This window comes from Anabas testudineus, chromosome 11 (genome assembly GCF_900324465.2).
Source record: "Anabas testudineus chromosome 11, fAnaTes1.2, whole genome shotgun sequence".
In the NCBI taxonomy this organism is placed as follows: domain Eukaryota; kingdom Metazoa; phylum Chordata; class Actinopteri; order Anabantiformes; family Anabantidae; genus Anabas; species Anabas testudineus.
This window is the reverse complement of record NC_046620.1, coordinates 18,378,078-18,522,256: the sequence shown is the minus strand read 5'-3', so window position 1 is coordinate 18,522,256 and position 144,179 is coordinate 18,378,078. Positions and strand designations below refer to the sequence as shown.

At 40.8% G+C, this 144,179-nt stretch overlaps 5 protein-coding genes across 8 annotated transcripts; 1 reads left to right on the top strand and 4 right to left on the bottom strand.

Annotated features, from left to right (window-relative positions):
- Positions 1–39,825: 39,825 nt before the first annotated feature.
- Positions 39,826–75,542, bottom strand: foxo6b (forkhead box O6 b). Its single transcript, XM_026346813.1, has 2 exons — positions 74,243–75,542; positions 39,826–44,315 (listed from the first exon to the last, which is right to left on the bottom strand). The coding sequence occupies exons 1-2, from the start codon at positions 74,738–74,740 to the stop codon at positions 42,600–42,602; spliced, it is 2,214 nt and encodes a 737-aa protein (XP_026202598.1). The 5' UTR covers positions 74,741–75,542; the 3' UTR covers positions 39,826–42,599.
- A 15,360-nt stretch (positions 75,543–90,902) lies between these two features.
- Positions 90,903–100,350, bottom strand: LOC113154710 (replication protein A 32 kDa subunit-like). Of its 4 annotated transcripts, XM_026349054.1 has the most exons (10): positions 100,276–100,350; positions 100,130–100,182; positions 99,941–100,042; positions 99,301–99,414; positions 99,147–99,215; positions 98,921–99,028; positions 98,631–98,738; positions 98,231–98,328; positions 93,124–93,177; positions 90,903–90,959 (listed from the first exon to the last, which is right to left on the bottom strand). In XM_026349054.1, the coding sequence occupies exons 1-9, from the start codon at positions 100,286–100,288 to the stop codon at positions 93,144–93,146; spliced, it is 699 nt and encodes a 232-aa protein (XP_026204839.1). In that variant the 5' UTR covers positions 100,289–100,350; the 3' UTR covers positions 90,903–90,959; positions 93,124–93,143. The 4 variants fall into 4 exon arrangements, with proteins under 4 accessions (XP_026204839.1, XP_026204838.1, XP_026204835.1 ...); XM_026349053.1 differs by lacking the exon at positions 90,903–90,959 and having other exon boundaries at positions 92,941–93,177; XM_026349050.1 differs by lacking the exons at positions 90,903–90,959; positions 93,124–93,177 and adding an exon at positions 97,064–97,922.
- A 165-nt stretch (positions 100,351–100,515) lies between these two features.
- Positions 100,516–115,557, bottom strand: pdik1l (PDLIM1 interacting kinase 1 like). Its single transcript, XM_026349400.1, has 3 exons — positions 115,455–115,557; positions 110,551–110,846; positions 100,516–106,218 (listed from the first exon to the last, which is right to left on the bottom strand). Exons 2-3 carry the CDS (start codon positions 110,833–110,835, stop codon positions 105,478–105,480), a joined length of 1,026 nt encoding a protein of 341 aa, XP_026205185.1. The 5' UTR covers positions 110,836–110,846; positions 115,455–115,557; the 3' UTR covers positions 100,516–105,477.
- A 5,544-nt stretch (positions 115,558–121,101) lies between these two features.
- Positions 121,102–128,055, bottom strand: LOC113154103 (protein lin-28 homolog A-like). Its single transcript, XM_026348111.1, has 4 exons — positions 128,025–128,055; positions 127,492–127,646; positions 124,850–125,028; positions 121,102–121,327 (listed from the first exon to the last, which is right to left on the bottom strand). The coding sequence occupies exons 1-4, from the start codon at positions 128,053–128,055 to the stop codon at positions 121,102–121,104; spliced, it is 591 nt and encodes a 196-aa protein (XP_026203896.1).
- A 7,192-nt stretch (positions 128,056–135,247) lies between these two features.
- si:ch211-30b16.2 (glycoprotein endo-alpha-1,2-mannosidase-like protein) lies at positions 135,248–143,335 on the top strand. The gene is made up of 4 exons (XM_026349061.1): positions 135,248–136,342; positions 137,177–137,286; positions 140,978–141,054; positions 142,124–143,335. Exons 1-4 carry the CDS (start codon positions 135,838–135,840, stop codon positions 142,758–142,760), a joined length of 1,329 nt encoding a protein of 442 aa, XP_026204846.1. The 5' UTR covers positions 135,248–135,837; the 3' UTR covers positions 142,761–143,335.
- The last annotated feature ends 844 nt before the right edge of the window (positions 143,336–144,179 follow it).

Sequence of the window (144,179 nt, the reverse complement as noted above, 5' to 3'; positions counted from 1 at the left end):
AGGTACCCAGCAGTCAGAAATCACGACTGTCAAGTGACTAAAATGTTACATTTTTATAGGCAGAAAAGTGCAACATTTATGCAATGGGCAAAGTCAATCATCTGATCAGAACGTGCTGAAATTGTAATTTGTAATTGTAATTATCGATTGCAATGGGTTATGGGTTTTTGTTGGACAGCTGCACATAGACAATGGTGCTACTACAGTGTTTCAGTGTCTTTCAGTGTCTTGTCCAAAGACACTTCGTCATGAGCCCAGAAAAAAAACCACTGACTCCATGGACAAATGGTCTGCCAACTGTACCTCAACTTAATCATATTGTCCTTTAATTTTTGAGTCCATAACATTGGGGATCTAAAAATGTAATTTATTTATTGACAAAATCTTTAAGTAAGAGTTGACACTTACAACTCATCTTTATTGTTTTATTTTAAGTCCACTGTATGTATGCTTTAGCAAAAAGTTTTCCCTAGGAACTAAGTAACCCAGCACAAAGCATTTGGGTCACCTCTGAACCAAAAGTGTGTATTCACATACTTCTGGCCATATTGGAAAAGACCTAGAAGACACACACACATTTTCTCCTCACAGCACAGGAATTCTGACTCCATATAACTCCTGCTTATTAATGATTTAGCTGACCAAAAGCTGGAGTTTATACACAACGCCTCTTTGGGGTAATATTTTTCACTGCGATGCTAACTTTTATGCTTGTCCTCCTGAAAACAGGCGCCATCAGCTACGAATGGTAGAAACTTCAGAGAGGAGAGACTGAGGAGAGATAAAGAGAGTGAAGAGGCCTTTGAGTAACAGCTCATCTTTTATTTGGCAACACTTCAAATGTAGCCCGTTTACCATGTCTAGACGAGGCAGCTTTCAAAGCCAGGGTAGGGTTCTATGTGTTTTTTTACCCAAGTATATAAAAGCTATTTACTGTAACAGCAGAAGACAGACATCTCCTTTAGTTTTCCTACCACAGATGCTCTACTCCACCTCTCTTTCTCTCCATCTAACCCTCCTCCTCTCTCTTCTAGCAGTCCGTTTGAAGTTGCGAGAGAAGTGAGACAATCTGATCCCGTTTGATGGATAATTTGAAAAACGCAGCGTGCGAGATCACGGCTGAGTCGATGTTCGTTTTCTCTAGTTTCTTGGCTTCAGAAGGCAGGTCGTATTCGTTCTCGTTCTGCGGCCCTTTAAATTCAAGTGCATAGAGACCACTTAGTGTATGTGTTCTAACTACAGCCAGAAGCTTTTCATGTGGTTTGTTGTGCTCTTTTACTGTAGAGAAATCTCAGATCCAAAGAAGTAGTGGGCAGAGAAGATGCTGTACTTAAAATATTTATGGTTTTAGATCAGGTGGACACAGAGACACTCCCAGCATCCAGTTTACCTGTCTGATAACTGCAATTTCAGTGCAATTTTAACAAATTCTTTTAATTAATAATAGCAAGTCATTATTTTTCATTGATATCATGGATGTGATAGAGTTTGTATATAGTGCACCCAGAACTAATTCTGCAAAGACTCTAATAAATATTATAATTCTTAGTTTTTAAATCTGGGTCTCTGGAAAATTATGTAGTGTTCAGTGATGAGCAACAGAAGTGCTTAAAATGCTTTGTGTTTTTAGGTTTGGCAAGATGATGCTAAAATTTTAGAAGTTTGAATATGGAACTGTGTTAGTTGTTAATTAAGGAAATCCAAACAGAGAACCCAGGTCTGTCTTGTTATAAGACAAGTGTGTTTGTCAAAACACAGTTGAGATGGTTCCTGAGCCCCAGAATAACCATATACTCTATAGTATAACCATCTAGCTGCCAGCTTGCATGTTTTGGTTGGTCATTATACAAATAAATACAGCTCCAACTTTTAAGCTGGGACTGTGGATCAGGAGGTAAAGTGGTTAGAGTACCAGTTTCTCCAGTCCTCCCAGTTCCTCCAGTCCATGTGGCAACGTGTCATTTTTATTTGCAATAGTTAAAAATGTCTTCTCTGGTTGAGCTAGATAACCCTACTGACATCATTAGGCTCACATCAATATCATCATCAGGGACACAAGACATTACATGTAAAGGTCATTTTAGCAAACGCTCCAACAATGTTTACATTCAGTATTTATGTGCTAACAGTAATTTTACTCTTGGGTTTTGAGAGGAAGAAGTGATGTTATTATAGATCCAGATTGGATGAACAGCTCAGAGACCAAGGTACATAAATGTGACAAATTTATGTAATGTATGTTAATACAGAACCCCACCATGGTTTAAGACATGTCGGGTTAAACACTACTGTTTAAAGACGCTGTTAATGTTGCTGAAAACAACTGATTTTTTTAATGGACCATCTACCAGTCACAGTAAGCAAAACACATTTTTGAGCACATCTTCACTTCACAGAATTTTTAAGGACCTGGACTCACAGGTAAAATATTAAAAAGGTTTAGTGTAAAAAAGGGAAAAACAATAGAGCATAGCTCGAAAAATCAGAAAACCAATGACTGAGCACAAAAATACAAAGTAACAAAAGAACACAGGAGATGTGGCACAGCTTAAAGTAACAAGGCAAAACTAGAGAGCAAAAGACAAGAACAAAGTAACAACAAAAGGTGCAGGCAAAGGGCAGGAAAACACTTACCAGGGCGAAGGTACAAGGTTCATAACAGGTGCGATCAATGAGGGACGATTAAGCGAAGCAGGAGAAGTGAGGACAGTGCTAGGAGAGGAAATTAAAGTCAAAATAAGAGCATAGGCCAGGAAGTAAGGAGCAGGATCATAACACACTTACCAACAGTGTTGTCATAAAGTGACAAGTCATGTCATCATATTAATAACAGTGTCAAATTGAAAAATGCTTCTGGTTTCTTTAATTTATGGGATTTGTTGGTAAAATTGGTGAAGTGCCCCTTTAACAACAAGTGTGCATCAAGTGTACAGCAGGTATAATAACCACCTTCTCACTCTCTGCATGGATAACAGCAAGATCTACAATGCTTAAAAAGTATTGCCACGCTGAGCCATGCAGTGGAACTGTGTTTCCAAGCCACAGGGTGTCCTTCTCGGCCTCGCCGGTGGGATCCTGGTTTTCTCTGATGATGGGGTGCAACTGTGGCTTCTGGGGAGTGTCTGGAATGAGTGCCATCTTCCTGCGGTGCTCCACAGAGGCCTAGTGACGGGAAGAGAGGGGACATTTCACTGTTTTGAGCGAGCCATTGGTTGACATGGGAGGACGGGGGGAAGAAGGAGGCGGAGGATGGGAGGTGGGTGAAAATGGAGGATGCATGGGAATGGCTTATTCTCTCCTCCACCACCCAGCAGCTCTGGCATATCACCAACGTTATGGCAGTAATTGATTCTCTGTGTGCCATTAGTCTATGAGACAAAGATGCGCCAAAGAGAGGGGGTGCTGTCACTTACAGTCTGGCATGGCGCCCAGCCACACACACTCAGCGCACAAATAGATGCATGCAAAGATAAACTTATTTTGCAGGCGCACACACATTTAGTTTTTCACACAAATGCAAAGTCGCATTGGTATAATGTCAGCTGTCAAGGTCTGTTGAAGCAAGAGCATTGCTCATTTGCAAATAAGCCAAACATCAATGGTATAGAGCACAAACATGGTTAATGCAGCACTGTACACACACAAAAATCAAAGAGAATACAAATGACCTGTGATTATGTTTGACATTCTTCTCTTATACATGACATTATTCAGTTTGTGTTATGTTTGTGAGGTTACTGTGGTCGTGGTAGAACAGCATTCCTCCAAGAGACACACACACATTTACACACTTGAATATAAAAAGAGAGCTCCCCAGACAAAGAGCAGGGCATGTCTTTATCTCATTAAAGTTAACGAGAGGCTGCTGTCGTCTGTCTGCAGACCAGCAGTAATCTGATACAGAAGCCCTCGCTGTGGGCATCGGGCCCCAGCACCGCGATGCTCATCGCCGTCATAACACTCATCAACTGAACCCGTCTCTGCTGCTGCCACTGCCGACACCTTAACGCTCATTGTTTTCATAACGGTGATTTTCATCATTGCCGTAACACTCATTACAGGAAATCTTTACTGTCACAGCACCATTGTGTCATCTTTAATGTCGACACATGGTTGCCAAACACTGTATGCCGTCACCATGGAAATCATCTTTTGTCATCCTCCTCGATGCTGTTTCTCATCACCATGGTCACAGCAGCCGTACCTGCTTCACAGCGAGGAAGAGGTGGAACAAAAGCAGGTAGAACCTAGCACGCGCGCGCACACATACCTAAACACACACACAAAAAGGAGTGTATGCACTGAATACCAATTAACCAAATGAAGGATGAGCTACTGCAGACAATAGCCCCTCAAAGTCAGTTATGAGCTAATTATAGAACATATAGCGTACAACCTAAGATCACTCAGATCAGTTTGCCCTCAGGTGCTGTGAGCTGCTTGACAAGTGTTCTTCCACATCTCTAAAGTGAGCGCTGCATGTAGGTATGATGTAAATAAAGAAGATGTAGAACAAATATAAACTGGTGGCACCCCTCAATCATTCCAGCAGAGTTAAATCAGCTTTGTTTGACTTCACTCCTCTCACCTCTCAAGGCCTGCTACTACTTGGATGCTCATTTGGAGGCTGTAATTAATTGGAGCCTCAATGTTTTTTTTTTTTTCATCTATTTTTGTTTGGCTGTTGACCGACGTGTGGTCTTCTTACGCGCTCGTCTTCAGGTCGACGTGGCTCCCTAATTAAGACTCCAGAGGACGGCTAATTGCTGTTGCGTGCCTCTCAGCGGAGCAAGGGAGCCTTCTCCCGGCGCTGCCCAGAAAGAGTGCCCGAGTGCTGAATTAAAGGGGCTTATGTAAGCTTGCGGTGAAACTATTAAACACCAACCAACTTTTCCTTGTGAGGAACTGCCACTTGATTTAATGGGCCTCATTAAAAGTGCACATCACAGAGATCCAAACCGCTCTTTCCAGCTTCACACGACAATGGCATAATGGTTCCTCCTCTACGCTGTCAAAGCCTAATCCCAAATATTGAACAGTGCTATTGCTTCAGCAGAACGATCCAAAATGGGCTGCGGCGTTCTTAAAAAGGAAGGATTCACATCATTTGTCTTTTTTGACAAGGGGGCAGAAAGGAAGGAATAGATGGAACCAAGGGGCTGGGAGTTTATTGGGAGAAGTAAATGAAGAGGTGTGGAGCTGAATGAAAATAGATCCTGTATCAAGCTGAAAAATAGGTTTTATTCTGCTTCTTAAAATTTTAAATAAATAACAAATGCAAGGTGGCATTGGGATCTGACTGAATATCACAGTGTTTTAGTGTGCTACATACAAGTCCATTTTAATACCTTTATACTTAATTTTGACACTTTGTGTGGTGGTTCAACCCCAACAGCTCCCACTGTTCACATGCCAGGGCATCATTAGTTAAGATACTGAAACCGATTAAGATGTTATCAAGATCTACTATGGCTTGTTATCTGTTCCTACAGGCCTATTTATGGTTATCATGTATATCATGTGATACACTTTCACCGTCATGGTTACAGTACTATATGCACAGCTACAACTCGCTAAGCTTAACAAGGTTAGGCTTAGCCACAAAGATTAGCTGGTCAAGTTTAAGTATAAGGTTATGGCTTGACTGTATTGTACATACAACATGTATTTTGTCTCCCACCTATTCAAGCCAATGTCCTGCCCCATTAGGCAAACTTGAACAGCATGGTAACAGTTGAATGGGTTTGTCATTGCCATTGGTGTGCTCTGAATTTACCAAAGGAATCAATATTGTAGGTTAAACTTAAAATCAGCTAATGCACTACTCGTATTCTACAGCATGAAGCTTGGTTTGTGCTTGTGCACTGAATCTACTTCCAAAGCTGACAGTAAGCATGTTTGCTATATAACACAGATTATACAACAATTTAAAACTCTTTTTGCTACATACATAGCTAAAACTAGACACATTAAGATACTGGTCATACCAAACAAAGTAGGGTTGTAGCAGCAAAGCCCTGTGTGCACTGAATTGAGCAGGAAAGTGTTCATTTAGGCGACATGCCAACTTTGTAAGTCACTTCAACATCCAAGTTAATTTTAATCTTCAACTTTCTAATGACTTTAATTAAAACAACATAAGCTCCCACTGTTTTTTCCATATATACTCTTCTAGTGTATAAATAGTGGAGGCCAAAGAGAGAAAAATATCTAGAAAGAAAGAATAGATTGTTTAGGAAAGACCATAATGAACCATGAGAACCATAACAGTAACAATTACTTAAGAGAGACAAGTAAGGCACAAGCATAGCAAAGACCACAAGCACAATGGGCATTTCAGTAGATACCCTTGAAACATTCTTTCACTTCAAACACCTAACTTGAGCCTCTCACAGAAAAAAGCTCTAAGGGAAGAAAGAGACGGTAGAAAAAACAAAAACAAATCAGAAGAAGAAGCAGGAAATGAGTCCAACTCATGCATAACTTCAAACACTCCATCTTCAAAAGTTGCATAACATTAAAAACCAAGCCCACTCCGAGTTTTGAACATCAAAACCGAGCCAGCATCGAGGGGACACTGCTGAGCCATGCCCTCAGTCTGGGCCACAACATGCAACCACCCTCTTCATCTTCATCCTTTGTCGTCCCTTGCTGTCGTCCTTGGGGTGTGTGCTACAGCAGAGTAGTGCAGCATTATGTGTAAGAGGAGGGCCAGGTGGTAACACACATAATGACTTCCAGCCCCAAGAGCAAGCAGACAGAGCACAGGAGTCCTCAGAATTCTTTCCACCAAAGTTCCTTTTAAATCACATGCATATATTTTTCTGTTACTGTTTCAAAGTCTGTGGTAACAAAGATGGAGGAGGTACAGCAAGACTTCCCAATGTCAGTGGTAGAGAAAAGGATTTTATTAGAAACAAGCTTTGGTTTTTAACGTTCTCTATTCTGCAGTTAATGAAATCTTTCACCTGTGCTGTGTAAATATGTTGCCACTGCAATAAAGCACAAACGCCATTAGTCCACCAACAATGAAGTTACTTTGCTTTTTACTAATTTTGTTAGACTACCATGAATTAAACCGATCACACTTTTTGCATCAAAAGTCTTACAACAGGCTAAAGGTAATTTAACTTTTTATTTAAACTTTCCTGTGTTTATTTTACTCTATATTTAAATAGATCAAACTTTATAAGTTCATGCTGGTCACACTTTCAAGTTACTTATAGTAAAAAAAAAATAGTCTCAGCCAGTGCCCATGATGTCTTTATCACTGCAGTAATAGGATGATCTAATGTTTTTTAATAGTAAAGAAAAGTACTACTCTGCAATAATTTATTACTGCATTAACGCTTTAGGTAAATTGGCTTTCCTACGCATGAAAATTATAACATAATTTAAATGTAGATGTTCCAGATCCAGATGTCATGGTTTCGGCCTGGCCCCAGCCGGCCTTGGTTTTCTTCCCTCACTCTCCCTCTGGACTCCGCCCACCAGCCCCTTCTCTCCCTCTGCTCACAGCAATCAGCTGAACATTGGACTCACCTGTGTTCCCTTCTCCCTACCAAACTCTCCTCAGCCCTTTCCCCTCTGTCAGATCGTCTTCATGTCCCAGCCTGTTCCCAGCCTGTTCCCAGCCTGTTCCCAGCCTGTTCCTAGCCGTCGTTCCCCAACTTGTTTCCACCCTGTGTTTCCCATGCCTGCTCAACCCTGCCTGCTCCTTCTCGTCCTCCTCAGCCCTGTCTGCTTCCCCCGGGACTCTCTGGACTTCGTCCCCCCCCCCCCGAACTTTTGGACCTTGTTACCTGTTTCTCCTGTGAGTGTTTTCCTGCCTTTGAGCAGTGGTTTTGCTTGGTACTTTGATTCCTGATTTGTTACTTTGGTACAGTAGTTTTCTGTTGTCACATTGTTCTCGTGTTCTCCTGCCTGGTGTCGGTTGACACCCCCCTTAGTTTCCCAGTGTTTGTAGTTTTCTCCAATAAATCCAGTTTTCAGTTAATTCCTGCCTCGTCCCCTCCTTAATTCACAACAGAATGATGGTGGCCATGGATTCCTATAATCCCTTTTATGGCCACACAACATTTTCCCCCTGTCCTTTTTTTGGCCATTATGGGCTTTTTCCCGACGTGCTGCAGGATGACCACACTTCGGCTCCTGTTCCAGTTTCCGCTCCAGTCACCACAGCTTCGGCTCCTGTTCCGGTTTCCGCTCCAGTCACCACAGCTTCGGCTCCTGTTCCAGTTTCCACTCCAGTCACCACAGCTTCGGCTTCTGTTCCGGTCTCCGCTCCAGTCACCATAGCTCCGGTTCCTGCTCCAGTTCCAGTCACCACAGCTCCGGTTCCTGCTCCAGTTCCAGTCACCACAGCTCCTGTTCCAGTCACCACAGCTCCTGTTCCAGTCACCACAGCTCCTGTTCCAGTCACCACAGCTCCGGTTCCGGCCACTGCGATCGACCCCGCTCCGGTCATCGTAGACGCTCCTGTTCCAGTCACAGTCACGGCTCCTGTTCCAGTCACAGTCATGGCTCCTGTTCTGGCCTCCGCAGCTGCACCGGCTCCAGTTCCGGCCATCGCAGCTGCCACAGCTTCGGCTCCTGTTCCGGTCTCTGCTCCAGTCACCACAGCTCCGGTTCCTGCTCCAGTTCCAGTCACCACAGCTCCTATTCCAGTCACCACAGCTCCGGTTCCGGCCACTGCGATCTACCCCGCTCCGGTCATCGTAGCCGGAGCTGTGGTGACTGGAACTGAACAGAACAGGATGGGGAGACAGAACAGGCTGGGGAGACAGAACAGGCTGGGGAGACAGCGACGACGACCTCTGCGTTCCAGTCCCAGTCACGGCTCCTGTTCCTGTTCCAGTCCCAGTCACGGCTCCTGTTCCAGTCACAGTGACGGCTCCAGTTCCAGCCTCCGCAGCTGCACCGCCCCCAGTTCCGGCCTCCGCAGCTGCAGAGGTCGTCGTCGCCGTCTCTCCTGTCTCCGGGAGGGTCGACGCAGAGGTCGTCGTCGCCGTCTCTCCTGTCTCCGGACGGGTTGACGCAGAGGTCGTCGTCGCTGTCTCCCCAGCCTGTTCTGTCTCCCCAGCCTGTTCTGTCTCCCCAGCCTGTTCTGTCTCCCCAGCCTGTTCTGTCTCCCCAGCCTGTTCTGTCTCCGGGCAGGTCGACACAGAGGTTGTTGTCGTCGTTTCCCCATCCTCTCCTGTCTCCAGGCGGGACGAAGCAGAGGTCGCCGGCACCATCTCCCCATCCAGTCTTGTGTCCGGGCGGGTGGATGCAAAGGTTGTCGTCGCCGTCTCTCCTGTCTCCAGGCGGGTCGACGCAGAGGTCGTCATCGCCGCCTCTCCTGTCTCCAGGCGGGTTGACGCAGAGGACGTCGTCACTGTCTCCCCAGCCTGTTCTGTCTCCGGGCGGGTCGACACAGAGGTCGTCAACGCCGATGCCCGGTGGCGACAGACAAGGCAGGAGAGCCCCTAGGCGGACTGCCCGGTGGCGACGAACTATGAGCCAGCTGGAGCTGAGGGGCCAGAACAGGACTACAGTTCTCAGGGGGCCCCCAAGGAGACAAGAGCAGGGTGGTGGTGTCCTCATTGTCATCCCACCACATCTCCTGGTATGACAAACAAAGTTCTGGACACTGGAGCGACGGCGACAACGACCTCTGCGTCGACCCGTCCGGAGACTGGAGAGACGGCGACCTCTGCGTCGAGACAGGAACAGGAACAGGGGCCGGATCCAAGAAAGGAACAGGAGCCGGATCCGAGACAGGAACAGGAGCCGGGACCAAAGCAGCATGGGCTGCAGGACTAACGAAAGCAGCAGGGGCTGCACGACCAGGACAAACAAAAGCAGCAGCGGTAGCTGCGGGGCTAAGAAGAGCAGCGGTAGCTGCGGGGCTAAGAAGAGCAGCGGTAGCTGCGGGGCTAACAAGAGCAGCGGTAGCTGCGGGGCTAAGAAGAGCAGCATCGGCAGCTGCGGGGCTAAGAAGAGCAGCATCGGCAGCTGCGGGGCTAAGAAGAGCAGCATCGGCAGCTGCGGGGCTAAGAAGAGCAGCATCGGCAGCTGCGGGGCTAAGAAGAGCAGCATCGGTAGCTGCGGGGCTAAGAAGAGCAGCATCGGCTGCAGGACCAACGAAAGCAGCATCGGCTGCAGGACCAACGAAAGCAGCATCGGCTGCAGGACCAACGAAAGCAGCATCGGCTGCAATAACCAGAGCTGAACCCGGAGCAACGGCTGCAACTGACCCTGGAACCTGGGGAGCCTTCCGCCTCCGACGTGGACGTAGGCCAGGGGTATTCAACTAAAATTTAAAGAGGTCCGGTTACGCAATTTTTTTGGAAGCAAGGTCCAGAAGATTATAATGTCTAACTATTTACCGCGATATATTATCAAGTAGCCTGCATGTAATCAATACTTGACTGTCAAATCAAATTAATTCAGTACAATTCAAAAACCTTTTGACAAATTTATTGTTATGTAACATCAAACTGAGCATGTGGCTCAAGATCCTGGTGGACTGGTCATACTGGGCTCTGATACTAGCAACTTTCTGTGATTGCACTTCAGATTTCAGTGGGTATGTGTGTTCAAAACCTTTATGTTTTGTCTCATAATGCTGTTTGACATTGGCACTTTTAATAAGAGCCACAGTTTCTGAACATATCAGACACTGGTTTAGTTCAGTGGGTTATATGAACAGAAAGGAGTCTGTTCATTCTGGATTAAAAACTCTATTTTCACTGTCCACTTTTTTCTTTTTGGACATTTTTATATTTATCTCTTCCTTTCTCAGTCTCACCGTCCTTTTATCAACTTTCTCCTCTGTCGTCTGTATCTCTCCTCTCTGTCGTCTGTATCTCTCCTCTCTGTCGTCTGTATCTCTCTCCTCTCTATCGTCTGTATCTCTCCTCTCTCGAACTTTCTCTCATCTACTGTTGAATCGCTAATTTTACTGCCTACGATCCACAGAATCGATTGGCTAAGCGAAGTCACGTGGGATGGCTTAACACGCATTCAATTGGCCAATGCGTTCTCGTGTCCACTAAATATCTACCGTAACGATCGCAATAGCTGCGCCATCTAAATTTAACGTGAGATTTGGAAACGAAACATTCGGTATCGCCTGTAGCTCCGGGTCCGTATGGGACAGCTTCTGGGTCCGGATCCGGACCGCGGTCCGTCTGTTAGTGACCCCTGACGTAGGCGCTTGCTGGGAAATCCCATCCACAAAGCCAGGCGGGTTCCCTCATATATTGAGTACTGGGCATCACTAATTACTGGAGGCTGGCTAACCGAATAACCAATCCAGAGATCTAACTCCGTAGCTGACTGGGCCTTAAGCTCTCTGTAAATATAGCGGGCCTCCTCTGGGCTCAAAGCAACGGGTTTCAAAGGGTCAGGTGAGGTGAGTGCAGTGCCATAAAAGTCCAGGGTATCCTCGTCTGAACTATCAGCACCATAAACCAAACGGGAGCAGGGGAGAAAAAACGGAGCTGATTAGGCTGGTTTGTTGACGGACTGACAGGGACCAAACGGGTAGAAGAACAAAAAGATATTTATTAGCAAAAGGGTAGGGGACACAGGAAACTAACACAAACTAACAAAGTATCAACTGAAAGAGACCCGAAAACATGTTGGAAAGATACAAACAAAACCATAAACTGACATACAAAGTAACAACTGAAAACACTGTGGAAACACAGGCAAAGTACGAACTAGAAACTTAACACACTAACACAAAACAAGACAAGGCTCAAACGCTTCTGGAACACAAATGAACACATGAACAAGAAATACAAAGTAGCAACGAAAAACCACGCACTAATGCGGACAAGAAACCAACAGACAAACTAGACGTACAAAGTAACAACCAAAAGAACACTGCAATGGCAGGAAAAAACGAACAAACTCACAAAAGAAAACAAGTTCCAAACAAACAGAAGTGCAGTCCAGGGTGAGACCAGAACAAAACAAAACAAAACCCACAGACAGGGGCAGATGGAGGAAGTGTAACACTGGAAATGGTAAAACTCGTTCTGCCAGGAACTATATCACTGTTATAACATGCTTCAGAACTTGTTGCCAATACTTTTACCTTCAATATGCACTGTTATGCACTGCTTTAAGTTGTCTATACAGTGAGCCTGATTTCTGGCTAGCCAGGTGAGAGTTACATTGCGATGTGCATGTACCATTTCATGCTTCTCAAACAGGTGCAAAGCGTTTTTCCAGTCACAGAATCCACAGTCACTAAGAACTGACTTAGCATCACTTAACAATGTGCAGAAGAAACTGTACACTTTGCCAGTTGATGGTGAAAAACATAACCATTGTCACACCACCAATTCACAGTTTTTATGCATGCTCAATGCTAGTTGTTTTCTTAAGATACACTGGCCGTTGGAAGAAAAAGTCACACACTCAAATATTTTGTTGATCCGGCCTTTAACTTAGATTATGCCATGCAATCGCTGTGGCATCATTTCAATAAGCTTCTGCAATGTCACAACATTTATTACCATCCAGACTTACATTCATTTTTCGCCAAGATTTTGTATTGATGATGGGAGAATTGGAGCGCTGCACAAAGTCTTCTCCAGCACATCTCAAGGATTCTCAATGAGGTTATGGTCTGGACTCTGTAATGGCCACTCCATGTTTGAAAAGGATGTGTCATGCTCCCTTAACCACTCTTTCACAATTTGAGCTTGATGAATCCTGGCATTGTCATCTTGGAGTATGCCCGTGACATCAGGGAAGAAACAATCCATGGAATAACCTGGTCATTTAGTATATTCAGGTAGTCAGCATAACATTGCTGAACCTAGACCTGACCAACTGCAGCAAGCCCAGATCATAGTGTTGCCTTCACAGGCTTGTACAGTAGGCACTAGGCATGACGGGTGCATCACTTCATCCGTCTCTCTTCTTACCCTGATGTGCCCATTACTCTGGAACAGGGTAAATCTGAAGTCATCAGACCACATAATCTTTTTCCATTGCTTCCAAATCTTTGAGTCCAAATCTTTATCGTTCTTAGCAAATTGATTGAATTTTGATTTGAATTTTATTTTCTAATTAGCCCAACTGACAACTGGCTTTCTTAAGGCTACACAGCTGTTTAGTCTAAATCCATTTAGTTCCCTTCACATGGTGTGGAAATGCTCTTACTTTTACTAATAAACATAGCAGTGAGTTCTACTGTTGTTTTTTTTAAGATTTTATTTCACCAAAGTGATCGCCAATCACAATCATTCAAGGTATTTTTTCGCCCACATTTCCTCACTTTTCTTATAGTTTTTAATGCGTTGGACACCTAACCCAGTCCTAGTATTTTCCCCATTGTGGGACTAATACAGGTTTTCTTATCTTATCTTATTGGTTTCAGCAATCTCCTTAGATTTTTTTAAACACAGGATGTGTCTTGGCACATGACCTGGTTCTTTGAGAAATGAGAGGCTACTCCGTTAACTGAGTAGTAACTCAGTTAGGGTTACAGTGGCAAGAAAAACTTTCATGGTTTTTTGCAATAATTTGTCATAAAATTAAACATAACATGTAAACATTCACAGTGCAGGGTGGAAAAAGTATGTGAACCTTTGGACTTAATAACTGGTTGACCGTCCTTTGTCAGCGATAACCTCAACCAAACGTTTCCTATAGTTGCAGATCAGACCTGCACAACGATCAGGAGTAATTTTGGACCACTCCTCTTCACAAAACTGTTTCAGTCTAGCAATAGTATTGGGATGTCTGGTGTGAATCGCTCTCCTAAGGTCATGCCACAGCATTTCAACCAGGTTGAGGTCAGGACTCTGACTGGGCCATTCCAGAAGGCGTATTTTGTTCTGTTGAAGCTATTCTTTTGTTGAATTACTTGTATGCTTTGGATCATTGTCCTGTTTCATCATCCATCCTCTATGGAGCTTCAGTTGGCGGACAGATGGTCTTACGTTTTTCTGCAAAATGTCTTGATAAACTCTGGAATTCATTTTTCCATCAATGACAACAATCCGTCCAGGCCTGGGGCAGCAAAGCAGCCCCAAACTATGATGCTCCCTCTGCCATGTTTTACAATGGGGATGAGGTTTTGATGTTGGTGTGCTGTGCCTTTTTTTTTCTCCACACATAGTGTTGTGTGTTTTTTCCAAACAACTCAATTTTGGTTTCATCTGTCCACAGAATATTTTGCCAGTAGTGCTGTGGAACATCCAGGTGCTCTTTTGCAAACGTCAAACGTGCTGCGATATCTTTTTTTGGACAGCAATGGCTTCCTCTGTGGTGTCCTCCCATGTACTCCATTCTTGTTAAATGTTTTCCTTATTGTAGATGTGTCAACAAAAATGTTAGCATGTGCCAGAGATTTCTGTAAGTCTTTAGCTGACAGTCTAGGATTCTTCTTTACCTCATTCAGCATTCTGCGCTGTGCTCTTGTCATCTTTACAGGACGACCACGCCTAGGGAGAGTAGTAAAAAGTAAACCCAAAACTGGTGTGTGTTTTTAAAGGGCAGGACAGCTTTCAGCAACACATCCAATATCATCACACTGATTGGACTCAAGATTGGTTCACTCCTGGCTCCGATTAGCTCTTAGAGAAGTCATTAGGCTAGGGGTTCACATACTTTTTCCACCCTGCACTGTGAATATTTACGTGTTATGTTAAATAAAAACATGAAAACATATAACATATTATTTTCAGTAGACCGTGTTTTTGTATTGTTGTGAGTTAGATGAAGATCGGAGCACATTTTATGACAAATTAATGCAAAAAATGAAATTCCAAAACGTTCACAAAATCTTTCTTGCCACTGTAAATAACATGTTTGCATAACATGGGAGGTTCTTTGCTATTTGCTTAGTTAAATGCAGGTGGTGACTTTTTTTTTTGGATGGGCAGTGTACAGTATGTTGTAAGTTTTGCTATGTCCTTAAGTATTTGTAAACTTTTAAATATCTTTATCAACCAGTTTTTGCGTTTCTGTGCCCCACTTTCGTGTTTAAGAGGTGTTCGGTTCATCTTGATGGCGTCACAGAGGAAGCGAGAAAAAAAACTTTAACGTAGTCTACTTGATTTATATTTTTTTATTCAATATTGTGTGACTACATTTTAGCTATGGGAATTACTGTTTTTTGGTGTAGTGTTACATCATCGATTAAGATTATTGAGTCTGTCCCAGTAAAAGTCATGCAGCCCAAGTCATGACATGACATCCACTGTGTTTTACAGATGAACTTGTATGTTTGGGGTAATGAGCAGATGCTGTCTTTCTTCAAACATTAGCCTTTCCATAGCATCAAGGTTCTTTATCATCTTTGGCTCATCAGTCCACAAAACTTTGTCCCACAAATCTAATTTCTGTACTTCTAAAAAGTCTAGCCTTGTCTTCCTATTGTTCTTGCTAATAAGTGGTTTGCATCTACTGGTGTCATCAATAAGTTTGTTCATGAAGTCTAGATTGTGATAACTTCACCTCTGTCTATTGGAGGTCGTTGCTGATGTCACTAACAGTTGTTTTAGCATCTTTCTTTACAGATTTCACAATGTTTCTGTCATCAACTGCTGTTGTCTTCCTTATTCTACCCGTTTGACAATACTTAGCACATCAGTGGTTTCTTTCTTCTTCAGGACAGGTTGCACTGGCTTTTGACCAATGTTTGAGCAATGCCTCTGTTTGACTTTCCATCTTCTCTCAGCTGCACAATTGCTTGTTCTTTACCCATAGACAGTTCTCTGGTAACACCTCTTAACTATAAATGCAGAACTTAGCACACGCACTGTACATACCAATACTGCAACATTTTAACACAGAACTGTTAAAACAGCCTCACCTCCTCTCTCCTTCTACAACAGCACAAGTTAGGCAGCTGTAGACTCTTCCCACTGTTGTGCCCACTACAGTTTCAGAGAGCATTTTGATTTCTGTGGACAGCACACAGCTTTAAGGGGGTACTAATTTTAAGTCAGAGCACAAACGTTTTGCTAAACCTAACCATCCATTAACTTTACCTGTTAACTCAAAAATGTGATTTATCTACCTAGCTCACTTGTTTAACTTTACACTCTTAGTCGTGACATCATGTTCAGGTGCTCTGGCAGGCTCAGTCGGTGAACATGTTTATTTTGATCAAATCGCAATTCATGATTTTCTGACTATTCTACATTTGTTTTCAGTATCTGATGTGGTACAAGTAACCCTTCCCAATCATGTCATTAAAGTGTAGGTGGTCTCATTCATAACAGGCCTGAGCTTAAAATTGGATTTCCAAGCTTCATAGTTGTTTGTACAACTCTTAACAGGAACCAGAAGCTGCTGTTCACATCACTGGGAAGCTGTGGGTTCAGGTTTGAGGTGACAGCAAGCAGATTCCAATCAGCAGCTACAAAGCGCAATCATGTTGTGTTCGAGAAAAGACAAATATATAGGAAGCAACGTGGATAGAAAACACAACTGAGGTGTAAAACACTGGTGTCTTTAAGTCTTTGCTTGGCTTTCCCCTCTTTTGTCGCTTTTAAATGCTCCTGACAAATTCAATCTACTGATAAACACATACAAAATCCCACCCACACATTTGAACAGAGAAAGCTCTTCAGAAACGTACCTTTCCACCCACATATGTTGACATACGCTCATGAACAAACTGGTAATGTTCCATCAAAGCTTATAGCGCCCATTAAACGCAGAGACACACATGGAGCCATGCTCATAGTTAACACCCACACACTCTTGAGTGGCGTGACTTTGCATCACAGCAATTGCCAGTGACAATCATGTACCCCACTCAATTATACCTGGCTAATTGTTGCGATGCCACATTAACATAGAGAGACTCATAAAGACAAGTCACAAACTTTATATAGTATGAATCTATTTATAATATAATATAAAAATATAAACACACAATCCTGTGATATCACTGAGGAAACATATACTATAAGAGTTTTGCATAAGCATGCAACACACTTGTGTAATCAGATAATGGATTATTTAAGCATCTGCTCTCACCGTGGTGTTTAAACCGGTGGAGATACAGTAGATTTAGTCTCTTTTTTTCCCCTCTCAAACAGGCACACACACACACATACATGGATTTATACTGTGCATAGTACCCAGCACACACTTTGCCTGAAGGATTTTAATTTGAGATGCAGACTCCAGTGTCATAGTGAATGATATTAAAAGTCGTATCATGAATAAATCAGGAGACAGAGCACTCACCTCAGCAATGTGACAGATAAGCAAAGAGAAACAGCACACAGGAGGAGACAGAGAGGTAGAAGGAGAGGTTCAGGACTGAAGGAGGAAAGACTGATAAATAAAGCTGCTTGCATTTTAACAATACAGACAGCAACACTATTGGATTTAGGCCAGTAGTTTATGGCACTTTCTAACAAGGCTGTAATTAGTTTACTGCTAAATCCACAACATACCTTCATCTGTCATCTGATCACTCAAGAATGCTTTTTTATGACTGTTTCCAAACAGGGAACGTGTTCATAATGAAATCAGTCAGCCGTAACATCAATAGAAATGGACAATTTGTCAATTTGTCATGTGGTTATTGAACAAGAGGAAGTCACAGCAGGAGAGTGGCACATCCAAAAGATTTTGAAGGACATCTATTAATTTAAGCCTGTCAACAATTCAAGTCAAGCAGGAACACAGACGATGAAGTGATGCGTTGGTTTAGGTGCTGTAAATATAGGAGACCTTGATAGTGAGACCTGTATCTTACCATGAGTTTTTAGGGTTCTTGATCGTGTCCTACTCTTACATATCACAGGCATATGCAGCAAGATGGAAAAAGTGGTTATCTTTTTGTGGAAACATTGCTTTCTCTGAAAACTCTAAACCCTTTCCATCCTAGTGATCCTGGTACAGCATCTATTATGATTGCACAAACTGCTGCCACAGTTTTGACAAGGTTGTTGAACGTGTTTCATCTTTTTGTGGAATGGTCTATACTTCTTCTCCCTCTTATTGTTATTAATTATTATTATTATTATTATTATTAGTAGTAGTAGTAGTAGTAGTAGTAGTAGTAGTAGTAGTAGTAGTAGTAATATAATACTGATTCAATTTGGGTATGGGTATTCAATTTTGAATAGCCTCCATTAGGGTGCTACTACAACATATGCCATGCTATCGTAGGGGCGCAATTTCAAGTGATCTTCCCATGGGCTGTATGTTAGGGAGGGACAAGCTACTTATGGGGTTGTTTTGGTTAGACAAGGTGGATACAGACCAGCACCCTAGGACTCATGTGCATGCTGGATGATTCTAAACTGCATTCATATATAATGCCAATGTTATAGTACCTCTAGGTGGAAAGTATTTTTATTAACCGTAACCATGGTCTTTTCCTAATATAAAGTTTTAGATGTCTAACTCTAACCATTGTTTATTTGCCAAGACTACAACCTCCTTTAACCTAAAAGTATAACTTAACACCAGTCTTTGTCATCTGCTCTGGTTGAAAATTTCATGCCTCTTTCACCTCTGACCACACTGGCATCACCACTGGGTGCGGTTGGGTGTGCTCAGCAGGGGTTGAGGGGTGAAGGACTGTAAAAATGTACCACTGCAATAAAAACAGTACAAATAATAACATCCAAAACAATATTAATACAACATTATAACAATGTTAAAAAAACATTTTAACATCCTGTGATGTGATTATTCATATTCTCTCCCAGGCCACATGGTAATGTGGGAACTGTATGTAGGTACAGAATCATAAAGTTGAGCTTCAATATCCGCAATTCATCAGTAGGGTGTATTCCTCATGCATCAGTATTTAATACATGTATTGTACATAATTGAGGACAAAACCCAAACAAAGGCAGAGTGAGTCATTTTCACATCCAACATGTTGGAAATAATCCTCCCACTACCATTTATGGATAATAGTAGGAGATTCTGCATATGTGAACATTTTCACAGTGAGTTAAATCTATGTGTAATATGTAACAAGGCCTGCAAGGCTTTGTTCAAAGACTGGTGTGACACACTCCTGCTTTCATGCATGCACAAAGCTCTGTTGCCAGAGGAAACAATACCATTTCTTTGTTAGTTTTTTTGTTCTTTTGTGCTTATATTTTAAAAGATTTTTTATTTAGAAAAGCATTTAGCATTAGCGGAATGTAATAGGTGCTAGTATTTCATTTAGGTTCGAGAGGTGTCATTAGATTCTGTTACAGTTCCTCCCTCTGCCCCTGTCTGCAGCTTTGGTTTTGTTTTGTTCTGGTCTCACCCTCCTGTCTCACACCATATATGGACTTCCTCTTCCCCCCACTCTCCAGTCTGGACTAATTATTGACTCATTTCACCTGTGCATCCCTTTGTTTTAAAAGCACCCCTCAGTTCTCTGCTCATTGCTGGTTTGTCACCCTGATTTCATTCATGCTCCACAATTCTGGTCAGTTTGTTCGTTCGTTCGTTTGTCCATCAGGAACCTCTGTTTTGTTTGTTAGTTTGAATTGTTTGGCCTGCCTTTTGCAGTGTATTTTTTGTTGTTACTTTGTCCTGTTAGTTTTGTACGTTTGTTTCCGTCTATCCTGCCTCCTGCAGTGATTTTGGTTTGTTACTTTGTACTTCTGCTTTGTCTGTTAGTTTGGTCCACATTAGTGTGTAGTTTCAGTTGTTACTTTGTATGTTGGGTTATGGTTTTGTTTGTATGTTGTTACAGCGTTTTTGGGTCTCTTTAATTTGATACTTTGTTGGTTTGTGTAGTTTCCTGTGTCCCCTGCCCTTTTTGTTAATAAATATATCTTTTTTGTTCTTACTCGTTCGTCCCGTCAGTCAGTTCGTAACAGAACAAACCAGCCATGTCAGCGACCATGGAATCACCCCGTTCCGCCACTGGTCGCTTCCCTCTTCCTCCTTGTCCCAGGTTTGAGAGGTATGGGGACCTGGCCGACATACTCGAGGAGGAGTATTTGGATATACTCTGTAGTGCGGAGTATTTAGTGGGGTGGCTAGACTCAAGTGAGACCTTAGCGGGGGTTGAGGCCATTTCCACTGTTGCCATCAAGACCTTTATCAAGAAAGGCTACTTGATGAGCTACATTGAGTTTCAGGACCTCAAGGACGCAGTGATGGCCGCTCTAAGGTCCTGTAAAATAAGGTTTTCGGTGACTTCTTCACCCAGTCAGCCCCCCTTGCTCTCCTCCTCCCGTACTCTCCAGTCCCCGGTTTTTGTTAGTCCTGCAGCTAGTGCTGCTTTAGTTAGTCCGGCAGCTAGTGCTGCTTTTGTTGGTCTTGCAGCTACTGCTGCTTCTGTTAGTCCCGCAGCTAATGCTGCTTTAGTTAGCCCAGCAGCACATGCTGCTTTTGTTAGCCCAGCAGCACATGCTGCTTTTGTTGGTCCTGCAGCTGATGCTGCTTTTGTTGGTCCTGCAGCTACCCATGCTGCTTTAGTTAGTCCGGCAGCTAGTGCTGCTTTTGTTGGTCCTGCAGCTACTGCTGCTTCTGTTAGTCCCGCAGCTAATGCTGCTTTAGTTAGCCCAGCAGCACATGCTGCTTTTGTTGGTTCTGCAGCTAATGCTGCTTTAGTTAGTCGTGCAGCCGAAGCTGTTTTTGTTAGTCCCGCAGCTCCCGCTGCTCTTGTTAGTCCCGCAGCTCCCGCTGCTCTTGTTAGTCCCGCAGCTCCCGCTGCTCTTGTTAGTCCAGCAACTCCTTCTGCCTTTGTTAGCCTTGCAGCTGCCCCTGCTGCTTTTGTTGGTCCTGCAGCTAGCGCTGTTTTAGTTAGCCCCCCAGCAATCGATGCCGTGTTTGTTAGTCCAGCAGCCGATGCCGGTTTTGTTAGTCCAGCAGCCGATGCCGTTTTTGTCAGTCCAGCAGCCGATGCCGTTTTTGTCAGTCCAGCAGCCGATGCCGTTTTTGTCAGTCCAGCAGCCGATGCCGTTTTTGTCAGTCCAGCAGCCGATGCCGTTTTTGTCAGTCCAGCAGCCGATGCCGTTTTTGTCAGTCCAGCAGCCGATGCCGTTTTTGTTAGTCCAGCAGCCGATGCCGTTTTTGTTAGTCCAGCAGCCGATGCCGTTTTTGTTAGTCCAGCAGCCGATGCCGTTTTTGTTAGTCCAGCAGCCGATGCCGTTTTTGTTAGTCCAGCAGCCGATGCCGCTTTTGTTGGTCCCGCAGCTCCCGCTGCTTTTGTTGGTCCCGCAGCTCCCGCTGCTTTTGTTGGTCCTGCAGCCCAGGCTGCTTTGGTCTCGGCTCCTGTTCCTGTCACGGATCCGGCTCCTGTTCCTGTCACGGATCCGGCTCCTGTTCCTGTCACGGATCCGGCTCCTGTTCCTGTCACGGATCCGGCTCCTGTTCCTGTCACGGATCCGGCTCCTGTTCCTGTCACGGATCTGGCTTCTGTTCTTGGGCCTTCAGCTGTCGCCGCAGTTGCAGCCACCTTTATTGCTGCAGTCACCGCTGCTCTGGTGTCAGCTGCTGCTCCGGTCCCTGCAGCCGCCGGGTTCCCAGGCGGGTCGACGCACAGGTCGCCGTCTCTTCAGTCTCCGGACGGGTCGACGCAGAGGTCGCCGTCGTCGCCGTCTCTTCAGTCTCCGGACGGGTCGACGCAGAGGTCGCCGTCGTCGCCGTCTCTTCAGTCTCCGGACGGGTCGACGCAGAGGCCGTCGCCGTCGTCCCTTAACTTTGAACTTTGTTTGTCACCCCAGGAGATGTGGTGGGATGACAATGAGGACACCACCACCCTGCTCCTGTCTCCTTGGGGGGCCCCTGAGAACTGTGCTCCTGTCCTGGCCCCTCAGCTCCAGCTGGCTGAAAGTTTGTCGCCGCCGGGCAGTCCGCCCGGGGCTCCCCAGCCTTGTTCGCCGCCGCCGGGCAGTCCGCCTGGGAGTCCTCAGCCGTCTTGCTGCTCCCTGGCTCTCTGCTCGCCATCCGGCAGTCCGCCTAGGGGTCTCCTGCCTCGTGGGTCGTGTGCTGGCCCCCGGCCTGGGGGTCCTCGGCCTGCTTTCCGGCTGGCTTTCCGGTCCCCGGTTCTCCAGCCGGCTCAAGGGTCTCGGGCTCTGTCTTCTGGTTCGCCGCCTCCCGGCCATCCGCCCGAGGCTCTGTCTTCTGGTTCGTCGCCTCCCGGCCGTCCGCCCGAGGCTCTGTCTTCTGGTTCGTCGCCTCCCGGCCGTCCGCCCGAGGCTCTATCTTCTGGTTTGTCGTCTCTGCCTTCTGGTTCGTCGCCTCCCGGCCGTCCGCCTGAGGCTCTGTCTTCTGGTTCGTCGCCTCTGCCTTCTGGTTCGTCGCCTCTCCAGTCCTGTTCGCCGCCTCCCGGCCGTCCGCCCGAGGCCCGGCTTTCTGGTTCGTCGTCTCTTCAGTCCTGTTCGCCGCCTCCTGGCCGTCCGCCGGAGGCACTCCTGGTCCGTTTGCCGCCTCCTGGCCGTCCGCCGGAGGCACTCCTGGTCCGTCTGCCGCCTCCTGGCCGTCCGCCGGAGGCACTCCTGGTCCGTCTGCCGCCTCCTGGCCGTCCGCCGGAGGCACTCCTGGTCCGTCTGCCGCCTCCTGGCCGTCCGCCGGAGGCACTCCTGGTCTGCTGCGCCCGGTCCCTCCTCCGGGCCTCCCTCCGCCCGCCCGGTCTGGTGTTTCGGGCCCTCCTCCGGGCCTCCCTCCCCCCGCCCGTCCTAGTTTGTTTGGGGCCGTCTGGGATCCGCCCCTTGCCGGGGGGGTTCTGTTACAGTTCCTCCCTCTGCCCCTGTCTGCAGCTTTGGTTTTGTTTTGTTCTGGTCTCACCCTCCTGTCTCACACCATATATGGACTTCCTCTTCCCCCCACTCTCCAGTCTGGACTAATTATTGACTCATTTCACCTGTGCATCCCTTTGTTTTAAAAGCACCCCTCAGTTCTCTGCTCATTGCTGGTTTGTCACCCTGATTTCATTCATGCTCCACAATTCTGGTCAGTTTGTTCGTTCGTTCGTTTGTCCATCAGGAACCTCTGTTTTGTTTGTTAGTTTGAATTGTTTGGCCTGCCTTTTGCAGTGTATTTTTTGTTGTTACTTTGTCCTGTTAGTTTTGTACGTTTGTTTCCGTCTATCCTGCCTCCTGCAGTGATTTTGGTTTGTTACTTTGTACTTCTGCTTTGTCTGTTAGTTTGGTCCACATTAGTGTGTAGTTTCAGTTGTTACTTTGTATGTTGGGTTATGGTTTTGTTTGTATGTTGTTACAGCGTTTTTGGGTCTCTTTAATTTGATACTTTGTTGGTTTGTGTAGTTTCCTGTGTCCCCTGCCCTTTTTGTTAATAAATATATCTTTTTTGTTCTTACTCGTTCGTCCCGTCAGTCAGTTCGTAACAGATTCAGCACGCTGGGAATTTAAAAAAGGTCATTTTTCTTTCTGCCCCCACAGTTAAAACCATCTGTCTGTTGAAGAGATGTTAGATGTCAAGCGTGTATGGATTTGTTAAAGTCATAGTTCATTATTTTTGGAAGAGTTTGTACTAGTTTTCAATAATGGATTTTTGAAAGAAACATAGTATTAGAAAATATATTAAAAAAGTAGTAGAACCTGTCCGCATACTAATTTTGTATTTTTGCATTGGGGCCATTTAAGTCTCTTAAATAAATTTTTAAAGCAATAACAATTTTAAATCTGACCTCCACGATTACAGTAAAATTAAAGTGAAAGCACAAGATCAGCATCACGGCATAGATGTGCTAGATATGTATTTGGTCTCTTTAGTTTAAATGTTACACTTTGTTCACCAGCTGCAAAAACGAGGTTTATCTGAGTTTCTTTGGGGGTTAGCATTAATTCAATTCAATTCAATTCAATTCAATTTTATTTGTATAGCGCCAATTTACAACAGAAGTTATCTCAAGGCACTTTACAGTGTAAGGTTTAAGACCTTACAGAAAATATTTATACAAAAAATTATAGAGAAAACCCAACAATCCCATTTGAGCAAGCTTTAGGCAACAGTGGAGAGGAAAAACTCCCTTTAGAGGAAGAAACCTCCAGCAGAACCAGGCTCATAGTGGGCGGCCATCTGCCTCGACCGGTTGGGGTGACAAGCCACACTTTTCACACTGGAGATAATATTTGAGATAGTTTATATCAAAATACTATGTAGTGCAGCTTTAAGTTTGAAATGACATTGTGTAACACAGCCTTTTATTTTTTTGTTCTATGATGATTTGAAATAAATTCTCCATTTCACTTTTAATAAAGCCAAGAAATGCAACCATTGGAAGAATTTTATTAACTGAGAGTTTTTGTCTCCTATGATATTTTGAACATTGGCCACCCATAAGCCCAAAAAATCCAGAACAATTCATTGGGATTAGGAGGACAAATGAAGAGACTGAGATAGTGAAGATCACCCTACAGAGTGCATGTCTAACTAACAAAAAGAAGGGTCCTCAACGTCAACTGGTGTCTGCTGTGCATGTGCACATATGTGTGTGCATGAATATGCATGTGTGTTGTGTGTCTGTGCTGTGGTTACCTCTGGGGGGGAGGTGGAGATGGCGGCGCCTGTCGGCAGGTTAATCCAGCCCTCAGGCTAAACATCAAACTTTCAGATCAGAGAATCAATAATTCAGACAGCAGCTTGTCAGGATCTATCACAGAACACAGACTAAGAGGAAGGCAGCGGCACAACAAAAGCAGAGAGGTGATTTAAAGCCTCATACAACTTGCATACATAAAAATAAAGGTGGATGCAGACTCCGTAATTGCATACATATACTCAACTATCACTGAAATCACTGCTACGGTTTCTCTCTTATACGTAATGCTCAAAAGCAAGAAAACATGCGCATACATAAATGTGATTACACACAAAGAGCTACACCACAGCTGTAGCTCTGGTGTAGCTTCATTCCCCAGAGATATAACGACCTGTGTCGGAAAGGAACTGATTGCTGGTCAGAATTACTTTTGATTCCCAAACCTCAGAGTCTTGAACTCATTCCTGACTAGGGCGTCATGGATGTACCGCTGTGCTTAAGATCCACCAGCTACTTCTTAAAGCACATACCACCTTATTAATATAGTTTGTGGTACTGTTGTGAATCCTCAGCAAATCAGAGAAACATAGCAACAAACCATGTCTGTTTAGTGTGCGTTGTGGGGGAGTGAGCTGGTAGGGGGTAAGAGAAATTGAGGGATATTTTAGCATGTGGGTGTATAATGGCTATCAGAGGTGACTTTCAGTGGGATCAACTCAAAACAGTTGCGCACAAACACACAAACAAGCTTTTTTTTCTTTCCTCACACAGTCACAGACACAGAACATTAGCTTATACAGATAACCATATCAAATGATCATGCAGCAGCAACTAGCAGGCTCTACGGGTGTAAGGGTGTGTGTGTGTCTGCATGAGGCAGTCATAAAGCGAAAGTGCTGACGCTCAGAGACATTTTCTTGGAGCTGAGTGAGCCCCTGCAGGCCTAGTAACCTTGAGTTCCTTGCCGTGCATGAACCAGAGGCTGGCAGTCAACATGGCGCGTGTGTGTGTGTGTGTGTGTGTGTGTGTGTGTACAGTGCAATCAATCACAGCTCCCCTTACAACCACAGGTGGTCTCTGGGGCATAACCCTTTACTAGAGACTTGGTGACCCACTGTTTGAAGTGTGACTCCCTGGGAGCTGCAAACTAAACTTCTAATTTCTCACTTAATTGGTCACTGAAATCTCTCTAAACAGTGTCTTACTGCCCATCCACCCTAACCCAGAGAGAGCAGTAGCAAGTGCTTTGTGGACTGTTTAGCAATGAGTTTTACTTCTCATGCCACAGACGTCAGCAGAGTAGCCGCTGCTGTGCTTGCTGTGTGCGTTTACTATGTAGACATTCTACCTACACAGAAGGTGCCACTGTGTTTAGGTGTGGGAAGTGCTCAGAGCAATACACAAATGTGCATAAAATGCAGGAAAACAGATGTGAAGCATTAAAAAATACGCTCTGGATTGCAAGCCATTATGTTTCCTGTGTGGACAACTAGATTAATGAAATGTTCTCTGTGTCGACACACTGTCACACTACATACAGTTCAAGCTGCCCTAAATCTTTGACTGGTTTGATTGTTGTGTGCTATACAGCTTAAAGGCTACTTCAGAGACGAAATGATTATGGTTTTAGTTTGTGGAGTACATGAATATGAATGATATTCCATCTGCCTTCACTATATTTAAAGACTGACACCATGTTCAAAACCTTTTTCTAAAATGCGCTAAAGACTGAATCTATGATTTATCTATTCACTTGAAACTCTATTCATCTGACAATAGTGCAAAGAAAAAATGTATTTTCATTTCACTAACTTGATTGTATTTGTTAAAATACACTAAGCACATTTAGAGTTTGATGTTTGCAACATACTCCAAAAACTGAGTGACTGAAGGTTTCTGAAAAATATTTAATTAACACTGTTCTGACCCTTGTTCAAAAATTAAAATTACAAATAACAAGCATCATTAAAAGGAAAGATCATATAACACAGTGGTGAGAACATCTCTGTCACAACTTCTTTCAAGCATCAAATTTTGCTTATATTTATATTTAAGTGATATTGATAGTTTTATATACAGGACATTTAAATGAATGCAGAAAAACACCCCTATCAACCTACTCTTGAGTCCTTCTAGTATGTGATTGTTTATGTATTGAGCTAGAGGTTGCTACAGTTCTTTAATTCAGAATTGAATCACTTGTTTCCATTCATAGATCAGTCCCTTGTTAAATCATTGGATCAGGAAAAGACCCAAATGCTTGTCTTTTTGTGGATTACTCAAGCACACGGTGCACTGAATGTTCCATCTTTCCGTCCATTTGACATAGCAATGTGAAACCATAACATTGTCAACAGAAGTACGAACACAGATTTTTGGGTTCCGTAGCAGAAAATAATCTCGGTTCTTATGCAGATAATTAAGTTTTCAGATAGTTTGTCTGTCTACAAACTATTTGCCATGTGCAGTGGTGCAGTGTAGAGAAGCAAAGTGGGCAGAGGAGTGACAGAGAGAAACATTGAGACCAGTCTGACCTCAAGAGCAGAGGCAGATAAAGAGATAAAAGGATAAAGAGGGATGAGAGATGAGCTGGAGGATGCAGGAGAGAAAAGGGAAGGAACAGCCTGCTTGCTTCCTGTGTTCATTTATATTTCACAGCACTTTCAATTAGTAGCAGTGTGGCTGCAGGGTGGCCAGGAGAGAGATAAAGAGAAAGGTGGAGAGAGGGAGGTTTGCTGCAGGTCACCGTGGTCTGGTAATGTCTCTCTCTAAAGGTGTTTGCAAACATAAAGTCTGTTTGCTTTGGCCTGAAGCAGGGCAAAAGCTCAGTTTCTTACATCTACATATTGCCCAGGTTATTTTTTAAATGTGGTAAAACTTCAACCACGCTGTAATTTATCAAGAGAAGCCACATGGAAGCAGTCGTTTTGTTCAGCACTCAGAAAAAAGAGGTTTTTTATTTCTTCCTTGGGGGGGAAACTCAGTTTACAAGTTTTTTATCCTACCTGGTGCAAGAGAAGGTCAAGTTCAAAGTACAAACATTCTGAACATGATATTATTACCCAATAGAAATGCATTTCAAAATTGCTTTGGTAATTGAGAGTTACAAACAAGAGTTTATGCCCTGAGTTCACTTGATGCAGAGGTAGTTGATGACTGTGGACATCAACTTTTATTTAGTACAAGTTGTTAATATTAGTGAACAGTCTTAAAATTGGAGTAGTTGTGAACTGAGAATATTACAGACATCCCATCTCCATTAGAAATTGCTTTTATTTTAAATAATAATTAATATTTTAAATACACTGCACCATTATCAAGGAAATGTCAAACTGAACTAGGCTGAATGGCTCAGGCTTTAAACAAGGTTGGTTATTATAGTTGTTTGATTTTTTTTTTAATCCATGGCTTATGCAACCGGGGCAAACCGAAACAATGGCAGAGATTAATTTATATAGCAAATTATAACAAATATCATCTCAAGACACTTTAAATAGTATTCCAAGAATTATGGATTAAAATCCACCAAACCCCCCATGAGTAATCACTAGAAAACAGTAGAGAAAAAAAAAAAGAAAAACATTAAACAGAAAAAACACCTACAGACCTACAGTGGGCTCAGAGTGGGTGGCCATTTGCCTCAACCGGTTGGGATGAGTGGAAAGAGAAAAAAAGACAAAACAAGAGACAAAAAGACAAAGCAACTTCCTGATAAGGTGATGCTAGTAGAGAGGAGCTGGACCACATACTGTAGTCTCCTCTCCAGGTATACCTGAATGTTGTATACACGAGTCTGACTGGTGACCTCTACTGCATGTTGTACTCCCATGTCCTTGGTCAAGATACTAAATCCCAAGTTCCCCCAAGAATCAGATCTACTGCATAGCAGTTCTGCCATTGGTGTGCAAATGGGTGAATGAGATACAGTGTAAAGCACTACGAGTACCAGTTAGGTAGAAAAGCGCTATATAAGTGCAGACCATTTACAATGAAAAAAAATACCTTTTAAAGAAACGCACAAAACAATTGAGACTGAAATCGACCCACCAGCCAAGGATCAGTAACAAATTCTGCATAATCTGTAATAAGGCCACTAACTTCAAGTCAAGGCATATAAATGAGATTAGAGTTTGAATTTTTAAAACCACCACAGACTCTGACTGATATTAGGTTATACCAGAGGAAATGATTACAATGGGAAAGAGCCCTGCAGCTGGCTGCAGAGAGGAGTCCTGAGAGTCAGAGTGGAGAGCATATGTTGGAGTATACTGTTTAAGGAGATGAGATAGGAATGAACGAGTACTTCCATTTAAGCCTTTGTATGTCAACAGACGGATCATAAAGTTTAATCTGACTTAAATAGGCTGCCACCAGGCCACAAATTTTGTAAGATAACCCCGTTTTCTGGTGTAACAGTAGGCAGAGAGTAGTTATATGATAACTTAATGGTTCAATCTCCCCGATAGGGTAAGAGCACAGTGACTGAGAATGTCAGCAGCATGGATGAGCAGAGTCGAAAGCAGAGATTATAGCAGGTGTGTAGAAAGAAAACGCTGCTTCTGTATTGGTGCAAAGGAGGTCAGGAACAAATCACTGGTCAGCAACAGCGTGGAGCAGGCAGAAAGTAGTCACAATAGTAACAACGAGCAATGTGGCATGGCGAAGTAAAACAGAGCAGGTTAAAGATTGTTGATCAGGTGTATTCACTCAGGAAGTAATCAGAGAGGCAGGAAGTAAACCGTGGACTGGACCACAACAACAGAGGGAAAACAAAGGACGAAGCTGAGAACTGAGTAAAGCAATAATCCAGTGTATGTCGTTGTACAACTTTGCCAGAGCCTAGAAAAGTGAATTTTATCTTTGGTATGTCACCACAATACAGTCTATCCAAGACCTTCCCCCAGTGCCTAATTTTGCGCAATTAGACAGAGTGACATTCAAGGAGATTACTAGTTAATGGAACTCAGCATAAATACCGCCTCCAACAGTTCTATACATTTTTTTTATCCAAAATGTGCACCACTGTTCCACTACTGCATGAGGGATTCCAACATCATTCATTTTATACTGCATTTTTTTAGGACATGCTTAACCACTGCTCCAGCAGAACACACAGTATGTATAAGTACTCCACAATGGTGGAACGACCTACCCACCCTTGCACACTCAGCTGCCTCAATTTTTAAAAACTCTTCCGAACCTTTCTCTACACTTAAATCTTTCCCTGCACTTTAATCTTAAAAACAAATCTTGCACTTATACCCCATGAAACTGAAACAGCTCTTTCTGGAGAACTTTACTTTAAAGTTCATCTCCTTGGCTTAGATATTTTGCTTTGTAGCTCACTTGTAAGTCGCTTTGGATAAAAGCCAAAAAACTAAATGTAAATGTAAATGTTCATCTGTTAGTTCCTAACTTCTCTGTTAGAAATCTGTCTAGTGTTTAGTTGAGAGCAGGTAGACTCCTCTTTCACCCTAAGCTTACATTTTACTACTACTAAGTACTAAACATAAACATAATGGACTAAAATACTAAACAGTGTGCTTTGTAGCTATAACCCCAATCTCACCAAGCTGTGAGAGTTGTGTGATAACTGTTGGCCAGCTGAACCCCTCTAGAGGTAGAAACTACTGCCCTCTAAGTACAGTAAAGCCTGTCAGCTATATGACAGGCTTGTTGTCAGACCAGATCAGAGGTAGAGAGGCAGTACTGATGCTGCCTCCCCTGACCTGTCTCAGGATACAATCACTGGAGTCCCCAGCTAGGTACCATTAGGATCCAAGCGTCAGCAGAGTTTCACTGTAACTACTCACTGCAGTGACAGAATCCATAATCAGCCACAGAGGAAAAAGTCACTACCGAAATAAACTCATGTTGTTTTTGTCAGAGTACAAGTCAGAGGTGACCTTAAAGCTATGAACGTCAAGTTGAAACATTATGGCCTGTGGAGATGGTTCACTTGGAGAAAAGACACTTGTTATCACTCAACATGAAAATATCTTTAAGATTTCAGATGGGCTGTACACTGGATGTTGGGCAATCATTATACAAAATATAATTAACTTTTGAAAAAAAAAATTATATCAAATATAAACTAGTCAATTTGTCTTTGTAGACCAAGCTTCTTGTTACATATTCAAGTAGTCATATAAATGTACTAAAGCATGGAGATGAACACATTAGCAACTTGTTTAATAATACAAAACCTGTGGTCCAGTCTTGTGATAAAAGTCGCATACTTTACTCTAGCCTAAAACTATTACAAGAATGTGTAGTACATATAAAGTACACAAGACTTCTAAATTGCATGGAAATTCATCTATGAGCAAGACTATATTGAGTATTGCTAGGCCTCCATGCCACACTGTTAAAAACCACTGCAGTATTGAGTGGGAAATGGAATTAAGGGTGTATTCCTGCTGCATCCAGCAGCTGTTATTTGGCACCACCTGCTTCTCCAGGGAGCTAAGGCCTACAGAGGCGGGACGCCAGCCCCCAGGCGTAACCCCGGGCGAAGCATGTCAACCATATGTCTGGCCTGCTGCAGGGCCAGCGTAGCATCGAAAGAATGACTCCAGTGTTCGGGACTGACACAGAGAGACACTGTCAGTTCAGGCTGTACTCTGGCTGACAGCTCAGCTGATGCCAGGCCAGGTCAAACTCCGGCCACGGAGGATGAGGGGTTCAGGCTCGCCCCCATCAGCACCATGCTGACCTTTTTGAAGTGAAACATCAGACTGTTTGATAAAGGTAGAGCCATGGGATGTGGAGCAGAAGATGTGACTGCAAGGAATAACAAAGAGTGACGCGTCAGGAAATTAATTAACAAGAGGAAAAGAGTGAGGCACCTGCCTCCAGGGATGGAGAGTAGAGCAAGCATCTAAAAGAATGAAACTGTGTTCTGCTTTCTCTCTGACCAGCCGGTCAACCTATAGCCTATAGCAGTTAGCAGAATACAGTATGGAAGTGCAATGAGATGTCTATTGTCCAGGTCAACGTCATCCCCTCATTTTCAAGTTACCCAGAGCTGGATGACACAGCTGTGATAGGATGGCACCGCTGACACTCTGGCAATTGCAGAGAATTGCCACCTTTACAAAAAAAGGGAGCAGAGTGTGGAGGCGGACAGCATTTTGGGCTAGATGATTTCTCTGTGATAGATGCAATCTACCTGCCATCCAATCTAACAGTCTTCCCGCCTCTCTGATTCTGCAGGTTTCCTCACACTTTCTGTGAAATGGAGTTTTAATCATGGTACGATGGAGGTGATGATGTCACTCATTTGCCCACTTTGATCTTCGCTGCTCTCCGCTAACACTCCTCTCTCACAGCTTTTCCATCATCTGATATGGCATTTCATTGATCTGTTTTCTCGCCTGCTTGTTTTGGCATCTCTACATGGAGTCAAGCAGAAAAAAATGTCCCAGGGGCAGCAGAGAGTGGCTACAAGTAAAACTGTTCAGCTGAGCCAGTGTTACAGGCCAAATATACTAAAATACAGCTGAATACCCGAGAAAACAATTAAATTAACTGTGTATGTTAAGAAAAACACAAGTGTATGCATCATTTTGAAGAGGTATTCTAGTGAAAATCTGGCTGAGGCTCAATTGGGGTGTTACTCTGTATAGTTATAGTTAGAGAAGTGAGATTGTGACCAGAAATTGCTGATCTAATGTCTGGAGTTGCAGGTTTAAATCTGGAAAGAATGAGTAAAAAAAAAAGTTAGTGCTTGCTCCTCCCCTTTTATCACCACTTTTCTAGTGTCTCTGAGCAAGACCTTAGAAAGCAAGACTGACTAGTTATGTTAAGCAGTTTTCCAAGTGTGACTGTCTGTAAGAGACAAGTTGGCAAATGTGTTTACTTTCATCAAATTGTATGCAAATTACACCACACACATCTCCAACACAGAGTGGTCTGTTAGAACTCTTTACTCTGTGACGCAGGAGATTGGATGATCGGTTAAATTACCAGTTCATGTTTTATATCTGAAATGCGTTACAGTGCAAATACTGCAGATTCACACCCAGTGATCTGTGTCATGTGACAATTTGCAACACGAAAGACAAAATAGAGGCTAAATAAATAAATAAAAATTAAAAACTAAACATTTAACCTGAAACAGAAAGGGCATAAAAAGCACTGTCAACCAAACCATAAGACAAGATCTCCCAGTTACTGCCAACAACACTATGTGGCCATACACACACTTTGAAGCTCTGTTTTGCCATATCCCTATCCAAACCTATCTCTACGCTCTCTGATTGAGCAGCTAATCCAATCCAACATCACAGAACAGCACAAGAAACATCACATATACAAAAAAGCAGCTCCCTTTCAACAGTTCCTAATCCTAGGACACAATAATAAAAACTGCCGGCATATTTTATTAATCTAACCTGATGAATGACTAATTAGTTTAACTGAAAAATGCACATAATATTTTAACAGATGCGTTGTTATTTTATAACCATTTATTATTTGTTGCGGAACACATTGTGGGGCTCACATTGTGCCTGCACAGTGTTCTGCAACATCCAGACAACAATATGATTTTGTGAAGAAGCCAATTCGTCATTTGTTTAGTTGACATACGCCACTGAGACCGGCTCAGCTGTTTTAGACCTGTGACACTGGTGGTGTGATTGGCTTATGTATTTATTAGGCACCAGATCTTCCTGCTTGATCTAGGCGGTGCGAATGGATGGTTTCTTCATAGGTGGTGTTGCTCTTGCTGAAAGTTTTACATGAATTTCAATAAGACCATCTTTTAGCAAAGCCAAATTATCTTAAGTTAGACTATTACGCAAGAGTTTTGACAATTATCACATATAAAAAGATGTAGAGAATATCTGCAGAGCATCTGCAGAAAGGCCAGTCAGAAGGTTATGGCTGTTAATAATATTTAAACAAACAATGTCTCATAAATTGGATTAAAAAAAAAACTAGGACACTGGTTGATTAGAATACCCTTGGCTTTGTTTCTTCAGAATGATGAATAATGAATGTTTGGCTACATTCAACTATTGTCAGCCAAAGCCTATATTACTGTTAATATTAATATTCAGTCATTGACTCCAATTATTTGACTGGACCAACCCATCTCCAACTCATTCACCAGCTCCAGTACCTACTGGACGATGGTTCCTTCCTGTAATTCCATATAGGGTGGTACCAGGTATTCTATCACACAGAGTTTTATGCAATGTCCTTCTCAAGTGACATCATCAGCTGTGGATAGGAAACTACCCTCCTCCTAAAATAGTACTTTTTATCTATTACAAATATTCATGTAAACATGATTTTCAAGTTCATCTGATTTTGAACATGACATTGAGGGATGCTTTTAAAATTTCAATGTCAGTCAACAGCAGACTTTCAGCAGGTGTGTTTGAACAGTCTAGAAAAATATTGGCTAATGAGGACATATCTTGGTGTCACTGTAATTATTTGACAACAAGCACATCTTGAACAATCATTCCAAACTTCTTCAGTGAAAGGATGGTTAGTTCTCAAATGTATCATCCAGTGGTTTTGTTTCTCTATCACTGCTAGATGCCACTAAATCTTACACACTGTACCTTTAACTGTTCAACTAGTAACTGGTTGCAAATACTTGGTATTAACTAATCTCTGAGTAGGAATGACTTTATGCTGTGAAATCGTTTTAAATGACGTTTAATTCTAAATTATTTGTCTTGTCCTTACAAACAGGTAGCATAACTGTCTTCAGATGTGAAGGTTACACCTTACCTAACGTAACATAGTAATGTGTAAGTATGCTCACGGTGCGTCTACCACTGTAAAGTGATGATGTTACAATAGGGTCTAATTGTCCTTGTCTTGTATGCCTTCAACATATATTTTGTCTTCTTTCATAGAGTTGCTTCTGATTTAAATTACTTTAAACTGCTTTATTTTCGATATTGAGAATTTGAGTGTACGGGGAAGAGCATAATACAATTTTGAAAGCTGTAACATTGATTAAAGGATGTTAAGCCCACTTCACCTCCATATATGTTATGCTAATTTCCTTTGTCTGTGTTTTCCTCTGGATATGACCAGTTACATTAATAAAATATGAAATATATTCTCATAGTGACTGACCCAGGCACATTCCTATGTAAACAAAATTTGTTTTCAAGTCTGCCCCCTCCCCCCCAGAAGCAACAATAAACTTTGAGATCAATTAGCATTCACCATCAAATCTCACATAGCTCTGTATTGTTAAGGGGATAATTGTTGCCTTGTGGTGGTTTGAAGTTGCTTGCTGACTGATTGACACTGATACATACACATACATAAACAGTAATGGTAATGAACAGCATGAAGACAGATAAAGAATGACTGACACTAATAATTAACACACATGCAACACATGCAGTCAGCTTTCTTGTGTCATTCAGAAGGGCCTGTGTACACCCCAGTCAGAATAATCCATCTCCATCATGTCGACACAATGCTCGGTCTCTGGGATTGCCACACTCACTAATTACTCTTTAAGATAATCAGCCTGTGTGGCTGGAGATGCAGCTCCCCTCCATGGCTCCGTCTTCTTGGGGAATGAGAGGTTTAATCTGTGGCAAGATCAGAGCTACTGGGAGCACGAGGAGGAGGGATGGGAGGCGGATGGAGGGAGGCGGGTGGAAATGAGAAGGAATTTGGGCATCTTAACAAACTCTTAATTACGTTCTCTATCCTCTGCTGGTGGCAGGCGTAAATGGCAGTCCCCAGGGAGCCTCTGATCCACTTTCTGATCTGCAGAATTCACAGCCGAGCTGCTGATCAAAAAGATGGAGCGGCCTAGATGCTTCAAACACATGGGACCTTTTTCCAGCATGGGACTCGTAGCTTGTCATTGAGCGGAAGTTTGAATTGTCGAAATTCAGGCTCAAAAAAGACACACACACACAAAAAAAAGCCCAGCTCTCTTTAAAGACATGGAAAAAAAGAGAGTTTGAAGAGAAACAGTGTTCAATGGCTCCATGAAATGATAATGAGCATTCATGCAACGTGCTAAAGGCATTTGTCCCATATATGAGGCAGAATTCATTGGAGATGACCTCCACCCACATTTCGCAGTTCTAATATGCTAGACACAGCTTTGATGTTTGCCATCAGCTGAATCCCTGGGGAGGCTCTGCTGTAATAAACCGCAGCAGTGAGTGCAATGCAACACACGTGCCAGTAGGAAGTCCCATCAGCCTCCCCCAGTGGTTCTCAGCAAGCCGTGTGGGGTCAGGGTGCCACAGAATCTGGATCGTGACACTGTCCAGTATGTCCACTGACCATAACTTTTACATATTTTGTCCTTTATGGATGAGCAGTCAAACATCAAATCCAAAAAATAATGCCCCTAAAGAAAATTTTCATTTCAGAATTGAGTGTCTTATTGAATTTAGACTCACAAAACCTTTTATGATTGCCATGAAAGAAACTCATTTCTGATTGGCTAACAGGTGCAACGGGACATGGTTTGACTGTTATTCTAATTTTGTGCACAAGGTATTTTATTAATTGCAGGTAACCATAGCAACAATTCTTCAGTTTGATATATCTCTCTGGCTGTGGCATAAGCCTGGTAATCCACTTTGACGACTGCATTCTTTTTACAGAGAGGAGAAAATGTTCGCCTTCACCTTGTCTTTATTTTGATGACCAAAAATGTCAGTTGTATTTATATTTCTGTTTCTTTCTCTAGTGAACATTAATGTTTGGTACTAACTGACTGAACATCAGTCTAGATAGTTAATTATTTCACTTTGAATTCAACAGCGCCTCTGAACCGGCTGGGTCAGTCAACACTGGTAAGCTTGGAAAAGCACAAGTGGGTGAGTGCCATCCCAATCAATGTGCTATTGTCTGCATTGTTGCTCTCCAGGACTGTAAAGGCTGCTGTGAATAAGTCTACATACATACATAGTACAGAAGAAGAAATCAGGTGAAGCCAAATGAAAAAATTTACCATTTCAGCAAGTAAGCATCATACAGCATGTGTCCTTATTTCTACATTCTTATGTTTTTGCTTTTTAGAAATTCATCAATTTTCTAACTATTATCTGTGATTTTGGGAAAAGGCGGAAAAGGAAGTGATCTGTTTGGCTGGAGTTTCCTCCAACCAGTGATGTATTCATTCCTGCAGCTTTAATTATAGTAGCACAGTTACTTAACTTTTGACCACTTGGCTGTTTTTAATTATTTTAGATGTTTTTAAAGCTGTTTTTAAAATGAAATAATACCTTGAGAAAGAAGTTAGAGCTCACATGGGCTTTTGTTTGTACTTATAGGTGAAACTTCTTAATATTGAAAACTAAAAAACAATGTAATTTTTTATATTTTTAGGGGTAAAATGTACCACCAATCTACAGCTGCAAATGCGTTTTCATAATAAAACTATATAAAAACTATGAGAGAAACTGAAAAAAATAGTCCAACATCAGGTTAATGTAGTTTTACATAGAGTTTCTTTTTTACTTGACACTGTCACATTGTGCACCAATTATCATATGAGGTTATTTGCTATTTACTTATAAATTTACAACACCACTGAATTGCAATTCCAAAAGAGACTGATTCGTAGGCAGAGTCCTGGGTTTCAGTGAAAAACTTTAGTGTCTCTCTCTAATATTTACTGACAGACCCTGCACATTATTCAGCACCAAACAGTTTATGCAGAAATCATACACCCATGCAGAGCTCGCGTATCAGCCTACAACCTTTGTCAGATCACAAAATTCCATATCCTGTGAAATATGGGGACGTCTCTGAACTAGCTGCATAGGAACATGGGAGATTACGGAGGAAAAGTGCATTAAGATGCTCCGGTTGTAAATATATATGAGGAGGGAGAGAGTGAGAGGGAGAAGGAGTGCAGATTTTAAAGTTGCTGTCACCGGGCTGTCACCGTGTCTGTCAGAACAGATCCATCACAGCTCTGACACGTCAGACTTCACATTTGCATGGAGTGCAGCAGGAGCCTGTCCTTATTATGCATTCTGTCTCACAATAACCTTCCTCTCTATACCAGATGAACTAACTAGCATATTTTATAAAATGGCATGAGCTGAGGATGATTGAGAGCTGTTATTGGCTTCTGACAATGTGTGTGTGTGTGTGTGTGTGTGTGTGTGTGTGTGTGTGTGTGTGTGTCGCTCTGGGTGCCGCCATCTTCCCAGGTGTACAGAGATCAGCCATCTTGTCAGGTAAGCTGCTGCTAACTAACTATATAATGCTTTAACTTTCTATCTGCAGGCTAATGCCACACACCCTCAATGACAGAGGTGATGGGGCAATGAGGACACAACTATTTGTGTGTGTGTGTGTTTGGGTGGGGGGGGGCGCAGTATGGAGGTGCAGATGCAGTCAGTCCCTCAGTGAGAAAGCCTCCACTGGGACAGACACAGCTGTGGCACGGTATCGGGTTGCTAACGAGCCTTATCACACAGGCGCTAGACTAGACACGCAAAAACAGACACACATGTACATACACACACAGAGAGTCGTGCACAGATACACAACCAGACAGTCACAAAACTGAAGTATGCAGTGATATATTGGTGCGTTAAACTCTTCATCAAACACACTATGATAAACACACATGTACACACACACATATATGATTGTATATACACACACAGACATTCCCAGACACATACAGCCAAATCCAGATGATGCACTTCAGATCATATGCTCCCCAACGTACACACATTAATAGACAGACACACCCATAAATAAATCTGTTCCATAGATACAGGCATTAACCTGTAAACACACAGGCTCCACACACAATTTTTTGTGCACATATGTTTCCAGATCCCCATAAACACCCACCCATACATACAGTACAAGTCATGAAGTACAGCATATTGACTTATAATTTGAAAAAACACCTCACAACTCGTGATTTCATTGTTTGATTGTAAAATAAATGGGTTTTGGTCATTTCTGGCATGATTTCTAGCTGTCATGAATGTAACATTTTCCTTGTTAAGTTAATATTTAAAAAGTAGGAACTTGAGAGTCATCAGTGAAACACTGTAAGAAATGCCAGTGTAAGAAATTACACTTGCCATTTTTGGCTAGTGCCAAAGGGGGGCAGTTTCCACAGATGCCTACTGCCACAGGGGCGCTCTTTCAACAAATGCTTCTATGGATTGTTTGGGTTGGAGGACTTGTTAGTTTTGCTCATAACATTTATCTGTGCAATAAGGATTTCTTTTCTAAAATGTCAGTACATTTGAGTACATGCTCTCAAATAAAACTTAGATAAGTACTCCACTAATAAAACTAAAATCCAACTGAGTTACTGACATAAAAACATACTTCACATCTTGTTCATAACAGGAGTGTACAAGTCTAGACCAGATTTGTTCCACATGTGCTTCATAAATAAGATTTTAGCACAATTGAAAATGTTAAGGCCTTTTTTTAGTTTAATTCATTTGATGTGTTCTATTTTGTTAGTAGCAATAAAAAAGCAAATGTTGTGGGCAACACATCATTAATGTGCAAACATAATATTGCAGGTAGTAATGGTAGTAGTAATAAACTTTGAACCATTTTATGTAATGCCAAGTGGTTAATCCTTAATAATATATAATCATTTATTAGTATATCACATATTTATTATGTATCATATAGTATTAATAATCTTATATTAAATCTTAAAATAAAAAATAAAATAAAAACAGTTTAGTAAAAAGTACAATCCTTTCCTCTGAACTGTAATGGAGTAAAAGTAGTATAAAATGTATATACTCAGGTAAAGTACAAGTACCTCAAAACTGCACTTAAGTACAGTACTTATGTATTAAATGTACTTACATTGATGTTACTATAACTGCTACATTTGGTTGGCATAAACAACATTACCCAAAATTTTGTCAACCAGATTTTTTTAAAAAGCATAGGCAATGTATGGATTTACCTTTATGCCTTAAATGATTTTTTTGTTACATGTATTTTTGCACTTAATCATAAAAAATTTTTTTTTTTTTTTGGTTGTATTACTGCTCTTACTAGGATCTCTGTGCACACAATATTTATTGCACATCTGTCTGCCATGGAAGGTGGATCTCACCTCTGTTGCACTTCCTGTTTTGTTTTCCAAAATGAGGGTCTGTAAACAGAGGGGTGTCATATGTTGTACAGATTGGTAAGCTCTGAGGCAATGGTGTAATTTGTGACTTAGTTTTTAGTTAACACATATGGTTTGGTTTGTTCTACTAATAAAGCCTATTTGCTTTTCATAAGTTATTAAAAGGTCATGCCTAGGAGATTCAAAGTTTTCATCTGACAGCAGTGCACATGTGATTGTGTGTGAGCAAACAACACAAAAACACAGAAAACATCTACATTCTTATTTGTTTTTATTTTTACGGTCACCAGATGAGCAGATACATCATTTTAGAAAAAAAATTGATATTTGCAAAAAAATTATAATACAATTTTCTTCATATAGATTATGTACAGAATGAAATGTAGTCAAACTGAAATAGCATTCTGCCTCTTTGTCATCAAGAAGATAAAGCAGTGAATGGTCTGAGTGCCATCTCCATAACCAATAAATATAAACTGTATATATCATGTATGCTGCACTCAGTCAGGCATACAATACCAGGGCAAGTTAGTCCTCAACTGTATTCCCTTAATAAGTTCTTGTACATCACTGTGCTACACACACACTTGCACACCCACAAGTAGCTTGACACACAGGCCGGAGGACAAATTACAGTTGGGTTACAACAATGGGACATCTTAACTCATGAAAAGGAAAAGAAGAAAGCAAAAGAAAGGTGTATGGAAATACCTGTCATTGTCCTTGATCAGGAGGGAAAAGTGGCTTTCTGGCCAAAGCTTACTGGCTGGCTGAGTATCACTTGACATTTGGCCTGATTGAAACAGCCAATTCTACAAAAAGTTACCGAGCTGGAAAATCTCTCCTCAGTCTCACAGATCCTGCCTGTTCATCTAGTTGTCTTCCTCCCCTCCAGTCTCTTGCCTTATCTATCTGCCTTTCTTCTCTATTGTTACTATTATTTCTTGCCAGGACAAGGGTTGGCGAGTATCCCCTTTTTGCCTGTTTTCCCTCTGGAAATGTAGAAAATAAAATGCACACGAAAGCTTGTATCCACGTTGCATTGAAACAGGACAGACAACTGCACAATCACAGAACGCGCACAAGAAAAGACAACAGCAAAGTAAAGCTATGACCAGAATGGGGCGGGGAACGCTTGTAAAGGGGATAGTTAAACGACTTGAAGGACACTGTAAGCACGCCGACTGCCAGTTGTGCTGGGCACCACCTCTCAAAAATCACCCTCCTTGTGCTTGGTGAGGGGAAGAATTATGACTTTGTGCCGATGAGCGAATATACACACTTGCATAAATCATCCATCTTGTTTGGCGGTTAATTACTCTTGTTTACCCTCAGAGTAACCTCAGGATGGGGCTGGGTGATAGGAAGGAGTCTGGGAAGAGGAGATAGCACCAAATAGTAATCTGCTGACGCTATTCATCAGTGTGTAATTCACAGAAGTAAAAGCACATAGTAGGCCTGAACCTAGGCGTTAGTGAATTAGACAAGGTTGCCTGGAGTCTGAGGACAGCAGCTCCATCACAATCCTGGCATGACCACAGCTGCTCACTAAGCTGTTCTGGGGTCAGCTGGTGAAGGAGCCATGCTTAGGCAGCCCAGTGCAGGCCAATCAGAGAGCTCCTCAGGATGTACACAAGGCTCTGATCGTTTCTTATTTCATTACGGGGAAAGCTACATAAATCCACAAAATGGAGAGGAAGAGGCACAGAGGGAATATTTGCATTTCTCCTCTCCTATCAGCTCTCCTTGATGCCCCCCTCCCCCTTTCAATCCCTCCCCCATTTAGTGCAGAGTGACTTTAATCATCACTTTCACCAAAACACATTAAGCTAGTGTGTCCAGAGTTGAAGAGGGAGAGAGGGGGTTGAAAAAACACAGAGTGGCGCATTAGATTTGCAATATTGATGCATCACTCTGGCATTACTTTGGAGATTAAAGAAGGGACACTGTATTTTATTGGCGTGTTGTTGATGGTTGTCCAGTACATGACTATCTTCCACTGAAACAAACAGGGAACATAACTATCTACCAGTCAAATGGCCCTAGAGTTCCCTTAATCTATATCCCTTCATCCCTTTACTTTTAGGGTGCATTTCCAGAGGAACGATTCTGGATATTTTCTTCCCCAGGAAGTCCAGGAACTGTCATGGGGTAAAAGTTCACTGTGTTTGTTTGTTATTGTTGTTTTGTTTTGTTTTTTTGTTTCTTTGTTTTTTTGTCATTATATGCACAATAGCAATGCAGCAAGATTTTAAAAAAATGCTAGGTTTGGAAAATGCTTTCCCATCAACAATGCCTTGATAATTCCTGGACCTTTCCAAGGTGCTGGAGTTAACCAGGGACTTTATTAGGGCATAGAACTACAACTATACTACCCACAACTATATTTAGACTTTGATTCTCCAAGTGGAAGTGCAGGTAGAGTAACTAAGTTCCTCTAAAAGTTCCTCGTCCCCAGGAAAAATGCCTGAAGTGGAAAAGGGCCTTTACGTTCTCTTCTTTTAAAAAACTTGTTTCCTCTTCCCTAAACCTCAAAGCCTCCCCAGCCTTTAATGCCCAATGTTAGAGCACCTCTACACTGAAAGATATTTATGCAGGTGTTTGATCATGTTCTCAAGTCAAAAACAACACCTCCTTTGTAGGAGGAGATAATACTGTAAAGTGGATTGCATACATTAAACTTAAGCCAACGCACACTGTGTTACTGCATCTGTATGAAAGGATGGATGTAAAGTGCTTGAGAGCTTCAAACAGGCAGGGTGAGACTGGGAGGAGAATATAAAAAAACAACAGAAAAATCTGAAGGGCATGAACAAGCAAGGTTTTATCACTAGGCTTATTGGGGGAAGTTCAATATGGTAACAGGGGGATTTAGACATGGGCATGTGTGGGTAAAAAGAGTCAGATGTAGGGGTCCCCAGGAAACAAAATGACATTATGAATTTTGTTTTACAGTCTCAAAGAAACAGAATCACAGTCAGTCCAAGGGCACAGCCCACCTGCAGCCTGGCCCAGTGGGTGAGCATAATGGTCATGTGTCTATCCAAACCCTTGGGCCTGCATTCACCCTGGCACCCAGCTCTGGTTGCTGTGTGCTGCTGGAGGGCAAGCAAACGCCCCTAAGCTCATGCCCATGCCCATGCTCACACCTTGGGACAGAGAGCCGTCAAAGTTAAAGTCCATACTCTCTGTGTCCATAAAGTCATTGAGCAGGATGGAGTCTACATCACAATCCAGGCTATTAGGGATGTTCTCCATCTCCAAATTGGCAGCCATTCTACTGTGGGAGTTGTGCTGAGCTCCCTGGTAACCAGCATTTCCCGAATGGTGGTTGTTGTAATAGCCATGCCAGGAGTCAGTCATACCCTGATGGTGGGCTCCTGAGTAAGGCTGGTGACGAGGGTGAGGCGCAGATGCCAGGCGACAGGGGTCCTGGGGAACATCCATGACCCCAGCAGGGTTGGGTGGGAGAGAGGGAGATGTTGAGAGTTGGGGACGGGGTCTGTAGTGGTTAGAGGTTTTGAGGCTGTAGGGCTGCAAGATGTCAGTGGTGACCCGTGGAGAGAGGGCCTGGGGATGAGGCCCACTGTGCATAGGGTTGTGGTGATTGTGGCTGTGCATGTGATTTTGACTGGAGCGAGGGTTGTGATCATGGCTGGGGTTTACTTTGTTACTCTGAGCATGCTCGTGACTTGAACCATAGTCATGGGCATGGTGGGGCTTGTGGCTGTGGCTGTAATCGAGGCTGGCTTGGTGTTTGTGACCCTGATTGTGGTTCTGATGGTGGGTTGTGTTCTGGTCATTGACTGAGCCATGGCCATTGTGTAGACTGAGATTGTGAGCGTGCTCTTGGCTGTGATTGTGGTTATGATTGTGGCTGCGAGTCTGATTGTGGCTGTGCTGACTGTGAACACCATTGGTTCCCTGTGTCATTAGTGTGTGTGTTTCCCGTCCCTGACCTAGTACTGTGTCTTTGTTGCAGTATGTAGGACCTCCAGTAAGCAGACTCTGCAGGGCGTTGTTCTCCGAGTAGCCCCTCATTGGGCGCTGGAAGCTGACTGGCTTGTTCTCCTGGATAGTCTCCATGGGATTGTGGTGCCGGAGCATACCCATTGGAGGCTGTCCATACATGGGTGCACAGTAGGAGCCCTCCGCCTTCGGCCCAGGCACGTAGGGATAACCATTGCATTTAATTTGTGGTGTCTGAGGGTAACCACTCTCATCTAGACTGATAGCTCCAGTCAGGTCAGTCAGCTGGGGAAGTTCCACAGAGGGGCAGTGGCCCCCATTGCCCAGAGCTGGGGAGCGGGTGCTGGTGGGGCTGGGGTACAATCGAGGCGAGGCTGAGCAGGACAATCCGCCCTCCTCCGGTTCATCAGCCTCTGCCTCAGCAAGGATTGGAGACAGGCATCCACTCAACGTGGAGGCAGAGGAGGAGGTGCGGGAATGGAGATCTGTCCATGTGTCATACTCCTCACCCCCGATGCCCACACATCCTTTCCCTGCTGGACTCCCATGCTCTGGGGAGCCCTGCAATGCAGGTCCATCCCCCTGACCTTGGCCCCGTCCAAGGCCAATGGCTCCTGCTCTCTTTCGGCTGATGCGACCCTTGGTCTTCAAGTAACGGGTGCTATTGTCTATAGAAGCTGCACGCCGCCTAGGTCCTTTTCCCATCTTGCCACCTTCTGGGTTCAGCATCCACCAAGAACTCTTCCCTGTCCCTTCATTTTGCACCCGGATAAAGCGACTGTGTAGGGACAGATTGTGTCTGATTGAGTTCTGCAAGAAGAGAGAAAGGTGGAAAGGAGATGGGGGGAGATAGAGAGAAAAAGGCAGAAATGGAGAGAGAAGAAAAGAGATAAATATTAACACCCAAGGGAACATTTAGGTTTAAATAATTACTTCTTGAGAACACAAATTCATTTCAAATTATGGCCCAACTATCAAGGCTACATGGCAAGCGAGAAAAAAAAATGGATAAAGAAAGAGGGAGATGGAGGAGAGAGTAAAGAGGGCAGGGAGAGTGAAGGACCAATCGATACCTCCCCTGACCAGCCTCTCCTCTCCACACGCGCTCACTGAGTCATAATATGGACATGGGTGCAGCCTCCACATCAAACCATCACCAAGGTTACAGAAATGAATCACGCAAGGCAACCCAATCACAGACAGCCCATATCGATTGCAGGCTTCCAAATATTAGAGCCTCAGAACCATCCAGAGACGAGAAGGGAGGGAGGGGGAGGCGTGATTTGGCAGGAGAAGATTTGGAAGGACTAAGATAGAGGAACAGTGAACTGGGGTGGCGGGGAGGGGGAGGAGAAAGGGGGTATGCTGCTCATTTAACCTCTTAAAATCATGACACAATTAACATGACTGGAAGTAAGTCTTAGGTCACATTAGTTTTTTTCATCAGTTTTTTATGATGGCCATATATATTTATTTTTCAGTTGTTACATTAGAATAACAAACAGACTGAAGAAGCTACTTATATGAGTACTGAAATGACTATGACTATTAAAGGTTCAACTTGGCATCCAGATGAAGCTGCCAGACGTTGAGCCATGTCCTTTCTGGGCTTCTTCCAGTCTCTCAAGAAACTCTGGTGGGTTTTATAACTCACGAGAGGTATTGAGTAATAACTCATCATATTTTGCCAGGTCTTCCACTCATTTTTGGAGTGACTTTTGACATCTCCAAATTGCTCTACGCATGTCACACTCAATATTTGTTGCTTTAATCTATATATTACATGTATAATATTTTGGTGTGTATAATACTATGTGTTTCCTATATGTTCTAGTTGTATTCTAATATAAATACACTACATACACACAAAAGACATTATTTTAATATGTGGTCTAAATAGCGTGGTCAAAACAGCAAATGTATTGGTAGCCAGTACCATAAGTCCCCCCAGACCACTTTTTAAGTGTCTGAATGGAAGCTATGTATAGTTAATCAGAGGCTCCACAGCAGCATTTGCAGTCAGTGCCAACCTGGAGTGAGTTGATGGGATCTAAGCCTGCCTAAAGGAGAGCTTAGCAGGGATACACATCATCTCAGCTGGCCAAGTTAGTCTAAGTACAGCATGTTCATCCAAATCTTTCCTGCTCGTGTCATTATTCACACTCTCTCCAGCTCTCATTCCTTTTGCTTTTCTGCCTTCTCTCTCTCTCTCTCTCTCTCTCTCTCTCTCTCTCTCACTTTTTGCCTTTTTGCCTCCTTTTTTTTTGTCTTTTTGGGATCAACCTACCTCCTCAACCCACATCCCTCTACCCCATGCGTGCAATCATACACTTTTCTTTTTCCTCTCTGGAGATATCTATCTATTTCTGCCTTGTTTATTACCTGCACATAGCTCACAATCTCTGTCTCCTGATATCTCGAGCCATTCTCTATCTTCATTCACTCCCAGCCTCCTGTCCAATTTTCCTGCTCTCAGCCCCATTCATCTCCTCTCTCTGCGTCCCAGCGTCTCTTGATCACGGCATTGCTCATTCTCTCCCTCTCTCCACATCCATCCTCTCTTAACACATTACACAACTTCCATCCTCACCCACTCCCCCTTCTCCCCTCTTTCTTCATTTCCTTCTTTCATTCATACACACTAAAAGGCAAGCAAGTATCGGAAACAAACAGCGGGAGATGCAAAGCTGTGTTCAACAGGGGGCAAGCTTACATTTCACCCTTCAGTGCAATCCATACAGTCAGCATATGTACCTCACCCCCCAACCCCCTCCTCGATTGTGGCAGCATACAGAATTGCATGGCTGCAAACTGGACAGCCAGCTAGAAGAGGTGACGGCTCTTTGTTGTTGCAGTGTATTATGAAAAGCACAGCATCCAGAACAGCAGGTAATGGGTTTCTCGCAAAATGTTTACAGGGGAATTCAGCTTTAAGTGGGTTTCAAATCAGTCTTGTATCCTACCTGCTACTATTCTCATTCATCCACACACTCATCTCCTCAGCATTACTCCTAACAGGTAATTTCATCCCACCCTGCACTCAAATCACGCTGCTTTGACTAGAGTCTCTTCACAGGTGTGGAAACTGGATGTGAGAGATTTGTGTTGGGTTTTTTTTTCTGCTGTTAAAAACACCAGGTCGGCAAAATTGAAGAAACTTGCCGTTCATGAACAAATTAGACTGACTTGCACTCCTCAGCTGCAGAACGCTATGGAGCACAGACTTAATCAAAGCCAAAATTTAACAATGGTGGTGTGCGAAACAGGCCACCGGTGGAGGCGACCCATATCAGGTGATCTGAGAGCGGCACCCTGACAGGTTCCTCCACTACGTGATGGCTCTGGCTGGGCGTAACCATGGCAACAGAATAAACCAAAAGAAGGAGAAACGAAGAAAGGGGAGGTGGTGGTAGGGAGGGGGGGGGGGGGGGGGGGGGAAGAGAGGAGGGGAGGCGGCTGATGCTGTTTGATGCTGCAGGCAACTCCAAACAGCCTTTTATCTAAGTCTGTCAGATTCCTGCTTCCAATCCACCAGGGAGGCTCAATCACCAGTAGTCCCTACGCCTCAGTACCTGTACCAAGCTGTGATTAGCAGTTGTGTGTGTGTGTGTCTGTGTGTGTGTGTGTGTGTGTGTGTGTGTGTGTGTGTGTGTGTGTGTGTGTGTGTTTGTGTGTGTGTGTGTGTGTGTGTGAGCAAGGAGAAAGTGCTTCTGTAACTCTACCAGTGCAACAATTATACCACAACTGCTGTTCCTTCACCTGCTGATACATTGTACAGTGCTATAATAAGATTAAAATGACATTTTTAAAGCCTGAGAAGGACATTTTTATTCTGAAACTGCTATTGTTGAAACTGTGATGCTGCTACTCACCACCTATTACAATTCCTATGCTCCTGTATAAGAATTTCTATTTGGCTGCAACATTATCAGAACACAGGAGAGAGATAATTGTCTGATGAACCATCCACAAATTAGGAACAGACAAAAAAAGCAATAACATCTACTTCTTTAAACTTGGCAAACTTTACTGTAGTTTCCTAACATAACCTCTGACCAACACAAATCAGTTAAGGTCACACTAAATTAGATCCCCCAGATAACATCATCTGGAGAAGTTTCTTCAGCTAGAAGCAGAGAGATATTTTAATATAGGGGAAGGAATTGGGAAGTTTAATTTAATTTCTACTGAAACCCAACCAGAACCCCCAGATACCAACAGGTGTCAGACCTGGCATCGTCATCAACAAAAAGCTAATTATTTCAACAACACCTTGACAAAAAACATCATTATTATAACTTCACTGATTCAGTCTCCAGTATATCAACTGGGCTGCTGAATTGGGTCTCCAGGTTATTACTGCAATCAGAAGATGTCACTGATCAGCACACTGTCAGCCACAGGGGAGGAGCTGAACCGTGAAATTCTCTGGCTTAGCCTTTGGTTGGAGTGAAACCCGCAGCCTCTCAGCCTTCCATGGCACACACAGTAGCTGCCCATCCTTGCCTGAGTGTATACATTAACTTGTCAGAAAGACTGATTCTGAAGTGGAGGCGCCTGTTCCCTCTGCTCTCAGCCTTTGCCTTTCTGCTAATGCAGAAGGAGATGGACCGCTGCACAGAGAACGGTGACTGAATCTGTCCTCACATCCACCCTGCTCTCTACAGGGAACTCTCTACACTGTATCCAGATCCACCACTGTATATTATACATGAATAGTGACTGAGTTTGACCCCGACACACTGCTGCTTTCACTGAGTCAGGGGATAGTCATTCCAGTGGTTGACTAATGGCCCGTGGACACACAGATCTGTCTACACACAGAATCCTTACACTTTTCCCTTTTTCAAAATGCTTGGTAAGAATTTATGAGTGGTTTGAGGAAACTTGTCAGAGTAAATACTGATAGTGGCTGGCCAATATGACTTTGAGCTGCATCACACTGTAACACATTTTACTATTGTACAATTATAGCTGATTAGTTGAATTGATTAAAGATTCAAACCCTCAATAAGAGTTGGACCACACAGTTCCACACAATAAATAATGTGTAAAATCTTACGTTACAGATGTTACACTACATTTAAATACAAGTATATAAAAAAGAGCGATACAGGTATTACTTTTTCATGAGGAGCAAAAGGTCACACAGAGGACCTGATATTCTTTAGGTGAGATTTTTTGGGTACACATAGCAGCACACAGACAGTTGAGGGTTAATCAGAGTACATTAACCCCTGAATGAACCCCCGTCAGCATGGCCTCAACCACGTCACAGTGTCCAAGATTAGGTCCATTGTGTTGAGTTGTTGGTTCTTGAAACACAGTAAATCTCACAATTTCAAGTTTCCCATAAAACTACATTTATTTAAAACTACATAGTGCAACACAGGAGCATTTTTCATCTCGGAAAACTCAAACCGAGAGCCACAGATCCCAGTGTCAAACTGATTAGAAAGCTAACTAGCACTCCCCATGACCAGCAAGTGAACATCTCTGGTTTCCCTTTAAACTACTCCTCTTTTCCATTCCAGACTAAACTTACTGGAGATGTACAGTTTTTTCCAATCCAGTAAACCAGTCCTTCAAGAAAATGTATCATACTGATTTCCCCCAAAGATTGGAGTTTACATTACAATGTCCGTTGTTATTATTATGTCCACCCCCTGTTCAAATTTTTTTATTGCGGCTATGTGTCTAAAATGCCTTTTAAATGGTCAAACACTGTGTATTCTCTTCAGCTGTGTGCACATCCTCCATTTCAGAACAGCAATAACAGAGTAGTGGCTAATTTTCTTGATTATTATTATTTTCAACCCCCTTGTCCCTTTTTTATTCTGGGTTAGCTAGCAAATGCTAATTACATCTATTGTAAATTATCCAGTTTGAGTTGCATAGCAACGACAATGATGTAACCCATTGCACTTTTTCCCACTTGCTCTCCCTCTTACTAGCAATTCTCTCAATGGAGCTTTGTGTCTGAGAAGGGAGAAAGGGCTCCATATTTATTTTGCACAACAATTAACATCAAAACTCAGTATATCTGGACTTTATCATACCCTGCAGGAAAAAACAGACATGTCCTCACTCTACTGCTGACTGACAAAGATGTTGAAATCACATCATGTTTTCCGGACTTTCCAGTACACACATGCATCACCATATACTGTATGTTTCACAACTTAACACATGTTCACCTCAATGTCCAAGCACACAAGGACTCACACACACATAAACACACAAATGCACGTACACCCCCTCACCCACCCCAAACTGGCAATCATACTTAATCCCTCTCCAGCCTGAGTAATCCCCGACAATCCAAGGCTAATCCTGGTTAATTCTGGGCACTCCTCAGCTGGGTTTCACCCTGAAACCACAGAGACAGGGTGGGGATTGGTCGGATCATGGCGATTGAGGGTGGGCGAGGCAACGATAGACATAATTGGTCGGACAGTTATTGGGAGCCAAGAAAAACAAGCACAGGTTTTTGCGAGCCTTCAAAATATGTCTGGATTGACCCTCCACGCATCACGTCATACCCACTGTTGTCACCACTCTCACTTGAAAACATGTTTGTCTCCTGTTTGTTCACATGTCCACAATGCAATACAAGGCTGTCTTACTCTGAGAAATAGATTAATCTTTAAAGGAAAATAAAGAGCTGAAATGAAAAGGGAAGCAGCATATACAGTATGAGCCATTCCGAGGCTTCTGAGAAGTCATTAGGCTCTATTCAATCAGCTCAACCTACCGAGGCTCCTGGCTCAATTCTTCTTAGCGGCTATTGATCCTGATTCCAAAATGAAGCACTTAAGACGCCTTGATCAAGCTGCTCCTTAATCTAGCGTTAAGGAGATTGAGACCTTTTCACCCTGTGCCTCAGACAGACTTATTACTTTGGCACAAGGGTACAGTGGCAGTCAGCGTGCACTTCACTATCACAGCCACAGTTTGTATTTTATAGTCTTTTTAAGCCCCTACGGTGCAGAGCAGACGGCAGAAACACTTTTACTCCCTGCCATTTAAAAAAAAAGCTGTCAATATACACAAAGCCATGGGTGTTAATTAAGCAATATGTCACTGACAAGGGTGGAATGGGGATGCATGGTTGAAAACAAGGAAGCCTCTAGTGTTTGTAGGCCCCACTGTTTGTGCGTTCAATTGAGTTTGCACATGGAAACTGCAGGATGTGTGTCTTTGAACCAGTGGTACACCCGTGAGAGCGTGAAAGCAGAGGCAAAAAGGAAACTGATTTACCTTCTGCTGCGGCTCTGTCAGCAGTGAGATGGGGAACAGGTTGCAGAGGAGTTCTACTCCTGGACATTTTTATAGGCTGCTTTTACCTCTCTATCCTCACAGGAGAGACGACTCTTGGATGAGATTCTTTAGAGGATTCAGTAGAACATCATGTAGTGGATTTTACAACACTTTCTGCTTAACTGTTTCAGGAGCCCACCTCTAATTTATGACGCATTCCACGGCGCATTCAAGTGGAGGCATGTGTTTTAAATTCCATGCAGTGCTCCATTACATGTGGTCCACGCAGTCCCGCTGAGTGTTGTGGGGATTGTTCTACGTTGCCTTGTTGAGAAGTAGTGGGACTAGGCAAAGCCGTTTTCTCCCCTTGCTCTACTATTATTTATTAATCCATTTCACACAGCCAGGAGTCATTATGCACGGTCCTGTCAATGGGTATCTCTCTATGCCGCACATTTATTTGATAATAAGCAAGAGTGGGGGAGAAGATAAAAGCGCTGACTACGTTCATTGTGGAGTGTTTTTTGCAGGCGGGGAGACTTAAATGAGAGCAGCCAGGCTCTGTGTGGGAATGGGTCTTGTCTGCTAAGCCTGTCTGGAGGCAATCGATGGAAATTAGTGAACGCTAAAGATTCACTTCCTGTGACTGATGTCACGGGCAGCGCTTGTCTCTTTGAAGGAAAATAAAGAAGTGGGAGGCTGAGGGATTAGCGGGGTTAGAGAAGGTGTGAGCATGCAGAGTTTGGGCGGGGGTAAGCTGGGTAAAGAAAGAAAGATGCTATTCTTTTGGTGGATTGGAGACAAATATTAAGTCAGAGCATCCAGAGGAATGCAGTGTAGTGAGGACCATTTAGGGGACACAGTTACATAGTTTAAGTTTAAGGCCAACAACAACAATAAAGATGTGCAGTCAAACTTTTTTAACAATAGTGATGCAGTTACGAAGCTGCAAATACTAAAATGGCCTTTAGGAGCCATTAAAAAATAATGCCTTTTTAAGATATTTCACTTACTGTATTAACTGCAACAGAAAATAGTTCTTGCACAGTCATCCAGCACATACAGTACTAGATCATTTAACAGCAGATTAGGGAACCACTTAATAAAATTCTCTTTTAACACCATATTATATATTCTGTGACATAAACACTACATCATACTGAATGTTTTATATTCGGTCAGGTTAAAACAAAGAAGAGACTGGAACTACATTACTAAAGTCTTTTTAAATTGGGAGTTTACTGCGGTGTTGCAGAACCACTAACCTTTGCAAAGATTCTATCTTTTTTTTCTGTGTGAAAGATGAATGACCATTTTCAGTTGTGGTAGTAGCTGTGACAACATCATCAGAGATAGTGTCTGCAGCAGTTGTACTGAGCCCACCTCCTGAAAGGTGCACCAGTTAGTTTCTCCTCAGAGTACAGCCAAGGGACTAGAGACAACCCTATGGCAACAGAAGGCCTTTCACTGCCCCTTACTCCCTGTGGAGCTTCACAAGCTCTTGGGAGAAGACAGAGCAACAAGGCAGCGAAGGGAGGGTAGGACGGGTGGAAACAAGCAGGGAGCAAGGCATCATCTGGGGCAAACCTGAGAAAGGTGGATGGAAAGAAAGAAAGCCTGAGGGGCCAGGAGCGGACAGCAAGCCCAAAGCCCCCAGCGGAGGGGTTTCTAATTGGAGATGCCGGCCTGCCGAGGCAGTGGATGGACATAAAGAGCCAAGTGAAGGCAGAGAGCCCCGGGGGCGGGAGAAGAGGGCAGATAAAAATAGAGCCGGCAGATTAACGAGCATCTGAAAGCGGGGCAGGGGATCGGAAAATCCTCTCTGCGTGCCAGAGAGGCCCAGTCCTCAGCCCACGGCCAGCTATGTTAAGATGGACAGTGAATAGACGTGCGTGGTGCTTCCTTCCTGTTGGACTTAGATCATGATCACCGTGGGGGAAAGGAACGCCACCATATCCTGCTCCAGGACCTGCTTAAATCTTGATAAAAATATGTGGTAGTCCATTTCTCACTCTCTCCTTCTCTCTCTTTCTCTCTCACTATACATATATATATCACTATATACAAAAGCAACATTACTATTCCAGCTACTGAAAATGTTTACTTAGTGTGTTTTGTTTTTAGCTTTCAGCTTAAAGTAAAAAGTTAGCAAATGAGCCCGACAGCAAGCTAACCAACAAAAAAGAACCTATGAGGGCAAATCTCACTTCTTAACAGAATTATATTCTCTACATTAAAATGCAAGTTTGATTTAGCTAATTTCTGATGCATTGAAAAAACTAAGCAAATACAAGAAAATCCTCTCATTTACAGTAAAAAGAGTAAATGCATTTTGTCACCTCCACCTTTGACTCACACACATAAAAGGAGTCACCTCCATGGCTGTGATTTCCATCCACCCCCTCCGGGAGCTTTCACACGCCAGGTGGAGCATCGTGACACCTATGGGAGCCAAAGGAGAAACTGAGAAACAGGCCTGATCACACCTGCCATTGGGTCTCGAGGGAGCACCACCCACCTCAACATTCAGCTGTCACATCCATCCACACACCGACGCTGTGTGACACCTTCAACAAATGCACTGATCCACATTCAGAAGCTGATACACTGGCAGGAACACAGGATGAGATTGCCTGAATAGCACATTAATAAAAGGCAACAAAGACTAGATTGGCTTGAGGAAGTGGAGAGATGCGAACACCTTACAAACACCAGGCACTGCTGCACAGCTATAAGAATAACAACCATCTCTTATGTTCAAATAATGAGTTCAACCTTTGGCCCCTCATCCAGATAGCATCAAACAGAAAGCTGCAGCCTTGAATGAATAACACACTCCTGTAGAAGAGATGATCAACTTTTCTTCAAGTATCTGTACCTCTTTTTATAGGTTAGTTTTATTTAATCAAGAGCAGCACAGAAAAGCAACTTGAACAGAACCATGACTATTCAACACTTTGACTGGAATATTCACTGTAGTTTGAAAAAAAGAAAGGTATTGTTGAACATTCAAAGCTTGAGTACCTTTGCTCCCAAACTGCTGTTTGATGAAACTATCAAACTACCAGCTTAAATTTCCTACTTCAGCAGGAAGGTTTGCTTTCCAGTTAGTCAGCATGAATTACCATTTTATTTTCATCAGACTTTGTGTTTATTTAAGATGATTTCTGTTTGGGAGAAGGCTGAGTTCATTTAGTTTTTTTCCCCGCTATAACCATAATTTTCATACACAGAAATCTAAGCTGCTACTTAGCTAGTAGGGATGATATCCAGATACGTGTTTATTAGATAGGTATTAGTTTTTTTAATTTTAATATTCAGATATTTTTTTCTCTAAATGTGAAATATCGCGAAGCAAAACAACAATCACCATCTTAAATGCAGCCTTTGTGAACAGGACACTTAAACCCTGTTGATATTTATTTTTTAAAGGCTGCTGCTTCATGAACCAGACAAAAACTTCGCTTTTACCAGAGAATGTGGACAAACAAAATCTTCCTCATACACAACAGAAAGAGTTGTGGAGGGTAAACTTTATTTGGTTTGATTTATTGGAATAAAATTTTTTAAGTAACAACAACCTAGCCCACTCCCATACTGAAGCCCTGGAAATTCACGATAGTAAACCGAACCTTCGGAGCTCTAATAGCTAGAGTATTTGATATAGTAATAAAAAGATATATTAATTAAAACATTTTCAAATATTCTATATTGTAAGGTAAGCCTAAGCTAATATGCAGATGTCTGTGTTAGCTCAATTGTGATCAGATCTTATATGTGTGATGTGTACAATGCAACATAATGGCGCTATCTCAGTTCTGTCTCAGTCTCAGTATGAGCATGCAATAGTCATTTTAAAGTAAAAACTTTGAACCCTTCGTTGAAGAAGACTTATTTCTATCAATTTACAATAACCTGCATTAATTTCATCATTTATGTGGACATATTTCTGTCATGGTCCATGTCTCAATGGTCATTTTTCTGGCTTTGGTACAGGAACATGATTGTTAATCCTGCTTACAAATCTCTCACTGGCACAGCTGAAATTGCCATCAATGAGCACAACACCAGATCTAATTCAGGCTTTGCAATAATCAGAGTTGTTTGCAGCAATTCTGAGATCTGGAACCAGGCTACAACATGACATCAGTGCCATGCAAACCTTAACAGACATGCCTAATTTTATAAACTGCCACAGTTTAGTATTGTGCCTCATCAATATCCTCACAATGACTTCTTGAGAGCAGCATTTTTCTAAACAACATGCATACACAAATATGTTTGGACTGACTGCAACTCGGGTGGTGTCTGTTCATAATCGATCATCATCTGTTTCGACTTTAATTGCTTCTGAGTAACCTGATACCTGCTTTGGATCCCACACTCAAATACCAAAGCTGGAAAGGACTAATAATGGTAACTAATTTATGAGAATTATACACGCTCATTTCCTACAATAAATACTTCACAGTATCATTTGATTCAATTAGTCTTTTGTTATTTGGCCAGCTTTAGAGACGCTCTTCAAAAACTCATGGGATTGCGACTTGAGATAGATTTTTTTTTTTTCACAGGAAATTATTTTGCCAATTCACACTGTCACACTTTTGAGGACTCAAATTTCTTTTAAGAGAAACACATCTCTCGTCACGTGCTCCTTTGAAGTGAAATGTTAATTTTAAAAGAGAAAAAAATATATATCAGACTTTCTTCTATGTGTGATGTGTGTTGACTGTCATTATTTCTGGATGCATTTCCATTTAGCAGATGCAAGCTGGGCAATTGAATGGATTTGACAAAAGAAGACATGGGGAGAAAGCCTGCACAAGACATACATTTAACAGAACTTCTAATCCTACGTTATTAATTGACATCACAACAGACGTCTAACCCCACTCTGACAGTGTGCATATCACCCTTGCAAAGACAAAGATACATAAGCACACACACTAAGACACACACATATCTCATGCTTCGCTAGCATGGCATGCTGGGCCGGCTCATTACTACAATGCCAAGCTACTAGTTGCTAAGGAGACCTGAGGGAGAGGGAGGGTTCCTGTTGCCATGGCAGCAAGGCTGCATCCTGCCAACTGTCTTCTCCCATGAGACCTGGCCATCGTAGACAGAGAGAGAGAGCAATGGGAAGGAAAAGTGAGAGCAGAACAGAGTGAGGAGAGAAGGGCTGGAGGGGGTTATGGTTAAGATGTTGAAAGAAGAGGACTTGTAAAGATGCCTGCAAGGCAGCGGGCTCGTTGGAGAACCGCAGAGACTGTTGAAATAATGCAGAGTTAAATTGATGGGGTGAGAGGAGGAAAAGAGGGACCTTGCAAAAAAAGCCCTGTTATATTCAAAAGCGGTAACATGCATGCAGTCGCTTTCCCATGGCTAATATAGCCACTGCCTGAGTGACCTCAACTAGATCCAGGCACTGACAAAGACACCAAAAATGATGGTAAGTACCCTTAACCCAAACCCCTTCTTGATTCCCCACAATCTCCCTCTGGCCCATAATGCCACACGTGTCCCCGAGTGAACCGCCCGCCTCTTGGCTTTTACTATGCAAGCAGAAGATCTGACAGAGCTTTTTTGGATGAGCATTCACAGAGCCTATCCATCACGGAAAGAAATCTGCTTTGGTGAGAGTGAGCTGTAATGAACGACGGATGGGAGAAGAGAGAGAGGTAGAGAGGGAGAGCATCTGGGAGGGATGAGCCGAAAAAGATTAAACTGATTGCGAAGCACAGAAGAAGGGCGAGGAAGAGGTCACACAAGGCAAAAGAAGGGAGAAGACTCAAATTTAAATTAGCTTTACTGGTTTCCAAGGACAATGAATTGTTTCCATCCTACATTTCTCTCTCAGTGTCACTGTCTCACACTGCTTCCCTCCACCACACTCTTCTTTTCATCTGTTTCTTTTTCTCTTTCTGACTTCATTGGCTCCTATTAGAACATTCTTTTCATTGCCTAGAACTGGTTCGCCTCATTGAGGTGTTTGCGTGTCAGGGGAGCTATATAGCAGAGCTACACTATATTAACACCTACGGCTCTTACCTCTCACCACCACCAAGTACAGTTCTGCTACCTGATCTGACACAGCAGGTTACAACAAAACCCTGAGTTTCAAGATGGGTTCAAGTCAGATATGAGAAATCCCATTGTGTTCATACTCTGGAGCATTTTCAAATCTTATTTATTAATGATTTTTCCATTATTCTTTGCAGAAACGCCAAATCATCTATGCCCAACCCTACTGGAAGACTAAATACTGATGTCATATGGTCATATTCTGTAAAAACCTGCATACTTTATGAATATTTCTTCCTACAAGTGTTGCAGTTAAAGGTCTAGTCGTTGCATAAACAACTCTGATTAAGGTATAGCTAAGGTTAGCAAAACTAATTACTGAATATAATCATGTACTGTCAAACCATTCAACATGATCTAAGCCTGTGATTTATGGTTTAAGTAGAAAAGTGCACCGTGGGAAAAGGGAAATATGTATTGAATTAGCTAGGAATGACTGAAAAGTACTTTTCTTACTTTTCTCTTTATTTATTTTATCTTTTCACTTAACCTGTGGCACTGCTTTGAATACATTTAGTGTCATCCCAAGCTGGTTATCCTATTTAGGCTTTTTTAAGGTAGTCTACGAGCTATGTACTAACCATTTGTGTTTAACTATTTAGTTTTGGAATGCAATATCAAACTGTGACAGTAATGTTTGATGTGCACATACTTTTGGCAGTGTATTTTTTTTTTTGTTGTCATTAGAAAAGCTCGTTTGGTGAGTGGATCACACTTCTCTTTGTGTCTAAAAGAAGAAATGACACAAAAACAAAACATAGTTTGGGTTTGGGTCCAGTGTTTGGGAATACCAGTCAGGTTCAGCTGGGTTCACTGGGGTTTGTGTCTCAGAGCTTGAGGCCTATGCAGGACACACATACATGTAGCACAGAGCATATTCCCACATACTTTTGCTTCCAACCAATTTCGTGCAATGTGCAAACATGCTGTAACTGTCCCGGCCAATTCAAAGAGCCCTTCTCTCTCTTTCTCTCTCTCTCTCTCTTTCTCTCTCTCTCTCTCTGTCACTCATACTCTCTCCCTCTCTCTCTGTCTGTTTCTCATTGCGAGGGAATGTGGCGTCTGTCTCATTGTCACAGACGCTGGGAAAGAAGAAGCCTCATCACCCTCATTCTCATCTGATGCTCTCCTCATCCCTCCTCCTTACTCTGTCTCCCTCTTTCTCTCCCTCTCTCTCACACATACACACAAACACACACAAACTGCACAGACATGGCTTTATTGACTTATTCATGCATGGGTTTGTTTCAGGGCAGAGCTCCTGTCTGCCAGTCTGACAGACACCCCACGAGCCCTCGAGACACCCCTCCCCATCTCTCCCTCTCCACACTCATTCAATCACACCCCCCTCCTCCCCTTCTGAGCCCTCCACTAACCCGAGCAGGGCACAGAGAGTATTCGTAGAGCAACCTAGGTTCACTCTGGTTTCTCCTCTATAGTTTCCTACCTCCTCTTCACTTTCTACTTCTAGAGGAAGGTATGCCCACATTTCCCAGAACAAAGACAGCCCAATTAAGTCAGTTTGAGTTAAGGTCTGTGTGGCAGAGAAGGATCGGAAGTGAGGAAGCCGAAGAGAGAGAGAGGGAGACAGTGGAGGAGCGAACAGTGAGAAGAGGGGAAGAAAGAGACAGTCTAACAAACAAGGAAAAGAGGGGGTAAAAAGAAGAAGAAGAAGGAAAAAAAAAAGAAGAGCGCAAGTCACTTTGTAGCGGAAGCGGGTCGACTTAGTTTTTAGCTCCTCAATGGGAGACTATGAAATATTAATAACTGCTCCAGCCATATACTTCAGAGGCCTATGGTAAAACTTAAAGTCTAATGAGACGCCGCTCATGAATTGCTAATGGGGATGCTGGAATGTGTGTTTTTTGTGTGTGTTTGAGTGCCTGCGCATGTGTGTATGTTTGAGTGAAAGGGGGTGGAGGGTGGGAAGTGAGGGGGGGGTCAAGCTGGTAGCTGAGGGGTGGAGTATAGCGGAGCGCTCAGTCTTTCAAAGAGCAGACGAGAAACTTCATTAGAGGCTTGAAGTTCTCGCTGCAGCACTTCTAAGCGCTGTCGTGTTTTCTTGAACCGAGAAAGTAACTTGACTGTTCTCAACAGTCCAACCACAGCTAACAAAGTTTGAAACCGTCCCGTTAATTGAAACAAAATGGAAATGGATTTAGTTATTTTGCAGGTGTTTTTTGTGTGTGTGTGTGTGTGTGTGTGTGTGTATGTGCGTGTGTCAATCTTTCGTTACATCTCAGTTCTTTTATTGATGTTACACTTGCATGTACTTTTTAAAGACATTGCTATAGAAATGCAATGGTTCCTTTGGATCTCTCCATGCTGCCTACCCTTTACCATGTGTGATGCCATCATGCTGGTTCCACATTTAATCAAAGGTTTCACTTTTTTCTAAGTAAGAAGATCATAATAAAAGATACATTTGTTAAATAAAGATTGATTCCCCACCTTTTCAGCTTTAAAGGTAGGTTTATATTTATAGTATGATTAGGATGTCTGTGGAGATTCTCATGGTTATCACAAAATTGCTGTTCAATATTAACTAGACTAAGTTCTTGAAAAGTGTTCGCCTTCTATCCAGAAGGCTTCATTAGTTCTAAACTGATAAAGTTGGAGAAGCCAAAATGATACCTCACAGACACTTGGCAACGGGGGAAAATGGTGAGGGCAGCTCAGCAGCTTGCATTATGTAATCTCACCCCGGGCTGTTGCTAAACCTTTCATAATTTCAACATCCTACCTTTAATGAAGCCATATTTACTCATGACCTTTGATTGATCTTGATTCGTATTCTCAAAATATGCCTAAGTTGTAAAAAGTTACAGTTCAGGCTGGAATCATATTCATTTAGCAGACTTCAGAAGTCAAAGTCATGGACAAAGGTAGATTTGAGTTCATCCTGATAGGAAGGATGAGACTCACTGAAATTGATGTTCATTAGAAGGCAAATAACTACAATGATTATGGTTTCACCATTTCAAGTGTGTCTTATTGTGTTAGTTAGTGGCTCCCAATATATAACTAACAGTCCCTGCTCCACTTGCATACTCTGGTCTCCAGCCCAGTTATTTTGTGCAGAGGGAAAGTACCTGGCCGAACCTCCTGGTTTAATCTGTGCCAGACCCGGCAGGCCTCACAGAGCCTTGTGTAACCCCGACTGAGTTCAATGGCGGGCTGAGCCATCAGCTGGGGCATTGTGGGCCATGTGCAGGCTGAGACTGCCCAGGGGTGTCGCCCCACATCACAGTATTGCTTAGTGACCTCATTTCTTTTTACCTTTTGGGATGGGTACAAGCTGAGAATGCTTTGATAAATACTCAAACCTGAATAAGTGAGTGGTTTCCAGTGATATTTAATAGATTGATTACATATAATTATCAATACCACACTGGATTTCTATGGGAATAAATTACCCTGAATTGATTCAAATAAGCTATTTTGATCAGATTTCCATATGCATGACTGTTTATTATTAGTAAGGGCCAATTAGTAATTAGGAGCAAGAGCAGCAGGAGAATACTGAGTTAGTGCTTGAGCACACTCTAATGAAAGAACAGAAAGAGTTTCAGTTATTTTACTGAGAAAGTAGGCTACATCTACAAGCTGCAATTTGGAGGTGTTGCTAAATATGTGAAGTGGCAACGATTTATTTCTGAGCACCACTGGAGTGTTTTCTGTCTCAGCCCAGATTGGTTAATGTGTGCATAAATACATTTAATACTGGGAGAAATCTCACCTAGCAGCAGGTTTATGAAACGGTTTGATCGGTGTCAGCAATCAAAACCCATATTAATCAACCCTGAAACTGAGAAAGAGGCACTGAAGTCCACCCAGCTGTTAAGACAATGTGAAGCTTCATATGAAACAATGTAACAATAAGATGTGAATTTCCTGTTTCTGTGAATAAATAGCTTTTGTATGAATGTAAAAATAGGTTGTGTCAGATAATGTATGCTACTGTGGGGGGTAGGCTGTCTTTGTTGGGGATGGGGGGTATTTCTTCAGACCTTTGCTTCCATGCAAGTGAAGTAATGATAAATTCAACATAATATGCGAGGTAATATGTAAGATCACTTGAATGAAATAAAAGATAAAAATGAAAGAAAATGTATATTGAAATATAACATAATTATATATTAGAGTAGCTATTAAGTATGATTAATGGATTAATAATCTTTAAATGTAACTCTAAATCCTTAGTGATACATACTTAGACTGAAGCAAATATTTATTTTGATCATCACTTAAACATAAACTTTTATCTTGATATAAAATAATTCATACACAATGTTTCTTAACACACTATAAGAAACTTACATCAATGATGCGTCATTTTTCATATGACTAATACATTCCCATCTCTATTTATTACATTATTTCTTTATGTTTTCTGCCTCTAGCAAGCAAAAAAACTATTTCCTCACACTGGAGGAATTTCACTGAAATGTGCCACTTTCCATTCAGCCTATCTGATTCAATATGTTGTCATTTGCATAAAAATGCATGGATGCTGTGTGAGCGGCTCCATAAGCATGTTGAGGGGGGGGTGCATTCTGTGTGGTCTATATGTGTGTTTGTCATCTGCTCTACATGTATGTCTGCATATATGTCTGTTGACATGTGACTGAACAAATAGGTGCAATTTGTTAATGTGGCTCAAATCTATCTTACCGTGAGTGCTTGCACAGGTTAATGTGCACAGTGTGTGTGTGCGTCACACATGCATAGTAAATATGAAGCGTTGGGATGTGTAGGAGTTCAGTACTCTATGTGTGTGTGTGTGTGTGTGTCTGTGTGAAGGAGAAGAGAGGGGTGCAGCCTTTCCGCATGAGTGGGGCTGTCAGTGGGTATCAGTCAGCCAGGCAGCGACAGGCGGAGCAGATCATTAGTGGAGACAGAGAGGCAAAGGGAAAGAGAGGGAGAGTGGGGAAGGTGAGGGAGAGAGGGAGTGTGGGGACAGCACAAGGGGGAAGGCCTCAGCACAGTGTCTTTAATATCCGTCTTGTGAGAATTACACAGGCAGGCGTGTACGCTGCTCTGTCACGTAACCATAACATCATACAACCATCCTGTCCTCTGTCCTCCCATCAACTTCACAAGTCAATGTTTTATGATAGTATTCAATCCTAGTTAATTTTCACTTCAAAATATTTCCAGGTCTTCGAAAATTTGATGCTATTAAACCAGCATGTAGTCGATCAAGGACATTGTAACTAAATTGCAGTAAAACAGTCCATATTATATTTAATAATGGTGCTGATAGAACTATCCTTTTGAATATTATATTAGTATCTGGTCAAAATATGTAGAGATCAAATTGAGGTCTTACTATCAAATGCTGATCACATGCTCTATCAGTTAAACTGCTTAAACATGCTAAACATGCTCTGCTGAAATAACCCTGATGACATCATTAGGGTTACCTTTTCAGATTTGATGCTCTTCCAGAGCTATGGAAGACGAATCATCAGAACTCTTTTAGCATGTGTCCAAGAAACATGGGCAAGAAATACTTGCTCTGAAATAAAAGTACTGATTATGCATGCAGAATAAATATTTTGCAGACTATATAAATTGACAGTGTCTGTATCTTTGTAGTTGAGTAAAAACTATAGTACGCTACTATAGTACTTTTTTGGGGGGGAAAGTTGCTTAAAGTTGCCAAAACTAGCAATAAAATTATTGCTGGCAGCAATGTACATGATAAAAGTCTGTTATCATCATCCCAGTATATTTCTGTGTAGCCTTATTCATAACTGCAGCCAATTAAATATTGCACAAAGTTCTCACTGGGCCTCATTACAAAACACAACCTACCACAATGTTGACTGTTCTGGGAAACGCTTTGAAAAAAAGGTGTATTATATTTTATCTAGATATGTTTTAGCAGGCTCATTATCTAAACGGGGTTATGAAAAGATGAGAAAAGAAAGAAACTTGTGTAATCCCATAAAGTGTCACATGAGAATCAATTATCATGTGTTCTCAATAAATTAGCACAGATGCAAATTGTGCTAACAAATAAAATATGACCTCCGGCATGTGTTTAGCAACAGAATGCAACCAGGGACATCCTGCAACCTGCCCACTTTGACAGCACTGCCTGAAATGTTTTGATTTTACACCATGTTCAATAACTACCCCAGCCTCTTCCTTGTGTCTCATCTAGAAAGAACCTTGTTTAATTCCACCACTCTCCTCCAAATCTCGACTCTTTTACATTTTGCCCTTTCATCGTTCTGGCTGGGCCCCATAACTCATCTTTTAGTGCTTCTTCTTGCAGTGACCACCTTCCACTCAACAACACCATTAAAAAGGCAGATTAATGCTGCTATTAAATCCACACATCGACTTCTGTGGCACTCATCAAAGACAGTATATATGACCGGCGGTATCAAGGATTTGATGAAGTCAGACTTTCAGAGGGACGATAAATCAGTTTGGGAGGCACAATCTAACACTTCACAAGGTAGAGGCTGACAAAAGAGTAATCAGATACTGGCAAATAAGTATAAGTAACAAATGTGTACTTGGTTGTGCAAACATTTAATTTTAATATACTCAGTGACTGTAATGACTTCAACCAGCTACATTCATAACTTAGTTTCATGGCTGAATCAACCTGCCTCAGAGCCCTAGAGCAAAAAATTGTTGTTGGGTCCCTACTGACCCCCTCACACCCATCCCTCCTATAACTTACTGTGCATCATAAACATACAGTGCTATATTGCACCACAGATGGCAGCTGTATTAGCTCCAGGATACCAGGTATCCTGTGTCAGTTTCCTGTACTTTGAGCACATTATAATGTAAATTATATATTTTATTTGAAATAATAATACAAATCTTATAATTAGATATTTGAGTTAGCCATTCTCTAACTCCACTTTCCACTCTAGTTCACTCTTCAGCATTGCTGATTCTTCTAGGTTTAGGTCTAGGTTATTACGGTATATGTATGGTTTTTGATATTTGTTGCATGGCTGGTACATATGATTACTCACATATCAAGCAATATGAAAGTCTAATACTTTGCATTATTTTATTTTTTTTAATTAAGGCATTAAACACAACATTTTTTTAGGGAGTAAGAACTTTTTATATCATATAAAACCTTCTCTGAATTGTGTGCTCAGTTCATTTCAAATGCCTCAAATCCCTATCCCTGCTCCACTATGCTCTTCTACAATCTGCTACACTCCACCATGCTCTGCACAGGTCCTCAGGCATTAATCATTATCATTAATTACAATGAATGAGAAGCAACAAAATACTGAAATGAAAAAGAAGCTTTAAAGAAATTTTAAGACATATTGAAAGAAGTTACATACATACAGTACTGTAACACATAATCACTCCAACATGTAATGCTAGTACATTATGGTCTATCCCATATTCAAAGAAATGCAAGGAGAGGAAAAATATAGCATTAGCTAGACGGCTACAAGTCACACATTTACAATTTAGTTGTTTTGCAACATTAGCTGTTAGCAAATAACCAGCAAAGGAAAGCTAATCCTTCTTTAAACTCTGAAACAACCAGATTATTTTCCATGTTGACAATCTAATTGGGCACAAATCAACCTAAACAGAAAATTCACACAACACAATTGACCTCACAGAAAGTCTTTTCATCTGTCCTTGCCGTTATCTTTATTTTCACCCATTTTCTGTGTACAGCCGATTTTCCACATGCCAGAGGTAGTTGCTATGACTCAATCGCAAGGTAAGTGAATTCACCTCATTTTAAAGCATGGCAGTTATGTGAAATGAGGGCCCGCTCCACAGCAGAAGAATAAATCAAGCCCCTCTATTGGTGACCAAACATACTGTGGACCTAGCGCTAAGCTAGGTCACTGCTGGCCACGCTTGAAATATTATCCCCATAAAACTTTCCAGCACATCTATTTTCTCTCTTCAAAGTGGGACTACAATACTGAAAAAGTACATCTGAATCAAATAAACTCAAGCAGACTTTGACTATTGTGGGTTAAGGTGCAATTTCTACGAAGGAGGAGGAGGACTTCATCTACAGCCAGAGATTTGAATTTCTTTACGTGAGCTTGAAGAGAGGCGAAGGATGATGGGACAGAGTTTGGATTACAGCGCTGTGAGGAGGGAAGAAGACAGAGGGCTTTGGGGTGGGGGCTGAGAGACAGAAAGAGTCTGGAGTTCATTCGAGACTAGCTGTCGTCAAGCAGCGGCGTTGGGCATCACATGGGCAGAATGCTAAACGCCGAGCTCTGAATCCTGACCTATTTTCATCAAACTGACACAGAAATGCACTGAGAGGCCATCTTACGCTGCTAACCTCTGTCTGCCTCCTGGACCGCACTCAGCAAGCCATCACACACACACACACACACACACACACACACAAATGTGTACAATCTGTCCATACCATAATGTAAATCTGCTTAGCGGTGATTTAAAGCAGTTTAATGACATTTGATTATAATCTCCAAAATGACTAAATGCTACTCAGCTTCAGTTTGAAAGACTGCTATTGTAATTTGTCCAAATATGCCGTTGAACTGATGAATATTCATTAGTGACAACACTCTTGCCTGACCTGTCTTTGTGTTTGTGCCTACAATAGACAGTAGGCATGTTGTTCTCTTCCTGTGTCTATGTCTCGCCTTAACATCGTTAGCAGACAACTTACCCAGCGTAGGGCCTGCTTCAGCAGACTTTTAACAAAGACAATGAGCAAATAACTACCTGCTTAAAAACAACAGCAAATGATCTGGCTCTTAAGACACTAATGGCTTTTATCAGCTATGATAAAAGTGCAATTACAGACATCTTTAATGAAAATGGATTCAATTGCCACCAAGTGAATGTGACTTGATTGATGCTGAACATCACCTAAACTACACCGAGAACAATGCGCATTAAGGGTGATTGATAGAACTGTAAAATGATGGAGTGTAGCTTTTTCCTAATATGCTCTGTTCAACTATTAATTTAGCCCAAAAAGTGTAACCTTTCCACCTCTCTGTGTACAAATGTTTGTTTGTTTTTTTTATTCCACCACTGTCTAGTATATTTCCAGTGGATGAAAGTTTCCAAGATTCAAGTACTGTACATAAGTACACTTTTACTTGAGTATTTCCATTTTTTAACTATAGTTACTAAACATGATCTTCAAAACACCCCAACAAAAAATAGTCGATTTAAGAACACTTTTTTCTATTCTATTTTTAAATTGTTCTTGTTTTCATGAGATCCTTTCACGTTTTCCGATACCTTATGCAGTTATGAGGATTTTTTCTTTCTCTGTATTAAAATATAGAGCCTGAATAGACTGTAGCCTTGAGCAATCATACATGATTTATATACAACATGATGATCTAGACAGTTGGTGTATGAAGGCTGTGGGTTGCTTTCATTTTGTCAAGTGCCTAAGTATAATCATTGTGAGCTTGTTTGTTATCAGTAATTGTTAATGACCAGAGACTCGGCACCAGTCAGTGCAGTATTGTTAGAATCTAGATGTCATTTTACTACTCTAGACTTCAATGTCCACTCAGTTGCAGATTAAAGTATGTACAGTATGTATGCATTTAGGTGGTTCTGGCTCAATTTGTATAGCATGTTGCTCAGTAAATGGAGGGTTCAAAGCTCAAATCTTTAAGAAGGACCTTTACATGTGGTTAGTGCTCTGTGGAGGATATTATCCCATTCCCTCTAACCTAGACACTGCAAATGTTCTCTGTGTAACTGAATTTAATTGTGGCATTTATTACAATCACCTGTTGAAAACCTCTCCAGTACCTCCACTATGATATACTAGGCTATTATTTCAATTCAAGGTAAGTGTGACACTATTTTCTAAGCAGCAGCCACTGTCTTATTTTTACATACAGCACCCTCAACGTGTCAACGCAACAAAAACTGTTTGGGGTTAAAAAGTCGAGATCCAGGACGTCCAACGTGACGCTGAGAGCTTCACTCTTCAGCTGCATTAATCACAGAGCTACTGTCCTCCTACTGATTACCCACCATCAATCTTCATTTGCTGAGCCCTCCAACAGGAGAAAGCCCTCATGAAGATCTGATTAAAAATGTAAGTGACTCATAACAGGAGCACATGCCTGGAGTCGATGCTCTGGTGATGGTCAGAAGCATTGAGTGCGATTTATCTATTCATCTCCAAATGTCCATTCACCTGCTCTCAGAAAAGATCCAGCCCTGATCGCAGAGAGGGGACCTGCTGCACCGAGTGGAGTTCTGGAACAGAACCACTGGAGATCCGTGTATATGTATGTGTGTGTGTCTGTGTGTGTGTGTGTGTGTGTGCATGCACGTGTGTATGGTAGTCATTTGCAGCTTCAGACAGGAGGGGGAGTGACTTTGAGAGTGTCTGAGAGGCACATCCTGCCTGCAATTAAGGTGGAATCAGAGAGAGATCTGCGCAGCTTTGATAATGAGCCTCATCTGAATTATTAACTAGAGCTGTACCCCCCGGACGTGGACTCCCATCAGGCCTAGCTACACAACAACAAGAGCAGATGCATGCACACACACACACACACAGAGAGAGAGAAAGAGAGAGAAAATCTTCAGATCCATACAAACCTCTATCAAACCCATTTTAGCAGGAACTCAAAAACGAATCCCACTCGCAGTAAAAAATAAGGGCAACACATTACTTGAAGTGGTGCTCATAAGGCATTATAAGGCATGAAAAGTCCATTATAAACACACTGTGAGTGCCTGATGATTTATTAAAATTGGTGAATAGTATAATGAGAACAATGTGCAGAAAGTTTGGGGGTTGAATATGTTAGGAAGCAACTGTGTCATTAATCACATTAAAATTTAGTGCTATTTCTGAAGCATGATTATATTATTATATTCTTCTATGATTCTGCTGGGGTTATGATAAGGTTGTTTGGAGGATTGAGGACGAGTGTATTTCAGCCTTCAAGACGGTCTCAAATAGGTATAAGGTTTTTTGTGTGTGTGTTGTTGTTGTTCAAGAGTAGTTAATTATAACAAAATTACTACACACAGGCTTTGTCTCCTTAACATTGAAACTTGCACAGTATAGTTAATACTATTTTCAAAGGCTATATAGTTTTTGATGTACTAGCCAGCTTTGGTTTCCATTCCATGGTCCAAAAATAATCAGTTACAAATATTTTACATTAAAGATGTTTTTTCAGATTGATTTTAGATTGATGTGCATAGGAAGAGTTCTGGTTTTAGTTTGAGAGTTTGCAGATTTTGGGATGCTATTATGCATGTTGTTTTGGAAATGTGACTGAATGTTCTCTCTTGATTCAGGCAGCTACTGTTTTTGATTTCTACCTAACTAGAAATAAAAATAACTTGCTTGCAAACTTGCTTTTGTCACACAACTAGTCAATAATCTAAAATTAACAAACACATTTGACATATATGGAGAAAACCGTATGTATAGCATGTGCCATATAGTAACATAATTGCAGTAACATACAGCCACCTGTTTGCATTTCACACAAGAGACACAGTGTTCATATGTAGTTTGAACAAATTCCCTTTTCAAGTTCAACTTTTAGATCAGATGACAGCCCTAATCTACATTTTTATTATACTTTTTGATAAGGTTAAATTATCATTTGTTGACATTACAGTCAACAAAATACAGCGGAAGGTCTAAAACAACACCATGATTTGCATAACGGCTACTAAAAGAATGATAGCCAATAAGAAGGAAAAATACATTAAAAATGTATTGCATGTGAAAAACTATTTTAATTATTGTGACTTGTTATTTGTTTGTACAGTGGTGATATGACTGTCACATTTTGTTACTGAGGGACTTTTTTTTCTATTCAGTGCAACAATGCTTGATACATAAAAATGTGTGATTTCACACTTCTGTCGTAACATGAAGGTTAAATATTACTGAAGAAGTTACTTTTTTTTTCAATACATATAAACATGAATGTAAATCAATGGCCGCGTGGAGCAGTAGACAAAATACAAAATAATTTTTCAAACACAACAGCATGGTTTTCAAATGGTTAGCTGTGGTGTAAAGTGTGTGTGATAGATAATCTGGTATGGTCCTCGTTAGCACTGTAACATTTTGTGCTGACTTGTTCCTGAGTCACAGTCTGACAGTGAGTTCAGAGAACTGAATGTTTTTTGACTCTACTAATCATCCAAGCAGGACACCAAGAAACGTTTTGGAGCCCGGAGGTTCGGTAGACAAAATGAAGGGAATGTGTGCTGGCCCGGCATTTTACGACACACCACCAGGCACGATTCCTAAGATCCGCCTGCCTCACTGACTGTTGTGTGTCTGGACTCGGTTTTCTCTCTGGAATTTCCGTCTGTAGAGTGTTTCTCAACATTTCATTCCAGCTGATTTATTCCAACTGATTGAAGTGTGAAGGCTGAGGGCGAGAATATTATGTTGTATTCCAACCACTATGACTCATTTGAGCAGTGAACACCCCGCCTCCACTGCCAGTGCATCCCTTGTTTACATCCCAGCCCTTCTCCAGATTGAAGAGATATCTGCCCGCACTCTATTTAAATGCTTTTTGTAGCTCGGCATCAACCGATGAGGCAACTGATCTTTGCGGATCAAAATCTGCCCATCTCCACATGGCTTCTTTTCCATTCAAGCCCTCAACAACTCATCCCAACTGTTTTCTCTCCATTCATAGGAGTGATCAGACGAGTTTTACCATAGTGTCAGATTCAACAGCCAACCCCCTCTGCCTTCCAAATTCTTCTTCCCACTCCCCGCCCCCAGTTAACCCAGAGCCAAGCCCGCCAACTCAAGAACTGCCTCTCCTTCTGCTGCGCCTTTGTGATAATAACAATAACTGTGTAGCGGTGCAGAGGGCTTTCTGTTGAGCCTGCGCCAGGCCGCCTGGCACAGGGAACCCTCTAAGCCTGTTCCACCATCTCCAACCAATTCCCCTCTGTCTCTGCTGGAGCTGGAGCATCATAGGCATTAAGGCTGCTATCAATGTGCTCAGCAGCAGGGGCCACCGCCACCACTCTCGCTCTATCTTTTCTCTTTTCTCCTCTCTCCCTCTCCCACTCAATTCTGAATCCAATTCAAAAAAAGGTTTTATTGGCAGGACAAATAATACCTTGTTCTTCAAAATGTCTCCTTGCCCCCCCCCCCCTTTCTCTCTCTGCACTGTGGACCTTATTCTGTTTCTCCTGCAAGTGGAATCTCAGCCAAACAAGGTGACGGCCATCAGTGTGGGCAGTAATACTTTACGTGAAGTGCATTGTGATGGATTACAAAAAGGTGGTAAAGACCCACGTTTGATGACAATGTGGGATATAGAAGACTGAGAAGGTAAACCAACCGAAAATCAATCTGACTCTTGTAAGCACTGACAAATCTTACTAGCAGTATTTCAGTAGTATAAATTCTTATTAGGTGCCTGCTTTATATATTCTCTGCGACAACTGCTTGACCCTAGCTTTGATTGATACGGTATGGTGTCACATTGGTGTCAAATTGATCAGAAATACAGTGATAATGTTGTAAATGACTATCGAAGCTTGAAAATACTGTTTTTATAATGACTATAGGCCTATCATGAGCAAACATGAGCACTGGATTTCAATTTAGAGGGATAATTGATGATTAGAAAAGAAAATTGCACTTACATTAGCACAGCAGGAAATTTCTAAGTGACTAGCAACTTTTAAAAGGTAGCCTATACTGTACTCTGATCAATAACTTCAATAATCGCAGCAATAGCACAGTTGAGAAATACTCCTTTAAAGTTAGGGTCCTGCATTCAAGCTTTTACTTAAGTAAAGGTAAAAGCTCAGTATTAGTTCAGTATTTTAGTATATATTATATGTATTAGAATTCAATATTTGAAGTACCAAAAGTAAAGGTTTTCATTTCACACTGATGCGTGTACTACATTTGCTTCATGCCATTTTGATTGTATGAGTAAGTGTCAACTTTATGTCCTATACAATAATCTCAGATAAGTTCATAGTAACTCAACATAAGAAGAATTTAGAGAGAGAAATAGATTGTATGGATTATATACAACACCTCAAACCCCAGCACGCCTTTTTCATTAGCTGCATGTGTGATCAGTAGCAATATATATGCACATGTACAGGAAAAAGGAATTCACATATTAGGTACTGTAATGCTCACAAATATTTACATCTAACAAACATTTGTAAAAGAAACTCAAAATACAGTAAAACAAATTCATCCAAGTTAGTAATATAAGTAACTATTAATGCTTTTGTGAATTTATAAATGATCCTCATGGGTGTTGTTGCTCATTTGCCCTGTGCTCATTATATCACAGTCTGATTACAGCAGTCAAACACCCACATTGTGCCTTTAACACGCTGCGTTGTGAAGCCTTCAGGTAGAGTCAGTGAGCGCCTACCTGCCTGCCTGGTGCTGAATCTGTGTACAGTACAGCCTGCAGACAGGACACAGCTCAGCACATCCATTCCCACGCAGAGCCACTTGTGAAATGAACATAATGGTATGTGTGTGTGTGTGTGTGTGTGTGTGTGTGTGTGTGTGTGTGTGTGTGTGTGTGTGTGTGCATGCCCGCGCAACCTTTCCCATTACCACCACCATGACCACCTACAGAAGTGAACTCATATGACCAAACACACGCCTCCCACCTCAGATGCAATAACAAACATGGCCAAAACACTTGACCGCAATTACTGAACCACAGTAAGAGAAATCCATACATAGTCATCATGGTAACCCTGCTGCCAGATGCTTAAGCATCACTGTGTGTATATATGTGTATATATATCTGTGTGTGTGTGTGTGTGTGTGTGTGTGTGTGAGACCACAATCACTGAAATCCATACACTTCAACTGGAGTGAAAGAAATCCAATCCACCACTGTAGCCTTAGCGCTTGACACTTAAACAAGTGAGTGACACCTCAAAAGTGTGTGTAGCTGTGTGTACAGTGTGTGTATAGAAGCTGCTGGCCCAGATGAAGACAAAGAACCCAGCGGCTGAATTGAGCAGCAGCTCTCAGACAGGATTACACAACAGCTCTTAAAGACTGCTTTTAATAGCAAGACTGTGACTGGATCTTATTTCCATCCCACTCATCCAGCCATTCGTCCATATACACCCCTCTACACCACACACATCCTCGCCCCCCCCATCCCCTCTCCAATCTAAGCAGAAACATACAGGAATCTGTGAGGGTGTATATATATTATACAGAAGTGTGTGTGTGTGTGTGTGAGATCCTGTACCTTCGTGCTTCAAATCTCATTAAAATAGCTGCCAACTGTTACAGTCCAACATGTGCGTGTGTGTGTGTGTGTGTCTCTCTCTCTCTCTCTCTCTTTTTTTAGGAGTGTTATTATGATTGAATCAAGTTGTTTTTCGCTTCGACTTGAAGCCTCTCTCTCCACCAATCAGCTTCCTTCGCCACAGCACCCAATCAAAACCTTTACACAAAGCTGGAACAGGAGCAGGCATCAAGCTGGGCATCCCTGGGCAGCACAAACAAGGCCTTAGGAATTAAGCCCTGCTTTAAATTCAATTTTAAACCCTACCATAACATAAAGATTGGACAAGGGTTGTTGCTGCTCTGCTCAGGCCTAAATCAAATGGTGATATTATTAAGATTAATCTGGGTCTTAATGCTGCTCAATTGGAGGCTGGTATGGAGCCAAAAGAGATGCAGCAGCAGGGCAAAGCACTGAAGAAACACTATGCGAGAGAGAAAAGGATGAAAACAATGGCACTTATCAAAAAATGCTGTAAGGATATGATAACATGACTGGAGAAGCAGACAGAGGATTTTGGATCAACTCAATGTCAACCACTCAGATGGTATAAAGGGCCTGTTAATCCCACTGCAACTCGGGTTTCCCCCTTTCTTCTGTGTCCTTTTCACACTAATAACCAGGGTGTTGCAAAAGAAACTACGTAAAAAGCGTCAAGAACATCTTAAAGGGACACAAGACGGTCAGGAGTATTATGAAGCCTGTGAAAAAACTAAAACAAGTTGTATAATGTATAACTGTGATGTCACAGTGATGTCATCAAAGTTATCATTCAGCTTGTACCCTAGATTTAAAACATTTTAACACTGTGTGTTAAAGACTGTGTAACAAATTGTAAGTAACAGACTGGAAATAAGTGGGCAGTGAGCGTTACAAAGACATTACTGACTTGCATTGTGGGAATTGTAGGTTCTAGAAATTCTGGTGCTCGGACAACATTAGGGACAAAAAATATCCGGATATCCCGAGTCCCTGCAGCTTTAATGTTGATGACTCCTTCTCTAATAGATGTCTTGTGAGTTTGCCAGTAAAGTTTAAAGCCTGCTGTCAAATTTAACAAGAAGACAGTTAAGAGTTGACTATGTGTATCAGTTTTAGAAACTCCCATTAATTGAAGTGTTGACCACTGGATCTATTGGTTGAATTCTCGCTGAACACACAAACAGCAAAGCAAATGTTCTTTTTTGTATCTTTTATTTTCCCCTTTTTGTTTTATTCATATATTTACTTGTGTTTAACTGTGATTTAGCATTCAGTTCTGAATGATGTGTTCAGTGAAGAATCAGCAGGGCTGATTTCTTCTATGCAATCTGCTAAAACGTGGCATACAGAAGACAAACTTTGTCAGTGTGTAGATTGAGGGGCAGAAGCTACAGTAGACACAGGGCTTAGAAACAAAAGACCATTAATCCTCACACAGGATGGGTGGTAAAGTATTAGATTAACCTCATATTAATTTGAATTTAAAGGATAATCTGTAGTTACATCTGTTTGCTGTGACACCCTCATGTCATCATCTCTTGTTATTGTCATTTTAAACCCCCTTGCCTTGTGCCCTGCTTTCACACAGCCTTTGCGTAATTAAACGTACGCGCAGTGGATAACAGGAGAGGGGGCGGGGTGGCCCCAAGTGCATTATCCCTACCGGTAGCATGGGTGACGCTCCAACAAGGGGAGCTCCAAACCGGACCGGAGGCACACTTCTGTCCCCCGTGTGACCCGAGAACGCAAAGAATTACAGACTTGAAACCAGACACTTCGCGAATGCGTCACCACGCGTAACAGTTGCACGACCAAAGAGAAATGTGAAGAGGGGAACCTTGACTCCGTGCGGCTTTCCCTATATGCACAGGCAGGCTCTAAATGCGATGAACCCAGTGAACCAGTGAACCTATATCCAACCACGCTCACCGCCCCTTTCCACGCACTGTACTGTGGAGTGACATGGGGACACGCCACTGACATAAATTGTTGGAGCCAAGGGCCAATTATGTGGCTTTCAAATATGCAGAAAAGGAGTTATGCTGCAGACACAGACTGGAGCTAAATATAGTGTAGCTTCTCCACTAAAACCTTCTCCATGTGGTGTCAGAAACATTCTTTCATGTGGCCTACCTTCCATCCGGCTGAACTGTTGCTGTCGCCTTTATCCTTGAAATAAGGAACAAAGCGAACCATCCAGTCATAAATTTGGGACAGGGTGAGTCTCTTCTCCGGGGCGCTCTCGATGGCACGGGTGATGAGGTCTGCATACGACAGGTTTCCCCACGCGTTCCGCCGCGAGGACTTAGCTTTACGCAGCTGGCCAGCCACGTCGAGCGCAGCCCCGGACATGCAAGCAGGAGCGGCCACGACCGGGGCCGGGGCGCCGGCTGGATGCTTGATCTCCGCCGGCGCGCCGCCTTTTCTCTCAGCCCGGCATGCGGGCACGTTGTACTGCTCCACTTTGACTGACGCCAGGGCCAGACCCCGGCTCGCCTCCTCTCCCCCAGGGAAATCCTCCGGACACGGTAGCGGCCAGGTGCACGACCGCGACCGACCGTGAGGTTCAAATTCCGAATCGATATCAACCTGATGCGCATCCATGCCGCTGTTCTCCATCATCATCAGCATGATGATCTCCAGCTGAATAGATGTCAAAACCGGGCAAGGTCACTATAACAAAAAGCCTGTCAGTTTTGACGTCTGCCACTGAGTTAAAGCGACCAAACTAGTCCCGTGCACAAAGAAAAAAAGAATACAATTGTGTTGTTTCACACACAGAGATGATGAGCCAGTATGAAAAAGCCGGCAGCGATGTGGGATATTATCATTCTCCTCAGTGCAACAATGTGGCATCACATCAGGACAGATGAAGGTGTATCCGAAGCATCAACAACAAGATCACTGTCTTTTTCCATGTTAATTGCACAACACCGGCTGTGTGGCTGCATGACGGTCAAACATCCATTATGAAAGCCAGACACACTTGGAGAATGTCTCTGTGCTCGCTCCGGCTGCAGCAACAGTTGATCCTTTGACAGATGAGGTCCAGCGCAGGTTAAAAGAAACGCGCGTCAAACTCACCACATTCACTGACTTTAGATTTTTTTTTTTTAATCCAGGCTCTGGTCCCAGTTTTTACTAGCGTCTTTTCTGCAGATTGGTTTGGTGGCAGGCTTCGGCTGAAACTCACTGCGAGTGCAATTACTCCCTTAGAAATAGAAACAGGCTCTCATGAATCATTTATACGAAACCGTGGATTTCCAGACGAGGAAAAAAAAGCCCCTCGTGGATTTAATTTGGAGCATCCTCTGTGTCTCCCCTGCCAGACGCTTTAGTTTGGTGTAGTAGATATTTCTACCTCTGTCTTAAGCTTTCCGTTCATATGTCACATGGGTGCCGTCTCCCTGTCTCTGTCGCTCTGCCTTTATACTACAAGCCCGTGCGTCTCTGAAGGCTTCAAGCCACTTAACTGTAGCCTGGAATAAAGTGGAATAAGTGCTGCTTCCATATAATTGGACGCCGCCTGGATCAAGTCACTCCCTCCAGAACAGGTTTCCAGTGGAGGAGGAGGAGGATGTGGTGAAGGGTGATATTCCCCACAATAGCATTTTTAAAGGCGGTCGTTTTTATGTACAGCATATGCAAAACAAATTGTGATTGAAACTAATCTGTGAACAACAACGAGTTTCAATCCGTGAATAAACGTAGGGAGGGAGGGATAGAAATAACTATAGAAACTTGTTACTTTTGTATTTTTGCAATTGTATATAATAATCTCTCAATATAAGAACCTATGGTATGCACAATTGTAAATCCATATCAAGGTTGTGCACTGTATTTCTGTTATAAAACAGCCTACAGCTTCATAGGAAGCCGCCTTGATTTATATTTTTTTCTAATTCATAGTAGCCTTTGGTCAACATTCATGTATTTGCTAATGTAGCAAGCCATTTACAGCTGCAAATAAATGAAAAATGAATAAACACTATGAAATACTAAGAGTATTAAATCAGAACATAAGTAATTTTTTCCATTACCAGATTTTACAGATAGTCTGGTAATGAGCCTTTCCAACACAATATCAAGGAGATGTTTAAAAAAAATGACATGGACCCTTAATTTTTTGCATTTAATTTATACAAAGCAATGTATTTACAGTTTCAGTAAAGTTTAAATGCTCACACATAATGGAATACAATTCTGGGGTGCTTTTATTTGTTTGACAATTTAATTGGCCTAAAAATGATCAGATCTAAAAGACCATCCTCCTATAACAGAAAAAACAAAAAGAGCCCATATGTTGTGTTATCATAACCAAAGGGATCTCTAGTAGCTGCAGTAATTAATAAACAAGCAAAGATGAAAGTTGGTTATACAGTTATTGTATCGTAAAAAGTCCACATTAGGAGGAGGTCAAGTTGGATGGATGACTCACAATAAACACAAGAGTTTCCACAGGAAATAGATGTTTGATTCAAAGTGTGAAACATGTTTTATATAAGTGATCAAGACTTTTTTTTAGGTAACAAGCAACATTAAAGTTCTTATTTTAACCCTAACCACGTTTTACTAAACCTAACTAAGTTGTTTGTGCCTTAAACTAACCGTAAGCAGGGTTTTATGATCGTTTCTATTAGAACAACCTACCATAGGGGCGCTATTTCATGAGACCTTCCTATGGGTCTTACGACAGGTAAGGGACAAACTACATATGTAGTTGTTTTGGTTGGATCCAGTCCAGTATTTAGGCCCCATCTCTTGAAATACAGCTTAGGGCCCTAATTCGATCACATCAAACTTTACTGGTCCAGTGCATATGCACTGCTCATTGTAATTGCTACAATTGTACACCAATTACATGAGATATGTTGTTAAAACAAAAATATCAGTTGTTAATGTTAGTCTTTGTTAGCTTTAGCCGCTAGCTCGCTAATTAGAATTAACTCTGCTTTATCAATCACACTGCAGTCAAACCAATCACATAAAAAATACACCGATTTTTTTTTATCTTTACGACAAAGTTTAACTTGATCTCGTAGACAATATTCCAATACCCAGTTCCTGATGTAATTGGTTTTTATTTAACTGGCTCTTAGGAAAAGGTTTTTCTCACCAAGAGAGAATGTTCTACACTGGGCCAGTAGTTCCTGGGTCGTCAAAAAGTGGTACAAAAGCAGGGACTTTTTTTGGCACTAGGAACCATGATTGTGAAACTTAATTTATTCCTCTAATCAAAACAAACACATTTCTGAAAAGGTCCCTGTGTAAGTCAAATCAATTCTAATTTTATTTCTATTGCCCAATACAGCAAATTATGAAAACCCCTCAAGGGACAATACAAATCAGATCAGAAAAACACCCTCAAAAACACTGTTAAGGAGAAAAAAAATCCTGTAGTGGAAAACTTTTATTTGATAGTTTGTTTGTTTTTTTTGTGGATAAGATGCTCTTTATATTAACGTTCCAATAAAAACTACTGGCTCAATCATTGATTGAGCCAAGTATAAAGAGGTTTTGCCTAAAGACCCCTACTGGAGAAAGACCACAGCCAGGATTCGAACCCTGGTCTACCACATGGCGGCTAGAAGGACTAGACGCAGGAGCTAAAAGTCCCTTTTGTCCATTTCCACTCTCCCTCTCTGAAACCATTCTGTCACAGTGGCAGTAAGTTGTTTGAAATGGATTTGACCAATGAGGGACTAATAATTTCTTTATCACCAGAATGCACTATCCTCTGGAGCTAGACTTTTTCTGGTGCCAGAATCTATTACATGGCTGAGAAACTTAATGTAGAACCTGGTTCCACCACTCAAAACACGTTCCACTTCAGTTCCTCAATGTGTTCCTGTGGGCTTGGAAAGTCTCCTGCAGTTGAAAGAGGCTAAATGGGTACAACCATGCTTTCTCTACAGTCAACCTATTGTTTTATTCCATTTTTGTCCTTTAATCGCATTTTGCTGGTGCAACTACCTAACCTCTCTCTCAGCATCTTAAACTACTGTAATGACAGTCCTCTTTATTAGCCATGGACTTCACTTCATCTGTTTGATTACATTTACATCCTAACATCCTAACAACAACACTATGCATTTTTCTGAAGTTAAATTTAACTAATTATCCAAAGGGGTGATTATTCTTGTCTTAAAAGCATAAAATATAACAATGTCAAGATTTAAGCATGCTGGGGTAAAGAATCAAACTACCAACTCCCCTCGCTGTCTTTGTCACACGCCATTGCCTTTGGTGGGTCTGACTCCATAAAGCAGCCTCCATCAATAGCTGCTCTGTGCGTTGTAAGCTCCTCTGGAAACCCCCAACATTGATAGAGGCTGCCACTCTCTGACAGCCGGTTGTCAGTGACAACCATAACCTCAAATGCACCTAAATGGAATGCTTTCATGAGGACTAAATGGGCCTATCAACAAGAAGAGAGCGAGCGATCTGTTTGTGTGTGTGTGTGTGTGTGTGTGTGTGTGTGTGTGTGAGAAAGAGAGAGAGAGAGAGAGAGAAAAAGAAGGCGAGCAGAAGAAGAAGTAGGGAGAGATGCTGTAAATGGGAACAAACAGAGGGAAAATTTAAAACACATGGCCCTGCGGTTTCCAGAGGAGATTTTTATGCGCCACAGAGAAGTTGTAACAGGAATGTGGTGTGACTCCTTTCATATGGAATGAAAACACTGAAGATGTGCCAGCAGGGTGGATATAGGGTGTTCAGCTGCGGCTTACAGCAAAGTCCTCGTCATCACGACTAGGTGATGTACCGCCACAGCGTAAACATGAGAAACATGAGTCACACGGCTGGACACGACACAAGGCAGACGGAGAATTACATGGTTTCACTCAGGGGGAGTAGATTTGTCAAAGAGACTGTGGCCGTTTGAGCAAAATATGAAGTGATTACAAGAAGAGCCTTAACATTCAGCTCTTCCAAGAAACATATTTACACAGCAGTGTTTCATTTCCAACAATTATTTGTCAGATTAACCAATCATGCCAACTGGATTTGTGTAAGATTCATGTGTATCTATTGTTCCTCTATTTTCTCAATATCAAATATTCATGATATGCATATTGACTGTCACCACCACTTCTGTCAAACAGCCTTGTCCCAGTCATTTTTCAGTCCACTGATGCCTAAATGGATGAATGGATGGTAAACAACCTACCACACCAAAAATCTACTTTAGGGCCAAATAAATATACCACAATTAAAAGGACAGTCCAAAAAGATGATATTCAGTGAACTATAGACTTTGTGTGGTGGCACAAATAATTACTGTAATATAGCGTAACATTATCATAGTGACATCAAATCTTTTAGGGAGACAGCTGGATGGATGTTTGGATGAACAAAGCATCTTGATTTCAATGTCTTTTGATAGCAGTCTCTGTCAATTCACCAACTATCTTTAGATGCAATAACCAAACCTTAAAAGCTGCACTTACAGTATCATTTTTGTATTAACACATTGAAAGGGCAAACATAGTGATGAACCCAGAGAAAACTGTCATCTACTCAACTTTACAATCCCCATCAGCTGTACAAAGGACTTCTATAAAAACATCTTTCAGCTTAGTATCTTTGCTTTACAACCCATAACATAGCAAATAGCTAAGCATCAGATGGGATCAGATAAGATAAGAAAACTTTATTAATCCCCAAATGGAAATTCAGTTACTCTTGTACATAAAGATAGTAAAAGTAGTTAGTAATCATCTGCTGTTGGCTAGGGTGTCGTAGAGCCTGATGGCTGTGGGGCTGAAGGATCTCTTGTAACTTTCAGTGCTGCAACACAGTGAGCTGAGTCGTCCACTGCAACTTCTCTGGTCCATCAGGATGTGCGTGTACTGTAGAATGGTCTCTTTCTTTTTCTGTGTGTGTTTCTCCACCACAGCCTCCAGTGAGTACAACCTCCTTCCAGTCTCTGTGCAGGCTTTTTGCACCAGTTCGTCTAGCATATAGCATATTGAAGTCTGCATTGGGTAACCCTGTTTCCTGAAAGTTATGTTATCTTACGTATGGAGCAGTAAATATAATTATGCTTTTGTAGCCAACAAAATCAAATAATAATGACATTGTTTCTGCCTTAATCCTGTTAATTCTTAATAGATATGTTAAGTATCAACACATTTGCACACTTGCCATTTCCATTAATTGTGAACATATGTTAATTGAAAACATAATTGGGTTTCAACTTGAGAGGCCAAAGGACTTAAGAATTTATAAAGCATCACAATTGGACAGTGTGGGAAGTGTCACTCTGAGAATGGGTGGTATGTTCATCGTCCTAAATCTAAATTCTAACCCAGTTCCAATGCCCCCCAAAAAGTCAGATGATGCAATTTTAACTATTAAAGTGGCAGCTAAAAAAGTTCTCATGCGTTGTTTTTAAAGCACTGTCTTGACCTACTTTCTTTTTTACGAACCAACTTGCATGGACAATGTGCCAGTTGTGAACACATACACCTAAATGTCTGTATTCCATAGCTCAGTTTTAACACTATATCACTAACTATGCCAAGGGCCTGTATACCTTAGAGTTAACGCTAATTGCCTCTTCTCCACAGGTTCCTCCTTCATTTTCTTGCCTTATTCAGTGAGCCAGTCAGTCAACCTGCAGGATTATTGATGTGTTTACTGGTGGAGAGGGGAATGCCACTCCCTGCCTTGGGAAACCCTGAGGCTTTCAACTGTTGAGTAACAGTGACTGCTGCCACTGATGCCTCCAATCAGGAAAGTTGGGATGTGCTCTCCTGTGCTCGTAATGAGACAAAACAGAAAGGATATGGCTGCACCCTGAGTTCTTGACTCACCTGCTTCGCTTCATTTAATCACAAAGCTCAGTCTCAAACACGGCCTGTAAGTGTCTTCGAGGCAACCTAACACAAAGGAAATATATCTGTCAAGGGCTTTCAGTTTCAGCAAGGTACTGGACCAGATGATTTTAAGAGGATAATTTTTCAACATCAGAACAAGATAATAGATAATAATAACACATTTGTAACATAATTACTCACATGTGAAAACACAACATCACTAAAATGATGTGAAGAAACAAATGCTCAGGTGAACAAGGTTGCTGGTTAGCTAATCATTATCATATTGCATAATAAATAACAAACCAGGCCTATTCACTCTGAACTGCGATTACACAAGATAATGTATGTGTTTTCAACTTCAACCCGTGCTGCGAGGGATTACAGTAATTTCAGGTGCCCTGAATTTATGTTTTACTTTGTAATATTGTATGTCAATGTCTAATCTAAGGAGTTTAGAGTAGTTAGATCACTCCACCGCTCACTTTTTGCACAGGAAAGCTTCATGCTGGCTGCAGTCTAGTCTAGGCCTAGTTACATTCAGTATGTATATTAGACATGGCTCATGCTATAGGAAAAGAGTCTTAAGGGGCTATATCTGGCTAATTAACAATTAACAACACTGTTTTCTTTCAAAACAGGCTGGCTTCTGGAAACAAGGCTGACCAAAGCATTGAGCTAAAAGACATTAAAACACTATTCAGCGCTGAGAGGAGCTGAACAGGGTGATATATCTTACACTGTATCTACACCAAAAATCAATCAATCAGATTGTGAGAAGTCCTCTGTAGTCACTCACATAAATGTCCTAAAGTGGATTTTTATCCCATGTCTAAACAGCACTACACCCAATTTGACATTAAAGTGTTAATATATAAACAGTTATTAGTGTGGAAATTACTCTTAAGAATTAATTTTAAATACTACAACTATTCCCAGACAAAGGCAAATGTGGCTAAAATGTGTTTTTATATATAAAAAACATACAATATTAATTCAGCTAAGGAAAAAAAAACTGCTGTAGTGCTTTTTTTAAACCTGCATACAGTTACACCTCCATGGGGCTGGGTTGGCAGCCTCTGGGTAGAGGTAGACTATAAATCCCCTATGGGCAAGTCAATTACTGTACTCAGCTTTGTTTCAATGTTCAGCCTTAAACAACTTCACATCTTTTCTTCTTTCTCTCCATCAGTCCATAATCCCTCCCTCCAGCCCTCCCTTTTCTTTACAACCAACCCCAGTTGCATAAGACTGCCGAAACTTGTTTTCCAGTTGGACTCGCTGCCGTGTGCTCAAACTGTGGGAGTGAAGGGTTGGGCATCTCATCCCCATACTCCGCCGATGGCCATCCCAGGAATGCATCCTCTCAGTGGGTCTGGGCCACAGCCAACCATATGGCCTCCCAGTGTCATCGAGGCACCGAGAGAGACGAGACAAGAGACGGAGCACTTTCTTTGTTCCCAAAAACAAAAGACTGCATTTTGCGCCGATATTGGAAGTAAATGTTCTGCTTGTCTAATAATGCACACATCGTTTCCTTCTTCTGCTTTTATAGGTAGAAACCACAGCATTCTGTTGCGCCTGCCTGCCTCACATACCTTTGATGAATACAAATACAGTTTTAGTAATATTTAAAGAATCCCCCTCAAGCAATGTTCAGTGGTGAAAGGGTTCAGGCAGACGCAATGACAGACTTCTCTCTGCTGTACCTGACATAAAGAGGTTTAGCTAACACTACCCGACACCTACTGTTAATCCTATTTCAAATTGCACCCTCAACCATGAAATCCACTCACAAGAGGAAAAAATACACAGTGATGCAGTGCAGAGGTGTTACAAAGATAATCTTTCTCCTGCCACTTTCCCCCACTGGCTTTAAAGCAACGAATGCAAGCAGGTACAATTAAAGCACGACTTCTGAGGTGGAAAAGGCAAAGCAGCAATGTTAGGGCTTTTTTCTTTGCCTTTTTTTGTGTGTGAAATAAAAAAAAAGGAATGGTATCACACTGTGTCAGCAGGCGATGCCAGACATCTGGCAGACATTGTTGGTAACCACACTTGATGTTTTTTTTTTTGTTTTTGTTTTTGTTTTTTTTTTTTGCCAAAGCTTGATTTGACCCAGTCCTATAAAACTTCCTGATGGTGGTTTCAGAAAGTTAATCACATGAACTCCTCCAGGGCTTGCAGTCTGCTGACCCAGCACTGATCCCAGAATTCAGGCATGGGTCTGGACCAGTCGTTTTCCAGTGAAACATGGCCTTTGCACAACCGTCACAGCTGAGAGTTCACAGAGAGGAGGAACACAAATGAGACTGGGTTCACAAGACAAAGGACAAACAAGGCTGAGTTTTACAGTTTGGTCTTGGAAATGGAAGTCACAAAAACTACTTTTACTCATTTTCTATTTGTGTAGTTGTTCTGGAGCTCATCATGTTGAATGATTTTTATCAGCAGATGTAGTTTACCTTGTTTTCAATTAATTCTACATGTTTATTGTTCTGCTTTTAAGTTTTTGTCCATGTTGGTTTGGGCTACAGGCTGTGTAAAAATGTTTGAACGATGTAGGAATTGCTCACACAAAGAGAGTCTAATGACAGGTGCTACTGATTTGCATCATAGCAAATGTCGAATTCAGGGCACAACTCTGACTAGGGAGTAAAGTCATCTTATCTCAACCTCTGCTACTCCGATCTTGACCATGTTTGATTTGATCCGATTACTACGAGTTCTTTGAGGACATTTAATACTAAATCTCTTTTTTGTTTGCTTAGTTTTTTTGGCCAACTAAAGCTACTTTGTTCAGGTTATGGAATGATCGGCTATGGTTAGCAAAAAATAAACAAGGACACAACTACACAATTTAGTGTTTTGCGTTGGCAAACCTGCAAAGGCTTCTGAAACTCTAACACTCTAAAAAGGTCAAGTTCAACATAGTACTCTAAATAAAAGTCCAGTGATGACCCCGTGCAGTTGTTTTCCATGCACAACTTCAAACTTCTGATAAAAAGGTATCAAAACCACTGGCAAAAGCACTAGGAATCCACCAGTGAGGGGCCACAGGCTGACAGGAGGCAGTAAAGAAAGGCAGCAGACAGCACAGGGGACAGGGGATGGCAGGGTGGGTGTCACCAGGTACGATTCCCCCCTGTCTCCATGTATCTCAAAGAGTTTCGCCTGGCTGATCACGGACGACAGGACCAGTGCTCCCAACTTTCAGTCAGCTGTCACATGAGGTCACAGCACAAAACAAAGTATGCTAGTCACACACTGTACAGGCCGGCTACATGCGCCAGCATTCAGTAGTGGGCACCTGTGCCGCATGCGAAGTTCTGACACTACCGGTTTGCCTGTGTGGGCCAACGGGAAATTATGTGGTGCTGAATTTAACTTCTCTATAATTTCTATTATCTTGGCGGTCATGGGTTAACACTGGGGAGTGAAAATGTAGGAATAAAAAAATCACAACAACTTGGATTAGAGAGGGGAAAAAAATGAAGGAGTTCAGAGGGTCGTATATCATTAAGCAATTGAGAAAGTTAATTAGGCAGCTCTGATAATTATTGCCATGGCAACCTGAGCGCACTCATGCAGATTTGATTAACGAGGTGCCATTTATCTGTACTGGCTAGACAGCAGGGCCATAACAGAGCTTGAGAGACCCCTAAAGGTGGAAGATATGCAATGTATGCTTTATTTGCAGCCACAGTGTGCTTCTAAACATGCACACAAATACAGATTAAAGCTTCTAATGAAGAAAAGCAGGTCATTTAGTTTTTTTCATCAATGAATTAGGGGGAATTCTGAAGTGAAATAAAGCTTTAGTTTTCTATTGACCCACTGTACCAATCTACCGAGGGTTTTTCTTTTAACATAATTGCTATTTCTGTATCTACAGGAGTCTGTCCATTGAATAGTGTAGTAGTGTTAAAATCAGTATCTGAGTTTAAAGAGAAGGATGTGACTTGCATCCAGAGGAGTGAGGGAGACAGGGCGTGTTTGTGGATTACAATACACATGTTGCCCTCTGGTGGAAAAACAACATTAAAGCTTGCACGCCCTCCTGCCGAAAGGTGTCTGGAGCCTTGTTTAGCAGCAAAGCAGCATATTGTCAGGGACACAAAGGCACTGTTATTATGTGCTGGGGACAATTATTAATGGCTGTTAAGAGAGTACAGTATGGCAGTAAAGTGAGAAATAAAGCCATAAAAAGAATCATACTGTATTTGAAACATAGTGCGGGCCATTTTATGAGCAATAGCTGTCACCAATCAGGACATTATTCAAAAAGAAAACACAGATAGGTGCTCAGAATCTTCAGAGAATATTTTCATCAACACAGAGAGAAAATGACACATTTAGCATGTGCTAGAGACATGCTATCAAATTCAGTTTGCAAAAAAAATAAATAAATATAACACTTAATTAGCACTCTCAAGGGTTTTTTTTTTTTTTTTTTTTTTTTTGCCATAGATGGCACCATTGGCAGCACGCAGACAAAAGTGAATACATGAAAGTAAAGTAAGCTCAGTGGGAGATTTCTCCAGGGACCCGCTAATCCTCCTCCACATCATTTCACACACAGCCAAGTGAGAGGTATGGATTATAGTTTATTATACAAATATCAAGCACGGATGAATTCTAATAACAGTCATATCAATTATAGCCCTCTCACTCTAAGTGTTTCATAAATATCTGACAAGAGCACTCACTTAGAAAGACACATTGTGGTATAAAAATAGAAGAAGAGAGGGGGAAAAATGAACTGTTTCACTGTCACAAATACTAGTTTCTTTATTGAGTTCCTCTGAAGTCAGTATTCACCTGCAGTTCATAGCCTTGTCACAGTCTATTACAGGTATGACTGCTGTTCCTTTCCTGGCGTGTGACACCTTCTTCCCACTTTTGTCCCCCTCTCTATTTTTATGAGTAACTCACCCACTGACCAAGTATAATTCACACAAAGATATACAGTTAGGGGTGAAGAAAAAAATAACAAGAAGATTTCCGAAGATATTAAATGTGTGTTGAAACTGCAGCAGGTAGAGCTAACGCAGTGCAATTGAAAACCATAAAACATCTCCCAGTAAGAGATCACATAAGGCCTACCACATACCAGCAGGTAACAACAACAAAGAAGGACTTAGCATCATTATATTTTATTAAAAATATGAAACTGATAAGTGACTCCCTAAGTATTTACTCTTTTTTAAGTGGCTCACCTTATTCATTACAGTTGCTGTATGTACAGTCTGTCCCATGTCAACTGCAGAAGCTTGAAGCTCCTACACAGGTGTCTTGGCGTCTTCCCTCGCTCACTCACCCCCTTCTTGCACGGTCACTCAGTGCCATGTTGTTTCCATATCCTGATGATGGCTTTAACTGTGCTCAAAGTGGTATTCAGTGACTCTGAACTTTTCTTTTATCCATCCCCCAAAATATGCATTTCAATAATCTTTCTGTTGCTTGGAGATCTTTTTGTCTTCATAGAGGAGTTTTTGCCAGGATACTGATTCACCAGTAACTACACGTTCCAGATTCACGTATATTCATACTACAATGCTCAAAACACATTTATTGCACTCAGGTCATCCACATCTAACTAATTGTGTGTTTCTAAAACCAACTGGCTGCACTAGTGAAGATTTGGATCAGTGGATTTATAGGTGGTGAATACTTTTGTTAAACATAATGTTATTTTTTCATATTACTTTGTAGAGATTCATTTTCATTTTGACATGAAAGTATATTACTTGTATTTTTTTGTCCAAGAAAATATATATTAAAAAAAAGGTGGAAAATTTGCTTCAGTTGAAGAAAACAGCTAATTAACATTAGCTATACGTTTAAATCAATGTTAATAATATAGTAAAAGATCAAAACAATAATAAAGGCACTTGTAACTAAAGAGTGCTGAACCTCTGGCTCAGTAATTGAGCAAAACGTTTGGCAACTGAACTGCATTATTTAGCTGATAAGGCTGCATATTTAGCAAGTCATCAACTAATACTGCTGGAAAAAAAGTACTGCCAAAATCCTAACAGACTCAACATGATAACATGAAAAACACACATATGTTTATATACTGTGGTAAAGGCTCAGGTGTAATTTTAAAATAGCTGCTGTCAGATTCTGTTTCCAACTGTGTGGACATGAAATATAGCTGTCATATGGCTCAATACATCAACTGAGAAACATCTATAGGAGCAGTGATAGTGCAGGTTTCTTCCCAGGCCAAGCTTCTTTGGCATATTTCTTTTTGCATGGCTCATCCAGAGGCTCTGAAGTGGGAGCTGCTGATGTACAGGTGCTGTAAAGACTTACGGGTGGTTCTACTGACGTGTGCGTCACAACCACATCAGGGAGGAGGTTAGGGAGCCCCGCAAGGACAGAAGCTGCTTCAAGGCCTGCTGCACAGTTGTCGCTCACTGCTTCATGACTGCTGGGAGGAATATCCCCATACAGACCTCCACTGACTGGTAGGCCAAGCATCCCACATGCAGCAGCCTCCAGGCCCAGCAAGCCGCAGCCTTGTGTCTTCTTTTCCTAAACAATGTCAGGAGTTACAGTACACAGAAATCATGAGAGAACAGCATCAGGTGTTCAAAGTAAAGTACACCAATAAACTATATCAGTCACAAGGATAAGAGATGGATGTTAAAGACCAGAGCTTGGAGGCTAAAACAATGGTTTCCATTTACACCACCAGCATGGTTCTATGCAAATGTTTTTCACCACCATTAGATTTTTTTTTGTTTGGCATTGCCAGTATTACCATTTACATATTTATTTACTCTTTATTAGAATACAACTAGAGCACATAGGACATATGTTCACAATATTAAAAAACAGGAGTGTAAGACCAGATGAGATATCTGAAATTTCCTCTTTGAGAAACCAAGTCCAGTGAGGACCTCAACATCTGGTGGTTTCCTCTGGATGCCAAGTTGTTCCTTCTATAGTATAAATAAGTTTGATCAGGAATGTTTGTTTGTTTCTTTCTTTCTTTCTTTCTTTCTTTCTTTCTTTCTTTCTTTTTTTCTTTCTTTCTTTCTTGCTTTCTTGTGGAAGAAGAGAAGGAGAGCAGCCATTGAACCACTTTTTGTGTTTCTGGTTCTTCAAACCAATCTACAAATTCACCCCCTTGGATCATCCTTTTATTGACAATATAAATCAGTCATGGTCAATAAAAGTTGGTGACTTTCACAGAAGAAATTCAGAAAAACACCTCATTAATGTCAAAGTGAAAACAGGTTTCTACAAAGTAATGTCAATTAAATAAAAATATGTAAGGTGAAATCTGGAATTCTATGCCATTCTTCTTGCAATTCTTGCATTCTACTGCTCAAGCTCTGTCAGGTTGCGTAGGGAACAAGTGTGAACAGTCCTTTTTAAGTCCATCCACAAATTCTCTATTGGATTGAGGTCTGGGCTTTGACTCTGCCACTCCAGAACTATCACCTTGTTGTCCAAAGAACTCTCTTCCACTGGACCATGGAGTCTTTCACATACCTATTGGGAAACTCAAGTTGTGATTTAACATGCGTTTTCTTCAACAGTGGCTTTCTCCTTGCCACTCTCCCATAAAACTTTGACTGGTGAAGAACCCAGGCAACATGTATGTATGTACAGTATGTACAGTCTCTCCTGTCTCCTAACCCTCTAGACACAAGTGTATTTATACTGCAATTACTTGAAATGCATTCACTGCACTCAAGTGATCTCCATTTCACTAATTGTGATTGACAATGATTGATTAATAATGTCAATAAAAGGATGAAACATCCTAGGGGGTGAATACTTTTTATAGGTAGTGTTGATTTTCCTCTTGTGCTGGAAATCCTTTTATTCTCTTCTTGATAATATATGGACCTGTTGTTTGCCTGTGTGTATCAACCTTACAGTGTTACACTCCATCTACACAGACGCTTTAATATGAGCAGCATGTCAGCAACAGCTACAGTGCTCTACTTTCCTACTTCTCTGTGCCACGCTGGCCATTCCCATCTCAGGTTGTCTCTCTGTCCATATTAAGTCTGTACTTTAACTAGGCAACTTCTTCTTCTCTTTCGGCTTTTCCCATTAGGGGTCACCACAGCGAATCATCCTTTTCCACCTAACTCTATAATGGGCATCTTCTACGGTAACACCAGCCAACCTCAAGTCCTCTGTTAACACATCCATATATCTCCTCTTTGGCCATCCTCTTGCCCTCCTGCCTGGCAGCTCCATCTCCAACACCCTTCTACCAATATAATCACTATCCCTCCTCGGCACATGTCCAAACCATCTCAGTCTGGCCTCTCTGACTTTGTTGCTAACGCAGGCAACGTGAGCGGTCCCTCTGATGTGCTCGTTCCTTATTCTGTCTAACTCCAAAAGCTTAATTTTGTTTTGTTCTGTCTTTTGTTTAACATATGACAGGTTAAACATTTAAAACCCAAGAGATTTAAAACCCAAGTGTGCTTGAACTTGAGCTCACAAACTGATGGCTGGCTAGAGTGTAGAATTCACGGTTCCATGAATTATGGCAAGTTGTCCACGACCTGAAGCTGCTAAGCAGCCCCAGACCATCACACTACCCCTACAATGTTTGACTGTTGGTATGATGTTCTTTTTATGAAATGCTGTTTTAAACACACTTCCAAAAAAGTTCTACTTCAACAAAAGATTTGCCCAAAAATCAAGGATAGTCAAGACGTTTTTTGGTAAATGTAAGTGTTTTTAATTTGGTCAGCAGTGGCTTTCACCTTGAGACTCTCCACTGGATGCCATTTTTGTCAAGTCTCATTCTTATTTCTGTCCGTTATTATTATTATTATACGAACACCTTCTTTGGATTGCGGCATTGAAATTGAGAGCTTTTGAGATTTTTTAATGTGCTTCACTTTGTCATACAGCTTCTATTTAAGTGATTTCTTGATTCAACAGGGCTGGTAGTAATCAGGTCTGTGTGTGGAAATGTAATTCAACTTTTCCAAACAAAAATGTTACAGTTCAATCATGACAAAAGGGGGGCAATTACGTTTTCAGATGTCATTACATTTTTTCTCTTTAATAAATGAAATCATCATTTCAAATCAGAATTTTGTATTAACTCAGGTTATTTTTGTGTAATAGTAAAATGCATTTGATGGTCTGAATCATTTAAGTGTGACAAATATGGAACTACATAATACAAAAAATCTATCTATCTATCATCTATCTATCTACACTAGTTTTTAACCATGTTTGTTTTGTTAATGTAAATTATGAATCATCAATAACACAAAGAAAAATCTAGATTGATGATTTCCTTTATATCAATGAAGGACAACCGGGAACTCCTTCTTCTCTTAAGCCTCTGGATGGTGAGGTTGCCCGGCTCAGTAGTTTGGATAGAGATACCCTTGTTGTGTGTGGTGTCTTATTCCACCAGGTTCTGTACCCAGATTATGACAAGAGAGTTGGGCATAATCATATTTATGAAATAATTAATATTCAGGTTATTCTTGTTCTCAGGTTGTCTGGAATCCCAATTGGGTCAATCAGAGCTATATAAGAAAACAGTTTATTCATAGTTGTTGGATTTTTGAGTTTGCTTTCTGGGGCTACCTCCTTTAGTCTAAAAGCTTATACAACACACAAGCTATAAATTATGAATGCCTCTGCAACTGTCAATCTTCAGCATTGTCAGATTCCCAGAAATGCACTTTTTCTTTTCCATCTAGTGTTTGGAGCAGCTCACATTCAGGGATTTTTGCAAAGAAAAGGAGGATCCCCCTTTGAATCCAGACTTTTTAAAACACCCTGCTGAGAACCAACTGCGGCAAACATAGAATGAGCCTGCACACATTGAGCTCCATCTCCTCTTTGGGCAGTCCCAGCAGGCATTTCAGCTCCTTATCCTCCCCTGGTGCAGCACTTCCTTGGGTTTTGGGCTTTTCCCTCAGAATGTAGACCCATGCAGATGCCCCAAAGGACATGGTGGAGTCTAACGGAACCTGCTGAGGCTTGTGGTTCCAGGCGTATTTGTCCCAGGAAGGTCCTGTGTGCTGAAAAAGAAACATTTCATGTATTCCTCTATTCCTCCTTGGAACAGCTTTAGAAGGGCACTGAGACAGGGAATAAAAACAAAAAGCAGGGATTACTGTACAAATGTTTAACAGAATATTACACTGGCAAGAAAAAGTTTGGAAACACCTGCACATTTATTTACTTTTACTGGCTTTTGTTGGTTTTATTCACTCAAATAGTTGTAAGAGGATCACAAAACACACAACTGTTAATTTTTAAGCATATTTGCATAATGCGAAGTGGTTAATTTTCAGGTTTAACTGACTTACAAATCTGTTGCATCTGTATTCCAACTACATTACTTTACTACAATAATTCTTAGACAACCAAGAAGAATGCTTGGGGATCACTGCTTTCCTGCAAAATGAAGTTATTCCCAGTCAGTCGTTGCCCTGAGTAAATTGCTGTAAGTCTGTAAGGATGGAGTGGTATCCATGCTGATTGAGGGTGCACGTGATGTAGATCACCCACTCTCTTGCCAAAGCTTTCGCAGCTCATCATGTTTCGATCTCTTTGTTCGATCTCTTAGTTTTGGCATCTATCTGTACAGTATGTTCTTCACTTGGATCCAAACTCTTCAAACTTTAACTCATCAGTCCACAAGACTTGCTTCTAGTCATTTGAAGTCCACTGTTTGAATCTTTTGAATCTTGTATTTCATATTGCTTCTCTTTAACCCTTTCTTATTCATAATGACTGTTTTTAAAAAAAGCCTTCTGACATACTAAACATTGGCAAATTAACACTGACCTTGTAATAAAAACATCCCAAAACATACCAATGTACCAACATAACCTCTTCAGTTGGGCCCTCTATCCATTAAGAAAAACATAATAGCATCATTACTGATAAGTTAATTTGTTCTTGGTGGACTGTAATTACACTATGAATTAAGCCCTCTCATTTAAGGCCCTGTTAAACTTTAACAGTCTAATCACAGTTGAAATTTTACTTGCCAATGCATTCGGTTTTGACAACAGCCAGAGTTTAAGTTACAGTATTATAGCCTCTGCACATTTTACCAAGGAATTTGGTGGCATTTTCCCAGCTACAAAGCTGTTTTAAAGCATATTTGTCTCGTTAATTAATGAGAACTTAACTCGTTCTCCTTTGGTTAAAGAAATGGGCAAATGTTTGCTCAAGAATTAGCCATATTGGCATTATTACTAGTACTGGTAGTACAGTATGTCACAATCGCATTTCCAGCACCTTTGACTGCCAGAATTTGACAGAAAATTAACCAATGCAATGTGTCTGCAAACTGTTTAGTGTTAGACATACAAAGAACAAACAGCCGTTTGTCTGTCTGAACACACTTTGAAACAACAAAACATGTCTATTTGCACAGCTGAGTGGATAATCAGTTCATAGCATAAGATATCTATTTAGATTTTCTCTTTATATCTATGCTATGGAACCAAGTACCAGACTCTTTGTTGATTAGATCGGTTAGATTAGAAAATGGTACTTTTCTCAGTTGAGATGCTTTCTATTGTGAATAAAATGTGGGTTTGTGACATTTGCAAATCACTACATTCAGCTTTTATGTAGATTTCACAGTGTTCCAAGTTTTTTGGAATTTGAGTTGTAAACTGGCTACAACTGCAATGCAGTAATTCATGATTTAAAGTGTTTTCAAGCTGTTTTGAAAAAGCACTTAAATAATGATTATTGCCTGGTTAACTTCCCCACAGTTAAAAAAGAGCAGCAGGTCTTCGCCAGTCCATCAGCAGGCAGTAACTTATTTTTCACTGTAAAGTTTTTCAATTAGAAAATAATCATGTTTTTGTGTAAACAAAACTCACACATATCACAATATCTGATTAATACATCCAGCAGTGGTGTGGATAGATGAAAGAGTCCAGCGAATCCCTGTAAATCTAAGAAAGTTGTAGCTCTAGTCTTCTTACTACATGTTCCTTTCATGATAGCACACAGATAGTTACTGATACTGTTAGCTTTAATCACATTATGCTAAAAACAATGAAAGTGCATTTGTTTGATGAGGGTTTCTCTCTGGGCCGTTGAGTCCTATAATGCACCCAGCACACGTTCTGCCTTTGTGAGGTGAGACTGCACAGTTCACGCCTCGGATCAGTGAGGTCACAGTGGATGTTGATGAGCTGCGTTCATTGATCTCACCTCCACTAGTTTGTCTCCTTTCAGCACATCCAGGTGAAGTCCTGCCCTCCTGCCCTGGTAACAAAATCATAGTCTTCATTTGTAATTAAACATAGATTTACAGTTTATCATACACATATATCTGACACTGGCAGGATATAAATTATTTCTGAATGTTTGGCTTGTGGGCAGATGAACAAGTAGTGTAGGATGGATGAATACTTATATACCATGCTGTTCTTAAAAGGATATGATGAAAATAAATTGAAAAACTGATTAAAGAAAAATATGTTTGTCTGATACTTTGTCCAATTTTAAATGTGATCTTTGTTTGACGTGAAACAGAGAGAGTCTGCTACAGAAGGAGAAGGTAAAGAGCATCCAAAACTGCATTAATTATTTGCCATATTCATGATTTTCCAATGGGTGCTGGTCTTCGAACCAATTTACAAAATAAAATAATGTTTCTGAGTAATCTGGAAGATCAATAACAGCAGCTCTCATCCTTTGAAGGCTGCTTTTGTAGATTGACTGCATCACAGCCTCGTGAAAAGGCTGTGTCATTTCACTCCTTCAAATGCAGGCAAATTATGAATTCTTCAATTAAATGTGACAGTTTTTACATTTTCTATACAAAGCAGGCCATTTAGGTGGTGGCCTAGGGCGCCATTTGCTGGAGGGGCCGCTGCAAACAAAAACACATAAATAAATTAAAATAAAATAAATAATAGTAATCCTCATTCTCTGTCTTGAAAATGGAAATGAATAAATACAGAAAAAGGATTGTGGCTAGTTAGTGTAGTGCTAAGATCACCCCCTTCCACGTGGGAGACTAGGGTTTGAATCCCAGGTGCGTCCTACCTCCAGTAGGCGGCCTTAGGCAAGACCTCTTCCTATGCTTACCCTGCCTACCCTTGTAAGTCGCTTTGGATAAAAAGCGTCTGCTAAATGACTAAATGTAAATGTAGAAAAAATAAACAAGATTGATATTGTCATCTTGATATTTATGAAAAGGCCATCCAAGCCACCAGGTGCAGCTTTCACATGGTGTAGCAGAGCAGAGAGGAGACCCACGCAACTCGGCATCCACACTGTGAATGGATCATGCTTGTGCAAAGCCTCTGCTGAGCCCGCCCTGACTAACAGAGCAGGATGGAGATATAAAAGTTTCTTCACTGTCACACTAAAATAATTCACTGCATTTAACTTATACAGCCTCAGTCACTTACACACCTCATCCACTGTGTATTTGCGACATAGGCTAAACATCTAGCTAGCTCATCATGCCTCAGTCTAAATTGTACACTCAAATACAGAAAACACAAATACAGAAAAGAGTGAGAATCAAACCTAGAGGAGGGTTTGGGTTTTTAAATTTGATAGTCTAACATTTGACAATACAGGACAAAATTTATTTATGGAATGTGAGTTTGGAGAATTAAAATCATTAAGTTATTTTGAGAAGTGATTACCTAATTTAATGGGTAAATTAAAAAAAAAAAAAAAAAAAAAAAACAAGCCAAGAATCAACAGATGAAAGTCCATTTGTAGTTCTAGTAGGGGGGTGTGTGTGTGGTCGGGGGTGGGGGTGAGAGGCGCCAAACCATAATCTCACCCTGAGTACCATAATGACTAGAGTCGCCTCTGACAAACAGCAAGGTTTGGACAGCCTTTTCCATTCCAGATATGTCTAAGGGAATAAAACTGGTTTGATAGGATGGACGATACCTGTCTTATATTCTGAAAATCAATCTGAATTTTAAAAGAAGACAATATGCTGTAAAAACATATACAGAAAAAGTATGTGAAAAATATCTTTTTTGAGAACAACCATAAAAACCTTACAGTGTCAGTTTAAAAAGTATATGAACCCTTTCAATAATGACCTCAGAAAAGCTAATTGGAGTCAGGTGTTAGCATAAGTTCAGAAAATTAGTTTGGAGGTGTGGACTAGAGACTGATAACAACCATTCAAATCTTTTGAGTTTGCTCCGCACAAGCAGAATACACTTACTTGAGCCATGCCTCACTAAAAGAAGCTTTCAGAGGATCTAGAATTGTTGATTTACATAAAGCTGGAAAGGGTTACAAAGTGATATCAGAGACTTACCACTCACCACTCAACTCTACAGCTGAAACTCCACAGAAGTTGGGTGATACACAGCTACAGGAAGCACCTGATTGAGGTTATTGCTGCCATCCCTATGAGGTTTTTGTGGTTGCTCTCAACAAAGACACGAAAGATAAATTTTTGGTGGTATTTTACATGATATTTCTTAATAGTCTTGACTTAGATGAAGATCAGATCACATTTTATGACAAATTAATGCAGGAAACCACAAAATTCCAAAAGGTTCACATACTTTTTCTTTCCACTGTATTATAAATAATGTTGTTTGTGCTTCTGAAAGGTTGGCTCTGTAGTGATGGTGAATTAAGAGAAAAAGCCATAAGGTCAGCAAAAAATGAGGAACTATCATATGAATAATTTCACGGAAACCCAGGTGTTTGTTTGTGAGACACGATGTGTAAAGCTAATGTCAATCTGACTGTTCCCTTCAGGGCGTCTTTATTCTCATTCAAGCTGATGCACACAGGTTTGGGAGAGATGGCAGAAAAAAAAATATTAAAATTTTTTTCTATATCTGTTCACAGTATATCCATTATGTAATGGACATTTATTTTTGTTTTAAATTTTCTTAGGATTGCCTTTATGCAGATTAGGAAGATAAAAAGTTACCACAAATGAACTAACAGCAACCTGATAGAAATTTGTAATAAATGATTTATTTACAGTTTCTCATTTTCCTATAGTTTAATTTAAATTTAAAAAGCTGTTACACTTTTAAACTATCTAGCTAATGTTTAAATAGTTGCAGCTTTTTAAAAAACTGAAGTGGCAGATGACTGACTACAGTAGTTTCGTGCAATTGACTTTTTACATCATAGGAAACCTGAACAACTATTAAACAACCAAAAGTAGTTACATATTGATAAAGTACTAGAACATCCTTAAGACTAATAATAATAATAATAATAATAATAATAAAACGTATTGGTTCTGGTAACAAGCAGATTTACAATCCCGAGTGCAGGATAGACGGCAGCAGCACAGGCTGCTACGACTTGCTCCAGTCATATGTTCTAGTTCGACTTAAATAATATCACAAACATACATGCTTTTTATTAAAACATTTCTAAGCAGTATTAAATCTGACAGTCGTAGCAGACTGGCACAAAGCTAAGAATAACAAAACTTGTACTAGACATTGCTCTGTTTGCAGCTTTTTTTAATGAGCGAGATTAGCTCCCTACCAGAATTGATGTGGATCAATGGTAGCAGGAAAGTCGCAGAAAACATTTGCCATCACTGTATTTCCAACTGTTGTGAGGCCTGGTGGATGAAGTACTCAGAAATCTAACTAGGTTTAAGCATCACAGTCACAGTGTAGAAATACTAATTACAAGTTACAATCCTGCATTCGAAGCCTAAGCCCAAAAGTACTACACGTCAAGTACCGCAAGTAAAAGTACAATTTACTGAGCTACACTTAATGTGTAAACATTACCAACAGAGCCAGTTATAACCACTTTATGACATGCAAAGTGGTAAATAATACATAATTTATTAGATGCTAATTATATGGCTATTAATAAACCATCATGCATCATAAATGTAACTAATAGGCTAATTTAAACTTTCAGATCAATGCAGAAGAGAAAAAAAAAAAAAAAAAAAAAAAAGAGTGCAATATTTTAAAACCCATATAATGTAATAAATGAAGTACAAATACGTGAAAAATATACAGCATTTGAGTAAATGTACTCAGTTGCTTTTCAAGAGCCTTGAATCCCAACCCTGGATTTGGTGTGCACTTTGTAAAAAATATACTCCATAAATAACGTGTTTAGATTTAACAGTTTTTACTTAATAATTGGACATGTCCATCTTGAACCTGGTACAGTCTGTGCTTGGAACGTTTGCTAACGAACCAACAAATTATTATGTATGGAGTAAATGTGGGAAATTGTGTATAAATTGCAGTATTTCACAAAACTGGGAAATGGTTTCAAATATCCTAAACTATAACACAGCTGCATAACAACATCACTTGTGCATTAATAATTGATCATTGATTTATTCCTGACTGCAATTCCACCTGTTAATGCGCAACCATACTTTAAACTGCAAAATTATTCTGTCAATAACCTGCTTAATGTTTTGCATTAGACTGAGCTCAGACATAGCTTCCACTGTCTTAGCATACACACTAGCTGTAGCCCCTACCAGGACAGACACTTAAAGGGCTGGAGGGTTGTTCTGTTTTGCTGCCATGTTCAAACCACTTGTTTTCTACCTTGAATTCTGGGAAACTGAGGACATAACTGAGGCATATGGGAACTGGAGTTCTGTAGGTAGTGTTACAAATTAAAAGAGACTAATTCTTATGAAGTTATTTTATGTAGGTTACAGCAATATTTTTAAAGGTAGCCAAATATGAAGAAAAAAGAAAATTATAGTCAGACAAAGAGATTTAGGTAATTTACCAGTGCAGTCAGTCTTTGCTGGTCCACCAGACAAAGTCATCACCATATTGTACATCATAAATGAATAACTCAATTTAACTCAAAACAATTATGCCACTCACAAATGTGTGAGGCATCTACATCCTGATCAGCTGCAGTCCAGGAGGGCAGGGTTTTAATCCTGCAGGTGTTCAGGGCTTCAAGTAGCCTTCTGAGGTTCTGCCGACTTGAAGTGATGCTCATCAATAGTAAAGAAGACATGACCTTCATTTACAAGAAAGTCCAAGGAAGATCTGTACATGAACAGGTTTCAAATTTAATCATCCCGGTCGCCTTTTCAGAAGATTGTTACATCCGTCATCCATCTATCCCCCAAATAGATCCTCGTCTAGCAATGTTTTCTAATCATTTACTGGGCCTGTGCAGTACATGGAGCGGCAACAGGAGGGTCTGCTTTCAGGTTTTGTTATTATACAATCAGTTTGGATGTTGCCAATGGTTCACCATCATGCAACAATGCTAAACTGTTTGCATGGACTGGACTTCAAATACAGTACATATAACACATTCAGAACACACACACACTATAATGAACAGGTACCTGATGTCTCTCATAGAAAGATAGTCCAGCTGCACCTTCAGGTCATGGAAACTGATGCCTTCATCCCTGACAGAAAACTTCCTGATTATGTGCAGTACCTTTGAAAGCAATCAGGAATTTACATTCTAACAAGTATCAACTGTTCAAACAAAAAAAGAAATATATGCTATATTTATTAACTTTATTTCTACGTGTGTGTGGTGGTGGTGATCTCTCTCTCTCTCTCTCTCTCTCTCACACACACACACACACACACACACACCAGCTGTTGTGTAATGTGTTCGGGGACAGTACATAGTGTAGGATAAATTTACAGGACATTTCCTTTAAAAAAGGAACAGAATTCACAGGGATGAGCTAAATTTGCATTAATTGTCACAATAGTGAAATCACCACTTACCTGAGTTTGGATTGTGGACAGACTGTCTGGTGAGGTGTCTTGAGGACGTCCAGCAGGGAAGCTTCCAGACAGTGAGTGAACAGTGGTATTCATATTTACATCGAACACCTGGAGGATTAACAAATTCACATACAAAAGACTTAAAATGCTTTCCAGGGGGGGTACCATATGTGTTGCATTTTCTCTTTACCCCCACCCCCCCTGCTGTTTTCTAAATGCTGCACATGCGTCGTCCAGTTGGTGACAATTTCTTGATTTGCTTTGAGCTCTCCGGGCTACAGTACAGATACCTTTCCAAAAAGCTGCATATGGCTATGTACCACTTCCAACATGTGAGAGGTGATCTCGTTCAGGTCCTTGATGCACCGGATATTTATTGCTAGCAATGACCTTTGACCCTAAAGTAAAAACAGAAATTCAAGTTAAGTCACAGATGGTCACAAAACTAAAGAGCTCTTCAATGTTTACTTTGCTTAAAAGCTCACCATCTACAAACCCTTTATTTGTTTTACTCACGCTGATATTGCGCAGACTTCCTGTAACCTTAACATATGTTCCAGGACAAGCATATGTCTGATTACAGTCCTGTAAGCAAAGTGAAACTTATTATTTAACCACAATAGTGCACTTCCAGTTTCAGCTGTAAACTGAGCAAGCTGATGTCACTGGCCTCTTTATTAACCCACTGCTTCACATTTAAAGGTGAAGCAGTCATGTCGTCTACAGTGTACCAGATGTTGGTCTTGAAGGGAGAAAATCCTCTGATGACACCGACTATAGACACCTGCAGCACAAAAAAACAAAACTCAGCACAGGAAATTATGCTCAGACCACACCTCACTCTATAGGTTAGCAAGTAAAAACAATGAAGAAAAACTGAATCAATCATAGCAATTTACAACAGTAAAAACATTGTATTTAACACTGAGGACTCAGGTTGAAACCACCAAGTCCTGAGTCATGTGCAAGTATTTCTAAGAGGTGATAAACCTGGTCATTACTATTATTACTGTAACAAAATGCTTGTCAGAGAGTTGTATCATTTTATGCTGTTTAACTTGTAAACTTAAGAACAAGAAAGGTAATTAAGATTTCCTCTAATATTTTCTTTTCTAGCATTTTTTCAGTTTATAGCAAGCAGAACATCCAGTAGTCAGCAAAATGTTTTAATATGAAAATTAACCATTTCATAAAGATAAAGTTTTAATCATGGAAGGGCTGAAGTCTGAAGAGAAGCAAATTGAGTGAACAAAAACATATTTAATTTCTAAATTTCTTCTCATGTGGATTCATGTTGTTTCTCATCATACCTGGTTGATTTCCCAGTCACACATTGCAAAGGTATCATTGCTGACTCGATATGCTGATAGAAGCTGAGAAACTGTGCAGGGCAAGATCTGAAGAGTTGCCTTCTGTGAAGGGATCAGGGTAAAGGAATTAATCCCATTTCACCATACCAACACGTTCTTCACTTACTGCTGATTAGTAAACAGACACACCTTTGATATCCCTGCTTTGTGCCTACTAATTCCATCAGTGGACTGAGTACAAGCTGTGTCAAGCAAAAGATAATATCAAGAATGAAACTAAATTGTTTTGCACACAGTGAGATAGAAAAGTTGAAGTTAACGTGAATTTAACCCACCTTGGTTCCACATGACAAAACCTTTCCATTCCTACTGTCAACTGGGCAGTTAAGCAGCCTTCACTACTACACCTCCTTCTTGGCCAGGTCCATCAGGTGAAGTCAATTACACAAATTACCCATCATGCAGTACACCAAAATGGCCCATGGAATAAATGACCAGTTTAAAGTCATAAACATGATCCATGATACTTCAAACAGTTCAGTTATTATTTCAACTTATTTTATTAAAAATCCATCAATTCAACAGTGATTGACAGGTGATCACACCACTTCTGATAAACTTCATTTAATCTCTTCAAAATATCTTACAGTGGGATAAGAGCAAAAATTGTTCATACAAAAGTGTGAGAGCACAAGTTTGCCTGGCTGCGACTTCAGGTCATATCTAGTATTTCACATGACTCAAGGTGTGGTCTTCAGACTTCAAGGTGTGGATGTTTTAGTGTAACCCCGATCCAGTCCTTATACTTGTCATCGTGGCGGAGCCTCAGTATCTCGCTGTCATTTAAGTCAGTGAGAGGTTAAGAAACTTGTTACAGGAGAAATTATAAGCAGGCAGTAGGCAAATCTTTATCACAACCAAGACGTCCTTAATGAAATTAAGGATATACAAAGTAATAAAAACATGATTTACTGCATTCATTTTCTTTCCATATTTTCATTTCAACTAATTGCCAACCACTAGACGAGCTCTTACTTTCAACATTGTACCTGTAACAAATTTTATGAGCCACGCTGCAACTGAAAAGTTTGAGTTCCACGAGATTGCATTAGATAGTCGGTACTCAGGTCTACTGGACTGAGACTGAGATTGACTGATATCCCACAACATCAAGTTCCCTTTCCACAGTCCTGCAGCAGACATAACAGTTTGTTATATCATCTTTGCTTACATACAATCACAAACAATAGGCCAATGAAAACATACAGTTATCACTAACACACCAACAGTTTTCACCTGTAAATGTATCACATCTTTTCAATGATTGAAGTAAACTGAAGATGAATTAAGAGCTGAAGAAAAACTGAATCAATCATAGCAATTTACAAACAAGTCAGGCTCTTGAAAACAGAGCACATCCAGTCACATGTACATCAACCTTGTTCATCCCGTTGATCCTGTACAGTATTTACACATGTGCAAAAGGAATTGAATACAACAAATCAAAGGGCAAAATCTCTTGATACCACAGGTTGGCAAACCTCACAGGAAGCCAAGCATCTCCTTCCTCCTCCCCCCTCACCCTGATGTAAAATGGTAGAAGGAAGAAATCTGGCCGGAAATGACTCTACCCCTCATCCTCCGCTCGGCTCTGAGCTCTGAGGATATGGGTGACCTACTTTAGAGTCCGAACTTTGCTTCCCACATACACAAAGTCGCAAACTCCACATTCTTGAAGCAAAGCAACATTGTCCAAAGCAGCATAGATGTCCCGCAGTGCAGACGGGCATTTTAATACTGATTTGTGGTATTGCTATCCATACCAAAGCACTAGTTCAGAGTCAGTGAGACGGGGTGCATCTCAAGCACAACGTCTGCCAATTTTGTGCTTGAATGCAATATCAATGAGGTCACTCTAGCAAAAGAAGTAGTAAAAAAAAATAAAAGCAGTAAAATTACCTTAAAAAGGCCAATCTAAATCACATCATGACAGGAAATAAAACGATTACAGCTACAGGGAGAATTAAAGCCTGTATATCAGATAAATGTTGGCAGCAAGTCTAGGGAAATTTGATTTCCCTAGACTTGCTGCCAGAGTGCGAGAGCAACAAGGAAGCCAAAGATTGTTAGCTTTTACAAGTTTGTGTAAAATTTGTAAAAGTGCACAAATTATGTGTGACCTGAAAGGCAAAAAAGGGGTCCCGAGCATGATCCCCCTGCCAAGTGCTGCAACAACTTAATAGGCTTACAATTAGCCTGTCGGGAGCATAAAGAAAGGGATTACTGTAAGATCCGGAGCCAAAGGAAACGAGGAGCAGTGACACAGTGAGAGGAGATCAAGTTAAACACAACAGTATTATGTGTCAAAGAAAAAAAAAAGAGAAAGATCCTCTGGCTCATGGAGGATTGTGTGCGTGCTGGTGTCTTCTCGCACTTCTTCCCTGAAGGTGAGAGGCACTGCATGCATAAGTAGACTGTTAGCTGACATTGTGTTTGCCTGATAAACTAATACCAACAGAGTTATCGCTCACAATCCAGCCTCATGGAGCTCCTCAGTATAATGCAGTAGGTAGTTATGAGGAATAAATATAAACAAGAAAAAAAAAATCAAAGTGCTTTCACTGAATTCCTCACCCCTTCTCCTCAGTCAGGTCTTCTGTCTAAATGAAGTCCAATATATTCATGTCACTGCTCTTACAATACAAGTAGCTCACACTTGAGAGAATTAAATCTATGTCTACGTAACATAGGGATTTCTCTCAAGAGATTTGTTTTCCACACGTGGAGGAGTCACTTCACAAAGTCTTTTGAGTGTAGGCCAGGTAGGTGCATTCTATTGTGCTCAACGATTTGGATTTTATTATTATTCTTCAATAATTCTGGTTACAACAACTCTGGTTTTATTTTCATAGTTTTGGATATTCTTTCTACTCGCCGCCTTGATACAAGAGAAAGCAAGGATCATAATCAAACAGGTGTTGGTGGTAAATTTACAAGATTAGCCACATTTTCTAAACCACATTGGAGATTCAACTGAAAGTGAGTCAAACCAAAATACAAGCAATAAAACCTGTCTCCACAGAGAATGAGTGTGCACAATGAGTAACTGCAGTAGTTTTAAACTCATCCTAAATTGGTAAAACGGAAACATTAACCCTAACCCTCTTTGTAAATAGTTAAAATAAAGCATTTATTCAGCCTTTGCATTTCTTGTCCACACTGTGCTTTATGTATTTCTAATGTGAACATCTGAACAGCATGACTGCTGTTTGGTGGCCATAGATAATGATTATTTCCGCATTTATTAAATCTGATTACTCTAACAGATGATCAGTATAAATCTTTGGGTCCATATAGCCTCATAAAGCCTGCTTTGATTTGCTCAAACAACAGTCTTAAAGCTCTAGCAGGCTTCATCATGCTATACAGTGATAGTAGAACAAACTGCCTATACCTAGCAGTACATTGCTGCTACTTTATTCCTTGTTCTCACATAATTCATAAAGGATGAGGATTGCCTTCCAAGCCTTCTGTGATCTACATTCACAGAACAGCCAGCACAAAAGAGATATTCACTTCTCAAAGTTTTTGAGCTTTTCTTTAGAATTTCATAACGGCTACAAAGATGATTCACTACAAGTACTGAATACCTGGTGTGAATTGAAGTGCAAAGTGTAGCAGGTGGACGAAGACCACAACGGATCAGACAAAAAGAGCTGGGGAAGCACAGAAAACTGAATTTTGAGTTTAATGCTAGCACTAGCTTAAACTGCATATTGTGGCTTTAAATACATATTTAATCCATAAGAACCCAGTTATTTATTTTTATTTTTTTAGTTGTGTCCCGTTTGGCAGCGTAGCATGCAACATGGAGTACTGGATGCCTTGTTGTGCTGGACCGTTTATCTTTCTCGAGTGGAGTATGTGTTTTTTATCCAGGAGTAATTAGGGTGTAGTATAATCCTCTTGACTGTGTGTCACCAACACTTTAAAGCTATAGTATGTGGGATATGAGACAAACCAAATGGACCATGTGGAACACATTTCTTAGTTTCAGTAGAAGTGGGTCTGGGTTCTTGTGGGTTGAAATTATTTACATACAAGCAAGCTAGAAACTTTAACTTTACTTTACTGCTGGACACTGTGTTTTTACCTAATTTTAACTGTACATTAATTAGTTAATGTTAGTTAAATATAGCAAATCCAAGTCAATAGCTAGCTAAAGTCAACAGTTGCTAGCTAAAGATGAGAAGCTGCTTTTGTCTGTTTCTGCCTGAAATAAAGCAACAAATGTTTGACAAATGACTGAGTGAAGAATTTTGAGTGGTAAATTTGTAACTGGTAGTCTGTGCCACGCAGCGTGCACACACAATATGCTGGAGAGGAACACTAGACAGGTGTAGTAGGGGTAATGTAGCAGGATTTAGCAAATGCTCAACTATCATTCTTTAAAAAAAAAAAAGAAAAAAAAAAAACAAAACAGGAATGACTGTGAAAATAAGACCCATGTTGTGATAAACCAGAATCATCCTTCAGGTTCTTTCTTCATTAACCATGTTAAGAGCTTTGCCATTATAATTAAGTGTTTCAGTGTGTTTAAGGCTCTATATAAAAGAAGGGAGACATGTCTTGCTCATTATACATTCTAGTAAATTGGTCAGGGGTGTGTCTCAGACCAATGCACTTATCTTAGAGTTTGTAACGGACAGAAATAGGAAAACACCAACCACAAGCACCTGCAGGCTGGATACTACTGATAAAATGTCCTCCACCCATACAACCAATGAAGCAGCCTTAAGGAAAAAAAGTTATCTTTAAGCACCAAAGTTTTACTCGCTAAGACTTCGCCAAATTAACCTTGGTAGTAGAGGTTTGTCTGCAAATACCGTCAAGCTATATGGTTTTACTACCTGAGCATCAAGGCCTATTTGTATTTACTCCAAAACAGAATTCAATCTGGATGGAAATAATCATATTAAAGCTGGTGGTAAAGTCAGTTTTTAAGGTTTTTAAAAGTTTCAAAACTTTCAACACACTGAAGTGACTGTGTTTCACTGTTGGCCCTCACAAATCACAGGATCATGTCTCATATTGCATTTAGTAACAATTAGCACCGAGTCCACTAATGGTATTTGTAGACAAACTGTTGTATTGTCGCTTTGACCTTCACCTCTAACTGAAAGTAGGGCTTTTCGGGTGGTTCTGCTCTTCCATCATTCTCGAGTGACTCTGTAAGAACAAAGTGGAAGCTGTGATGTGATTAGCCTGAGACTAAGCTGCAGTTTTGAGTAGCAGCAGTGGTGGGTGTCACACTTCTCCTCTTCATTTTTAAGACACAGGTAAGTAGCGGAGGATTGTGTGTGCTTGGACAGTGATTGAAGTTTAAGCCACGATACAAACAATGACTATTCTAGTTATCGTTCACTAGTTTAAAAAAACAAAAAAGATGCCATTGTGTGACCATCTAGTTAAACAGTAGCTGATGAGATGTGTGTGCATATGCTTGATTGGCTGAGTCTGTGGTGTTTGCTTGTCTATCACGTGTCCCAGTCCAGCTCTCTGCAGGCAATACGGACCAGTCTGAGCTCCAGTTCAAAGGCGTCAGGCCGCTCCTGAGGATTGGCCGACAGCATCTCCCTGATCAGCTGCTTCATGTGGCTGTTCATGCTCTTTTTCCTGGCAGGGATGAGCAGCTCCATCTTTGGGTTCTCTAACAGCGCCTCCCCTAGAGGTACAATCTCTGAGCCCTGCTGCACATAGCTCCCCAGCAGCTCCTTCTGAGTCTCCACATCCACAAAGGTGATTCGCTCAACCATAGCCCAGATAATTACCCCCAGAGCAAAGATATCTGCCTTGGCTGTGTAATGGCCCTCCCAGACCTCTGGGGCCATGTAGAAGTCTGTTCCACAAGCTGTGGACAGGAAGCACTTGTTTACGCTGGCCGGCTCCTCGGGATTGAGCCCAGAGGTGGAGCAGACCTTGCTCAGGCCAAAGTCGGCTACTTTGAGGGTGGGCTCAGTCGAGCCAGCTGGCGTACAGGCTTGGGAGATAAGGATGTTGTCGGGTTTGAGGTCGCGGTGTATGATCTGATTGCGGTGCAGGAAGGCCAGGGCACTGCCCAGCTGTAGCATGAAGCTGGTGTTGGTCTTACGACTGGGCTTGCGGGACAGCAGGTAGGCATTCATGTCTCCCCCGTCACAGAAGTCCATGACGAACCACAGGTAGTAGGCACAGCACGGGTCGAACATGATCTCACCTTTAAGTGAAGTCTCCACCAGCTGCAGCAGAAACAGACAGTTACATTAAGTTAGCTTTAAGGCTAACATTGGCACATCTACATTGATGTTGATACATGTGCAATGTCCCAGAAATAAAAAGAAAACATAAATGAAGAAAGTCAGTTTGAGTAAACTTGTTCCACTCCACACCCCCACCACCGTAAAAAGATGCAATTAATTGAACTCGTTCTTTGCTGATGGTTTAGATGGTGCAAGCACTTTGCTGCAGGCCAGAGCAGGAGCTGGAATAGTATAATATATAAGACCCGTATGTTGACATAAGTATTAGTGTCACACCCTAACAGTCAACGCTGCAACAAACAGAACTAAATTAATTCAAATAACTTAGGTGTGGTCTAGCTTACATGATTACTGATATAGTGGGAAACAGCTATGTAGTGTGACAATTCCCAAAGTCTGATCAATGCTCATCAGGCTGGAAAGACCTAAAAGAAATAAATAAAGAAATAAAAGAGTTTGGACTCCAACAGACAACTGTCCTGCAGAAACTGAGAACATTCAACTTTCATTCTGTGGACTGATGAGTAGATGTCTTGGCTTGAATGAGAAGGGTTTTGTTTGGCAACAGTTAAACAATGCATTTCAGTTGAGGAACCTTATCCTGTCGGTGTAATTATTAATAATAATATCTAATATTTAAAAAAAAAACTTCATTAACTACATTATATTTATCTGTGGGATGAGCAAAACAGCAAAACTCTGATCACCTTTTAGGTATTTTTTATGCACAAATTGAGAAAATTCTAAAGTGTTCACAACTTTCAGGCACCACTGTAGGTGGAATAATGCAAGCTGAAATGGCAGGTAAGAGTGGCATGATGAAGTTTTGGTATTCAGTGTTAATGTTAAGTGTAAGTGCAGAGTGAGGTTAATTATCAGTTGAACTAAAAGTGCTAAAACAAGCTGAAGTTCAAGTATTATCAGCAACTGAAGTCATTACAGTTTACATAATAATTGGGCTTGAACTTAGAAAGGAAAGCTGAAGAGCTGTCAGGTGAGATGTTAGTGTTGAAACTAGCTGGAACATTAGATGCAGAGTAAAGCTTTTGTCAACCTCCTGGACACACACACCTAGCCATACTATGATCAGGAAATATGTGCATAGTGTATAATTGTCAGTGGTTATGTTTCAGCAGAGTAAAAATATAATTTAAGGGTGGTTAAATCATTCTAGTACTATTTATGCTGCATCACAGGAAAAACAAATGCTCTAAATTTGTGTGGTAGGCAATTCCTAGTGGCAACCCTGCTGTAAACAAATAGCCGCAGATGGTTTGATGTGCTGCTAGCCAAGGAATCCACTACCCAAAAACAATAGATGCAAATTATCCCACAGTTGGTGTGGTCAGATAATTCTGCCCTATTATCATTTGTTCTTCTGTAAGCATGTACTGGCACATAACAGAGCAATAAAAAGAGAGTGAGAATAAAGGGATTCTGGGAAATTGTCCAATGCCAGCACTGCAGAAAACTGAATGAGCCGCCTGACAATGGCCCCGCGTACCACTGAGAGACTATAATCAGGCACCGGCAGAGCGCCTGTGAGCCTGTCGTCAGACAGCGGGGAGGCACTGCGACATGACAGGCTGCAGACAGGTTGACGGGGGAGGGGAGCCCCCGTCAACCTGCCTGCCCTCCCTCACTCCACCCCAGCTCAACTTGACAATGCGTTCGTGTGACTGTGGACACAGAGACCACAGGCAACACTGATCCAAATAGAAACTTCCAGGTCTTCAACTAGTGCACATCAGCAGCTGACACACATAATCTGGCTCATTTCCTTTTTTTTTTTTTTATTCTGAGGGGCAGGATTTGTGAAGATATTTAACATCTCTAGAATTGTAATCACCAACTTTAATAATTATGACTTCAATAACAAAGGCTTACTGCTAACAGTTTGAAACTAACATATCTACACTGTGACATAAGTCATCTTTGACACTGCTGTCTTCAGCAACGTGACAACTATATGTCAACAGTGACCGGCAGTGGACGAAAAAATAAACATTACTCTCACAATCCAGGATTTGTCATAGGATATCATGACACACTGTGTGAATCAAAACAGCCTTCCAATTGCAATTACAGAAATTATAGTGTGAGTCTATTTTAAGACGGAGCAGCATGTGACCTATCGAAAAGTGATTTTTTATCCTAAAATTTCACTGGATGCCTCTCAGCCATGTTTCCATCATCTGTGAGATAGTATGGTCTGACGATTGAGGTTTCACAAATTGTGCACTTTCCATTACTGGTTAAAGAAACTCCAGGCTATTAACTGAATTACTTTTAATACTGTCAAGTCTTGCTGAACTAAAGCTACAGCTCAGTTTCGGGCCAAAAATATTACCACAATATATTTTTTCTGTAGAGGTTTAAAGATTCTCCAAAATCCATATCTCAGTTCACCTTTCATTATCACGTACAATTTAGAACACCAACTTGGTTAGCTGGTGAGAGCTACTGGGCTCTGAGCACTTTTAATATCCGGATGGCCTGCACTCTGTACTGTCCCTGAACGCCTCAACAGATCTTCCTCTCTGTTGATATTTACAGTAGCAACACTACTTTAACTGGTCATGAACCGTGGAAATGAACGTAGTATGGCTGTATCTCCTAGAGCTACACAAACACTCAGTTGACTCCACATCAGCTACAGAGAGCATTTTGACCAAAAAGTTACTCACAGAATGATTTAGTGACAGCTACAGCACCTATAAAAAGTATTCACCCCCTTGGATGTTTTATCCTTTTTTTGATTAATCCAACAGAAGTCCAGATACCTGGTGCTAGTAGTCCCAAAATTAGTGAAACGGGGATCACCTAAGTGCAGTGAATGTGTCTCAAGTGAAGAAGTACAATAAAGACACTTGTGTCTGGAAGGTCCAGTCACTGGTTATTCAGTATTCCTGGCTACCATTACACCATGAAGACAAAAGATCTCTCCCAGCAACTCAGAGAACAGGTCACTGAAAAGCATAAGTCAGGGGATGGATACAAAAAAACCTCCAAGGCACTGAACATCTCCCAGAGTTCAGTGAAATCGGGCACATGTCTAAATCTGCCCAGAACAGGCCGTCCACACAAACAAAGTGACTGTGCAAGAACGAGACTAGTGAGAGGCCACTAACACACAGATAACTACTCTGAGTGAGTTACAAGCTTCAGCAACTGAAATAGGAGAGACTGTACATACAACAACTGATGCCCAGCTTCTTCACCAGTGAAAGCTTTATGGGAGAGTGGCAAGGAGAAAGTCACTGTTGAAGAAAACTCATGGTAAATCACAAATTGAGTTTGTCAATAGGCATGTGAAAGACTCCATGGTCCAGTGGAAGAGGGTTCTTTGTTCTGATGAGACCAAAATGGTGTTTTTTGTTCATTAGACAAGACGCTATGTTTGGCATACACCAAACACTGCACATCACCACAAACACACTATCCCCACTGTGAAACATGGTGGTGGCAGCATCATGCTGTGGGGATAGTTCTTGGCAGCTGCTCCTGGAAGGCTTGTTAAAGTAGAGGGTAAGATGAATGTGGCAAGTCGGCAAGACAACTACAGCTTGGGAGAAAATTTGTTTTACAGAAAGACAATGACCCAAAGCATACAGCAAAAGCTACACAGAAATGGTTTACCGACAACAAGGTGAATGTTCTGGAGTGGCTGAATCAAAGCCCAGCCCTCAATCTAACAGAGTATTTTTGGATGAACTTGAAAAGGGCTGTTCACAAAATTGACCATGACAAATTTAAAATGTCAATAAAAGGATGAAACATCCAAGGGGGGTGAATACTTTTTATAGCCACTGTATAACCATCTTTAACACAGGTTAGTCCCACAATAATGTTGATTAAAAAAAAGGAAAGTATGTAGTTGTTCTAGCACTACCTCATGGTAACCATACGTTTCAAACCTCTGAGTTAGTCACTCCTGCTAGTCATTAGCCCATTTGAAGCGAGGACACAGGACACTCTCACCAATACCCTAATATAACACTGATCGTCCAAGCCAAAAAAAAAAAAGAAAACATGACATTGTCCAAATATTGACTTACCCACACATGTAACCGCTGGTAGAGTACACGTGGCTATAAGCTATCGCCAGTTTCTTACACTGTACACAGTAAAAGTCTACTTCTTTGCAAGATGTTACCTCATGTGAACCATTTAGTGTGAAGTAAACAAATCAAACATTCAGAATTCACTTGCATCCCGAATTGCCAGTCCGTGGTAACAGTAAGCTTGTATTATCATCTCTTACAGTTTGATTTAAACTCAGCATCAGTGCAGAATTACTGATAACACTACCTCTAGGTAGAGCGGGGAGCTGGAGCCATGGTTCATTCTCTGGGCCAACTGGTCCCGCTGCAGGATACACTCCTCCAAGTGGATGACGTTTGGGTGCTGACTTTGGATGCTGCTAAGGGCCCAGAACTCCCGCAGGGCCAGCTCCACATTCTCTGGAGAGTGGCAGCGGATTTTCTTCACCGCCACCCGGGCCCCTGTACGCTTCACTACTGCCTCATAGACCACACCGTAGCTGCCGCGACCCACCTCCTGGATCAGCTCGTACTTTGGCTGGCTGCTTACCATCCTAGTCCTCACTGTGGAGAAACAAATTAGGAGTTAGTTTTAAATTGGTTATACTTCTGCATAGGTGACAGGTAACATTGGTTCACTGTATGAGACTCAGCAAGTGTAAAGGCACACCAGCAGTTCTGTTAAATTGAATTCTTATCAGACACCGGAAAATACATTTTTGGACATATGAAAAATTACCAAAATGATGGTGAAAACAAAACTGTGTGTACACTCACTTAACAAAAATAAGGAGAGGGAAACGGTGATAAATCTGATGAGCCACAACGACAAGACTGCTGGCAGGGGAAATTAATACACGGATTATGTTGTCACAATAGAATCTGTAAAGGGGTGGCATATACACTGCCTTCCAAACGTACAGGAATGCTGAGGCCAGTTCATTTATTTTTGGTGTAGACTGAAAACATTTGGGTTTAACATCAAAAGATAAATATGAGACAAAAGATCAACATTTCAGCTTTAATTTCCAGGTGTTTATGTCTGGTGTTTATGTCTTTATGTCAAATTTTATTTGTACCCATGTAAGCATTGGAACATGAGACTGGCACGTGTGTTTTGTTGTCCAGAAGTGTCCTATTACACTGATCAAACCAACACAGCACTGAATGTCTACGCTCAGTTTCAGATTTGGGTCCTCTTGGGTTTTGCCTGTTCAGATTGTGTTTATAGTTAAGAGGTGTAACCAACCTGAAATCTAGAGAGCTGTCTATTGGTGAAAACACGCAATTGCGAAGCTGAGAGAAGATGGAAAATCAATCAGAACCATTACACAAACATTGACCATAATCAGTAAAACCATTAGGAAGAAGAAAGAAACCACTGGTGTACTAAGTAACAGACGTCAAACAGGTAGACTAAGGAAGACAACAGTAGTTGACAACAGAAACGTGGTGAGAGCTGTAAAGAAACAACCCAAAAGATCTGTTAGTGACATCAGCAACAACCTCCAGAGGGCAGGAGTGAAAATATCACAACTTACTGTTCACAGAAGACTTCATGAACAATACAGACACCAAAAGATGCAAACCACTCATTAGTAAGGTGAATAAGAAGGCCAAGCAGGAATTTACAAGAAAGGACAGAAATGGGACAAAAATTCTGGGTCAAAGTTTTATGGACTAATGAGACAAACATGATCTTTTCTGAACTTATCATGAACTCATCTGTGAAACACACTCATTTCATGTCTTGGGCTGCATGACTTCTGGGACAGGCTTTTCTTCACTCATGATCTAACACATCATGGCAGCAGCAAAATAAACTGAGAAGTCTACAGAAACATTTTGTCTGCCTATTTAAAGGCAGCAGGTAGAGCTGGAAAACAAGGAGCAGGAATGGGAACCACTTGACTAGTGTAAACAGCACTACAAGTGATGTCAACATTAACAACTTAACTCCTCAAGATCCCCAGACAGATACAATAAGATTACAAAAAGAAGCAGCAGACCGAAGACAAATTTCAGGGCAACTAGCATGAGGGAGATTCTGTGAAGTAAAGTGACTAATGTAACAGGTTAAAGTAATGTATGCATTTCAGAGAATCCCTGATCAAATAACTAACTCCAAAGCCCCATGTCAACGGTAGATTCAGTATTTGAATTAGGAAAGGTGTGGGGGAAAAAAAAAAACACTCAAACCTGTCCTAACCTTTAAGACATGCACATCCTCTAGCTGTTGTTACAAGTTGAACTTAGTACAACTTATGGCAGCAAGCAGCCTCATGTCTTTAAAATACATCATGCAGTGTATTTTGGCATGTCCCCATGATGCAGAATTCACATCCTTAAAAGTCTCCACCATTATGATCAATGTTGAAGACTATCCAACATTATCATATCATTCCTTCTTGTGAACAAGGTAATTCTAAAGAATTTCTCTCCACCAAAAGGTACATTACTGTTTTTCTTTTCAGCCATACACCCACTTTCTCTTAGCATTCTTCTATCAAACTCCTCAGTAAACTCAAATAATCTCACCAGTCTTTAAATATGTTCTACTGCACTGACTTGCTACTCACTTGATTGACATGCTGTTGGAAAAAGGCAGCTGGGATCCTGATAACTGACACATGTTCCAGTTTTCAGAAGCATGAACAATTTTTTCCAAAAATACACAGAAAACACCATTACAGTCACAAAATGACAATACGTTGACAACAGGTTCCACAAAGTGTTATGTGTTCCACGGTTATAATGTTACCTTGTCCCTACCTTCCAGCATGTCCTACTTTCTTTGGTGATGATGAAAATCATAATCCTGGTTATTTTTGGTCAGTTTATTTAACCATGATTGCTCATTGACTTTAGAAACATTGCTGAAATTTTCTTGAACTTCAAATAGCCTATAATTCAACAGGAAAATACATTTTGAAAATAATATTAAACTCACCATTTTTCAAATTTATACTTTAAGCCTTATTTTATTGATATTGGTAATATCATGTTAAGTGTTAGATCCCAATGCTCAAGAGTATGCAAAGGTAATAGGTATGGTTGCAACAGTTCTCAGTTCTGAGCTCGATTTCTGAGGCACGGCTCAGTTCCTATCCTGGTTATTGTTTTGTTTTTTCTACCTTCTTAACATAAAGCTTACGTTCACAGAATAGCAATAGGTCCTATTATGACAAGAAATATCACATTTCCAGAATATTGTATCTAATATGCAGACGTCAGGGAACTGCTACCGCAAGGGAATTGGAATGTATGCAGCAAGGTGGTTGGGTGTTGAAGGGGTGTAGGTGGTGTTCTGGCAGTTCAGACATGTGCACTGCAGTTTCAGTCAATTTCTGAACCATTACAGCTCAAGTAACTTGTTACGGTTGGTTCAGATTAAAGTTAAAGAAAAGAATCTACTCCCAAATCTTGGGATCTAACGCTAGCTAGAAACTGTAAGGTAATGAGTGAGAAGAACAGATGCCTTGTTCCAAATTCAGTGAAATGTTCAAACATAAGAGACACAAATAGAGTTACCATGATTAGTCGACATAATCAGTGATTTTGATCACAAGCATATTGTTTTAAACTTTTTGTATTTGGCAGGATAAACCCAACAGCTTGGGGGCTGTGCCTATACTCCTAGAGTCTAGGGTTACAATCTGTAACTATCAGTTTTCTTTAATATCACCACGTAATTGCTAAATGTTTACATCAGTTGTTTTTGGCGCCACTCATTGGTTGAATCCAGTCAACACTAAAATTTTAATAGTTTACAGCTGGTGCAGCAGGGTTTGTTGTAAATGTTTCCAAAGAGTATAGGAGAACTTAAAATGATCAGAAAACAAAAAAAAAAAAAAAGATTTGTACACTACACTAAGTTTCGTTGGTGTAACACAGCAGCACCATCATTATGTGCAAACATCTTAAGAGAAAACACTCAAATGGGAAGTGTGCAATGCATTATTACTCACCCGTATTTAGTGTTTATGTAATCCTTTTACCACCTACAAATGCAATAAAAATACCACTAAAGCTCTAACTTATGATTATAATCCATCAATTGCATAATCCAATAGGAATTTAAAGAAATTCAGGCCAAATAGTAACTTGCAACTAATAGTTTTTCTCATTAGTTAGTTAATGTGGTGACTATTTCTATTATCTCATCAAGTCATAATATAGTCCATTGTGTCACATTTTATGACATGTCAAAACCCCTTTTATAGTGATTCTTTTATATAATACAAATAAAATAAAGCAGCAAATTTTCATATTTAAAAATCTGGTACTGAGATTGATTTGATTGACACATCTCAATATTTAGACTTACGGGTAGTGATCAGTGGGTAATTCTCTGACAGGTCATATCTAGGCAGATCTGCTGGATAAACTGAAGTTAATCCCTTTTAATTGACATAGATGATCGTATATAGATATAGACTTGATATAGAGGGTCCCTCATTAGGGTGCTATTACTCAAAGTATGCAACTACTTGTTTTCAATTCAAAACTTTAAATAAGCAGATTCGGGTTTCGAGAAAAAAACGAACAAAACTATCACTGTGAGTGAACACCTGCCCGTACATAAACATTCACTAAACTAAGTAAATAACTTGATTTTAATAGAAACATGCTGTATGCTGTCACATCTGGAGATGGTGAACATTTCCCCAAAAGTCGGACGCGAGAAGCTATTCGCCAGACAGAGAAAATGATAGCCAGCATGCTAACGAGCTAATTAGATATCCACTTGGCTGATTGGCTAACAGGCTAACAGCTATGTGGCCTGTCCACCGTCAGCTAACGATGTTGTTGGTTAGCTAACGTTAGCTAATCACGTTAACATCAGCTAACAAAGAGTCCAGCTCTTAGCAGAACAATCGTCATGTATGTCTGCACGAAGCTCATATAATTCAGACCTAAAACAAGTTAATTGCTCTGACTATATGAGCATGAAGGAGTCATGCATGATGAGCACTAGCGCCTGGTATTGACAGTTTATTGTCCTGTGAGTGTGTGTATGTGTGCCATCATGATATTCAGCCGGATTCCCCAAAACACACACACACACCTGCAAGCCAAGTAGACAAGTAGCCACGGCAGACGAGACAATGGTCTAAATGTGGACGAGGCTACAGCTGCTATGCCACAAGTTGTCATCTTTTCAAGTCTCACCTCTCGAGTCGTTTCTCGGGCATTCATTTGTTGTCTTCCTCACTCTCCCTGGCAGCCATTACCGCCGCACGCTCTGCTCGCACAGTCAAACCCAGGTTTTGTCAAACACTGGACGTGAGAGCGTGCAGCTGCTATGCAGCGCTGCGCAGCGGCGGTCGTGCTCACACGACTTCCGCCAACTCGTTTCAAAATAAACCACATTGTGTAACAATGAAAAAAGATGGACGGCAGTTTCCATTAAAACAAAACGTTATTTCACATGTGCTAATTTTAAAGAGACACTATGTGACGCGTGATGCCCGTGGTGACCCATTCTTTAAGTGTCTAATAGGATAGGATACCTTAAAGAAACATAAGCAAACTTCCGGCCATGCTCTAGGATGTTTGGCTAGCTTTACAATACATGTGGACACCGTCCTTTCTCCTTCTCAAATGTCACAAGGCGTGAAAACATAAACACCTGCTTAAATCTACGCACTGCAATGCAGTAGGCCTGTGTTATTATTTAATTTTTGTTCAGATGAAACATTTGATTGTTTCAACCTGAGATGGTAAACGTTTTAGAAACAATTTTTTGAAATTTTTTTTAACAATGTGTGTAATAGGATCTTCCCAAATGGTCTGATGGTTTCCATCACAACATCTGGTGTCATTAAATGCATGTTATTTACAGTCTATGAATCCAAAGACGTTTTGCCTGTTTTCAGGTAAAACATAGTGCAAAACAAAAATCTCTAATCCTCCAGCTAGAGCTTTCAACCATATGTTGAGATCTTCATCAGCAGAGTTTGTCATCAAAATGTTTTATAGGCCACATACATAAAAACAATCTCCATCCCCTGAAAAAGAGTGAAAAATGTGGCTGAAAACTCAAAGAATCACAGTAAAATGTTATAAGCGTCTTTACAATCTTTGATTAAATATAAGTATGAAACTATAAGCTAAAAATGTTACTGATGATACATCTTGGCCTTGCAATTACATCCTGAAATACTATTCATAATGTGACCTTCACATCCGAATGAAGATGTGACAGTCATCAGCATAAAGTGTAAATAAAAGAAACAATGAAAAACAAATTTGATCTTTAATATGCTATTGTTGTTTTGCAGTACAATGTATTTCTGTTACAGACTGAGATGATGATCCATGTGCAATCACAAACATATTTACAGAGTTAAATAATCAGTGTTCAGCATAACCCTGAGCAGTCAGTAAACATTTAACCCAGAAAATAAACATGTTTAATCCAAACATTCTTTAGTAACATCATCACAAAGACATGAAGGGTATGTCTGTAAGCTAAGATAGGGACATTTGTTTCACATTTGTGTCTGTTTTCTGAGGGAAAACTTTGGTGTTAAGCAAGGATCAGTGGATCATTAATTATCCGCAGCAACAACAAGCATTAGAAAACGTATCAAGTTTTTTTGTTTTGTTTTGTTTGTTTGTTGAGGTAGCACACATCTCACTGAAAACAAGCTGGAAAAAATACAAATGAATAAATATTAAACAAAAGCATAAAATGTACAATACATACAAAATGGTTTTTGGACACGCTGTTTTCAAGCATCTCAAACCAAAACAACACTTGAGGTAGACTTGTATAGATTTTTGACAAGACGGCTGCTGTCTTGGTCATACATGATAAATAATACAAACAACAAGAAACTAAACTAAGCTCAGAGACTTGGCTTAGAGGATTATACATGACAGATCAGACCCCGTTATGGTGAAATCAAGCACATAATAGAGGTGTAAAGACCCTTAATGATGATCAATACAGATGCTTTAACATCCTTTCTACTCTGCTGCCTGTGGGCTAAGTCATCGGTCCTCTTTTACATGATAAAGCTATTCTATTATTCTACTCATTATCATGCATCATAAACATTAAATTAATACGGTAAAAAACACACTAAATATGTACACTAAAAACAACTTCATGGTGCTATAGTTGGAACTTGTAATGAATACAAGTTATTTCACCTTTGACTGAGTGTTAAAAGTAACTATTGCCATGCTGTTGATTTAGTTATCATTTTCTGAAGTTTCCATATTTTCATCAATGTCCTAGGTTTGAAATGTATTTAATGAAGGTTAGCAAAAATGTTTTTATGCAGCAAGACACCAACAGCTACTTTAAACAATTAACCTGGTGAAACATATGTCTACTACCATCTGTCAGTCTCACCAATAACCACGTTGTATCTCGTTAAACAAACATGACAAAATGACAAGATCTCTTCTATTCTGTCCTGACGAGCACATGTTTAAGGTCTAGTAAGTGTTTGTTTTTACTTTCATGTTCATGTACAGATTAAACAAATGTGAGAAATGTGTTTAATTATGTGCTGAGAGATATTTTTCCAATTCAGACAAAGTCAGACTAGCTCTCGCTTCAACTCCTTATGCTAGCACTGTGCTCTACACTTTTGGCTAGAGCTCTTTAATGAACTGATATGATATTTACATTCATTCACTCACACTAATACAATTTACATATATTTCCTAAATATGCTTAACTACTTGTCCAATCCTATTAATAACCAAAGAGTGGTAATAGAAACGGACAATGATGGACACTGAAGTCATCTAATTAGCTAGTTAGCTCAATTGGCTACATGTTTAGAACAATGAACTTTCTACTTTCCTTTACAGCCAGTGTATGTATGTATGTAGCTGGAAAAATTTTCTGCTATTACAAACCATAGCAAAATATTTTATAATGAAATATTACATTGACTATGTTTTGTATAACTGTAAAATACAATACAAACAAAAAGCTCCACCTAGAAATGTAAGTCATATTATTTTGAAGGATGCCATGACAACTGCTGCTCTATTTTCTATTTGACCTAGCAGATAAAAACACAAATGTAGTGCATTGCTCATCAATGTCCTGGGTCTTCCAGCAACCCAAGACAGTCAATAACTTAAAACATTCATACACATTCTTAAAAAAATAAATCCAAAACAATTCTCCCTGAGTTCACGGTAATGCTAAATAAATTAAATGGAGCCTGATGACACTAAAAGCTATTATGTAAAACATGTAGCATACTTTACATTGCTGTAAATTGCTGTTTTATCTGCGCAGTGACAATACACTAATGTCTCAGTAAACAATTGCAGTAATGGAAATGTCTGAGTTCAGCAGACAGGCTCCAACGTACTGCACAAGAAGTGTGCAACAGGAGCCAAAGTTCACACAATGTAGCTGTATTCGTATTGAGAGGTACAAAGATAGCTCTTAACCCAGGCTGAACCTCAACAGTTAGTCAGCTGTTGAGTCTGTTCTTCAGCTCAAACCTGCGCCAGGGAGGGAAAACTGAGAGAACAAATCAGAATAAATAGCTGATATCAAAAATAAAATAAAATCTACAGTTCTGTCCTCAAGCAAGAGGGCAAAAGGCAAAAGGTCTAAATAATCATAATGATTTTTTAACATCTCAAATCCTTTCAAGTACAATCACAAAGAAATGTTTAGGTTTAAAGAAATCCCTGATATATTTGTTAAAGCATTCATTTTAGATTAATACTGTTTTGCAGACAAATTCTGTCATACAATCAACACTGGTCTTGCATAAATTCAAATACTGAAATGACAAGTGCCTTAACTTGGTATTAAGACCTACATTTCCCCACTAAATGGAAAAAAGAGTTGTTTTTTTCACAGGTGTTTGGTGAAATCAATTTGTAATAGAATATGACATATGAACCCAGCTCTCATTGACCTCAACTGGAAAGTAGAGGTTATGGCACTTGTATTGTGAGGTTCACTTTTTCCCTCTCATATCTGAAAATAGTAAAGGCAAAAAGTTACAAAATTACTTTATATGTGGTTTTTTTTTTCTTTTTACATTTACATGTGATTGTTTAGTGACAAATATCTGATGTTATTGTGTTGATATAACCTTGTTAATTCTTGTTCTTCTAAGACCAGACACAAAGCCAGCAGTAAGGCCTGTACTGGTATGTGTTGAGTATTACTATAGCTACGAATAGCATGAGTTTTGGAGTTTAGATTTCTACCTATTCTCTCATTCACTACTCTCTGTACAAAGTTCACTGTCTAAAATCACTTTCTTTTTACCATATAAATGTTAAGTGTGTAAAAAGACCTATGTATGGCAAGAACACGTTTCTACTAACATCCCACATTGCACTGCTCCCTGTTTTAAAGATGAGAAAATTACAGTTCTGCAGCTCAAACAGTTATAAGTGATGACACTATATGACAATGATTAGTAAGTATCCTAAAGATATAGCTGACTACTTTGTGGACTACTCAGTGTACTTTATATAGTGAGTATTGAATGAGTGAACAGGGATTGGGAGCAGTTCTTTGTGGTAATATACCTATGTGCCATGGTACACTACTTTTTCCACTGGGGAAAGGCTGTGTGGATATGTAGGGTAGACAGGGAGGCTACATGTTAAAGCTACATACAGTAGTTTTATAATTTTGGGCTACATTCCTATTATATATTATATGATTTAATGCTCCAATTCAGGATATAAAGATCTTACAACTCTGAGTTAATGGACTGTGCTATACACTCACAGTCCATTCTATTAGGTTATAGCAGGTATACTCCTACAGTCTAATGCAATGTGATGCAACTGGTCTACTATAAAGTCTTTCCATTATCCCATTACATGCTTTAGTTTTGACGGCAGAGTTAGCAGTTCTGTTGTACTGGACTGTATTATATTGAGAGGTGTTTGTGATATTGCGTCCCTCTGTGTCCCATCCCTATAAACATGACTGTATGCTAATATTGTTGAAAGGTAAAAAAATATTTTCCCATATTGAAAACATCTCACTTAAAGGCAGTGCATGATCTAAAATCTGAGTATTAGGAAAGATTGAGAACTACATTGATTCCTGACTGCAATATAATACTTATATATGGTATATGGCATTTCACAGCACATATGTCTATTTGTCATAGCAATAATAGCACAGGTGAAACCAATGTGACTATGTTCCAGTGAGCTTTGTGTCAGTATGTTCAGATAGCTGCAAACCCTTGCAAAACATTTTGGTGCTTCAGGCCTCTTGGAAGTTTCTACGAACTCCTGTTGTTTTCTAAAGAAGCTGAATGAACAGAGGCACACATTGTATCCTAACTAGAGAATTGATCAGGTCGCATATTTCTGTCCAAACCTCAGTGAGAGTCAAACCCCTACTACCAGACAATCATAATGTATTTCATGCCTGAACCCAACCCAGGCCCACCATGGTGCCCATTGTGCTCTTCTAGTATAATCCTCATGCTTTACTTCTTATTTGTTTAGTGAAGTCATATTTGGAACTGTAGTTATGCCTATTTAACAAAGAGCTTGACCTGTTAATTTAAGCATTATTTCAGAATTTCTGCCCAACCTGACCCCTCAGGTACCAATAAGTTTAAGTTTGGTTTGTTTCGGGAATCCATCCTAAAGTCCAAGAGTCAATAATTATGGCCACTTGTCTGATTGTTATCTTACAAAGCTAAGACACTTATCTAACATAAAAAAACACATCAGTCATCACATCTGCAAGGTGATGGCTCTTTTTGCCACTTACTTAATGAAACGTGAGGTAGTTCTTCCAATAAACAGTGTTCTAGTATATAATCTCACATATTCCCTGAATCCTTCACTCTGAGTTTTCAGCGAGGGTGGCCTGGCTGGGCTCCTCTTCCCTCTGTGAGGTGGCTGTTCCCTGAGAACCTGGACACAGTTGCTGCAGCTGCTGCTGCTGTGCTTTGACCGGACAGTTGGCTATCATGTGGGACACACTGTGGCAGAAATGGCACTTTTTGGGCTGGGGGGGCAGCTGACATTCTTTGGCATGGTGGCCAGGTTCTCCACAGTTGTAGCATCTAAAATAACAAGAGAAAAAGAAATGTACTATTATTATTATTATTATTATTATTATTATTATTATTATGCATTTAATACACTACTTGATGTGATTTGTAAAATGTGAATAAATCCCATCTGCAGTGACTGTGTTTCTGCCACCAGAGGGCAGCACATATACATGTCTTGCAGCTATCAACACCGGAAAAAGTTTTTTTCCTTGTTGTGTTTTCACTGGTGTGTTTGAGCTTCACTGTGTATAGTTTGTTCGTCATATCGATTCCTTAAAGGTGGAATGCTTCTCTGTTGTCATCTACAATCTCAGCTTAACACTTTGACATCACAACTGGTTTAGACACTAGTGGTCCTGTAAGCAACTTACACAAACGTGATGTGGAACTGTGAAGGCAGAGTTCATGTGCTGGCCATGTTTCACTGACAAAACTTATTGAGATGAGAAGAAGAAGAAAAAGAAGAAGAAGAAAACACAAACTCACCTAGTCTTTTTATTTGTATCTATTATGCATGGAATGCTATGCAAATGTACTAAGTAAAAGAGCACAATATGAGACTACACTATAGTGTATTCTATATTCTATTTATTTACATATACACAGCATAAATAAGGCAAAAAAGGGGCAAGTACAGTGAAGTAAAAGCAAGAAGGCAAAAACTATATTTCTTTGTATATGGACAGTGTAGTTTTGTACTGACACAGCTTTTTCCATTTGCTCTCCATCAGTAAAGGAAACGTCACCTCACAGACAATGTTGTTCAACATGCTAAAGCAGTTTTATTTTGCAATAGATACCTACAGCTACAGATTTGATAAGTCCTGCTGCTATGTCACATTTTCTTTTTACTCCCAACCCTGAAGTGTTACCATGACAACATAATTGAAAAGTTTTTTCACATATAAATACAAACACATACAAGTATATATATTTATATTTAGTTGCATCAGAGAAGCAGTTTGCTTAGCCTAGAATAAGATAACATAAGTTTGATAATATCTGAATTTGCTCTCCTCTATCCATTTGGCGTAGCTGATGTCAGCAGGTGAATATTACTAAGTAGCAGTTACTAAATCCCTACATCAGTAAAACCTGCATAGTTCTAATGTCCCCTGTGATGAATAAGGTTCATGTCTCTTCATGTTACTTACATACTGTGCAAAATCTGCGAGACTTGGTGAAGAAGTGACAGGAGGAAGGAGAGCTTTTCATGGGGACTATTTTCACTAGTGGAGTGATATGATAAAAGCCAGACTTAGCTCACAGCTAGCCAACAGTTCTTTTTTCCTTCCTCCCAGCCCCCTGTCAGGTCTTAATATTGATCAGCGTGGCCACAGGGGTGGCAGAAGCAGCTCCTTTGTTTCAGTACTGCAGTGACCTTTGAACCTCGACCTCCACTTGCTCAATGCCCCTCCTCCCCTCATCCCCTCTGCCTCATTTGCACTCCACACCCCATTGTTGCTATGGCAGTGGTGGCCTTTGACCCCTCTGGAGCATCTACATCTGTTATCAATTAAACGGAGAGGATCCTTTCCCCCTCTAAATACAACACTTCTGTTCAAGAGAGAAGAAGGAACATGTGAATGCAATCAAACATACAGGGTACTTAAAGACAGGAAGCTGTAGGATTATTTTTATCAATGCCCAATTCCCAGCATGATGAATGAACTTATTAAGATGCTATAAATAACATCATAAGATCTTAATGGCCTACAGTCTGCAAGTCCAACACTTTTATTTGTGTTTTGGAACCAGTGAGAAGAAAAAAGGCTGGACATCTGAATGCAATCAAATCCAGCAGGTATTTAAAGACAGGAGGATGTGGGACACATTTTATCACTGCCAGACATAATTAATATGGTCAAATCTAAAAGATACTATCAGATTAATAGCCTCACTGGATCTTAATTGCCTTCGAGATAAACTGTAGCCTCTTGTACAGATTCACTCATTGTTTTTTATAAAGTGAGAAACACATGAAGCAACATGCAGCACAAAAGCCCAAAAATGAAGCGTTGGAGGGGTCGGGTGGGGGGTTGGAGAAGCTTAAAGAGATCAAACAATCTACTGATGCTGCTCAGCCTGCTGCTCCACACAGAGCCAACCCAGCGATATACTTTCTGTTTGAGTGTCTCTTTAAGCTCCGAAGCTAACTTTTGTCCATCAAGATCTGACATCCCCTTCTACAGTAGGCTACACTGCAGAAACGCTCCTATCATGTGGGTATGTTGTCTATAGTGCAATATCACACTAAATTAACTAACTAAAATTCTATTTTCACTTTTCATGATGCAAATCAACCTGATTTAAATGAAAAATGTCCTACAATCCAGGATAATTTTCCTTTTTTGTCTTTTGGAAATAGTTACTGTTTCCGTTTTAAGTAATAATCAAATACATTTTTTTTTTTTTTTTTTAAAGTCACTTTGTTCTCCCTGTCATACACGAAACTAAAACCTTTACACATAGCTAACTGTTTTTTGGTATTGAACCTTTCCATGTGCTTCATGGGGGCGTGCGCTGTCTTAAACTTTAAGCTGCCATCGTTGCCAGTTCCTCTTTGAAACAGATCTCCCCTCTGTTGAATCTACCTGGTTAAATCACTTTTTTAAAACAAAAAAATAAACTGAAATGTAGCTGCTATGGAACAGACAAAGTGTAATATGCCAGGCCTGTCAATCTAGAAATGTGGCTCTCCCAGGACAAATCAGTATTATTACTGATATTATAATCATTTTTTTTATCCGGTTGTTGTTTATAACATTTGGCTCCTGTAGTTGCAGATGTTGTGTCGTTTTGTTGTGCTGCGCAGCATTATGAACACTGCTGATGTTCTCTTATAGCTACTGAGTCACAGTTTATAAAGCAAATCATATCATATTCTGACTTTGTAAATACAAAAGCAATTGCAACATTAATCTATAACTTTTTCTTCTTCTTGCTGTGGAGTTGCAACAAACATGCACAGCAATACTGACTCACTGGACAGGAATTATCTAAACTTGTGCACATCAATGATCTTGTAACCTGTGCCATAGCGACACACTCAGATGTGTTAGGTAGATGAATTAACTAAACTCCCTGTAATACCACAAATAACTTCTTTTGCAATTATCATTTCTTCCTCTTTCTATGCAGATAAAATAAATTTGAATGAAAGCATGTTAGTAAAGTAAAGTAAGTGTTAGAGGTGTTGGCGGTTGTGTTTTCAGGACAGAGCCTCTTTAACTTTTCTGGCAGCCCGTATTGTAGCCAGAGATGCTTCATGGAAGTAACATTTGCACTGTTGCACTGCTGTCTGCTCCAGCACATGATTCTACACATATCTGTTTGAGAAATACAGAGCAGTAATACAGGGCATATTAACAAGACTTTAGAGTTGGTGCATTTCTTCATTTTCCCTGCTTAAAGTCTTCATGCCAAGCTAGGCTAATCACATCTTGACACCATCTGATTCTCAGAGGCAAATCAAAAGTCCCAAAATGTTGAACTACCCATTTAAGGTTTAAGTATACGTTAATAACTCACCTGTCCCCCTTGGATCTCCGTTTTTGGGCACTCTTTGGTCTTCTCTCACTGCCCAAACATGGTGCTCCGTCAGGGCCAGTAACCCTGACAGATTCCAGCCCCTTAGATGATTTCTTAAAGGTGAACTCCACGGCCTCCCCTTCTCTGAGGCTGCGGAAGCCTTCCATGTGCAGTTTACTCTGTTCATTAAAAAGAATGATGGTTATTGGGGAGAGATGCCAGGATGTACTCTACAATGCAACAAATCCACACATCAGGAGATGTTTAAGTCACATGGTCACATGGTTGATTTACTAACTCGCTACAGTTTTCACTGCACTTTATAATGCTCTGTTTTTATTGATACACCTATGAAACAACCTTTTTACCACATCCAAGAATACAAAAAACTCTTTTTGCCCACAAGCCAGATTGTTTCTTTATGGCACAACTCACTCCCCTTCCTGGCTGTCCGACAGCCAGACCCCTGGCGTGCTCATGGTTTCCAACAATATAAATACAATAGTCAACGGCTTTCGGCTTGTCCCTTCTGGGGTCACCACAACATGTTCCACACATTGATTTGGCATGTGTTTTTACGCCGGATGTCCTTCCTGCCGCAACTCTCCCATTTTGATCCGGGCTCTGGACCAAGGTCACCCTTGGCGGCTGAACCTGATTTAGGTTCCCCCTGCTTCCCCAGAAGTGAGTAAGAAATGAATATCTGCATATCTATCTTTCCTATTAAGATAATGTTAATTTAAATATTGGGCAAATGGCAAACAAAAATGACAGGCCACAGAGCATACCAGCAGAATTCTTACGCACAACTTAATTATATGTTATATCTATATATTTCTTATCTTCTACAATAGCACCACGCGATAAGATTTCAGTTGCACTGTATGCTGATGACACTGTCATATACACACATGAATAAATAAACCTAAACTAGCATGGAAGTGAACAAACTGCAAGGAAGGGATCAAAGAAAGGATTGATCAGTAATGTCTCAGTTTGAACATCAAGACCAATGTTGTATACCTCTGAGTCTGTCATTTGCTTTGAAGCACTTTAACACATTTAATACGTGTTTTCTTGTTTGTTCAGTTTGTCTGGTGTTGTTCTATCATTTTGATGATTGCAAATACAAATAATGAAAAAACAAGTTCTGCCAAAATATCAGATCTTGGAGTGCAATACCCACTTTTAGTGACTAAACTATTATGAATGTAGGGTATATCAATGTCATTGTTTTGGTTTAAAGATTAGCAGTTTGGTACAGGAGAAGGTTCCATCTATCTTCTAAACAGCCATAAGAATTTTATTTCTACAACACAATCTGCATATTAAATGAGAAAATGTGGCAAACACCTGATTTGGTAATTTTTTATAATTTAACTTTTTAATTTAATTTCTAATTGTACTTCACCATTAACAATACAGACCACAGACTCCTACTTCATTAAACTTCTGCACAGTAAACTGACATCCATGAAGACCAAAAACAGGCATGTAAAGACCCCTCACAGCCCTCCGTTTTCTCTGATGATTTAGAGCAACACCGGGGCAGAGAAACCTGAGAAGAGGGCTGAACGGCTCCACATGGGAGGTGTGAGTGGAACTCAGGGTTGGGTGGGCTCCCTGATGCTATAATGACTTTATAGCAGGAAGTAGGCCTGGGTTTGGAGGGGAAAGAGCCTTGTTATCTCTGCTAACTCCTTTTAAAAACAAAACATTTGAACCCTAGCCTCCCCTGCCCACCCACCCCTCTTCACTTTTTAAGTTCCACAGCAAGTCTGTGAAGTGAGTGGAGGAAAGACAGGCCTGGCCTGAGCACGACTGACTTTAAGACGTGTTAATCTACAGGTAATTTTACACAAAAACACATCAGCTTTATATTCCTCTGTATCTCCTCCAGTGCACTGTCAGTTCCACATTTTCATTTCTATTTAATTTAATTTTTAATTTTTTTAAATTTAATTTAATTTTCTTCCTTATTTTACAGAAGGGTGCAATTTGATCAATTGCAAGCTCCATGTAAGCTAGTAAACAGATGTTGAGTTAAGAGCGCAGTACAACTCTAACTTTATAACCTTCTTGGGGTTTTGTAATGGTTAAACATTTTTATCTACTCAGTGTGTGCAGCAGTGAAGCTCATTAACCTCTAACCTCCCTCTAGCCATGCCATGAATATGATAACCTGGATTTACAATGTCTGCCTTTTAAAAGGGATAAATCAACATAAAAACCACAGACCTAAAGGCACTGCACAAAGATTGAGCAAATGCAATACACCAAAAAAAAGAAAAGAAAGAAAGCAGTGGTGCAGCATACACAGAGCTGTTCGAGCCGAATGAAATAGCAGTCAAAGAATGTCTTTTTTATCAGCTTTGAAGACATAATGGGTGTGTAGAAGTTAAATGATCAGTGTGCAGGTGGTGTTCCTTATGTTCACGGAAACCTTGGGTCAGCTGGATACTAATCTAGAAATATTCAGCTCACTAGTCGCTGTAAAGAAGTGACTTTCGACTGGTGGCGCAACATTTCTAGGACCCCGTTTCCACGTGGTGCAGACACATTACTTTAACACAGGATTCCCCAATAATGAATATTAAAACCTATGTATGTATGTAAGTCACAAGCAGCAGCACAGCTCTCACCTGATGGACGAACACGTCGACCGGCGGCTCCACCGCAGCTCCGTCCCTGCTGCTCATTGAGAGGAAGCCGAAGCCCATGCGCACGTTGAACCACTTGCAAACCCCGCTGCCCCTGGACAGACCCCCGTCCTCATCCTCACTCTGCACGCAGCTTCCTGCACAACAGATACGCCGAAGTAATATAATGATGGTCAGTAAGGCATTTTCGAGCGCACGGCGGGACAGTGAGCCTGAGAGCACTTGGAGAAGAAACCACAGGCCTGCACGGTGATAGCCTCATACATGCGGTGTTTTGTGCACTATTCATGATAAATTTGATATTTACTAACATCATAATATCTGCACGCTATACTCCTATTAATAGCAGGCCTTTACAGTCAAACTATCTACATATCTATCTACAAAATTCCTTTTTTAATATGATAATCCAAAAAAAAGCGCTGCAAAAATCAATTCTTTCATATGTTATTCCAGAACTCTATGAGATCCCTGCAGAAGCTTGATGTCTTAATGAAGGCTTGTTTCTGCTCTACCTGGGAAAGTGTGGTTGGACGCAGAGCCCATCCTGCCGCTCTCTGCTGCCCTAAAAGAAAAGCCCACTGAGCCGCTGTCCTCCTCTACACCTCCATTCTACCATCACATTAACAAAAGCATGCCTTCCCCCTGACACCAAGCCACGGAAGCTCTTCTGCAGCCACCCCCACCCACACCACCTCCTGCCCCTCAGGAAGGGAAGAAAAAGACAACACATGAGAAAAGAAAAGACAACTCTCCCCTTTCTCTCCTCTCTATTGAAGAAGCTGGGTCTTTGCAACACATCTCTAAAGCAGTTCTTCTTCTCATACCTTCTGCCATGGTGGGAGGTTTCCTCAGCCTCCTGCAGAAATTGCTCCAGCCCACAAAATCTAACAAGAAAAGAGCTCATTGCATGCTGGACATCTGTATGTGTGTCTCACTCTCTCTGTTTGTGTGTGTGTGATCCTCCAGGAGAAAGAATGTGTCTCCCTGCTTTCTGCTCTCTTAATATGCATAATATACAGAAGCCCCCTGACCCTCCCACCTCTCCACACACAGGCAGAGAACCTAACTACACACACACACACACACACACACACACACACACACACACACATACACACACACACTGAGACCTCCACCTTTTCGGTCAAGTCCACATGATTTCCAATAGCAGATAAATCACACATGTCCAATAAGATAGGGGCTAAAACAATCAACAAACTGACCAATCAGGTGAGGCAACCACAGGTCCAGAGGGACATCACCCCACACACAAAGACACACACACACACCGAAAAACACAGCTGAAAAAAATTTTGTAGCTCAGTTAAAGCTTATCTTTTTATTATTTTCCTATTTCCAACCACATACCAGTAAATGTAAACCAAATTATCTAAAACTGAAAACAAAAAACTGAAATCAATATGTAGTCAAACTGATCTGTGGCTTCACTTTTTCCCTTTTTTATTTTTATCTTTAACTAGTCCTCGACGCTTTGTCGTAGAAACGTCATTCATCTTTCTAAACGTGTCTTCTTTAGGTGACGTGTGCTATAATTAGTAATGATGCAATTTTAATGACGTTTCATGGTGATTTATAAATAGCTATGTACATTTTACATTTTTAACATTAAGGTACATCAGATGACAAAAAAAAAGAATTTAAACTGACGTAATAGCCTGAAAGCTAAACTGAGTTAATATCTTAAATGACTTAAATGTAATTCTATTTTGTATAATTTGCTTTAAAAACACTGTAATTATGAATTAACTCAAGATCTACAGTGCAGCCTCCATGTGGCATCTTGACTGAACAGTGAGGATCATTTATACATACACTACTGTTCAAAAGTTTAAGGCACCCACAAAGATTTTATGACATTAAACTGATCAGAAACACAGTGTAGACACCGTAAATGTTTTGTTTTTAAATTAAATATCTACATAGATGATCAGAGGTTAAAATTCTACATAGTGCAGTATGTCGTCCACAATAGTGACACAGACTAAGAGGAGAAAAGTAGACACCAGATGCTCCTTCTTCTTTAGTCTTTCAGGATGACTCATATTTATTGTAGATAATACCAATCTGCTTGTTTTGTCTGTGCTGAGGTGATTCACCTCCACCTGTTAGCGTTTGTAAAAAGGCGTACAGTGGTCCATTGAAGTCAGTTCATTTACTCTGCTCATTACTAGGTAATTAACTGCTTCCAAGCTGCTGCAGAGAACCAAAAACCTGCTCCCATCACTGTGAGTCATGGAAGTTCCTGTAAGAACACACACACACATACAGACTTTGCATATGTGTAAAAATAATGAGCTCAGACTAGCAGTTTCTCAGCCTCCCTGTGAACAAGTACAGCTTGCTGTCTACACTATTGTGTGTGTGTGTGTGTGTGAGTGAGAGGTGTTCCCTGATTAAAACCAAATAGCCATGCCTTCATGCCAGAGGCCTTCTGAGAGTCACCATGGAAATAGAAAAGCCCACCGGCTGCTGCGTAACGAAACAGACCACCCGAAGGTGACCCAGGTCACTCAGAGGAGCGTGTGGGAACAAAGGCTTGGCACGCACTCATTCAGCAGCAAATATTGTTGAAGTGGCTGCCCATTCACTGTATGTTAAAGGGGTCACATTTTGTTTTTCTTATTCTGATGTTACTCTTGTTGTTTCAGTCTGTTGGCAGATTGGCTTTGTTTTTTGATAAAGAGTCTTTTTCTTTGTCTTTTCTAGTCCATAACTGGACATCCATTTTGGCCCCAGCCAGCCTATCAAGTTCATGCAGCGGCTGGTTTGTATCTCAGACAGTGTTTACCTCCCTGTTAAGGAAAGTTTTGTTTACTCCTCCCAAAGACAAAATCAGAAAAGAACAATGGATACAGTTGCAGGTTGTCATCTAGGTTGTTCTTGAAGGATGGTACTGAACTATGCCCAGTTTAACTATGTCCAATTTGTCACAGTTGGCCCACAGGAACACTTCCACGAGCTGGCCAATCAGAAGAGAGTGGAATGAGCAAAGGGGACTCAAAGACACAGGAGCTTAAATAAGCCTTTTAAGGCTGAAGTCCTGAGAAGCTGTTGCTTAAAGAGGCACTAAAATGTATTGCAACCCCTCAAAAAAAACCCTATCACAATATGTCATTACTGGGAATATTGTAGATGCATAAGTTACAAAAAGTCTCCTTGGTCACTTCAAGGTGTTACCACCAGATGGAAGCTATGCGGAAAACATGTCACCCTACAAGGAGTGAACATATAAATATAACTACTAAGGTTTGTGTTATTGTGTATTGTTTGTCATGCCAACAACATCCAATGAAAATTATTTATTTATAAATTACATTTTCTAATTGCTATTGAGTGGGTGTTGCATATGTCTAAAGAAATAGATATGTTGAAATATTTTGGTTTGATATTATCTTGGACATATTATCCTGGACTTCCTGACGTTTGCATCATTTATTGCTGTGTGTAAAACCAACAATTCATTAGTCCCATAAGCTCAGACTGCTATTTTGTAGCCAAATTAACACAGACATGATGACATTTCTGTAGGGAAGAGGCAAACAACAAACAATGCTCTGCCTAGTATAAACTCATTTTGTAGCCTGCATCCCACAATAGGTGAGCTCCTCTGCTATTAAGGACTGTTCCAGCACCAAGGAAGCTTCTTCAACAAAGCAAAAGCTTCCCTTGTGAAGTGTCAGTAATTTCATCAACAACTAATTACATTATTCATGGTTCCTTGGTATTGTTGAAGCTGATTGTCCACACTCCATGCAATCCTGTAGGGTATGTTGGAATTACCCACTGTCATCATTGCAACAGAAACTGTGTACGTGTACTGTATGAAATGTGATATTTCACTAATAAAGCATATAAGAGAACAACCATACAAAGGTCATAGTGATAGCGGAAAAAGTATGTGAACTCTTGGAATTAAGTACTGGTTTTATTTTACTGAAGCCATTGGTGCCCCAGGTGTGTGTTTTGGGTCATTGTCCTGTAGCATCACCCAACTTCTAAAGAGTTTCAGCTGACGTATAGACATTCTCATATTATCCTGAAGAATGTTTTGATACTCTTGGGAATTCATCTTCCCCTCAATCACTGCATGCTGGCCAGGCCTTGATGCAGCAAAGCAGGCCCAAATCAGGATGTTTCCTCCACCATACTTTAAGATTGGGATGATGTTTTCCTGGTGATGTTTGCTGTGCTCTTGGGGTCATATTGACTGGCTGCCCACTTCTTGGTAGAGTAGCCACAGTCCCAAAGTGTCTCAGTTTGTAGACTGTTTGCCTAACTGTAGACTGTCAATTTCTAAAGTCTTTGAAATCACTTTGTAACCCTTTCCAGCATTTTGTAAATCAACAATTCTTGATCGTAGACATGAATTTTGGCGAGACATGGCTCACATACAGTGGCTTGTAAAAGGATTTATACCCCTTGAACCTTTCCACATTTTCTCACATTATGACCACAAACATAAATATATTTTATTGGAATGTTATGTGAAAGACCAACACAAAGTGGCATCATAACATTGTGAAGTAGAAAGAAAATTATACACGAGTTTATTTATTTTTTACAAATAAAAAACTGAAAAGTGCAGTGTGCAAAAGTATTCAGCCCCCTTTTCTCTGAGTCCATCCAATTGCCTGCAGAAGTTGCCTGATGGTTGCTGACTGATTGAATGTTGACCTTAAGACTGAATAGAGTCCACCTGTGTGTAATTTAATCTCAGTACAAATACAGCTGTTCTATGATAGCCTCTGTGGTTTGTTAAGAGAATATTGGGGAGCAAACAGCATCATGAAGTCCAAAGAAGACACCAAACAGGCCAGGGATAAAGTTGTGGAGAAATTTAAAGCAGGGTTAGGCTATAAAAAGATTTCCCAAGCTTTGAACATCTGACAGACCACTGTTCAGTCCATCATCCCCAAATGGAAAGAGTATGGCACAACTGCACACCTACCGAGACATGGTCGTCCACCTAAACTAACAGGCCGAACAAGGAGAGCACTGATCAGAGATGCAGCCAAGAGGCCTATGGTAAAATGGTAAATGTTCTGCACTTATATAGCACTTTTCTACCTAGCTGGTACTCAAAGCGCTTTACATTGCGTCTCATTCACCCATCGATGGCAGAGCTGCTATGCAGCTGACCTGACTCACTGGGGGCAACTAGGGGTTCAGTATCTTGCCCAAGGACACTTTGGCATGTGACATGGCAGCCGGGAATCGAACCACCAATCCTGTGATTGGCAGTAAACTGCTCTACCTATTGAGCCACAGCCACCCCCGATATGGTGCACAAATCTGGGCTTTATGGAAGAGTGGCAAGAAGAAAGCCATTATTAAAAGAAAACCACAAGAAGTCCCGTTTGCAGTTTGCCAGAAGCCATGTCACTACCTGGGTCACTCCCCTGCAAACGTGTGGAAGAAGGTGCTCTGGTCAGATGAGACCAAAATTGAACTTTTTGGCCTCAATGCAAAAACGCTATGTGTGGCAGAAACGTAACACTGCACATCATTCTGAACACAGGCAGCGTCATGCTCTAGGGCAGCTTCTCGTCAGCAGGGACAGGGAAGCTGGTCAGAGTTGATGGGAAGATGGATGGAGCCAAATACATGGCAATCTTGGAGGAAAACCTGTTGGAGTCTGCAAAACACGTCTAATCTGACTCAGTTTGAATTGTTTTGCAAGGAAGAATGAGCAAAGATTTCAGTCAAAGCTGGTGGAGACATACACCAAAAGACTTGCAGCTGTAATTGCAGCAAAAGGGGGTTCCACAAAGTATTGACTCGGGGGGGCTGAAAACTTTTGCACACTGCACTTTTCAGTTTTTTATTTGTAAAAAATAAATAAACTCATGTATAATTTTCTTTATACTTCACAATTGTATGCCACTTTGTGTTGGTCTTTCACATAACATTCCAATAAAATATATTTATGTTTGTGGTCATAATGTGAGAAAATGTGGAAAAGTTCAAGGAGTATGAATACTTTTACAAGCCACTTTAAGTGTATTCTTCTTGTGTGGAGCAAACTCAAGAGGTTTGAGTGGTTTTTGTCAGTCAAAGTAGCTCTAGTCCACATCTTCAAGATAATTATTTTTTTCAATTTGCTTTTTTAAGGTCATTATTCAAAGAGCTGGCATAATTTTTCCACTAGAACTATGAGGTTTTTCTGGTTGTTCTCAATAAAGACGTGAAAGATCAGAATTTACTTTGTGTTATTAGGCACATTATTTTTAATACTCCTGACTTAGATGAAAATCAGATCACATTTTATGACAAATTAATGCAGAAAACCACGAAATTCCAAAAGGTTCACATACTTTGTTAGCCCATGTCCTTCATACCCTTTATTTAGCAAAGCAATGTTTTTTGTTTGTTTTTTTCTTCTTCTTCTTCTTCTAATTGTCTGGTTGTCATTAGATTTTGAAATTGTCAAATAGATTACTCTTCAGTATCTTGTGTAATTTATTCTATTCCAGATGCACAGACACCATCTACAGGTGGTATATGGACACTAAAGGTAATAAAAGCTGTGCATCCACTAACGTGCAGATAAGTAGGAGAACACTATTTTATCATTCCCACTAGATGTCACCTCAAGCATACATACAGACAACACAAGACTAGAATCATACCACACATAAAGTATGTGATCTGTTTGCTCAAATGTGTTACTGTTGGAAACTGTAAACTTACAACAGCAGGTTGATTAGCCCCTGAATCTATTTTTTTTTTTTTTTAGATTTTGAAATTACAATAACGTGAACTCACTGTTGCCTCTATGTTGCTTTAATTTCAAACCAATATTTTTTAGCTGTATCAAATGCATTGGCAATTCTATGTCCTATTAGTACACTCAATTATAGCCTATCACATACTAATGCATTAACTGGATTATTAATAATAATAATAATAATCTTGTGCTAAGATATAGTGTAATGTTTAGTTGTTGGCACTTTAGGGTATCCAAATACAGTCACAACAAAAGGCAATGGCATTGTTTGTCATTTCCTGGTTTTATGATCTGATCTTCATGGTTCTAAACCATCACTTTGTATGTTTAATGAGTGTATTCAATAAGGACATGAAACATTATGACTGTCTTTTATCTGCTTAGAAGTATTGTGATATTTGTGAAGATCAGATCACATTTCAGGACTAATTTATATAGAAAACCAGGAAGCTGCAAACAGTGTTATAACTGTAAATAATAGCCCATATGTAATGCTTTTGCCTACACATTAAACAAACAAATTAAAGTGTTTTTATTTAATTTCTTTTGAACTTTGCAGAACGCAATGATGACTATTTACTCCAGTTTCCAGTACGTACGTTATGGCAAGGCTATGTGTATTACACAAAATGTAAGCTATAATTATGCATATAACAAAAATAATAATAACACTAACAGTATATTAGCTTGGGTATTGACGTTTTGTTGCTCCATAGGCCTACCTTTCGCACTTAGACTGAATGTTACTGAAAACACTGTTAAATTAAATAGTAATGTGTCTCTGTCATCAAATTGAGAGACTATTTACAAAAAGTGATTAAAACACTAATATGACAGGTTGTTTTTAATCGTTTACTTATGTCTTCATATTGTTGTTTCAGGCGGGCATGCGCTCCACCGCCTGCTTCCCAGTAGCATTAATCACCCGCCATACATCTCTTTCCGGTCGGGGTTAATCCCACCTCCATCCTGCTCGCACCACACAGAGAAATATTTCATTCTATCGTCTAACGAGAACGATCAGTAAGAACCGTGGTTCTCTGCTGCAGCGCTGGTTCTAGCAACAGAACACGGTGATCCGGTCATAAACATGGGATGAGAGGAAGAGACGCTGCAACAGCTCGACGGAGGCTGGATGGAGCAGAAAGGTAACAAAACCTCGACTCTGATCAGACCTGTTTCTTTTCGAATCAAACGACAACTGCTGGGCGATGAAACCGATTGTTCACTTTTCTTTTTGTATCTCTGGAGAAAAAACTACAAAACAAAATGCGACGTGATCGTCGTGGCTGCACAAGGAGGCGGTTTACTGAAGCGTTATAGTGCAGGACGCCCCCAGGTCGAGGAGATGGGAGTGAAATGAGATTGTTTTGGTCATTGTGCGTTTTTACAGGCTCCGTTACGCACCAGCCGCTGCAGTGACTGAACGCATTTTTCTGTTTTTACCTGCTCGGCGCCAGTTCCTGCTGAAAGACGTCGACTGCATCCATGGGCTGTAGCTGGCTCTGAGAGACACCCGTGTTATTCCCCCTGCTGGTTTGTGCACTGGATGCTCTACAGCACCACGGACAGCGACGATGACTCGGCTCCGCAGGAAAGCGCTCGTAGCACTTTTCCTCTTCACGCTCTTCATTTTCGGGACCATGATGGGGCTCAGGACGCTGAAGCCCAGCGACGGCTTCTCGGACCTGGCTCCCGGTATGGACTTTATCGAGGAGAGATCAGAGAGGAAGCAGGTGGATGTGAAAGACGTTGTGGTGTCGCCGGGCCAGTTTCACGTGGGCAGCAGCGACACTAAGGTGGTTTTCACCAGATCGGACCGAGATTACAGTATATTCTATGATGTTCACATATTCTACTACCTGTGGTACGGCTCTCCCAGCATGGACAACAGGTACATTCACTGGGATCATGTGCTGGTGCCACACTGGGACCCTAAGATTGCAGCCAGTCATGCTCAAGGAAGGCACACACCCCCCGAAGACATTGCCTCAAGTTTTTACCCTGAACTGGGACCATACAGCTCCAGGGACCCAAAGGTGCTGGAGTCACATATGGCCCAGATAGAAGAAGCTGCAGCCGGTAACTGTTATTCAACACTGTTAATCAAACACTAACTCTGCAAGTGTTGGTTTGTTGTGCTGAAGTGCTGGTCAGTCTCCCAGGGCTGTAGCTGAAATGAAGAAGTTCTGTGGTCATAGACCCTAGACTCCCTAACCTAAACATAAAAACAGTCTATAAAATACCTAGCAGAGTACCTACTAGAGGTTTTTACTGTAAATTTTATAGAAAGTGTAAAACATACAATTCCCAAATAGAGGACTGGACGTCTGTGTATCCATTTCCATGACTGAAATTTGTTTTTGTGATTTCTAGTAAAAGAAATAGTTTTTAGATACAGAAATGTTAAAGTTATCTTTCCTGAGGAATATGATCAAAAAGAACATATTACATTTTATAAGTCATTAACATGACACGTTTAAAACTCTTTTGGCAACGTTTTATAATGTATTCTGTAGTTTATGATGAGTACACTAAAGAGTAACATCTGGACATTGTAGAGGAATAAGCGATATGGATTACACTTAAAGTTTTTCTGTAAATACTGAATACTTTTGACTTATAGTACTGGGATAGGAGTTACCAACCTTCATCCTATACAAATAAAAGGTGAAGCAACCTTCTTATAAAAACACAAAATGTTGTTTCATTTATTTCCTTTAAATGGATATCCATGGATGTATTTGTTATACTTCATTTTATTATTTGAAATAAAGACAGGTTGAGAAATGTAACAGTTCATGTACAAAACAGGGCTTAAACTTCCAATATCATCCATCACATTCAAATGTTATCCCATGTGAATTGTATTCACGCCGGACTTTCTCCACTGGTTTCCATGTTGTGGTGCTGTAGGGGTGCTGGTGTTGTCCTGGTATCCTCCTGGAGTGGCAGACGACCACGGGGAGCCCACAGAGGACCTGGTTCCTGCTGTTATGGACGCTGCCCACAGGCACAGCATCAAGGTAACTGGTGAGACACCCGGTATGTTTTTCCTTTCTGATGATTTACTGTTTGAATAACGCATAAAAGATAAAAATGTTTGTATATTCATTATTAAGGGCAGATCTGCTGCATTAAGTCAATATTTCAACGGACATGCTATTTGTATTAACATACTTACATAAAGGCCATCCTCAGACAATTAACTTGTTTATCATAGTAAAGCACCTACTGTTGGGTTCAGAAATGCTGCAACTACTATTTCATTTGTTTTATTTAGTCACAATATCTTTCCATCTAGCTGGCTTACAAATCAACCAGTAAGCTAATTCTTTTGTTGCTAACCACTTGACACAGAACATTAAGTTCACAAAGTTCACCAATGCAAAAGTAAAACGAATTAAAATGGAAGCTTTGAAAACAAGAAATATAATGAATTGGTTTATGTTTTTCTCAGCCAATACAAAATTAAACAATACATTGGATAATGGACACAAACTATAAGGTTTTAATGCAGCATTAAGTCTATGTAATTCTATGCTAAGCGGTTGTTGATAAGTAAAACAGTTTCACCCCAAAATATCTCATGTTTTTGTTTGTGATGTTCACACTTTAGCTACTTATTGCAAGACATTTTGCTTTTAAATACTGCTGTGGTCAGCGCTGTAAGGCCACTTTTAATCCCTTTTTTTTTTAACCGTGTTGTGCCCTTTTTTTCCAAATGCAGCTTATTTTACAGCTGTGTTGTTGTTGTTCTGGGCCACAGACACTACTGACAGTGGAGAAATTTGTTCCTCCATGGCTGTTTTGATTCCAATGTTCTGACCTGAAAACCTGACATTTAAAGCTAAATGGATGTTGCAGGGAGATGGAATGTTCTGCAGTAAGACTCAATCTAGCTCAGCCAATAGCTGTTTTTAAAGACTTAAAAGACCTTTGGGGTAGATTTTTCCCTTTCAGTGCACAACTCCATCTAACAAAGTCACAGTGTGTCTACTTTAGCACTGAAGGGCTTCAGATAGCATAAAGCTGTAACATGCTGAAGGTGCTTGAGACAGCAGTGGCAAAACAAGCGGAGCATTAGATTCGGCATTAACAGGACAGAAGAGCTTTCCCTCGCCTACTTTCATGCTCCTTATATGGAAGTCTTACACTGAGAACTGGGTCTCTCTGTGTGTTTCAGTCAGCCTTACACAACAGAGTGTGTGTCACAGCTGACCTGAGGGCTAATGCTCCAGTGTTTCAGTTCACCAAAGCCACCACTGACAAAATACAGACTGAAGTCTGTGTGTGAGCAGTCGTGTGTGTGTGCATTACCCCTGTAAATGTGCATATATGAAGGATTCAAAAACGGGATGAGTTATAAAGATTGACACAGACTGGTGGTGTAACAGAAATTGGTTCACACATAACATGACAAAGAAGGATGCAGGCTGATCTGTAATCCCCTCCAGTCCTCCATCCCCCCTGACTAAGCATAGATTGACCCTGCTTTTTCTGTGAAATGTTGATTTCAGAAAGCTGGTTGTAACCAAAAGAGAGACATACGTATTTCAGTTAAAACACAGAAATATACTGTACATGGTAATAGCAAAAACTATTTTGTTAAAGAGACAGCTGAGACCAAAGGCAGAGGTAAGAGAGACATCGAGTATTGGATTTGTACATCCAGCGGCTGGCCAGAAACACAACTTCAAATGAATGCTGGCATTGTTCTGCATGTTCTGATGTGAAAACAGGTTTATATAACTGGTATGCACACAGTCGTTCTCATACAATGTACATGATGACCTAGTATCAATACTATAAATAAATTAATCTGCTTTTTAAATGATGATTTTGTGCAGAATTTAACTGCAATCAGATTAGGGGTCATATGAGATATGTTGTAGATACATTCATTGTTGAAGACCAAATCAATGAAACGTACACAGACAACAGATTTTTATAATGTCAAAACCAGAATCAAACCACACATATCTGCATATGCTTAAACTGTCGAAGATAAGCAACATCAGATTCAGTCTCTATGTTGTCCCTTTGATACAGGAAAGCATCACACACTAGATGAAAGTAAAAAAACGGATGTTCTGTGGAGTCAACTCAGGCCACACTGCAGGATTTCTGGGTACACCATCTGCTGTTCCCAGCCCTCAACAAGCAGAGTTGTCTTGACAGATTTAAAGACTCCTCTGTACCTCTCATGTGTTCCTTTTCATCTGCACTTTTGAATGTATTGTCTCACTTTAATCAGCTAAATTGATGTCACACGCACTAGGGTGATGATATAGCAGTGCTTCTTGTTGATTTGTACATTGGTGAAAACCATTCAGGAGGTTTGTTTCTTATGACAGCGTCTATACACCTGAGGCTTTTAATGTAAATATGAGAATTCACCAGCATCGCACAATGCGAGAGGGTAGGGGTTTGGGGGGTTCTGAGCAAACAGCTCTTTTCATCTGCATCTGCAACTGGTTTGTTCATTCAAACATGAACAGATTGAACAGCGTCTTACCTCGCTGGTCTTTCATGATTTCCAACCAGTCGAGACGGCTGACAAGCCCTAGCCTGGGCGGCAAACACCATCACGTTGCCATGGAAACTGTTTATGAAGACCTTGCAGCCTCTTTTGAAAGATAGAGTGGGCGTTGAGCGTTCAGTGTTTGTGACTCGACAGCTCTGTCAATGCTTTACTGTTTGCCACTCAGCTGCAGTAGACCTTTTCCCCTGTGCCACTCATGCAAACAAGCGTGCCATAGTTTTTCCTGGATGACAGGAAAAACTCAAGTCTGTACAGCAAAACACCCTCACACAATCATTTTCATGCATTCAATTTTAGTGTTGTAATAAAGGCCTTAAATTAAATTCCCTCTGGATCATATCAATCACTGGGGCCCAGTGGAGTTTTTGACCACTGGCAGTGCTGTAGAGCAATGTCATATTCCCTTTATTGCTTGTATCTCATGTTTAGACAACTCTAGCTAGTGTGCAGTGTGGGTTGATAAGATCCACATTTCTGCCACCAGAAAAGAATAATGTGCAGTAATTCTGAAAATAATGAGCTATGTACAGCTATGTATTGGCTTTTTCTTTACTTTTAATATGCCTCTACTCCACTAAATAATAGAATAGAAATATTTTGCATTGTACTTCACTAAATTTATTTGACAGCTATTGTTAGTAGTTTATAGAAGAACATTTCAGAGTAAAAGAAATCACATACATGTACCACAGTTTGTTAAATATTAAACAAGTGGGGCTTGATTTGATGGATTTATAAAACTCTTGGTCCTGATGGAGCCGTGTTATAAATAAACCCCACTGCACCTACATAGAAAAACATTGCAAAGAAAGCTCCTCGGATGCAACAATTGGATTTGTTCCTCTGACAGAAACTGGACTCAGTTTGTCAAGATGGATGATGCTTGAATATTCACACAAAAACATAATTCCACTATGAAAGTATCTTGAGAGTGGGAACAAAATGACACTTCAGTCAGCAATGTGATTCACAGACAGAGCAGCTAAACGATTAGTGAAGTTCACAGACTACTAATTAAATGTTGCAATTATGCTTAAAGTCCATTGAAACAAACAATGCACTGGAATAACAATTCAATGCATAACCCCTTATTTTCCAGGTGTTTCTGTATTCATAATGTGCTTTCATAGTCTTTTAGGTAACATCCATGTTCAAATGTATTTTTTGCACAGGTGGCCTTCCACATACAGCCATACAAAGGACGGACAGACCAAAGCGTGCATGACAACATCAAATACATCATTGACAAGTAAGTTGTTTTTCGGTGTGTCCTGTCTGTGTGATTGTCTTCTGTGGTAGATTTGTTTCCTCTCACTCATCACACCTTCAAAATCTATTTTCCGTGTCAGCTGCTGCCATTAGAAGTCTAGCAAGGTTTTGAACCTGAAGCTTGGGAAGGGAAGATGAGGAGCAGGTAGTTAAATATAGATGTCTCCTCTGTGATGCTGCTGTAATGCATCAGCAGGTAGCCTCAGCTTCAACTTCAACCTGTCTCTATGTGTGTCAAAGCAAACCTGAATCTTTGTCTATCACAAATACATGATGATTTTCAGCTTTTCCTACTGTTTAATTAATATTTAACATATGTGAGCTGACATGGAGGAAGGCTTTATATAACATGTAACATCTGATTTAATAAGATATTCAGCAATAGTCTACAAAATGAAAAAGAAGTCATTGTTCTTACATTATTACTAGAAACCTTAAACAGCTGCAGTAAGGTGGTGATGTTTATAATGATACAAGGCTGGAGTAAAATCAGGACTTAAACTCAAATGCTTTCTCATTTCTGAACTTTATATTGCTGCAAGAAAACCCAGAAACCCGCTGTGCTGGTCACCTGTTACATCGAGAGACACTTAAATATTGCTTAAATATTGACCAGAGCTCAAGCTTTTAAATGTTAATATCCATTTAGCTGGCTCAGACCTTAAAGCTGCACAAATTAATATGTTTAGATGACCAGTTATTAAAAAGACTAATGTGTCTAATGTGTATAAAATACAAACACAGAAGTATCACCTGACTCTGCAGCTCCACTCAGCTTTACAGAGTGTTAGGGTTAGGTTTAGGGTTAGGGTTAGGGTTACATATTTACTGTAGCTAGTCATTGCTGCCACCTACTCCCAGCAGGTGGCAGCAGTCTGTATTTGTTATTCAAAAAGTCATCTCTCTCTCTCATATAAAAGCTTTAAACAAGAAACACAAACTGTTTGCACTTATTTAGATTGCAGGTTTTCAGCTATGTTCATGAAAAGCTTTTTAAAATAAAAACTTGTAGTTCTCAGATTTTTCCCCCTCTCTTGTGTTTTTCCTAGCTATGGAAAACATGGCGCCTTCTACAGATTCAGGTTGAACACAGGGCGAATTCTGCCGCTGCTTTACGTCTACGACTCGTACCTGACACCACCAGAGTCTTGGGCAGAGCTACTGACAACTAAAGGCTCTCACAGCATCAGAGGCACGCCTTACGATGCCATTTTCGTGGCCCTCATTGTTGAGGAGCGCCACAAACATGACATCCTGGCCAGCGGCTTCGATGGCATGTACACCTACTTTGCTTCCAACGGCTTCTCTTTTGGCTCATCCCACCAGAACTGGAAAGCCATCAAAACGTTTTGCGATGCAAACAATCTACTGTTTATTCCCAGTGTGGGTCCAGGGTACGTAGACACAGCTGTTCGACCTTGGAACAACCATAACACCAGAAACCGTGTGAATGGACGTTACTATGAGACATCCCTGCAGGCAGCTCTGTCTGTCAGACCAGAAATTGTCACGATTACTTCCTTTAATCAATGGCATGAAGGAACGCAGATAGAGAAGGCTGTACCCAAGAAAACAGTGACGCGTTTGTACCTGGACTACCAACCCAACCAATCAGACCACTACTTGAAGCTGACACGTCAGTGGGCCGAGAACTTCAACAAGGAAAAGGACAAATGGCTGATGTAAATATCGTTTTCTGTCCCCAGTAGATGCTGTGAGCGTAATCACAAATGACATTATTCAGCTCAGTTTGTACACCTATCTCCTGTCCAACTCTGAGCATTCCTGATACCTGAGATTCACCTCAAGTGTTCACCCTATTCTCACTGTTTTTAACACTACCAGTTTTGTACAGGTTTAATAATGTCACTGATATATTGAAGCCACCAGGTTACAATGACAGACAGACAATTTCGTTTCCAGAAATCAGTATCCGTTTGTCACGTTTCTTATTTTCCTATGATAAAAGACTGTTCTTTACTGCTTGGTATTTTCCTTGAAGACAAAATAAATGTGTGTCTGATTACTGTTGGAGAACCAGTGTTCAATGTAAAGTTATAGACATGTCTCTGCACAAATGTAACATTCCAGGAATGGCAGCTGCTAAGTTGTATACAGGGACATATGTGGTTCTTCAGGTAGTTGATGATGAAATAAGTCAACATTAAAGGATCTCCTCATTTGTTTAACCTGTTGTAATTCTCCTAGCTAGTGTTAGCAAGTGCAAGTGCTATATTTGCTAACACTACCTAAACTGAGTCAAAATGAAACCAAATGACATAAAAACGCATCTGATGGAAGGATATAAAGGAGCTCAAATAGTCAAAAGAAAAAGAGGAAGAAAGAAAAGAGGGTCATCCTTTAAAGTAGTGGAGTATCTTAAAACCTCTCTGATTGTGATAATACTTTTGTCTTCACCAGTTTTTAAGCCATTGTATTGAGGGTGAAGGAAGACCACAATTAGCTGTGGGTTTGAAGGACAAGGTTAACACCTGCTGGTTTCTGTGCTTCTGTGTTCATATATTCAACTGAAGAGATTCACAGTCCATCCAGGCGGCTTTGTTTTATCTCAGGTTTGTTAGCTAGCCTGTCAAAGCGGCCTTCTGCCTAATCTTTTTACCAATAAAATATTGTATTTTGTGATTGTTTCTAACAGTTGATCTGGATTATGGTCCCAGCCCTGCAGCAGTAAGAAGTCTGATCACTTGTGTAAGGACTCAATAATGTGCGTCATGCAACTTTGTCACCACTGGCTTCACTCATATAGTAACGCCTAAGTACTTCTCATCACAATGTGTCTTCTTAAAATCATAAACCCATGGAGCAGTGGTCAGCTTACGAGGTTCTCCATTCCCCTGTACACTTCACCACTGAAGTCTGAGTCATGGCTCCATGCCAAGCAGAGGACAGTGGAGTACATCAGGCGTAGTGAACCAGCTACTGTCCAAGTAGCCTGGCTGCAGGCCTCGTGTGAATGAGAAATCATTGGAGCAAAGTGTATCCCTCAGGACACACTAATGCCACGCTTTAATGGCTCTGCAGCCTGTGTGCCCATGAAAATGACATGTTAGTACTGGTCTACCAAGAGCCTTTTTATAAATGCCA

Excerpts from the sequence above, each read along its gene's own strand:
- foxo6b (XM_026346813.1), bottom strand. The coding sequence starts at position 74,740 with ATGCTGATGATGATGGAGAACAGCGGCATGGATGCGCATCAGGTTGAT. Across the intron at positions 44,316-74,242 it reads ACAGTTCAGCCGGATGGAAG|AACTCAATCAGACACAATCT; the intron begins GTAGGCCACATG and ends CTCTTCTTGCAG.
- LOC113154103 (XM_026348111.1), bottom strand. The coding sequence starts at position 128,055 with ATGGGCTCTGCGTCCAACCACACTTTCCCAG. Across the intron at positions 127,647-128,024 it reads GTCCAACCACACTTTCCCAG|GAAGCTGCGTGCAGAGTGAG; the intron begins GTAGAGCAGAAA and ends TCTGTTGTGCAG. Across the intron at positions 125,029-127,491 it reads TCGACGTGTTCGTCCATCAG|AGTAAACTGCACATGGAAGG; the intron begins GTGAGAGCTGTG and ends TTTAATGAACAG.
- LOC113154710 (XM_026349050.1), bottom strand. Across the intron at positions 99,415-99,940 it reads GTGACTGGGAAATCAACCAG|GTGTCTATAGTCGGTGTCAT; the intron begins GTATGATGAGAA and ends TTTGTGCTGCAG. Across the intron at positions 98,739-98,920 it reads ATATGCAGCTTTTTGGAAAG|GTGTTCGATGTAAATATGAA; the intron begins GTATCTGTACTG and ends TTAATCCTCCAG.
- si:ch211-30b16.2 (XM_026349061.1), top strand. The coding sequence starts at position 135,838 with ATGACTCGGCTCCGCAGGAAAGCGCTCGTAGCACTTTTCCTCTTCACG. Across the intron at positions 136,343-137,176 it reads GATAGAAGAAGCTGCAGCCG|GGGTGCTGGTGTTGTCCTGG; the intron begins GTAACTGTTATT and ends GTGGTGCTGTAG. Across the intron at positions 137,287-140,977 it reads CCCACAGGCACAGCATCAAG|GTGGCCTTCCACATACAGCC; the intron begins GTAACTGGTGAG and ends TTTTTTGCACAG.
- pdik1l (XM_026349400.1), bottom strand. The coding sequence starts at position 110,835 with ATGGTAAGCAGCCAGCCAAAGTACGAGCTGATCCAGGAGGTGGGTCGC. Across the intron at positions 106,219-110,550 it reads GCTCCCCGCTCTACCTAGAG|CTGGTGGAGACTTCACTTAA; the intron begins GTAGTGTTATCA and ends TTTCTGCTGCAG.